This window comes from Panthera leo, chromosome A1 (assembly GCF_018350215.1).
Source record: "Panthera leo isolate Ple1 chromosome A1, P.leo_Ple1_pat1.1, whole genome shotgun sequence".
In the NCBI taxonomy this organism is placed as follows: domain Eukaryota; kingdom Metazoa; phylum Chordata; class Mammalia; order Carnivora; family Felidae; genus Panthera; species Panthera leo.
The window spans coordinates 143,992,205-144,136,383 of NC_056679.1; the positions used below are offsets into that span (position 1 = coordinate 143,992,205).

Here is a 144,179-nt window from a genome sequence, read left to right on the forward strand (position 1 = left end):
GGCAGGCTCAGAGATGCATGTCACAGGAAATTTCCCACTGACTTCAGGGTGTGCTTCTCCTTGCCACATTCTGAGAGGGTCACTACAGGCCCTCAGGACGTGGTCTCTGCCACCCAGTGGTGGGTTACTTGTCTTATTTCCCGCTGAAGAAAGCTCGAGTTTTCCCAATGTTTGCAAATGTGATCTCTTTTCTCAAATGTACATAGAGAAGATGATAACCCTAGTTCAATTTTTCTCCTAATTATGGCACAGGATTAAACTTATGTAACTCAGAAAGCACATTAACATTTCTTTTGAGCTTATTCTTAAATATTATTCAAGCAACTGACAAGGAGAATAATTTCACTTCTCTGATTTGAATTTCAGTTCTCTTTCTGTCTCCAGTTTACATGCTAAGTGGTAGTGGAATTGGATCATCAACAGTTGTTTCTTCTCTCTTTCGATTGCCTGAAATTGTTAACTCAATCTGAACACATTTCAGCTCTGGTGAGTTTCCTTATGCCAGCTTCTAAATATAAAATTAGTGTGTGTACTAATATGACATGCCTATGTCTTCAAAATTTTTGCAGATGAATTCAGATGTGACTATCCTTATTTATATAAAAGCAACTATTAGTTTTAAAAATCTTTTCTTATTGATTTGTTTTTTGACTTAATAGAAAAAAGTAGAAATCTAACATTAGAATTAAAAAAAATCCTAATCTGATTTAAATTTAATTATGATTCCTTTGACCATTTTAATATTTTTTTGTATTATGATTAAGGCAATAAGTATGACATGTGTTCATTATAGCGTTAAATATTGGGATGAACAATGGTGAAATGCTTAAGTTTGTTTACACAAAAAATCTAGAGAACTGGTGTAGTATCATACATACACATATACATACATACACATATATTTAACTTACATATATTAACCCCCCTCCCCCACCATGAGTCTCCTTTAGAGGATACAAGGGAGGCAACTCATTTTTCTGAAAACAGTCAGTAAAAGGTCAAATATTTAACTTTCCTTTCTATATGAACTATATTCTGGGAAAACTAAACAGCTGTTGAGGGAATTTTTATCTATTGGAATTTAGTTCCAATAATGAATAAAAAAGAAAAAATAGGATGTCACCATTTTGCAAACCCAAATGAAAGAGTGAATCCAAGTGGTGACTATCAATGGTTGCTAACATCATGGAAAGAGGCCAATAAGATATTATGTATCTGTTGGAAGTATATAACACCACTTATGGGACGGCATTGCGAAAACATTAAACCTGTACGAAACCAAACTTCCAGATGTAGCTATGAGCTTACAAGAAACACACAGGCAAGAGGAACATGTTAAAAGACACTGTGGGGAAAGACAAAGTCCAAATCCTGATAATTCCACAGGCCAAAAGACATGTTTTTTTTTCAAAAAATAAGGTGCAAGGAACAAAAGAGAGAGAACATTATTAGAAATCAATCTAAAAATGTTGACTTTAATTGGATTTTGATTCACACAATTTAAAAATTATAAAATTTATGAAATAATTAGAAATATGAACACCAATGCCTAAATATTTGGCATTATTAGAGAATTATTGTTAAATCCTCAGGTGTGAAAATAATATTATTATGTTTTCGCAAAGAGCAATTTTATTGTAGAAATACATATTGAAATATTTATGGATGAAATGATATGACATATTATATATGCTTCAAAATAATATGCATGGGTAAAGGTATACATGAAACAAGTTTGTCCACATTGAAGTTAGATGGTGGTATTGGATATGAGGGAATTCATTGCATTATTATTTCTACTTTGTAAAGTACTCATCTTTTAAATACACAGGCAGAAAAATTTAGAAATGAAAAGATATGATAAATGATTTGCCTCCAAATTATCCAGCTGTGGGGGGAAGGGTAGGGTGGGTGAATGTACATCTTACGAAATAAGATGTGACCATGAGTTGTTGATACTGAAGCTGAGAGGGTTATTGTACTATTCTACTTTTACATGTGATTGACATTTTCCATAATAAAAAAAATTAAAAGCAAAACAAAATTCACTGTTACTCTGAGAAGCAATAGAGGTAAGTATTCATTTACAATGAAATGTATTCACCTGGCATATCATAATAATTATGAGTACTGAGTAATTCAGGTGTGAAGGAAAAACACTTTAGGAAACAATGCTGCCACAGATAGACTCACTGAGGCGCGCAGTATATCATTCAGAATAGCCACCTCCAAATGTGAGGCTTAAAACAAAGTTTATTTACCATGTCAGGCTAAGCTATGCTGCAGTAACAAATCATCCCCAAAATCTCAGTGGTGTATAACTACAAAGTCTATTTCTTATTCTAGAAGTGTTCTGTTCACTGGAATCTCTCAAGCACTCAGACTGATAGAGTAGCCGCAGTATCAAGTCTTGCCTGTTGCTGTGCCCGAGGGACAGCAGGCTCTGGAATATCTTACATTGGTGCGTAAAAAAAATCCAGTGTGCAAAGACACGTGTTACTTCTCATAGTTCACTTGTCTGAATCAGTCACACAGCCCTATTCAACCACAAGGGGGCCCGGAAGTACAATGCCATCGTATGGCCAGAAGAGAGAATTGGAATTATTTGGCAAAGAATTCTGACTTCCTTGCTAAGAGCACCTGGTCATTGTGTTGAAGCTGTATCATATGAGCCCTCCAAATAACTGTACCTGTTGCCACCCCTAAGACAGTCTCCAGACAGAAGTGCCTATCCATCCTTTTGGGTTATTTCCCTGTTAATGACCATACTCATGCAATATATTGTATGCAGTATGCAATGTATTGATTGCATAAGGACTGTAAAGTAACTGGTTGACTCAATTATGAATTTAGCAATACTTCTTAAAAGTGTTCTATTTTCCTTTTGGATTATTAAAGCAATACATTCCCATTGTAAAACACTTAGAAAACATAAAAAACTAGAAAGAGGGAAATCACCCATAATTTCACCTTCCAAAGATAATCACAGTTAATATTTTAGTGGATTTCCTTCCAAACTTTTTCTATGCATTTTAAAAATTAGTTCTCATGGTTACCAAAACTATAGCCATTTCTTCATTAGTGACATTGCTTCAGGTAGCTGATCTAAGTGGCCCTTAAGTAGATAATTTAAAACAAAATTAGCTCTTTTCCTTGTAACATGGGTGTTCTAACATGGTTAGATAGCATTAAATACTAATGATTAACAGTTCCATGTCACTTTCTGTGTTTGGGAGCAATGAACTCCTAGTTCTAAAATTGCTTGTTAGTATAACACCAGCCATGAAACAAATGAATAATTGTAATTGTTATCTTCATTTGCTTCTGGATTTTCTCCACCCAGACTACCTATGAAAAGGGAACAGCTTTGCAAGTTCATGTTACTGTGGAATTTAAGCCTCTTAAGATAATCAAGATTCTGACAACCTTCAAAATAATGAAAACTGTTTATGGTCCAAGTAAGAACTAGTTCAAGTCTAAAGAATAAGTTGGCCACATATGTTACAATTGGGACGATTTCCTCAAGTCATAACTATTTAGTAATAAATTGGGATCTTTAGAGGTTAAATAATACATGGGAGTTTTTCAATAATTATTACTCAAACTTTGCAAGGTCTCTTTTTCATTAATATTTTATTTGACATTGCATTCAATGTGCAGATTTCTTCTTCATTTCTATCAGCAAAGGAAATCATAGGAAATTTAATTGACAAGCTCCACAAACATCTTGTTATTTTATGATATTGCAGCAACCTCTCAACTATTAATGTTTGTAAGTAAAAGAATGACACAGTGGATTGTGAAATTCTTAGGGCAAATTTCATGAATTCCCCATCTTTGTGATCCTTACAACTCCAAACCAAGTATAATGAACCACACAGAGGAAATGCCCATAAACAAATAAATGTGATACAAAGTACAATTGCATTTGTATGAGAAAGGTATTCCAGTTTGGGGAGCTTTTTCACTTCCCTTATTATTATTTCATATAAATGTTTGTATTCTGGAATATCTCCTTATAATTTCCAGAAAGGAGATTATTAATTTAGGTCATGCGAAAATTTGTTATGATTTGACAAATAACTTTCCAAAATCTTTGTCCTAATTTAGATCCCCAACAGGATGAGTGTTCATTTCACTCTACCCTCACCAATGGAGTTAATTCGCATTTTAAACAAATTGGCTAATTAGATCCACTGGAAATATCTCATTTGTCTTCATTTCATTATTAATGAGTTTGAATATTAGTAAAACATGTACTAGGCACTTATGAATTTATTTTGTGAATTGACCATTCATGTATACAGTTTTCCTATTGATCTGTAAGGTCTTAGTGTTTCTTTTTTTTTTTTTTTTTAATTTTTTTTTTAACGTTTTATTTACTTTTGAGACAGAGACAGAGCATGAAGGGGGGAGGGGCAGAGAGAGAGGGAGACACAGAATCGGAAGCAGGCTCCAGGCTCTGAGCCATCACCCCAGAGCCCGATGCGGGGCTCGAACTCACGGACCGCGAGATAGTGACCTGAGCTGAGGTCGGACACCCAACCGACTGAGCCACCCAGGCGCCCCAAGGTCTTAGTGTTTCTATTTCTATTCTTTGTCCTCACACTATATAGATATAGATATATAGATATAGATATGTGTTATACTATATGAATATTTCTATATAAATATTTCTATCCCAAACACTTGTATCCACGAGTTTCTGCTATTAGATGGTGGTTCCATAAGGGCAATGACCCTTTTATCTGTAAACAACATTTAACGCATAGTAGAGAAATATGCATACAGTACTTTGTAGAACTACTTAGGATTAAGTGAGATAATATAAGCAAAGCATTTAATGCAACGTTTGTCACATGGTAGATGCTAAATAAATTATCAAAATTATCAAGTATCAAGAAAAGTTTTACTGTTGGACTAAAACAACACAATTTCATTTCAGGTTTAGTAAAATCAGAGAAAGAAAATAGAGATTCAGTACTTTTGAAAGAGCACAACCTATTGTTTGTTGCAAACTGCAGATTTAGAATTTGAACCGATTCTCAAATCTTTCACCATAAATCACATCTGAATGAAATACCCCTAACGTACTACATACAACTCTTGAAATTTTTGAAAGACCAGTATGAATTACCGGTAAAACTTTTTGGCAACAGATGGGATTCTTCTCCCCATACCCATGATCTCCTTTTCCCTCACTTAAATTTATAGGAAACTTGTGGTAAAAATAGTAAAGCTCAACAAGCACAAACGTACATCACATGAGGAGCATTTATTTCTCCAGTTGGTTAGCTTTTGTTCTTAGACGCGGGGAGGCAGCTGTTCTCGTGGTCACTGTTAGAAAAGCAGAACTAAAGCAATGAGAGGGAAGGCCAGCAGCCTTGGGAGCAGGCAGTCAACTGGAGGGCTTGAAGCTGGGGGATAGGTGGGAGCTTTTCAGTTGCCGCCGAGAGAAAAACGGGGGTGGGCAACACCAGCGTTAAGTAAAAAGGCTTTCCGGGAGGACAGCGGAGCGGGGAGCAGGACTGGTTCGCTGCCTGGCAGGCGGGCGTGTCCAGTACAGGCCGGTGCGCTGCGCCGGCTCCGCTGAGGCCGTAGGGTGGGGGCGGGGGAAGCTGCGTATAGGTCATCCAAGGGCAAAGGAAGCCGGACACTGACGCAGGTGGCCTCCCGATTCCGGCTCCCAGACGTCTAGGGGGAAACTCAGTCCCCGTCTAATGCGGGTCTTCAAGCTGCCTCATCACCGCACAACCTTCTCAGGCACTTCCGGTAAGAATCCCGGCACCCTCGGCTCAGACCCCGCAGAGCCTCGCGCAGGCGCCTCCGGACTTGGCGGAGGCCGCGGACTCGCAGGGAGGGAGGGTGGGAGGGAGGGAGTGTGTGTGTGCGTGTGTGTGTGTGTGTGTGTGTGCGCGCGCGCGCGCGCGCGCGGACTCGAAGGAAGGAGGGGAGTGTGTGTGTGCGTGAGTGTGTGCGTGCGTGTGTGTGTGTCGACGGAAAACCTCTTCTGCGCCTGCGCTGTCTGCTCCTCCCCGCCCACCCCGCCTTCCCCCCCCCAAACAGGTCCGGGGGAAAACAAACCCTGAGCCGACGTAGCTCACCCCCGGGACTCCCGGCCGGGGTCGCTCTTCACTCCTCTGCGCCTCGTCGCATCGAGTCCTCAGAGAGCTCCTCAGGGTTGTGGGGGAGGTAAGAGCCCCCCCCAGTAACTGGCCTCTTGGCCTTCCCCTCACCCCTGCTGCACTCGCGGAGGGGGCGGGGTGGCCGCTGGGTCTGCCGACCTGAGTGCCGGGTCTGGCCCTCCTTTTCCTCCAAGGGCCGAATCTAGGCCCCCGACTTGTTCTCTTTCCGAGCTCCTTGAGTTGGCCAGGGAATCACGACCCTCAAACCTCGTGCCCCTTCGGTAGAGCCTGGCCGGCTGGACCAGGCAGGGAGGGCAATCTCGGCGGCTTTTTGCCGGGTCCCACCCACCCGGGCCGTCGGGAGTGCTCGGGGCTGCGGTGGGAGCGGCCCGGGGGGCCGCGGTGGGGGCTGGGAGAAGTGCCCCCAGGGCTGCCTAGCCCACCTTGGGAGGGGCTGTGCCTGCTAGAGGGGACTGTCGTTCCCGCGGAGAGGTAGCCTGTGCGCTGGGAGGACTCCAGCAGAAGAATCTGTCATCGCCGCCTGTGCTCTTTCGCAAACCCCATTCTCGCACCGATGCATTTTCTCATCATTTTAGATCTGAAGGATGCGGTAGTGTTCCTTTCCTCTACCTTTTCTTTGGTACCTCTGAAAAATCCTAAAAGATGGCCTAACTTTGAAACTATTAACTTACTTGTTCTACCGTGATTACAAATTATTCCAGACTGAGTGTTCTTATTAGCTTGACTCGTGTGGAAACCATCCCATATATTTGATAAAGTCATCTTTTTCATTTAACAAAATAAGGCAATTTGTTGGTTGAATTAGGTTCCTTAAATTATTAGAACTTGTTCCTTCTGAATTGGCAAGAGTGCAGTGGTTTGATCCAGTAAAACTGTAATTTTGCACCCACTTTCTCCCCTTTTTTCTCCCATGGATGTTAAACTGCACACTTAGTGTCACAAAAAATCTTAAATATAATAAAGATTAAGAAAAAATAAGCCATAATTCAACCATTTAAAGTGAATCAACCGCAGTTAATATTTTGACTTTTAATCTCCCAGGGTTTTTTCTCATGGCATTTTCTTAATTAAGATGATGAGATGTTATATACAGTTGGATTGCCCGCTTTTTTTTGCTTAAAATTTTTTAAGTATTTCCTCCAGTTTTTAAAAAGCTTCATGAGTATCTTTATGATGTTTGATTACACAAGTAATACATGAGTGAACTATCTTTTGGAACATTGCAGTTAAAGCTCAGTTCCCATTTAATTATCACCCCAATTGTAATGTTAGGTAATATGATGGTATCACAGTTTTTTTAACCCAGTGGGTTTCAGGATCCCTTTACAAACTTAAAGGTGACTGAAGACTAAAAGATTTTTTGTTCTTTAATGCAGTATTTTGCTATTTTAGAAATTAAAATTCAGAAAATATTTAAAAATTGTGCATTAAAAACCCTTTATATATTGAATTAAAGAGTATTTTTGAAAAATATATTTTTCTTAAAAAATGTAGTGGGAAGGGTGGCATTGTTTTATATTTTTGTAGATCACTAATGTCTGGCTTTATAGAAGACAGCTGGATTCTCAGATTTGCTTGTCTTTTCACTCTTATGTGCTATCTTGTACACTACAGCATATTAAGAAAGTCCAGACTTGCATAGATAGGTGTTTGGAAAAGGAAGGACCTCACAGATCCCCTGAAAAGTTCTAGAGTCTTCCAGGGGTCCTTAGACCAGTTTGAGAAAGGTGATTTGACTATTCTTATGTTTATTTTTTATTTATTTTTTTTTTTATTTATTATTTTTTTTTTAACGTTTATTTATTTTTGAGACAGAGAGAGACAGAGCATGAACAGGGGAGGAGCAGAGAGAGAGGGAGACACAGAATCTGAAACAGGCTCCAGGCTCTGAGCTGTCAGCACAGAGCCCGACGCGGGGCTTGAACCCACGGACTGTGAGATCATGACCTGAGCCGAAGTCGGACGCTTAACCGACCAAGCCACCCAGGCGCCCCTTGACTATTCTTATGTTGATGAGCTGTTAGGTTCTTTGAAATTTTGCACCATTACAAACATTGCAGCATTCAAATTTCTTTGTGATGTGTTCCTGCACACAAGTGCTAATGTTTTTCTAGAAGTAGAATTACTTTTGATGCCTGCATAATTTTCTAATGTTGGTGTTTAGATGGTTTCAATTAATGATTTGGTAGAATATCTTTGCATATTTTCAGTTGCTTTGGATTATTTTAAATTTTTAAAAAGAATTGTTACATCAAATGTTAGGAAACTTTTTGAGGCTATTGATACATATTATCACATTGTTTTTCTGAGAGGGTATTCTGGTTTACTTCTTGTCATCGGTATTGGAGATGCTTGTTTTGTCACACCCTTACCAACACTTTTATCATTATTATTATTTTAATAAGCTTTTTAAGTTTATTTTTTTTTAGAGAGAGAGAGAGAGGGTGTGAGCAAGCATGGTGGAAGGGCAGAGAGAGAGAGAGAGAAAGGGAGAGGGAGAATCCCAAGCAAGCTCTGCACCATTAACACAGAGCCTGACACAGGGCTGAGGCTCACGAACTGCAAGAGCATGACCTAAGCTGAAATCAAGAGTGGGATGCTTAACCAACTGAGCCACCCAGGCACCCCTGATCCCTTATATTATTAAAAGAAATTATGAGACTCTGGATCTTGGGGGTCGTGAGTTGGAGCCTCATGTTGGGTGTAGAGATCACTAAGAAAAAATTGTGTTCTGATTTAGTAGGCAACAAATGATATATGTTATAATTCAGATTATTTTGATAGTACAGATTGTGCTTTGAATATTTTTTCATAATCTTACTAGTTCATATTATTTGCGCATTTATAATCCAGTGTCAATGTGTTGTTTTCTAAAGGGTTTTTTAAAAAGTTTATTTATTTATTTTGAGAGAGAGAGCTGGGGAGGAGCAGAAAGAGAGGGAGAGAGAATCCCAAGCAGGCTCTGCACTGTCAGTGTGAGCCTGACCAGGGACTTGAACCCATGAACCTTGATATCATGATCTGAGCCAAAATCAAGAGTTGATGCTCAACTGATAGAGCCACCACATGCCCCCTAAAAGATTTTTAGAAATATATTTATTTATTTTTTCAGAGAGTGCAAGTGGGGGAGGGGCAGAGAGCGAGCGACAGAGGATCTGAAGCAGGCTCTGCTCTGACAGGCTGATAGCAACAAGCCCGATGTGGGGCTCCCAACTCACAAACTGTGTGTGAGATAATGACCTGAGCTGAAGTTGGACCCTCAACTGACTGAACCACCCAGGTGCCCCGCCCCCTACCAGATTTTTATTATCTTTTTCTTTTTTAATTTTTAAAAATGTTTATTTAGTTTTGAGAGAGAGAGCACGAACAGGGAAGGGGCAGAGAGAGAGGAAGACACAGAAACCGAAGCAGGCTCCAGGGCACAGAGCCCGATGCAGGGCTTGACCTCAGGAACTGCAAGATCATGACCTGAGTTGAAGTTGGTACTTAACTAACTGAAATACCCAGGCACCCCTTTATTATCTATTTTATATTGTAAGGATATGCACTATAAGTTTCTAGGAAAGGAAGAAAATTATCTTTTTTGTTATTTACAAAAGTACATTTTTGTAAACAAAAAGTAAAATACAGATATGTATTATGCATTATCTATAGAATTACATAATGTAGATGTGAAAGGCATGCATTATCACAGATACCATTATTACCAGTTTGGTATTTGCCTCTCTATATTTTTTTCCCGTGCCTTTGCTAACTTTTTTTTTTTTTAACAACTTACTTGTAAAAATGGGTTTGTACTGTACATGACATTTTGCAATTTGATTTTTAGTCATTTAGTACTCTATACTGGATATTTTCCTATCAAAGTGCATATAACTCTGGGCAAAGTTTAATCCAGAGTGGCTTTAGAAACACTAATTGTGATCTGTAGTTATCTGATGTCAGGCTCCTGTCCTCTTCTATATTCTCTTCCTAGGTGATCTCATCCATTAACAGTTATGTGCTGCCAGTTCCCAAATCTTTTATCTATCTCAGACTTCTCTCCTGCATTCCAGATCCTTATATTCAACTGCCTATTGGACATCTCCCCCAGGATGTTCTCAAGGTACTTCAAACAACAGTCCAAACGTGAACTTACTTTTTCCCTGAGTCCTGCTCTTCTTTGTATTGCCTGTCATAGTCAGTGGTACCACTGTCTGCTCAGTCACCCATGATGGAAACCTGGCAGTAATCCTAGCTTTCTCCCTTGTTTCACTCTCCAGAATTTCCCATTCTTTAGTCACTTTTCTATTGATCCCTTTTCCATCTGCTCTGCATTATGTCAGTTAGGCCCTCATTGTGTCTCATCTTAACCATTTAGGAGTCTCCTTACTATTGGTTTTGTTGGTTTTCTGATTAATTTTCCATGTTGTTGCCAATTTTTTTAAAATCATGAAGAGATTTTTAAAAACCATTTTTGTAAAGGAAATATTGTAAATATGTTATTGTAAATCTGGGAGTATATAAATGGTCAGGTAAGTAAAGATATTACCTAAAACGGGTGCCTGTGTGGGTCAGTCGGTTAAGCGTCCGACTTCGGCTCAGGTCATGATCTCACGGTCCGTGAGTTCGAGCCCCGCGTTGGGCTCTGTGCTGACAGCTCAGAGCCTGGAGCCTTCTTCTGATTCTGTGTCTCCCTCTCTCTCTGACCTTCCCCCATTCATGTTCTGTCTCTCTCTGTCTCAAAAATAAACATTAAAAAAAATTAAAAAAAAAAATATTACCTAAAACAGGTTGCTATATGTACACATAAATAAACTTCTTTAGAATAGGGAGTATATCTTATATTCCATTTGTGTCTTTTTACTGTACATCATAGAGTTTTGGCACAGTAAGTACATCTTAGTTGATTGAAATGGGAATTATGTGCAGCTTCAAATGCCATGTTAAAAGGTTTCATTTACGTGGGGCGCCTGGGTGGCTCAGTCGGTTAAGCGGACGACTTCGGCTCAGGTCATGATCTCGGGGTCTGTGAGCTCAAGCCCTGCATTGGGCTCTGTGCTGACAGCTCAGAGCCTGGAGCCTGTTTCGGATTCTGTGTCTCCCTCTCTCTGACCCTCCCCCGTTCATGCTCTGTCTCTCTCTGTCTCAAAAATAAATAAACGTTAAAAAAAAAAAAGGTTTCATGTACAGTATTTGCATTATATCTTTTATAAATTATTGGATTCTATTATTATTTAATTATCTTTCCTTTTTTGCACCTTGTAGGCACCTCAAATGACATAATGCTTAGTAGTACACTGGTATACATAGAGATACTCTGTAAACATTTAATGAATTCCATAATTTTTTAAAAAAATGCTGGTTTTTTTCCTAATGAGAGACTATTTCTAGGCCTTCTAGTTCCTGTGCTTTAGTTTTTTAATATTTCTATATTCAGAATTCCTTCAGTACTTAAAAAAAATTTTTTTAATGTTTATTTACTTTTGAGAGAAAGAGAGAGAGAGAGAGAGAGAGAGACTGAGGTGTGAGTGGGGGAGGGGCAGAGAGAGGGAGACCCAGAATCTGAAGCAGGCTTCAGGCCCTGAACTGTCAGCACAGAGCCCAGTGCAGGGTTTGAACTCATGGACTGAGATCATGACCTGAGCTGAAGTCGGATGCGATGCTCAACTGACTGAGCCAACCAGGCACCGCCTCCCCCACCCCCCGCCCAATTTTTTTTTAGTGTTTATTTTTGAGGGGGAGAGAGAGACAAAGCGTGAGTGGGAGGCAGGGGCAGAGAGAAAGACAGAGAATCTGAAACAGACTCCAAGTTAGGATCTCTCAGCACAGAGTCTGATGTGGGGCTCGAACTCACAAATGGTGAGATCATGACCTGAGCTGAAGTCCGATGCTTAACGAACTGAGCCACCCAAGCGCTCCTTAAATTTTTTTTTAATGTTTGTTTATTTTTGAGAGAGAGAGAGACAGAGCATGAGTGGGGAGGGGCAGAGAGAGGGAGACACAGAATCTGAAGCAGGCTCCAGGCTCCGAGCTGTCAGCACAGAGCCCGACATGGGGCTCGAACCCACGCACCATGAGATCATGACTTGAGCTGAAGTTAGACACTTAACTGACTGAGCCACCAAGGCGCCCGATCACCTGATCTTATAAATAATTTTTAAAACTTTGGAAATACTGAGGTTTATTCTTTGTGTCATAAAGTTCTGTAGATACTGACAAATGCTTAATGTCTTATATTCACCACTATAGTATCATATAAAGTAGTTTCACCACCCTAAAAAATCCACAGTGCTTTACTTTCAACTGCCCCCCACCCAAACTACTAGCAATCACTGATGTGTTTATTCTCTTTGTAGTTTTACCTTTTCCAAAATGTCAGTTAGAATCATACAGTAGGTAGACTTTTTAAGATTGGCTTCTTTCACATACAATACATATTTAAGGTACGTCCCATGTCTTTTTGTGGCTTGTTAGCTTATTTCTTTGTATCATTGAATACTATTCCATTGCATGGATGTATCACAATTTATTTATCTGTTTATTTACTGAAGGTCATTTTGGATGCTTCCAAATTCTGTCAGTTGTAAAAGAAGCTGTTATAAACTTCACATCTAAATTCTTGTGTGGACATAAATCTTTAAGTCAATTGGGTAAAATACCTAATAGTATGATTGCTGGATCATATGGTAAGACTATGTTTAGTTTTATAAGAGACAAACTATTTTTCAGAGTGGCCGTACCATTTTGTATTCCCATCAGGAATAAATGAGAGTTCCTGCTGAATAGCATCCTTGCAGCATTTGGTATTGTCAGTTTTTTGGATTTTAGCCATTGTAATTGATGTAAAATGGTATCTCATTGTTTTAATCTGTAGTCCCTAAAGACAAATGACGTTGAGCATTTTATCATGTATTTATTTGCTGTGTGTCGTCTTTGGTGAGGTGTCTCTTTGTGGAACTTTTGCCCATTTAATTGGATTGTTTGTTTTCTAATTATTTAATTTTAGGAGTTTTTTGGAGATTTAGATACAAGTCCTTTATCAGATATGTGTTTTGCAAATGTTATCTCCCAGGATATGGCTTGTCCTCTTATTCTCTTAAGTGTCTTTTTCAGAGCATATGTTTTTTAATTTTAAAGTCTAACTTCATCAGTTTTTTTAATGGATCATGGTATTGTTATGATCATAACCAAACTCATAACCAAACCCAAGGTTATGTAGATTTTTCTGTAATGTTTTCTTCAAGAAATATTATAATATATTTTACATTTAGTTCTTTATCCTTTTTAAGTATGTTCCTGTGTAAGGTGTAAGGTCCATATCTAGGTTCGTATTTTTGGCATGGGATGTCCCATTTTTGGGATGTCCAGTTTTCTCATCACCACTTGTTGAAAAGACGAGCCTTTCTCCTTTGAATTGCCTTTGCGCCTTTGTCAAAGATAATTTGACTGTATTTATTTGTGTGGGTCTATTTCCAGGATCTCTATTCTTTTTATTTTTTATTTTTTTATTATTGTTTTTAATGTTTATTTTTGAGACAGATGGAAACAAAGCGTGAGCAGGGGAGGGGCAGAGAGAGAGGGAGACACAGAATCTCGAACAGGCTCCAGGCTCTGGGCTGTCAGCACAGAACCCGATGTGGGGCTCAAGCCCATGAACCATGAGATCATGACCTGAGCTGAAGTCAGATGCTCAACCGACTGAGCCACCCAGGAGCCCCGCAGGCTCTCTATTCTTTTGCACTGGTTTATGTGTCTTTTTTTTTCTTTTCTTTTTTTTTTGCCAGTACTACATTGCTTTAATTATTATAGCTTTATGAGTCGTAAAATTAGAGTGAGTTGTCCAAATTTGTTCTTCTTTTTCAGCGTTATGTTGGCTATTCTAGGTCCTCTTCCTTTCTGTATACACTTTAGAATTCTGAGTTTCCTGAGTCCTACCAAAAAGCTTGCTGGGATCTTGATTGGGATTGCATTGAATCCAGAGATCAAGTTGAGAGGAACTGACATCTTAACAATATGGAGTGTACCTATCCTTGAACGTGGAATATATCTTCATTTAATTAGGCCTTCTTTAATTTTTTTCATTCGTATTTTGTAGTTTTCCACATATGGGTTCAGTATGTATTTTGTTAAATTTGTACCTAAGTATTTACTCTTTTGATGTGCTATCGTAAATGGTATTTTTTAAAATTCCAAATTCCAGTTGTTCCTTGCTCATGTATAGGAATGCATTTGATTTTTGTATATTAACCTTGTATCCAACATCCTTGCTATATTCACTACTCTATTTTGGGGGGATCAGTTTTTGGGGATTTTCTACATTGAAAATCATGTCATTGCAAATAAAGACAGTTGTAGTTCTTCCTTTCCAAATGGTGTACTTTTTATTTCCTTTCTTACTGCAGTTTCAGTACTGTGTTGAATAGGAGTTGTGAAAGAAGATATCCTTTCCTTGATCCCAATCTTTGATTGGAAAGCATCCAGTTTCTCATCATAATGTATATAATATTAGGTGTAGGCATTTTGTAGCTATTCATCAAATTGAAGAAGTTTCTCTCTGCTCATAACTTGCTGAGGGTTTTTATCATAAGTAAGTGTTGAGTTTTGTCAAATGCTTTTTTTTTTTTCATCCATTGATATGATTATATGATAATTCTTTAATCTGTTAATGTGATATTTTCAGAGGTTGAACCAGCCTTGCATACCTGGATAAATTTCACTTGATTGTTCTGTTAATTTTTTTATACATTGTTGGATTCTACTTGCTAATATTTTGTTGAGGATTTTTATGTCTGTGTTCATGAGCAATATTGGTATGTAGTTTTCTTCTTGTAATGTCTGTATTTGGTTTTGGTATTAGATTAATACTGGTCTAATCAAATGAATTAGGAAGGATTCCCTCTGCTTCCTTTTTTCTGAAAGAGATTGTGGAGAACTGGTATTATTTCTTCCTTAAATATTTGGTAAAATTCACCAATGAAGCCATCTGGATCTGGTGATTTGTGGAAGGTTACTAATTATTGATTCAGTTTCATTAATAGATACAGGGCTGTTTGGGTTATCTGTTTCTCTTTGTGTGAGGTTTGGTAGCTTGTGTCTTCCAAGGAAATGGTTTATTTCATCTAAATTATCAAGTTTGGAGGCATAGAGTTGTTCATATTTCCTCATTTTCCTTTAAGTTCATATTATCAGTAATTTTGTTTCCTCTTTCATTTCTGATATGGTAATTTGTGTTTCTCTCTCTTTTTTTTCTTTTTTCTTTTTTTAATTTGAGACAGCATGTGTGAGCAGGGGAGAGGGGCAGAGGGAGAGAGAGAGAGAATCTTAAGCTGGCTCCATGCTCAGCATGAAGCCTGATGTAGGGCTCAATCCCATGACTCTGGGACCATGACCTGAGCCAAAATCAAGAGTCGGATGCTCAAGCTACTGAGGCACCCAGGTGCTTCTCTCTTTTCTTGATTAGCCTAATTTATCAGTTTTACTGATTTTTTTTTTCAAAGAAAGGAGTTGTTGATTTCACTGATTTTTTTTTTTTCCTATTTCTCTGTTGCTTTCCTGCTTTTAATCTCATTGTTTTCTGTTCTAATCTTTGTTATCTTTGTTTCTACTTGTTTTGCTCTTCTTACTCTCCTTTTTCTAGTTTCCCAAGGTGGAAGCTTAGATGATTGATTTTTAGATCTTTTTTTAAACATATGCACTTAAGTTATAAATGCCTCTCTATGCACTGCTTTAATTGCGTCCAACAAGCTTCACTTGAATTTTTAAGATTTTTGCCATCAATTTTCATGATCACTCCCTGCCCCCCCCCCACATATGTTCCTTATTTATGGCTTCCTGTTCCTGTGTCATATATGCATTGCTGTTTTTCTGAGAATATTAGTTTCTTTGAAGTTTTCTTCTGTTTCCTGCATTTTTCTCTTACTCCAAGTTCCTTTTGTTTGTTTTGGTGTGTGTGTTTTTGTGCACTATTGTATATGTATGATATAACCACAATTTAAAAATGGAAAATGGGTTGACTGGGTGGCCCAGTTGGTTAAGCATCCGACTTCGGCCCAGGTGATGATCTCGTGGCTCATGCATTTGAGCCCCGTGTCAGGCTCTCTGCTGACAACTCGGAGCCTGGAGTGTGTTTCGGATTCTGTCTGCTCCTCCCTTGCTCCCTCCCTCTCTCTCTCTTTCTCTGAAAAATAAAATAAAATATTTAAAAAATTTAAAAATGGAAATAAAAGAAGTAATGTGCTTTGTTAAATTAGGATGACATGCCATTATTATTGAAAATTGTTCTGAAGTTTACCTGTTTCCAGAATAATTATTGTTTTTTAAAAAAAATGTTTAATGTTTTTATTTTTGAGACAGAGAGAGACAGAGCATGAACAAGGGAGGGGCAGAGAGAGGGGGGAGACACAGAATCCGAAGCAGGCTCCAGGCTCTGAGCTGTCAGCACAGAGCCTGACACAGGACTCAAATCCATGGACTATGAGATCATGACCTGAGCTGAAGTTGGATGCTTAACCGACTGAGCCACCCAGGCGCCCCTAATTATTGTTGTTTTTTTTTTTAACGTTTATTTATTTTTGAGACAGAGAGAGACAGAGCATGAACAGGGGAGGGGCAGAGAGAGAGGGAGACAGAGAATCTGAAACAGGCTCCAGGCTCTGAGCCGTCAGCACAGAGCCCGACGCGAGGCTCGAACTCACGGACCGTGAGATTATGACCTGAGCCGAAGTCGGATGCTTAACTGACCAAGCCACCCAGGTGCCCCTAATTATTGTTCTTTTAAGGTGATCTTTTCTGAAGGGTCCTCTACCTTTGGAGTATAAAAGTTTAACTATAGAGTGGCCACCTGTGCATTTCTCTTTATTGAAATGGCTTGGTATAGGGGTTACCTGTATCTGTTGAGTTGTATTTTTCATCAATTCTAGAAAAATTCCTACCATCTTTTTAAGCATCCTTGTTTCATGCTGTCTATCTTCCTTAGAGGTCTCCATTCTTATGATAGATGACTTCTGCCATCCATGTCTCTTACCCTGTCATATGTCCCTCTTGTCTTTCTGGGCTGCCTTTTAGGTTGTTTTTTCAGGTAGGTTTTCTAGTTCATTCATTTTTCTCTTAAGCTGTGTCTAAGCTTTTTAACTCATTTTTAAAGTGTCCTTATTTTTTTCTGGACCTCAAGTGTTCATTTCATGACACTATCATAAATGGTTCTTATAAAAAACTGTCTCATTTTTGTCTTTTATCCCTCATTTCCCACTCTTATTCTTCATCCCAGGGAACTGTTCAGATGTGCTTAATAATGTATATCTTTTTGTTTGTTATGTATTATTGCAAATTTTATATTGTTGATTATGCTTTACAAAAGTAGCAGTATGGAACAGATTGGAAATTTTTTTTAGAAAAGGTCATTTACCAAAGACAGTGTGAGGAACGTTGCTGTAGAGTGTTCCACCTTCTGGAGTTAGTTGATTGCTTTGTTTTGATATCATCTAACTTGTCTCTCTATGCTTGGATTTCCTGTAAATACGTGGTTAGTTCTAAAAGCTTGATTAGATTGAGGTTCAGTTTTTTTGGGTAAGAATATATCATATGCGATATTATGTCTTCCACATGAGGCACATAATGTTTGGTTCCTCCACACTTATTTATTTTTTAATGTTTATTTATTTTTGAGAAACAGAGACAGAGTGCGAGCAGGGGAGGGGCAGAGAGAGGGAGACACAGAATCTGAAACAGGCTCCAGGCTCTGAGCTGTCAGCATAGAGCCCGACGCGGGGCTCGAACTCACGAACTGCGAGATCATGACCTGAGCTGAAGTCAGACGCTTAACCGACTGAGCCACCCAGGCACTCCCTTCCATATTTATTGATAGTGAAATTGATCACTGGAAATCAGATGTGTTTGTCTGTTCCCACCATTATAAAGTTCTCCTCCAATCTTTCATCTAACACTTTAATTAACATCCATTGATAGCCATTGCCTAGTCTATTACTTGCATTAAGGATTGCAAAGAGATGATTTAAAAAATTTTAGGGGCGCCTGGGTGGCGCAGTCGGTTAAGCGTCCGACTTCAGCCAGGTCACGATCTCGCGGTCCATGAGTTCGAGCCCCGCGTCAGGCTCTGGGCTGATGGCTCGGAGCCTGGAGCCTGTTTCCGATTCTGTGTCTCCCTCTCTCTCTGCCCCTCCCCCATTCATGCTCTGTCTCTCTCTGTCCCAAAAATAAATAAAAAATGTTGAAAAAAAAATTTAAAAAAAAAAAAAAAATTTTAATATACATCTGGATTTATTACCTGAGATTCTTACCTAAAGAACTTTCCTTCAGCAACTACTTAAAGTACATTTTGTTAATGAAGGGAAGGATAAGTTATTGGCTCTTTTCCCTTAATGTATCACCTTTCAGAGCAATGGGTTTATGTCCTGGCAACCCTCTAATGAGTGGTGGTATTTGTTTTTGTTTTTAGTATCATTAAGATCTCTTTGTTTTTTATCTATTTGATTTGTGTTCAGTCCTTTGCAGGCTTAGTTAATTTGATGTTTGGTTGTCCTATTTAAGACAGTAGGAACCCCTTCAACTAGGCTCCTGTGTCCTTTTGATTTTATCCCATTAGTCACTGATAGATTTCTTTAAGGTGTCTCCAGACTTACATGGAGAAGTTCTTGACATAGATCAGAGATTTATCTGCTTTATTCATAAAACTAACTTTTAGTTTTTTTTATATTTCTCTTAATATGTTCATTTTCTATTTCTTTAACTCCTGTTCTTAGCTTACTAATCTTCAGTCTTTCTCCTATTCTAACATGAGGATCTAAAGCTGTATTTGAAGTACTGCTTTTGCTGAATCCCATAAGTTTTTACATGCAGTATTTTTATTTGTAAGTGGTATATTTTATATTACCATATCATATATATTATTTGATATAAAGTTCTTATAACTATTTTTAGCATTCACTTATGAATTCTTCTTTGATTATGTACCTTAAGTAACTCATGTCACTTAGATAAGTGTTTTAAAATTTACAATAGTGTAAATTTTAAATAGTGTGTTATGTTGTTAGAGTTGGTTTTCTTGTCATTTTGTATATAGAGAAGCAATTGCTTCAACTAAATTGTAAATTCCTCAAAGGAATTTATTTGTGTCTATTTCTCGACTATGTTTCTCGGTATGCAGTAGATGGCATAATATTTATATGTTAGAGAATTAAATGAACTTTCATGACTTTTTATTTTCTAGGCATAGAGAATTAAATTCTGAATAAGTCTTTAAGTAGGATGGACAGTTATTTTAAAGCAGCAGTCAGTGACTTGGACAGACTCCTAGATGATTTTGAACAGAATCCAGGTGTGTTGGTTTTTAATTTTTGTTACTAATGGAATTTTTAAATGTCTGTGCATCAGTTGTCTAAGATAGAGAGTACTGTTAGCAAATTTGGTTTTAGTTCTGGTCACAAGGTTATATTCTGTAAGGAGTTCATGTTTTATTATAACATGCTAGTTTATTCTTATACAGAATAGAACCAATAGCCAGAAATAGAAGTAAAGAAGCTAGTTTTGTCTACAGATACAAATTTAACTAAAAGACCTTTAAAATCAACATATGAGCCAGCTGAAAGCAACTTGAAAACTTTACATGAATTGGTATTTCATTACTATGAGAGATAGTGTTTTACTCACTTTATTATTTTTTATAATGATATTTTATAAAGACCAACCCCATTTTTTTGAGTTTATTTGTTTGTGAGAGAGAGCACAAGTAGGGGAGGGACAGAGAGAGAGAGAGAGAGATAGAGAGAGAGAGAGAGAAGGAACCCAGAGCAGGCTTTGCACTGTCAGTGTGGAGGCTGATGCAGGGCTTGAACACAAGAACCTTGAGATCATGACCTAAGCTGAGGTCAGACACTTAACTCACTGGGCCACTCAGGCACCCCTGTTTTACTCATTTTAGAATGAAGACTAGGAAACTGGAGAGAGAACCAAGAAGTTAAATTGTTTTTCAGCTCTTCCTCAGTCTGGTTTTTATAGTGCAGCTGAGTTATTTTGGTTTTTGTGTGTGTGTGTGTGTGTGTGTGTGTGTGTGTGTGTGTTTCTTTCTTTAAAGTTTACTTATTTCTTTTGAGAGAGAGCACGCAAGTGTAGAGGGATGAGTGGGGGAGGGGCAGAGATAAAGGAAGACACAGAATCTGAAGCAGGCTCCAGGTTCTTGGCCGTCAGCACAGAGCCTGATGTAGGGCTTGAACTCATGAACTGTGAGATCATGACCTAAGCTGAAGTCCAATGCTTAACTGACTGAGCCACTTAGTTGCCCCTATTTCAAATGCAACTTTTATCACATTGTGACATTTGCATTGAATAGTAAAAACTCCCAAGTAATTTAAATAAAAATAATGGGGGGTGGAACGCCTGGCTGGCTCAATCAGAGCATGTGACTCTTAATCTCAGGGTTTGAGCCCCACATTGGGTATAGAGACTACTCAAAAATAAAAAAATCTTAAAAAAATGTTTTGGAGGTTGTTACTGTTTGTAAGAAAGTAGTCTACCTCTGGTCTAAATAAAAGTTCAGTTTAGAAGTCTTAGAAAATGTAACATCTTTGTGACAATTTTAATTTGGCTCTCCTGAATAACATTGTATCTCTCTTTTAATTAGATGAACAAGATTATCTCCGAGATGTGCAAAATGTATATGATTCTAACCACTGTTCAGTTTCTTCAGAGTTGGCTTCCTCGCTACTACCAAAGGATCAACAATGCATTAATTGTTGTGCCTCATCAGAAACATGCTATGAAACAAATCAGATTTCTCCGAACAAAACACTTGAGGGACTAACTTCTATACAAAATGAAAAAAATGTAACAGGACTTGATCTGCTTTCTTCTGTGGATGGTGGCACTTCAGATGAAATCCAGCCTCTGTATATGGGACGATGTAGTAAACCTGTCTGTGATCTGATAAGTGACATGGGTAACTTAGTTCATGTAACAAATAGTGAAGAAGATATTAAACAATTATTGCCAGATGATTTTAAGTCTAGTGCAGATTCTTTGATTGGATTGGATTTATCTTCAGTGTCAGAAACTCTTCATGCCTCTTCAACAGACCGTGATAATAATACTGTCAGAGAGGAACAGAATGATGTCCACTCTGAATTACAAAATAGAGAAATTAGTGGAGCTGAAGAATTGGGTATAAAAGTAGATACAACACCTTCAGATTCATGTAATTACGGCGGAAAAGAGAATTTAAAGGATAAAAAGATCTCTAATCAGTTAGAACCAGTTGTTGATGGTTTTAACATGCCATCTGCTTTGACTCAACAAAGTTCTAAAATGTTTGATACCAAAGACAACCTACAACACAAGAACCAGCCATGTGAATTACTAAAAGCTGATAGCTGTTTGGTGGAAGATGAAGTAGACGTGGCAGTCATAGCTGCCACAGAATGTTTAAAAGAAGGAGACTGCACAAGTGTTGTGCCCTGCAGTGTTCCAAAAAATGAAGATTTATACTTACATGACTCAAATTCAAAAGATGAAAATTTCAAATTACCTGACTTTTCCTTTCAGGAAGATAGGACTGCTGTATTTGTAAAACAATCTGCGAAAGAAGACTCAAGAAATATAGGTCTTAAAGATAATCAAGATACAATCCAAGATTCCTCTCCAGCTTTACAGGTTTCAGATGAAGAGATCTATTCCTCATTGACCTGTCTTCCAGTACCTGGGTCTTTGTGTGGATCATTAATTGAAAGTAAAGCACATGGTGATTGTTTATCACAGAATGAACATAAAGATAACATACAAGACACAGTGACAGTCCATGAAGAAATACAGAAGAGTGTTATTCTGGGTGGGGAACCGTTGAAGGAGACTGATCATTTGAAACAGGAAAAATGTGAAAACGTAATTGAAAAGGTGGGAGATAGAAAGGAAGAGTCCAACCTTATGGTAATCAGAGTTGAATCTTTGGATTACCGTGGTAACACAAATTCTTCTACAGCTACAGAATCTCAATTGGAGCTTTCTGGTGCTGATGCCCCAGAGTTTCCTGATGGTTGTGAAGGTCTCCCTTTTTTAAGCACTGATATCAATGGGCAAGACTTAGATTACTTTAATATTGATGAAGGTATGAAAAGTGGAACACTAATTAGTGATGCTGAACTTGATGCCTTTCTAACTGAACAGTATCTTCAGACAAGTAACATAAAAGCCTTTGAAGAAAATGTGAATGACTCAAAATCTGAAATGAATCAGATAGATGTGAAAGGCCTAGATGATGGAAATGTCAGTAATACATATTTCAATGCTGAAACAGGAGCTACTGGGGAAAGTCTTGGTATTAATATGATTTGTGAAACAGTTGATAAACAAAATACAACAGCAAATGGTGGCCTTTCTTTAGGGGAAAAAAGTACAATTGCAAATGAACAAGGGTTACCTAACAATAAATCTGAGATTATGAATGAATTATCAGTCTCTGATATTAATAGTCAGTCTGTTCATGTTGGAGGGGCTAGACCTAAGCAATTGTTTAGCATTCCATCAAGACCAGGGAGTTCAAAGGAACCAGGTAAACCAGATGTTCCAAATATCCCTGAAAGTGAACCCAGCACAACAAATACGATTGTTCCAACCACTTGTACTACTGATTCTACAGCTGATCCTCAGGTTAGCTTCAACTCTAATTACATTGATATAGAAAGTAATTTTGAAGGTGGATCTACTTTTATAACTGTGGGTGAAGAATCTCTACCTGTAAACACTTGCAAAGAAGGCCTGGTTTTGGGCCTAAAACAACCTACTTGGGTTCCTGATTCAGAAGCTCCAAACTGTATGAACTGCCAGGTCAAATTTACTTTTACGAAAAGGCGACACCACTGCCGAGCATGTGGGAAAGTAAGTTATAAAAATCTTTGTTTTTTATTCTTTTGAAACATTTATTTTTTTTAAACATTTATTTATCTTGAGAGAGAGTGTGTGCACGTGTATGAGCAAGTGGGTGGAGGGGCAGAGAGAGAGGAGAGAGAAAAAATCCCTACCAGGCTCTGTGCTGACAGCACAGAGCCCGACTTGGGGCTCAATCCCACAAACTGGGAGATCATGACCTGAACTAAAACCAAGAATCGGACACATAATGGACTGAGGTGCTCCTATTCTTTTGAGACATTTAAAATGAAATTTAATGTTACAAAACAGATTGATAGATGATTTAAAGTTTTAGTTTAAAATCATTATTTTTCACGTACGTGGAAATAAATAAAACACTTTCATTTTATAGATTGCTTGAGAATAAATAAATGTCACATTGTCGTTAGTATTACATACTGGGAAATAAGGAATACTAATTACTAGTTTTTATGAAATCTAAAGAATATGTATCTTTATCTCTAACATTTACACTTGAGATGTCCCAAATTCATTATATCCCCCTGGGTCCTTGAAGTCTTAATTTCAAGACCATTTTGCAGTTAGTGTTAGAGAGTCTATCTAGGGAAATACTGGGAGAAAGAAAAACAAATTGGTTGCCACAAGGTTCAGAATGCTGAAGCTGGCGTTGTTTGCATTCTGACTGCATTGACTATAAACTCTAAGGGTTTCCTATAGAAATAACATTTAATTCTTTCAAATTTTTTATTTGTATTCATTTATTTTCATTTATTTATTTTAAAGAGAAAGAGAGTGAGTAGGGGAGAGGGGCAGAGGGAGGGAGGGAGGGAAGGAGAGAGAGAGAGAGAGAGAGAGAGAGAGAGAGAACCCCAAACAGCTCCATGCTCAGCACAGACCCCAGTGTGACCTGAGCTGAAATCAAAAGTTGGATGCTCAACCGACTAAGCCACCCAGGCACCCCAACATTGCATTTTTTATTCAGCATTGATTTTCAGTATTGGGTTGGTCTCAGATCACCCCTCTTTTCTTTTAGAAAAATAATGACATTCTACCTTTAAAAGTTGTAAATAAAGGACCACAGAAAACTTTTTAAATTGTAAAGTTACTCATTAAAGAACATTTTTGTTCCTTTCCAATGAACAGAATTGACTTAAAGGAATTCCCCTTGTGAGAGATACAATTTTATTTTTATTTTTTTATTATTTAAAAAAAATTTTTTAAAGTTTTATTTATTTTTGATAGAGAGTGAGAGAGCATGAGCTGGGGAGGAGCAGAGAGAGAGAGAGAGAGAGAGAGAGAGAGAGAGAGAGAGAATCCAAAGCAGACTCTAGGCTCTGAGCTGTCAGCCCAGAGCCTGATGTGGGGCTCAAACTCATGAACCACAAGATCATGACATGAGTTGAATTCGATGCTTAACCAACTGAGCCACCTAGCCACTCCAGAGATATGATTTTAAGTTGCAGAAACCTCATTGAAGTAAAACAAACAAAAAATAATTATTTTAATAACTATCTATGATTATGGTGATTAGAAAAATTATTTATATCATCAAAAAAATGGTGTTTGGTTAATTAGATTTTGGGCCTCCTCTCTCCCTGCCTCCTGTAGGTATAAACATGCTTGACACAAAACCAAATTCGATATTTTATTCTTTATAGGTCTTTTGTGGTGTCTGTTGTAATAGGAAGTGCAAACTGCAATATCTAGAAAAGGAAGCAAGAGTATGTGTAGTCTGCTTTGAGTCTATAAGTAAAGGTGAGTATTAACCTGACATATTTTCTTCCAGTAATTGAATATATCTTAAAAACAATTGGATTGTGACAAAGAAAAACTTCTTTATTTTCTTAAGGCGAGGACCTAGTGTTGACTTATCTGGCTTAGGTGGGCCATCCCACGGCTTGGTTTCTCTTCTTTTTGTTCTACTCTCACAATTAATACTACCAATCCGGAAAGGAAGCAGTTTCTGGAGTGGCAGTTCATTAACTTTTAACAGGTACCAAGTCCCTAAATGCTGCATTTCATCTGCCTATTTGTTTTGTCAACATCATTGTCATCCTTATCATCTTAATCTAAACTTTTATAGAATAGTTACTGTTGAATAGTATTTAGTGTTACACACTAATAGCATAAGGCAAGATAATTGTTCCCACCCTTTAGAAAATTATAATCTAAGATGGGAATAAAAAATAAGGTAGTAATATTTATGATTTTATATATAAATTCATAGAACTGTCACAGTATTAGCACATTTTGTCTCATATTTTTTTCCCTTCTCAATTTTAGAATTTTGTTTGTATGAATTTCCCATTGTTTCTGGCTCCCTAGCTTAGCTACCATTATCAGCAATAGTCTTGGTAGTCTTATTTGTGTTCTCACAGTGTGTGTGTGTGTGTGTGTGTGTTGTATTGTGCTTTTTCCCTCAAATACACATTTGCTCTTTTGAGTACTTCTTGGCATTTTGAAAGATTTGTTGACAGTTTAATTCCCAGCAAATATGACTTGGGACTTTTCAATACCAGACCTGTGCTTTTAGCTCAGGTACTGCTTCCCCTGTGAGCTAGGAGAATAAATACCTGATAATAATTTGTTTTTCTCTTTTGAATGAAGATAAAATTTTTCATCAGTTTTCCAAAAAGCTCTGATGGGAGTCTGTTAGCCTGAGGTAAGCTACTTTACTCCCTGTTGTTGCCCCTTGCTCTGGAAGATAACAGAGTGTGAACTTTTTATATTTCCATATTATCAACATTGTTTATGAAGAGGTTAGTTTAAGACTTTATAGTTGTTTTGGTTTTTTTCCCATGCTGTTTCAGTAGCCCCAGAAGACTGCTGGTGCTGGTGGTCAGACAGCCTGCTAGAATTCAGGAATAGAATTCAGGCTCCCACATAATTCTCTCTCCCTACTTGAAAAAAAATAAAATAGCCACTAATATTTGAAACATTATTTGAGTTGACATGTCAGAGTTTTAGGTGAACATTCAAACATTTTGACTGTAAGGTACCAGGAGAAAAGATGCAGTCACTAAAGAGACTCAGTAGGATTTTGGGATCATGCTTTGGTTTCTCAAAGAAAATATCTTGGAATGAATTTGGTTATTTAGTTATCTGTTTTATTTATTCTGTATGATACCTTCTAGAATATATTCTCACAGTTCTATTTAACATTAATTTATACACCACAAGAAAACAAACACAAGTTATTTTAATATCAACTTTAGGGTTGAAGATGGTAGACGTGACCATTTAAAATAATGTTATTAAATAAGATGAGAAAGATGGCTCAAGAAGGGTTGTTAGATTCCATAAGGATTAAGAAGAAAAGATAGTTTAAATAGAGATTATGGATAATGAGGAAGCTGTGCTGAGACTGTGTAAGTTTCAAGGAAGCCTGCTAGTGAGTGCCATTAGGTAGACTTGGGGCAAGTTGGACATTACTCAAAACTCAGAGTAAGATGTTTGGATTTTATTTGGTGAGGGGAAGCTGATTCATGAGAGTGCTGTCATTCAGTGGCCTTTGAGGAAGATGACTGTAGCAGTGGCAACATATCTAGCAGATTGGTTTGGAGAAATGCTGAAGGGAGAGCTCTCAGTGCCTGTTCTATGTTATTTGGATAAAAAATCATTCACCAACATTCAAGCAATATTTTGCATTTTGGAGCTCTAGCTGTGAAAGAATATATTTCCTGTTCTCGTGGAGCTTAGGAATGTGGGGAGAGATGGATAGTTAGGAAAGAGGATATCAGATGGCGATAATACTCTAAATGAAAATAAAAGATTATAAGAGGGATGGATAGTGCCGGATTGGTAACAAGAAGTAGTGTTTTTTAATGTTGGGCAGAATAAGGCTTTATGATATGACGTGAGAGCAGAGACTTAAGTGAGAGAATAAAGCTGAGAATAAAGTGAGTATTTGTGGAAGAACATTCCAGGCAGAGAGAATAAGAGCCAAGACTCTAAGCTAGGAGAGTGCTTATTTGACTTGTTGAAGAACAAGGAGGCCTGGTGGCTGGATCATAATGAGCAAGTGGGATCGTAGTGAGAGATGAGGTCAGAGAGCTAAGTGGGAAGACAGAGGAGGTAGGGATGTAGACTGTGTAGGGTCTTGTGAGCCACTGTAACAACTGGGATTTTCACTCCAGTTGGGAACCAATTAAAGGATTTTAAACAGGAATGATGTGATAGGATTTATGTCTTAAAAGAATCACACTGAACTGTGTCAAAAACAGACTGTAGGGGTACAAGGACAAAAACCAAGACAGTCATATTAAATAGCAGTTATTTCCTTTAGTAGATATCAAACATATGCTAAATAGAATATTGAGACAATTGGTAACTTATAGTGAAGTAGGGTGCTGCCAGCTGGAGTAAGGTCATTGTCTTTGCCAAGTGCCACTTCTTTTTCTTGCTTAGCCATTGAGTTCTTTCTCCTCACAACTTGAAAAAATAGATAATTTATCATAATTTACTTTGAAGTTCAAAAATATTTTAATATTTTAATATTTTTCCCCTTTATAGCTCAGGCATTCGAAAGGATGATGAGTCCAACTGGTTCTAATCTTAAATCTAATCATTCTGATGAATGTGCCAACATCCAGCCTCTTCAGGAGAGTCAAACATCCAGTATACCTTCACCTACAACTTTACCGATCTCAGCACTTAAACAACCAAGTGTTGAAGGTAATTAGAAGAAAATGCTGTGTTTTAGACTAAAGATAATTTTTAATGGAATTTTTCTAGTTTGATAGAGTCTAGCGAGGACTAGACTAGATATCAGAAGAAATTTAGTACGGGGAACTGGTAGGTATATGTGTTAGAAGGCTGGAAGAGCAAAAATGGCATGCTCAAGTGACTCAGAGATTGCTAACTGCAGGAAACAACCACTACCCATAGGGTTGGGGTAATGAACGGTGAAAGGCAGTATTCTAGAACTCAGTGCAGGAGTACCAGGAGGTGTTTGGTTCTCAGAACTGGGATTCAGGGCTTGGGGTACTATGTGGCTGGTATTGTGATTTCTGGGGGAGCACCAAGTGGCAAATCCTGGAACCATCAAGGGCTCTCATACAATTGGTGTTCAGTTGAGCAAAGGAGTGATCCAGGCTTGATATTAGGAGTACTGAAAATTGCATGGCATGCACGTGTATCTGGTGGTACTGCTGCTGTAAGGATCCTGGAAGGAATTGGAAACAATTCCTTCTCTTCCCACCTTCCAGTCTCCCACCAACACTATTGGCAGAACATGGTCAGAGCCAACCAGCAAGGGGGTCTGGGAGTTGCACTCTCCAGACTTTAGCCTGGCATCAAAGAGCACCTTATATAGAAGGGTGGCCTTGGGTTTGAGAGACAAGTAAGTAACTGGCACATCTCCCTCTCTTCAAAAATGTGTTTTTAAATGTATATTTTACTACAATAAAATGTTTTTAAAACATATTTAAAAATCTTTGGGTTCTCTGGTCTTTTTTTTTTTTTTACAGCTGTTGTGGTTTAGGGTCTTCAGTAAAGCCTGTGTACATTTTTTTAAAATGTTTATGAGAGAGAGAGAGAGAGAGAGAGGGAGAGAGAGAGAGAATGAGTGGGCTAGGGGCAGAGAGAGAGAGGGAGACACAGAATCCGAAGCACCTCCAGGCTCTGAGCTGTCAGCATAGAGCCCAATGCAGGGCTTGAACTCACTATGAGATGATGACCTGAGCCGAAGTTGGATGCTTAACCAACTGAGCCACCCAGGTGCCCCTCAGTTTATCTCTTAATACAGCTGTTTTCCATTTGTCATTATAACTTAAATAAGATTGAGAATATATGGTTGTATGTTATAGCTCTAAAATGAATAAATATACTTTAAAAATATTTACATATTCTAGGGGCGCCTGGGTGGCTCAGTCGGTTAAGCGTCTGACTTTGGCTCAGGTCATGATCCCATGGTTCATGAGTTCGAGCCCCGCATCGGGCTCTGTGCTGACAGAGCCTGGAGCCTGCTTCAGATTCTGTGTCTCCCTCTCTCTCTGCCCCTCCCCCGCTCACACTCACTCTCTCTCTCTCTCTCTCACAAATAAATAAACATTAAAAAAAATTTTTAAAAATATTTACATATTGTCTTATGTTGACATCCTAAATTATTAAATTATAAAAGTATTGCAGATACATGAAAGATACCGTATTTAAATTTTTTTTAACATTTATTTATTTCTGAGACAGAGACAGAGTGCAAGTGGGGAAAGGGCAAAGAGAGAGGGAGACAGAATCTGAAGCAGGCTTCAGGTTTTGAGCTGTCAGCACAGAGCCTGGTGTGAGGCTCAAACTCACAAATCCTGAGATCATGACCTGAGCCAAAGTCAGATGCTTAACTGACTGAGCCCCCAGGCGCCCCAAAAGATACCTTATTTACAATGTCTATCCATAATGCAAAAGTTATATGTGATGCCAGTTTTCTTAGTGTTATCTGTATTATGTTCTAGAAGGTAGATGCCAATCTTTTGATTTTTATATTCTAAAACCATCTGGCAGCTTTTTTCATAACCTCCATCTGTGGATGCTTTGTAATAAAAGAGAACATATATTTACGCTGATAGCTAATTATTTTCTCCAAATTTGGGAGGGAAATATTAATAAAATCCAATATCCATATTATAAGAACAAAAATTATTATGCTTCTTTTGTTAAGTAAATTAAAAATAAGAAATGACCTCTGATGCACAAGTGATCTTGTTGCCCTTTTTAGACTTTTTATACTTCTTTCTGTTTTTCCATGTTTTTCTTTGCTTATCTACCATCCTCCAGTGTACTCCATTTTTCCACCTTGTGCTGTGGTCTTTAAATTTTATTCAGTTTTCACTCACTCCTCAGAAACATATGCTTAGTAATACAGGCTTTAAATCTGCCCCCAGTGTCCTAAAGATATAACCTCTCCTGTCCACTTATTCTGAGTATGTAATTACCAGTGTTACTCCTTCCTTTTTTATGAATTAGGAAAAGACTTCCATTCTGGGTAGATAAATCATAAAAGGTCATTTCTCTAGGCCTTTGCAATCCTGAGAAGGCAGGTCTTGCCAATGGGTAGCAAGAAGCTTTTGAAATCACTTCCCGACCGATTTAGTATTAAATCGTTGTAATATTACCAAATTCAAGTACTTTACTTTATAAACTGATCCTAGGATTATGCTCCAAAGAACAGAAAAGAGTATGGTTCGCAGATGGTATACTGCCCAATGGTGAGGTTGCAGATACAACAAAATTATCATCTGGAAGTAAAAGATGTCCTGAAGACGTTAGTCCTCTCTTGCCTGATATGCCCTTGGTAAGGAATCTAAAGAATGACTTGTTGATTTAATAAGATTTTATTTTAAGTATATTCTGTAGCATGATTATTATAGTACTTATTTTTTTTAATACTGTGAGCTTCCTAAAGTGAGAAATATATGATGTAGTGAATATATTTTAGATTTTACCTTTTTTAAAAACATTTATTTTGAGAGAGAGAAAGAGAACATGCATGTGAGAGGGAAGGGCAGAGAGATAGGGAGAGAGAGAATCCTCAGCAAGTTCCACCCTGTCAGGGCAGAGCCCAACATGGGGCTCAGTCTCACAAGCTGTGAGATCATGACCTGAGCAGAAATCAAGAGCCAGATGCTTAACTGACTGAGCCACCCAGGCACCCCAGATTTTACCTTTTTTAATGTCAGTTTAAGGTCATGATTCTGACTTTTTGCTCTCAGGATGCCTTTATGCTCTTAAAACTTACTTAGACCTTCAAAGAGCTACTATAGGTTATGTGGGTTATACCTAGTGATAATTCCTGTATTAAAATTGTGAAAAATATAAAAGTTAATTTAAAAATAAATTTGTCATATTAATAGAAGTAGTATTTTTATAGACATTTCAAAATAAAAGTTGAGTGAGAGGAATGACACTTTCATATTTTTGCAAAATTCTTTGATGTCTGTCTTAATACAAGATTCTCACATCTTCCATATTCAGTCTGTTGTGTTATGTTGCTTTTAGTTAAATTATATGAAGAAAATCCTAGGCCCTCACTGACTCCCTGAAAGGATCTTGAGGACCTCAGAGATCTCTGACTCACATTTTTAAAAAAATTTTTCCTAATCTTTATTTATTTTTGAGAGATAGAGAGAGTGCAAGCAGGGGAGGAACAGAGAGAGGGTGGGGGACACAGAATCCAAAGCAGGCTCCAGGCTCTAAGCTGTCAGCAAAGAGCCTGACGCGGGGCTCAAACCCACAAACCATGAGATCATGACCTGAGCTGATGTCGGACGCTTAACCGACTGAGCCACCCAGGCGCCCCCCTGACTTACGTTTTAAGAACCTCTGGTGTAACAAAATAGAACTGAGATTTAGTAATTTAATTTAGACTAATATGTGTTTAGTGATTTTCATACATTCAATAAAGTATCTGATAGTGGTATTTATGTTTGCATTTAAACAAATATGCTAGGTGTTAAATAAAAGATAAGTAAGACGGAATCCCAGCCCACTAAGAACTCTTATTGTAAAGTAGCAAAATATTAATAGAAGTGAGTATTAATACATGAAGTTGGAATGCTTTTACTCAGTAAACAAATTTATTGAGCATCTACTCTGTGCCAGTTACCTGATTTATCCTGGGTGTAGACAAGATTGTTATGTATCCTACTCTGTTTAAATTCACATAGCATATAAACCTATGCTTTTTTGTCAGGGTTCATGAGCTAGAATTTACAAATAGCCATAATTACCCAAAGTATGTTTCTTAGCTAACACCTACCCTCAATTGATATTTTAACAAAATAAAAGTTCTAAACAGGCTAGTAAGATTTACTTGAGTTCAAACTGGTTCTCATTTAATAATGACTCAGCTTTGGCCAGTTCAAAAAGAAAGGGGCTTTACTGAAGCCAGCTTGAAATGTTGTTTATTGGTGGTTACTAGTGAGGAATATACCTACCACTCTGCTTCCTAACCACTCCCCTCCCTGCTTTACCTGCTGATCTCTCCCTTGGTCCCCTCCCCACACCCAAGGCTTTTTGGCTATTGTCAGGAGAGTTTAGTTGAACTAAATTTGCTTAGTGTGTGATATGGTACAGGATCCTGAAGTTCTTCTTGCCTCCTTTTTCTAGTCTATAAAATTAAAGTCATTAACACCTACTGAGTATATGATATAGTAAAGTTAAGTCTTACTCTTCAGAATTTAAAGAAGCAAAATGGTACTGTTTCTTGGCAAATTTGGCTTCTGAAGAATTTCCGAGCCCATTTTGGTTTTATTTATTCTTGTTAAAAAGGTATCTTTGGTTATAGCGATTAACATTTCACAGTTGAACAGAGAATATGAACTGATGTGTTTTGTTTTGTTTTTTTAATTCCATATTTTACAGACAGTAAACACAGTGGATCATGCCCATTCTACTGCAGTGGAGAAAGCAAACAATGAGATAGGAGAGATTACAAGTGACATAATTCGGAGTCCTATTTCTCAGGTTCCATCTGTGGAAAAACTGCCTATAAACACAGGAACTGAGGGGTTACCTACTTCTTGTTCTTTTACACTAAATGATGATGTTTTTGCAGAAATTGAGGGACCACCTACTCCTACTGATGTCTTAGTTCACAGCAATTTACCTGTTGCTAGTACTTCGGATTATAGGTTACTGTGTGATATTGACAAGAATGTCTGCAATAAGATTAGTCTTCTACCTAATGATGAGGACAGTTTGCCCCCTCTTATGGTTGCATCTGGAGAAAAGGGATCAGGTAGGATAGCAGTTATTTAAATTTTTTTTTTTTTAACATTTATTTATTTTATTTTTGAGACAGAGTGAGACAAAGCATGAACGGGGGAGGGTCAGAGAGAGGGAGACACAGAATCTGAAACAGGCTCCAGGCTCTGAGCTGTCAGCACAGAGCCCGACGCGGGGCTCAAACTCACGGACCGTGAGATCATGACCTGAGCCTAAGTCGGCCGCTTAACCGACTGAGCCACCCAAGTGCCCCTATTTAAATTTTAAAAGAGGGTTTTTTTGAAAGAATGTACTGGTGAATTTTGTGATGTATGAAATGTACTTTTTAGGCTTAGACAATTTGGTTGAAATATGTACTATGGCTTGGTATCTTAAGTTTACAAAAAGTCTTATTATGTGAAAACAAATTCTAAAAAGATCTGAACTTTTGAGTTGAATGGATATGATTCATTTATGACATCTTGAGTCCCTAATTTAGAATGAGGCAAAAGTCTAGTTCAACAGGGAAACTCATTGATTTTTAGTCCTGAAAATATTTCCATTGTGTTAGGGTTTTGTTATTTTTTCCCCTGCCCCCCTCCCCCCATATCATTTTTCTTTAAAGGAGCATAGCGCCCAAAGAAGAGAGTATTGGATTGGACAACAAACTAGGAACTTTAGTTCCTCATTTACTACTTAATACATCTATGACTTGAAGCATGTTATTTAATCTCTATGGGCTTCAGTTTCCTGTGTAAAAGAAGAGAACCTGTACGATCCCTAAGGTCCTTTTCAAGCTGGAGTTTCTGTGGCTAGCTCCCAACTCAGAGTAGTTCCCTAGGATACATCCTTGTCACCCCAGGCATTATGCTGCATCCTGCAACATGAAATGATTATGTTCTGTGCATCATAATATAGGGGAATAAAGCTTAGGATCTCTGTTCTGTCAGTAGGAGCTATTTCATGAACCTGCCTGTAGTGGCAGAAATACCTTAAGTCCTATACTTTGCTTGTTTTCCTGTTGATGATATCAAGATGTTTTTTGACACTTGGTCACTGACATAGGGCATACGGCAGCAAGCAGTATGTACAATTTGAGAGTTATAAAGCTGTACTTTCAAGAGTTGTAAATTTCAGAATTTATAAATAGAGTGGCTGGCAGTCTGGAATCCACTTTACAAAAATGTGTGTTTTAAAATTGCATAAATATGCTGTTTAATCAACGTATTTGCATATATACTACATATATAATATACTATGTCAGGGCTTATATGTATTATAGCATTAATATCTTTACATAAATAGAAAAGAATGAGTACATAATAATAGTTGTCCAGGGCATTGACTGATTTTTATGAAATGGGTTTGCTTTTGTTACTAAGTTTGATCAAGCTATTGAAGGATTTCTAAATGTGTTTTTTTGTTTTTATTGCAAGCATATTTAACTGGAAGTTATATTCTAACGAATATGTTACTTTCATGATTTAGTGCCTGTAATAGAAGAACACCCATCTCATGAGCAAATCATTTTGCTTCTTGAAAGCAAAAGTTTTCGTCCTGTTACATTTGTCTTAAATGCTAATCTACTTGTGAATGTCAAGATAGTATTTTGTAAGTAATGATTAATCTTTCTTTGCCTAATTGGTATGCAGAATTTCTGAAATTAATTAATTGAATTTTGACTGGCAACTATAAAAAGTAAGCATTGGGTATTGAATTTTTAGCCACAAAGGAATATAGATTTTTTAGATTTATATTCAGTGGAACTTGAAATGAAAGCTTAAAGATTTCTACTAGTGTCTTTCAGTCAGTGCTAGGTTAAGCTTATGGGCTCCTAGCTGAGCTATATTTTGATATTAAAGATATAATTGACTGTGTTTCATATAGCTTTTAGATGAATTGAAATTTGGTAATTAAATAAGAATCTTGATTTAATAGCAATAAAGACAGTTTTAGAGTAAGTGACATGTGACCTAATTAAAAGTAAGGAAGTAAATAATCCTCAGTACTTAACAATGCATCTCTCAGCGTTTCATTCTCTGAAACAAACTTAATTGATTCTTACCCACTACATTTCAGCATATTAGTGCATCTTTTATTTTATTTTTTATTTTAGTGTTATTTATTAATTGACTCTATAAGATAATCTTTCATCCTTTCTTTTACATTAATCTTATATAATTTAAAGTGTTTTTTTTGTGAGGAGAACTTTGGGAAAATAAGGAATTTGAAAAGTTGTGCTTCATGCAAAGGACAACTACATTAGTTTCTGTGGTTAAAAGAAGTTGACATTTATAGTTGTATGCTTTTATCACTTAAGATTCCTCAGACAAATATTGGTACTTCTCAACCAATGGATTGCATGGCTTGGGACAGGCAGAAATAATTATTCTATTATTATGTTTGCCAAATGAAGATGCTATTCCGACCGACATCTTCAAACTATTTATCACCATCTATAAGGATGCTGTAAAAGGTATAGCATTTTATTTTGAACTGTTCAGACCAGGGGATGGATAAATTAATTAAAGGCATTTATGCTTTTGGCTATGCTAACTGTGCTAAAGATTTATTTTGTGAAGAGATTGCTGATGTCTTAAAAGATTTTCAGTCATTTTCAGTCATTTTCAATTTTCATCATTTTCAGTCACCTTAAATCTAGCATTTTATGTAATTAGTGTCTTTAAACAGTTTTTTTTTTTAATTTTAAAAATGGAAATATATTTGCCTTCATTTTTTTATATATGTCTATATTGTTTTCTTACTATCTGTGTAGGATTGGGGGAGATAAGAATTTTCACTTGGTCATGCAGTGCAGAGAAAAATTTTAAACCACCTGTGGTTAGAAACATTTTCAAAATTTTGTTCACAATTCTCAGTCTCCAGGAATAACTGAGCTTTGTACACATAAGTTACTCAATTGATGATGCTTCAAGAGTGGAAATAAGAAAAAAAAATCTACATTGCTTTTATTTAAGAAAGTTTATACTGCAACATTCAAACTTAGAATGCCTCTCAGAACAATTTAAAAATCTTCTTATTAATGATTTTATTTCTAGGAAAATACATAGAAAACTTGGACAATATAACTTTTACTGAGAGTTTTCTCAGTAGCAAGGATCATGGAGGATTTCTGTTTATTACACCTACTTTTCAGAAACTTGATGATCTCCTATTACCAAGTAATCCTTTTCTTTGTGGAATTCTTATCCAGAAGCTAGAGATTCCCTGGGCAAAGGTTTTTCCTATGCGTTTAATGTTGAGACTGGGTGCAGAATATAAAGGTAAGTTTTAGAATAATAAGTTAAATCACATAGGTTCATATGTACTAAATGTAAAATAAGAATTTCAGTGATATCATTAAAATCAATTTTTTAATGGATTTAAGGGGACTACTTTTGTTTTGATATATTTTTAAAATTCCAAAACAGCCTTTCTCTACTACCAAATGAACTGTCTAGACAACCTTGGTATATCATGAAGTTTTAGATGTTGATAGCTATATTAACTTACCTTAAAAAAATTTGTTTTTAAATTTTAGAACAAAACATAGAAAACATTGAAAAGTTTTCTTAAAAGCATATACTGTAGGGAGTACATTTTGTTACATTTCCTATATTTTAAGAAGGTAAATGATTTCCCCTCTAAATTTGTGTACATCATAAAACCAAACATGAAAGATTATGAAATAATGGTCTGGGTTTATGTATATGGTTATTTCTAAGTTGAAATAATTTCTGGTGTTAAACTTTTTGAATTCCCACCCTTCATCCCTGACTTTTTTCAAGAAATTATTTATTGCATGTAAAATATATCTAATGAAATTTTAGGTATTTGATTATAATTTAATTAAAATAGGTATTTTTTTGGAGGAAAATTAAATGTAGGGGGTTTATAAAATTTATAAAATATTTCAAGATGGGCAAATTCAGTGAGATATAAATCTCCCTCTTTGGCAAATTTATTATGCTGTTTGATTTTAGGGGGAGGTCTTTACCATTTAGGATTTAAACATGTGATATGTGATGCTATTATGTAAAAAGTAAATTTTATTTCAGGTTTTTTATTGTATAAACTACAGAGCTTAAGAAATTTAATTCTGTGTCAGTTATTTCATACATTCAGCCTGATATTTTGTCTCTGATATAAATATTTGAATGCTATTTTTATGAGAAGTTAGGTCAATATATAACCTTAAGTCGTTATGGAACATATAATATATAACTTTGGCCAGTGTTTTGGTTAGTATCACTTATAGATACTAAATCTGTTTTTCTCATGCTCAAAGAAGCAAAATCATGGAGCAACTTGTGGGACTTATCAGAAGATCACAGGGGTTGGAGCCCAAAAGCTATGATAGCTGTTTAGTGATGATGAGGATAAAAATCATGAGTTATACAGGTTTTTCCTGCTACCTGAAAGTAGAACATTCCTATAAAACCTTTTTAAAGCCAAAATGGCATAAAGGAAAGAAGCTATCACCACTTCATAAGCACAAAAATCTGTTTCATAGTGAAAACAGGAAGTCACATAGGTCTTTTGTAAAAGCAAAGTGGTATTAAAGCAAACTTGGATGAGGGAGAAACCTGTACATACATAGAAGTTAATTAGTTTTAGCTGTTTTCTGAGTTCTTTATGTATTGGTGGATTTTAGATATAAAGAGGCATGGTGTCCATGCCTCTTTAGGCATGAACTTGGAAGTACTGTGTGTGTGTGTGTGTGTGTGTGTTAGAGAAAATGGATGTATGGAAAATTTAATGACAAAAGTTAGAGTTCCAAGATTAAAGGATAGAAATAATGGTCTGAAAGCAGTAATTATTAGAAATAGTAGTAGAAAGTGGGGATTATCTACACATTTGCATTGAGACCGTTTGTTTGGATTATCATTCAGTGTTGGATTAGGTGATTTAAGAGATCCCTTTGTAACCCTGACAGAACGTTGTCTTTCTAAATAAGCCATAACCTTTGAAAATACTGTTTCAAATAAAATTACTTCAAGTTGTAGGGGCGCCTGGGTGGCTCAGTCGGTTGAGCGTCCGACTTCGGCTCAGGTCATGATCTCACAGTTCGTGGGTTCGAGCCCCGCATCAGGCTCTGTGCTGACCGCTTGCTCAGAGCCTGGAGCCTGCTTCAGATTCTGTGCCTCCTACTCTCTCTGCCCCTCCCCCGTTCACGCTTTGTCTCACTCTGTTTCTCAAAAAAAAATAAATGTAAAAAAAAAATTTAAAAAAAATTACTTCAAGTTGTAAAGGATGCTCCCTCATTCATAAAAGATGGAGTGAAAAGTCATCATTTATCTTAATCAGATCACTTATCATTTTAATGTCTTTTACCACTAACATCTGTGTCTTTTTCCATTCTGTACCCTCTGCCCTCTAAATAACATAGTTGTTCTTTTAAAAACCAAAAAGTATGTTTGTAATAGCAAAGATGTGAGTTGCTCTGACTTAAATTTTAAAAATAGATAATGTCAGGTAATATGTGTTTTCTTAGAATATTAAGAAAGAATATTTGTATGACAGGTATGAGAGAGGTTTGTTTAAGAACTAGGCTGAGAACTGAAAGTTAAAATGTTTTCTGCTTTTTATTGTTATAGAAATGTCTTACCTTTTCTTCCAGAAGCGTGCTGCACTGCTAACCAAATACCTTTTCCTTTTGGTGAATAGTATTTATAGTGCCTTAAAGGAAGAGAAAAGTAGTTAGGTGATAGACTCCACCTTTCTTCTGTTGCTCTGCATTGATTTTTTTGACTCTGTGTACCCCTTTTATCATGCTGACCCAAGAACTATAAAAGTTTACTACCATCTGTAAATTAGCACAATTGAATATTAATTTTAAATGTCTTAAAAATCCTGAATTATTCATTTCTGTTTAAATTGTCAGAACTTTATAGGGGTATATCAGATCACTAATTTTCCAGCCATTATCGTTTTGTGAAATCAACATGTATAATGAAAAGATTAAATACTTTGGAATGAAGCAAGCCTAATGTCAAATCTGTTTCACTGGTGATTAACTTAGTCACCATAGACAATTTTATTAATTTCTGTGTCTCTCCTCTCCCATTTGTAAAGTATGGGTAGACATACTTGCCTCACTGGGTTGTTTTAGGGCTTAAATAAGATAATGTATATAAAGTTTGCAGTTCAGTGTAGCCTCCAGTAAATACACACTATGGGTTAATGTATCTCTCACTTTCCCCAGAGAACTGATTGGGTGGTATCTATCCATAATCTTTGAAAAATGAGAATTAGAAGTAATAAATTCAAGACTTTTTTCGGGTTTTATTGATGGTAACCAGTTTTCCTTTCTTATCTATAGTATATCCTGCTCCTCTAACAAGTATCAGAGGCCGAAAACCTCTTTTTGGAGAAATAGGACATACTATTATGAACTTACTTGTTGTGAGTAATCAAACAATTAAGTGTTCTTACATTGTTAACTTTAATATTTTATTTAGCATATTTTATATGTTTGCATTTTCCTCTATTAATTTGGCATATTTGGTATAATGAGAGTTTGTTTATAATATATCTTTATTTAGATAAATGGGCTCTGTTTCTAATGGATTGCTTTTTAGAATACATCTCTTAATTTATGTGTACCTGATTCTGATTGCCTTTTGATTCATTCTGCTGCATTGCTAACACATTTAGGTAATGTGAGATCTACACAGTTATTGAAGTGTTAGTAAAAGTAATTAGTAACAATGTTAGTAAAGTCAGTCAGTTTGGTGATTTTGAGCAAATTGTGGCCTGAGTTTCCTCATTTGTAATAGGAAGGATTGGATTAGATAATCTCAGGTTCCCTTCTACCTTTAATTTAAATAATTGTTTTATTTGTAACCATAAAAAAGTATTTGGACTTATTTTTTTTTTTTTTGAGTGGACTTATTTTTAATTTATACATGTTTACTTTGAAGACTTATTTTGGAAGATTTATAATTAGAAAGAGGACATCACCCCTAAATACTACAGAATTTTTCCTGAGAATGATATTCTTTATTACTATTGTGGAGTAGCTAGGAGAATTAGTTGGTTTTTCAAGTTGGTACTACTTTCTGTATGGCATTTTGATAGTTATATATCACAAGTCTTAAAATGATGGACATTATTAAAAAAGTATTTAATGAATGGGTAAAATGCTCATGGATAGTTTAAGGTTTATGGAAATGTCATTATTTTATATGTAGGACCTTCGAAATTACCAGTATACCTTGCATACCATAGACCAGCTATTGATTCATATGGAAATGGGGAAGAGCTGCATAAAAATACCTCGGAAAAAATACAATGATGTAAGTTTAATTTCTTCATGCAGATTTTGAAGATAATTATTGAACATTAGAGTTCTTTAAAGGTGTGTTAAATTTGTTTTGAATCAGACTGTCTAATACATAATGGCAAAAAATAATATTTTTGAAATTAAAAAAATTTTTTTTAACATTTATTTATTTTTGAGAGACAGAGAGAGGCAGAGTATGAGCAGGGGAGGGGCAGAGAGGGAGACACAGAATTCGAAGCAGGCTGCAGGCTCCGAGCTGTCAGCACACAGCCTGCTGCGGGGCCCGAACTCACAAATCGCGAGATCATGACCTGAGCTGAAGTCGGACGCTCAACCAACTGAGCACCCAGGCACCCCAATATTTTTGAAATTTTAGATTTGTTTCCTAATAAGGGATTTGTTTTTTCTTTACTATTTTTTTTAATGTTTATTTTGAGACCGAGAAAGAGAGTGCACACAAGCAGGGGAGGGGTACAGAGAGAGGGAGAGAGAGAATCCCAAGCAGGGTGCACGCTTTCAGGGCAGAGCCCAATTTGGGGCTCAGTCTCACAGACAGTAGGATCATGACCTGAGCCAAAATCAAGAGTCAGAGGCTTAACTGACTAAGCCACCCAGGTGCCCCTTTACTGTTTTATCTGTTAATTGAGGTGATTTTATGTTAAAACATTGGTTTCTATCACATTCTCAGGGAGTTGTCTAGACCAAAGCTTGATAATAAAGAAGAAGCTTAGAAGCTGGTTGGAAATGTGGCCCTTTGAATGATTGTAATAAGGACATAGCATGTTAATAGTGTTTCTAAATGGTGGTTTTTTTCCCCCAGGTGATGAAAGTTATAAATTCTTCTAATGAGCATGTCATTAGCATTGGAGCTAGTTTTAGTACTGAAGCAGATTCTCACCTAGTCTGTATACAGAATGATGGCATTTATCAAACACAGGCCAACAGTGCCACTGGCCATCCTAGAAAAGGTAAGTGTTGGTTCCTAGTATTGATCTATAAAAGGACCTCAATAAATGGAATTCCATCCAAAGGGGAAATATATATATTTTACTTATTTGCTGAATTGATGATGATAATACAGTTTGCTTTAAAATTTTAGCTACACAGGGGCATCTGGGTGGCTCAGTCGGTTGAGTGTCTGAGTTCGGCTCAGGTCATGATCTAGCGGTTGACCAGTTCGAGCCCCACCTTGGGTTCTGTGCTGACAGCTCAGAGTCTGGAGCCTGCTTCGGATTGTGTGTCTCCCTCTGCCCCTCCCCTGCTCACACTCTCTCTCTGTCTCAAAAATAAAAGAAAACATAAAATAAAATAAAAAATAAAATTTTAGCTACAGAGATTAAAAATTGCTTCTAATTTGTGTTTTTTTCTTGGGCTACATTAGGTTTAAAGGTTAAACATTATATTTATTTTGATATCTTCAGGTTTAATTTATCCCATGTGGTATGAATTTTATTTTCAGTAATTTCTCTCTGGAATGAGGTGTTTGTCACCTTTGTTTGCTCTTTGCTTCAACTCTTCTTAGGGGAGTACAGGGTGGATAAAGAATGAAGAATGATTTATAATTTTTTTTAATGTTTATTTATTTTTGAGAGAGAGACACATAGAGCGTGAGTTGGGGAGGGGCAGAGAGAGAGGGAGACACAGAATCCAAAGCAGGCACCAGGCTCTGAACTGTCAGCACAGAGCCTGATGCAGGGTTTGAACCCATGAACCATGAGGTCATGACCTGAGCCGAAGTCGGAAGGTTAACTGACCATGCCACCCAGGCGCCCCGAGAATGATTTATAAAATTATAAGTGGCTGGGGATATAAAAATGGTAAAGGTGGTAGAGTAGCTTATGTGAGTGTCATTACTCTCACTTCTGGCTGAATGGCCTCAATGACTACTGTGATTGCCAAATCCTTGCAATAGAGGGCCTAACAAATTGAAAGTTAAGTGAAAGTGAGTATTTCATAAAAGTAATACATTTTTATAAAATACATATTTTTTAAAAAGTATTTTTAAAAAAGGGGGCACCAGGTGGCTCATCAGGTAACTGTCTGACTCTTGATTTTGGCTCAGGTCATGATCTTACAGTTTGTAAGGTAGAGCCCCGTGTTGGACTCTACACTGACACTGCAGAGCCTGCTTTGGATTCTCTCTCTCACCCTCTCTCTCTGCCTCTCCCTTGCTCTCTCGCTGCCTCTCAAAATAAGTAAATAAACTTAAAAGAATTTTTAAGTATTTTAAATAAAAAATAAAGTTTTAAAAGTCTGATATTCTAGCTGCTAATAAAATTTTTGCCTCTGATTATAAAGGTAATATATATTTACAGTAAGTTTAGAGAATATGTTTTAAAAAATAGTAAAAGAAAAAATAGTGCCAAGGTATGGCCATTGTTGACATTAACATATTTCCTTCTTATATTAGTAGATATCTATTAAGTAGAAGATTTTACTGGATATTTATATTTTTAATTTAACATGTCATTAACACTTTTGTTATTGAAACTCAACAACTATTTAATATTTGTTTGAATAGGTATATATTTTATAAAATTTTAAAGGTATAAATATCTACAGTGTAAAACCTCCTTTCTTCCCTTGACCGTGAAGCTCATCTCTTTTCCTCCCCACAGGCAACCAAACCAGTGTTATCAATTTTTTGTACATCCTTTCAGAAAAATTTTTGCTTGCATGTATATTTAAGCAAATACACACACACATCATCCTTACACTTAAAAAATTTTTTTTAATTTTTTATTTAGTTTTGAGAGACAGAGAGAGCGCAAGTGGGGAAGGGGCAGAGAGAGGGAGACAAAGAATCTGAAGCAGGCTCCAGGCTCTGAGCTGTCAGCACAAGCAGGGCTCAAACTCACAAACTGTGAGATCGTGACCTGAGCTGAAGTCGGACGCTTAACCAACTGAGCCACCCAGGCTCCCCACTTCCACTTTTTTAAACAAGTCATAACATGTATTCCATTCTGCACCTTGCTTTTTCTTTTAGCACATCTTGGAGATGATTCTGTGTTAGTATAAAAAGAACTTTTGTATTCTACGTAACTTTATACTTTTTATGTGTTCATCATTCATTTCTTCCTTATTAATGGACATAGTGAGTACCAATTCTTGGTTATTTATAAAAATGTACTATGAATAACCTTGTATATGTATATATTCCTGGTAGTGGAATTGCAATTTTAATAGGTAATTATCAAGTTGTCTTCCATAGAGGTTGCTCTGATTTATGGTCTTACCATTAGTGGATGTTTGATTTCCCATTCTCTGACATAGACACAAACATTTTAAGTAGTACAGTAGCTGTCAATTATTAGATACAAACATTACCTAACCTTTATGCAGTATTTTTTATCTTAATTTGGTCTAGTTTTTTTTTATTAGCTTTCTAATATAAGTGGTATGGTATGGGCATGGCATTTATCAAGTACTTAAATATGCCATGCTCCACATTATACATTTAACAAATATATAGTATTTCAAAAAAAGGTAACATTAGGGGCACCTACCTATTTGGCTTAGTTGGTTGAGTGTCAGACTCTTGATTTTGCTCAGGTCATGAACTCAGGGTTGTGGGATCGAGCCCTTTGGTGGGCTCTGTGTTGAATGTGGAGCCTGCTTGGGATTCTGTCTCTCTCTCCATCTGTCTCACTGTGTCCCTGGCCCCGCTCACACTCCTGCTCTCTCTCTAAAAAAAAAAAAAAAAAAGCAATATTAAGACTTTTTTTTTTTATCAGTGACAGGTGCAAGTTTTGTGGTATTCAATGGAGCTCTCAAAACATCTTCAGGATTTCTTGCTAAGTCCAGCATAGTTGAAGGTATGAATTTCATTTTTAAGATTGTTTTAACGTAAAGATGTTTTCCATTTCCTTTTAAAATGTATTTGACACAAAAGAACATATGTAAGTTAGAAAGCACACTACCACAAATTTATATGAAATCATTACCCAACTCAAGGACCAGAATATTGCCAATATTTGGGTCTACCTTAAGCATAACAACTCTGCCATAGGCTGCACGTCCTGCCTGTACAGAGCCTAACAGTCAGCCTGAGGTGAGAACTTAGGGTGTTTCCTTAGCATGCACACACCCTGATCATGCACACAGTATTGTACATGTGTGTGGCCTTCTAAATTCCCAGAAATATGTTAGAGCTTTTCAAAACCTTATGGCCATCACATTCTCCAGCTTTTCCTTTTAAGTGTTTGGTTGGCCTATTGTTTGCCTCTTCTGTTCATCTGCTGCACAGGTGGCTCCACTGTTAATCATTGGCCTCTAATTGTTTTTGACAAATGCTCCCTGAGAAAGGCCTTTTTGTACTGGGCAAAATACCCAAGTCAAAATTATCAATTCTCTGGTAATGAGACTTTGAAGGAGCTCTGACCTCCTTTTGCCCTTTCCTGTGGCTACCAGGCTTTTGGTTTTTACCATGATTGTAGGCTATTGGTTTTTAAGGCTTCCACTCAGCTAGAGAGGAGAGGATGGGAATAGGAAAGTTAAAATGACAGAAAGCCCAAAGCTTGCTGTTTTTATGAAGATCCAGCCATTTTTCTTGAATAAATATCCCCCAGATTGCTGCAAGACTTTAGTTAATTTCCAGAGTTCTAAAAAAGTTTCTTGTGACATTTTATTAGTTCCCTTGTTCTTTTTATGGAGGAGAGTATTTTGGGAGATTCTTAAGTCTGCTTTTTCACTAATGTCCTCCCTACTATCTCAAACATAGGTTTATAGGAAATTCTCTTATCTTTGGTGCCATGCACATACTTTATTCTTTTTTTTAGTAGTGCCTTGGCCACTTTAAGCCTTTCAGTTTTCCACATTAAATTTAGGACCAACTTGTCAGGTCCTAATGGTCCATTGGAATTTTTATTGGAATTGCGTTAAATCAATTAGTTTAATTTTGAGAAAAACTGACTTATTTTCCATTCTCAGTGTTCCTATCCATAAAAATGGGCTATCCTTAATTTAGGTAATGTTCAATGTCTTTTAGTGAAATTTTATAGGGGCACCTGGGTGACTCAGTCAGAAGACCATGCAACTCTTGATCTCAGGGTTGGGGGTTTGAGCCCCATATTGGGTGTAGAGATTATTTAAAAATAAAATCTTTTAAAAAATTAAAAACTTAAATTTTATAGTTTTTGTATAGGTCTTGCATGTCTTCTTTTGATTTATTTCTGTAACAGATTTTATTGCTGGTGTAAATGTATCTTTTTAAAGTTTTTGTTTTGATGTCTAGAAATTCATTTATTTCTGTATTTTTATCTTATAACCAGTAACACTGCTGAATTCTCATTTTTTACAATAATTTACCTATAGATCTTTTTAGAGTTTTCTTTATAGCTCAGTGTATCATATTTTAATAATGGTAATTTTGCTTATTTCTTTACAGTCCATCTGGCTTTTATTTTTCTTGATTATTGGCTAGGTCTACCAGTTGAAGCAGTGAATGTAAATGCTCTTGTCTAGATCCATGTTTGTCAAATAATACCTTTTAAAAATAAGTGAGCTTTTATGATTCAATTTTGTGTGCCATCTCTGTCATTCTGATAATGGATGTGAGGTATCCAATTATATTTTTTCTTATTTCTTATCACATATCTTCAGGCTTTTTAAATGTTTTGGGGTTTTTTGTTTGTTTCATCATGATAAGTGTACTGCTTAATCCCTGTCACCTATTACACCCATCCACCTCCTCTGTGGTAACTATCAGTTTGTTCTCTACACTTAAGAGTCTGTTTCTTGGTTTATCTCTTTTTTTTCTTTCCTTATTTGTTTTGTTTCTTTAATTCCACATATGAGTGAAATCATGTCGTATTTGTCTTTCTCTGATTGACTTACTTTGCGTAGCATTATACTCTCTACCTCTATCCACATTGTTGCAGAGGGCAAGATTTCATTTTTTTATGGCTAAGTAATATTCTGTGTGTGTGTGTGTGTGTGTGTGTGTGTATCACATCTTCTTTATCTGTTTATCTGTCAGTGGACACTTGGGCTGCTTCCCTAGTTTGGCTATTGTAAATAATGCTGCTTTAAACAAAGGGGTGCATGTATCCCTTGAATTAGTGTTTTTTATTTATTTTTTGGGTAAATATCCATTAGTGAGATTATTGGATTATAGGGTAGTTCTATTTTTAATTTTTTGAGGAACCACCCTGCTACCTTCCACAGTGGCTGCACCACTTTGCCTTACTACCAGCAGTACACAAGGATTCCTTTTTCTCCACATCTTCACCAACCCCTCTTGTTACTTGTATTGTGGATTTTAGCCATTCTCACAGGTATGAGGTGATATCTCATTGTGGTTTGATTTGCATTTGCCTGATGATGAGTGATGTTGAGCATCTTTTCATGTGTCTATTGGCCATCTGGATGTCTTCTTCAGAGAAATGTCTGCCCATGTCTTCTGCCCATTTTTAAATTGGAATATTTGTTTTTTGGGGTATTGAGCTGTATATGTTCTTTATATATTTTGGATACTAACCCTTTATCAGATATATCATTTGCAAATACATTCGGCCATTCAGGATGTTGCCTTTTAATTTCGTTGTGTTTACTGTGCAGAAACTTTTTGTTTTGATGTAGTCTCAATAGTTTATTTTTACTTAGATTTCTCTTGACTCAGGAGACATATCTAGAAAAATGTTGCTGTCACCTATGTCAGAGAAATTACTGTCTGTGCTCTTTTCAAGGATTTTTATGGTTTCAGGTCTCACATTTAGGTCTTTAATCTGTTTTGAGTTTATTTTTGTGTATGGTATAAGAAAGTGGTCCAGTTTCATTCCTTTTTTTTTTTTTTAAAGACAGAGCATGTGCATGCATGAGCAGGGAAGGGGGAGAGGGAGAGGGAGGGAGAGAATCATAAAGCAGGCTCCATGCCTAGCATGAAGCCCAAAGTGAGGCTTGATTATGCAACCGTAGATCATGACCTGAGCCAAAATCAAGAGTTGGATGCTTAACCAGCTGAGTCACCGGGGCACCCCCCCAGTTTCATTCTTTTGCATGTAGCTGTCCAGTTTCCCCAGTATCATTTATTGAAGAGACTGTCATTTTCATTATTTATTCATCCCTCCTTTGTCAAGGATTGATTGACCATATAATTGTGGGCTTATTTCTGGGTTTTCTCTTCTGTTCCACTGATCTATGTGTATATTTTTATGCTAGTACCATTCTGTTTTAATTACTACTGCTTTGTAATATAATTTGAAGTCTGAAATTGTGATACCTCCAGTTTTGTTTGTCTTCTTCAAGATTGCTTTGGCTAGTCAGGGTCATTTCTGGTTCCATACAAATTATAGAATTGTTTGTTCTAGTTATGTGAAAAATGCTGTAGGTATCTTGATAGGGATTACATGAAATCTGTAGATTGCTTTGGGTAGTATAGACCTTTAAACAATGTTTGTTCTTCCACCCCATGGGCATGGAATGTCTTTCCATTTCTTTGTATCATCTTGAATTTCTTTTGTCAGTGTTTTATAGTTTTGAGAGTACAGATCTTTCACTTCTTTGGTTAAGTTTATTCCTAGATATTTTATTGTTCTTGGTGCAATTGCTTTATTTTCCTTTTTTTAAATTTTTTTGGTTTATTTTTGAGAGAGAGTGAGCGAGCAGTAGCGGGGGAGGGGCAGGGAGGGAGACAGAATCCAAAAGCAGGCTTCAGTCCGAGTGGTCAGCACAGAGCCTGACACAGGGCTTGAACTCACAAGCCGTGAGATCATGACCTGAGCTGAAGTCAGACACTTAACTGACTGAGCCACCCAGGTGCCCCTGTTTTTGGTGCAGTTGTAAATGGGATTGTTTCCTTAATTTTACTCTGTGTTTATCAGTGTATAGGAACACGACCAATTTCTGTACATTGGTTTTGTATCCTGAGACTTCACTGAAGTTACTTATCAGTTCTAGTTAAGTTTTTGGTGGAGTCTTTTAAGATTTTTAAAAAAATTTTTAATGTGTATTTATTTTTGAGAGAGGGAGAGAGACAGAGCATGAGTGGGGGAGGGGCAGCAGGAGAGGGAGACACAGAATCTGAAGCAGGCTCTAGGCTCTGAGCTGTCAGCACAGTCCGACATGGGACTTGAATTCAGGAATGAGATCATGACCTGAGGCAAAGTTGGACACTTAACCGACTGAGCCATCCAGGCACCCCTAAGATTTTTAATATATAGTATTATGTCATCTGCAAATAGTGAGAGTTTTACTTCTTCCTTACCAGTTTGGATGCCTTTAATTTCTTCATGTTCTTTAATTGCTGTGGCTAGGACTTCATTACTATGTTGAATAAAAGTGGGGAGAATGAACATCCTTGTCTTATTCCTGACCTTAGGGGTAAAGCTCTCAGTTTTTCACCATGGAGTATGATATTGGCCTTTATTTCATATAAGGCCTTTATTAAGTTGAGGGATGTTCCCTCTAGACTTCCTTTAGAGAGGGTTTTTATCACAAATAGATGTTGTACTTTGCTGAGTGCTTTTTCTGAATCTATTGAAATTATTGTAGGCTTTTTCATGTTTTACTTTTTTGTGGTGGGTTTTGATTTTGCTCCATTTTTCAGGGCAGCATTTTGTCCTATGACCTCAGTCCTCTGACCTAAGAGTTGTTCATTTTCAGTTTGTTCAGTATTTTTCTTCTTGTAAGAATGGGAGTGACAACTTCAAACTCTTTATATGTTGGGGTAGACACTAGATGTCAGTATCATTTTTTGTAATACCAGTTGGCTGGCTTTTGTTGATCTGAAGCTGTATTTATTTGTTATTTTTGAAGGATATTTTTGTTAGATTTAGAATTCTTTGAAAGTTTTAATCATCATTAAAGATGTCATGTTGTCTCTTGGCCTCCATTGCTTCTAATGAAAAGTCAGCATAATTTTTTACATTTGTTTCCCCATATTTAATGTGCCCTTTTCTCCAGATGTTTTCAAGATATCCTTTTTATCTTTGGTTTTCACCGGTTTTACTGTGATGTGCCTTTATGTGGTTTTCTTTATATTTTTCCTGCTTGGCATTTATGGAGCTTCTTGAATATGGGTCAATATTTGTCATCAAATCTTGGGAATTTCCTACCACTATTTTTTAAATATTCCTATCTTTTTCTCCTGGGAGATATCTATATATTTTTATCTGTATATATGTATATGTATATTTATATCTATATCTCTTTTATACCATCCCTTGGGTCCTTGATGTTCTGTTTATTTTTCTTTAATCATTTTTCTCTGGGTTCTTTGGATCGGATAATTTTCATTGACCTTTCTTCATGTTCTCTGAGTCTTTTTTTTTTTTTTTTTTTGGCCATCTTCAATCTACTATTCAGCTTATCCATTGAGGTTTCAGTTTCAAGTTACTAGAACTTTTCAGTTCTAGAATTTCCCTTTGTTTTCTTTTAATCTCTATTTCTGTTAATATTTTTTTTAATGTTTATTCATTTAGCCCATATTTGCTTTTCATTCTTTGAAAGTTTTGCTTTAGGTCTTTAAATATATTTTAGAATAGATGTTTTCAAGTGTGTGTTTAATACAGCATCTTGGCTATCTATCTATCTCATGGTTGGTTTCAGTTGTTTAGAGGCTCACATTTTCTTGTAGTTCTCTCTGGTAATTTTTGATTATATACTTGTCACTGTTAATATGCTTAGAGACTTGAGATTCTATTAACTTTTTCTGAAGAAGGTTTATATTTAAGCAGGCATTTTCATGGCAAATCATGTTGAGCTTGTGTAGTCTGTATTTTTCACTTTGTTAACAGATGGATCTGTGGAACTCCTAAGGTGTTTACAATCTGGCAGGACACTTCTCCAAATCTGTTTTGCCTACAGATTTTGTAAGGGCTTTGGTTTTTGTTTGTTTGTTTTTGTTTTGCCACAGTGCAAGTTAATGAGATGTTAATAAGGTCTCTCTACTTTGGTTGGTCCAGAGTGTCAGTATCTCCCAGCATTGCTTGGTTTCTAGTATCTCTGTTATGTTCCAAGCCTAATAGCTATTCTCTGTTAGGCTTCATCTAATCTAACTCGAATACTGTGTCCGCAATTCTTGTCCAAGGACTCAAAGGGATCCTTACACACAGTCATCTGGTGTCTCCCCCTTCAGTGTCTTGGCCCCAGATTCCAGGCTTCCCCAAACTTATCTCTGACTTCTCAGCCCAGTAATGGCCATTGTAGGTTGGCCACCATGCAGAAATTGTCTTGAAGCCTAGAACCTGGGCAATTGTGGGTGTACCTGTTGAGTTTTCCTCTAGGAATCACAGTATTGCACTTCATGTTGTTCACTACCTGAAAACAATTACCTCATATATTTTGTCTAGTTTTATGACTGGTTGTTATGATAGGGCAGTTTGGCATCAGTAATTTCATCATAGTAATGAAAATTCTTTCCATTGTTTGTTTTTTTTTTAAAAAGAGGGGGGCGCTTGGGTGGCTCAGTTGGTTAAGCTTTGACTCTTAATTTTGGCTCAGGTCATGATCTCTTGGTTCATGAGAGTGAGCCCCACGTCAAGGTATGTGCTAATAGCACGGAGCCTGCTTGGGATTCTCTCACTCTCCCTTTCTCTCTGCCCTTCCCCCACTTACACTCACTCTTTTTCTCTCTCAAAATAAATAAACATTACAAAAAGTTTAAAAAAGAATCCTTAACTTTGAAATACTTTTATTTCTTAGTAGAAAATCATTAAAATCATTTAACAGATGATATAAAACTTGTATCTTGTGCAGAACATATTTTGATAGCAAATTTTATGGATTAGATATATAAATTGATATTTAATAAAAGGAATGAAACAACTCATGAGTGAAACAACTCATTTTTAGATGGCTTAATGGTACAAATAACACCAGAGACCATGGATGGCTTGCGACTAGCTCTACGAGAACAGAAAGACTTTAAAATTACGTGTGGGAAAGTTGATGCTGTAGACCTCAGAGAATATGTGGATATCTGCTGGGTAGATTCTGAAGAGAAAGGAAACAAAGGGTAGGAATTTTTTGTTACTAAAATATAATTGATTTGATGGAAGGGGAAGGATAAAAATGCCCTGCTAACAAAATTAAGCATTTTATGAGTCAATATAGAATTATACCATTAATTTAAATGCCTATACTCTAATGAGTGGTCTTTTTTTTTCAAACATGTGCTTAACCAGCCTCATGTATATTTTCTTGACTAAGATGCTATAAATTATTAAAGAGTGGTCACTTTGGGAGAGGGACAGTGATAAAATGTGCACTTTGTAGCAATGTGACCTTGATACCAAGGTTGAAAAAGGCAACATATTTTTTCTGTTGTTTGGTACCTATTTTTGTGAAGTAAGTAAAGGATACCCTTTGAGTGTTTATTCTTTTTTATGTTGATTCACCGTAAATACAATAACTGAATTTAATAATATATACATTAGAGGCCGTATAGAATATTACTGCCACTCCTTCCTTTCAGTTATCCATTTTCTTGCTCTTTTGGAGATTGGCTAAAGGGTCTATAGTAAAGAAGGAAAAAGAGGGCTAATGCTGAAGGATTCCAAAACCAAGTTATTGAAATTCCTCAGACAGCTTTTCTTTTAGGAGTCTAAGGCATTTTAAACCTCAGGTCTGTATTGGGCATATGAAAGAGTAGATATAATTTGCTACACAATCAAGAAATCTTGGTAAATGTTTTAATTATTTGTAAATATTATTTAAATATTTGTAGGTAATGAGCTGTCTTACTGCTATAAATTTATAGTTTTCATATATTTTCTCCTTATTCAAATCTAATGACTCATTTCATAGAAAGCATTTTGGTACTAATAATACTACCATATTGTGTTTTATTCTGTTAGTGTTATTAGTTCGGTGGATGGAATATCATTACAAGGATTTCCAAGTGAAAAAATAAAACTGGAAGCAGATTTTGAAACTGATGAGAAGACTGTAAAGTGTACTGAGGTAACTGAGAAAGAAGATTCCTTCCCTTTATATGTTGTGTTTGGATATGGTTTTTTTTTTTTTTTAACTTGGGAGATTTCTCATTGCAGCTTATTAACACTTTTTATATTACATGTTGAAACACACACATATTTTCATCCCAGACTGCCTTCTGTATACCAGATTTGGATTTCCATAAGATTATTTCAGGCTTTGTATGGTACTGCCTGTACTCCCTGCCGGCTCATAGTTAAGTTTTGGCAGCATTGCCATCTTTGTATAGTAATATGTTATTTGACTGTATTATTTTCATTTTTCTCTTATTTTATAAAAAATAAAATATTTTATAAATATCAGTTTATAATCAGCATTCACAATGGAAAATTATTTTTGCATGTTTCAACTTTAAACTAAGAGATTATGGAATTATAGATTCTCAACCCCTTAGTCTATGTCCATACTCTCCCTCACTCTACCTCCTGAGTCAGGCAATCAGTGTTACTCGTTTCTTAGGTATTCTCTGTGATTTTATGCATGTACAAGATACAGAGAAACTATAGAGGACATAGAAACTATAGAATATTATTTCTTTGTATGATTTTTAGCTTCATTAAGATCCTTACAGGAAGGTGATCTTATAGGGTGGACTCATTTGTACCCTTCTCTAAACTGAACTAACAGGGTTTTTGTTGCCACAGGTTAATTTTAGGTTAAAATAGCTAAGTCTTGCCATATGCCAGAATCTTTGGTTTTAAGCTCTTACTACTTACTAATGTGTGTATATATAGATAATGCTTTTAACTTGTGAATTCCATGGCACTAACACTGGAATTTTATTAATAAAGTTGAATTGAAAATAGCAGTTGTATTTTCAAGCTACTTTTAATCTTAATCATGACTTGTTTCCTAATTAAATACATTTCAGGTGTTCTACTTTCTAAAGGACCAGGATTTATCTATTTCAGCAACTCGTTATCAGTTTGCAAAAGAAATAGCCATGGCTTGTAGTGCTGCACTGTGTCCTCACCTGAAAACTCTGAAGAGTAATGGGATGAATAAAATTGGTCTCAGAGTTTCCACTGATACTGATATGGTGAGGCATTTTTTGGTAATGTATTTTTGAAATGAATGTATCATATATTAAATAATCAAAAGTTTTTTCTTTAACCTTTTATTTGGGACAAATGAAGAGAACTAAAATTTGTTGAACATCAATGTGTACTACACATTGCATGTACATTATCATCTTTAACTCTCTTCAACAGTGGTCAGCAAACTTTTATGTAAAAGGTGAGACAGTAAATATCTTAGGCATTGTGGGCTGACGGCTTTTACAACTAACTATTCAGTCCTGCCATTATAGTGCAAAAGCAGCCATAGACCGTATATAAACTAATGAGTTCACTGTGTTCCAGTGAAAGTTTGTTTACAAAATAACTGGTGGGCCAGGTTGGCCCACGGGCCATAGTTTGCTGACCTCTGCACCATAGCAGTCCTACTTGATAAGTAGGTTTTTAATTTTTTAAATTCTGACTTTGTTCACATGATTTAAAATTACAGAATTCGAGAAATGTTAAAAAAAGGAAAACCTTAGTCTTCTTTCCTATGTTTTTCTCTAATGTGTCTTTCCTTCCTGTGAGTCTCCTTTACTACTCACACAAAATTCTTCATTTCTAACACTTCTGGTCACCAGATATGTAGAGAAACTACACCCACCGGCAAGTGGTTCTCAGACTTCAGCAGGATATCCAGAAATTCAACTCAATTTTGACACTTTATACCCAGAGAGAGAACATCAGATCCCATAGGTTAAGGGTTCATTCCTACAAGACTGTTCCCCCACACCCCTTCAGATGCTAATCATAAGCCCAGGTTGTCCGCTCTGTTTCTGAACAACCAGCTATAGATCAGAAATTCTAACAACCTCCTCCTTGGTTTTAATTAATTTCCTAGAGTGGCTCACAGAATTCAGGGAAACACTTATGTTTACCAGTTTATTAAAGGATATACACAGATGAAGACATATACATAGGGTGAGGTCTGGGAGGTTCTCAAGCATAGGCACGTCTGTCCCAGTGAAGTTGGGGTATGTCACCCTCCTAGTGTGGCTGTATTAGCCAGCCTAAAGCTCTCTAAACTCCCCACTAGTGGGATTTTATGGAGGCTTTCTTATGTTGGTAGGATCAAATAGTAATGCCATTTTTAGCCCCTCTCCTCTCTCTGGACAGGTAAGGGTAGAGCTGAAAAATCTAAAGCTTCTAATTATGGCTTGGTCTTTCTGGTGACCAGTCCCCATTCAGGAACCCACCCAGAGTCACTTCATTAGAGTAAAAGATACTCCTAGTGCTCTTATCACTTAGGAATGTATAAGGGTTTTAGGAGCCCTGTGTCATGGACAGTGTAAAATACAAATATGAGAACAAGAGACACTTAACAGTGTTCTTATCAATTAAGAAATTACAAGGGTAGAGGTGTCTGAGTGGCTCAGTCGGTTAAGTGTCCAACTCTTGATCTTGGAGCAGGTCATGATTTCATGGTGGGATGGAGTCCCGCCTTGGGCTCTGCATTGACAGCATGGAGCCTTCTTGGGATTCTCTCTCACCCTCTCTCTCTGCACCTCCCCAGCTTGAGCTCTATCTCTCAAAACAAATTAAAAAAATATATGTGTGAATATATATACACGTATATATACATATATATATACGTATATATACGTGTATGTGTGTGTATATATATACATGTGTATATATATATATACACATGTGTATATATATATAATTACTAGGGTGTCAGGAGCCCTATACCAGAAACCAGGGGCAGAGAATGATATATATATTCTGTTGTCTCACAAGCGTGTATAATAGGACCATCTTTTCAAACATTTCCAGAGAGCAATATTCATGTTGTAGTCCATGTAATGGGTAGCCCCTAGAGATATTAACTCCAGGTTATAATGTAAATGGTTCCCAGTAGAGTTGTATAAGATAATAGCCCTGGAAAGATCTCCTTCCCACTCTTGACTCCCAACCCCTATAGTCTATCTCCATACTCTTCTTCATCCTCCATTCCTGGTCACACAATCAGTGTTACCCATTTCTATGTAGTCTTTATGAATTTTTGCATGTACAAGCAAATAAGTATATAAATCCTTTTTATTCCTCCTTTTACTCTTATTTTTTAACCTTGCTCTTTCTTTTTTTTTTTTTTTTTTTTTTTCTTTTTTTTTCAACGTTTTTTTTTTTTTTTAATTTTTATTTTTGGGACAGAGAGAGACATAGCATGAACGGGGGAGGGGCAGAGAGAGAGGGAGACACAGAATCGGAAACAGGCTCCAGGCTCCGAGCCATCAGCCCAGAGCCTGACGCGGGGCTCGAACTCACGGACCGCGAGATCGTGACCTGGCTGAAGTCGGACGCTTAACCGACTGCGCCACCCAGGCGCCCCTAACCTTGCTCTTTCAATCTATGTTTTAGAGATATTTCATATGACTACATATTCTTTTTAACAGTTGCATAGTAGTCATTTCTTATATAAATGTACTATAATTTATTTATAACTAGTTTTTATGTACTGATTGACATTTAGGTTATCCACAATATTTTGATTCTGCATAAGTGTGAGTATATAACATTCTTAGAGTAGAATTGCCAGGTGTAAGTTTGTACTCAATAGATATTACCATATTGTCTCAAACAGAGGTTACTACCACAATTTGTGTGAGAGAGTTCTTCCCCCAAATCTTTATCAAAGCAGTATGTAATCAAATTTTTGACTTTTACCAATTTTATAGGTAAAAAATGATACTCCAGTATTATTTTAATGTGCATTTCTGTTTCCAACATCCAATATAATCAATTTTAAAGTAGGTTCTTCATTAGAATGGTTAATCTAAACATGAATGAGTTCATATACTGAGGGTTTGCTTTTCTTCAGTCAGGATGTGTTATACTCATAGTTCTTTTGGAAAGAACTTCTACTTTGATCTTACTATTAAAAATTCCTTTTTCAAGTAAGCATCTGGTAATTATTTGTTTCAGTAGCCCAATTATTTTTTTTAGGCAAATGTATTAAAATGTAATTTTCACCAGCAACATTACATTCAAATATTAAATATTTTTGCAACAACAAATTCAAAATAATTTTAAGTAGATTTTTTTTTAATACCATAGGTTTTTATTTATAAGTCATGTTGGTAATTATTTAAAACCTTAGTTCTCTAGTGTGTTTACATGTGCATTGAGAAGAAACCTGAAGTATGAAGTAGTGGTATTTAAACAATTTTCATGATGTCTATGGGAAAGACACTTACAATTTATGTAGCAGATAAAAGAATATATAGGAGATGTGAAACATTAGTTTATGAAGTATTTATCAAGTATTTTCTTAACATGCTTAAACTGATATTTTATATTAGTTTGTATTCATCTGCTGAGTTAAGCAAGATTGCTTACTTTCTAGGGTTGACTTATCAAGATTTTTTTTTTTCCAGGTTGAATTTCAGGCAGGATCTGATGGCCAACTTCTTCCTCAGCATTATTTAAATGATCTTGATAGTGCTCTAATCCCTGTACTCCATGGTGGGACCTCCAGCTCTACTAGTTTACCATTAGAAATAGAATTAGTATTTTTCATTATAGAAAATCTTTTTTAGTGAAAGATATGAGTAATATTATATATTGCAAAGTAATTTGTTAAAACTAAATCCACTAAAACTGAAATGCCACAGACACTAAAAGTAAAGATTTGCTGTTTGAAACATGTAAGTTTTGCTTTTTAGGTAGGAAATGATCTTTTTAAATCATTAGCACAATATTTAAATCTCTAAAAATTTAAGAGACCCACAGTTTTTGAAGCTCTGACTTAATACAAGTTCTATAAAGACAAAGATTTTTTCTGTCTTTAATAAATTTGTAGCATTTACTGTGTTATTTAAATGCAAAGCCAAAGTATCTGCACTTATGTATACCTCTTTATGCCAAGAATGATTTTAATGAAGGCTCTTTTCAGATGTAACCTTATGAGGGAAATAGCTGTTACATATGCCAGTTACATTGCTGGCTTCTAGAGTCTGTTAAAAATGAATTTCAACGGCACAGTTTCCAGATCTTAGTCTTATAATTCTTTGAATAAGGCAGATAACGTATTTGTATAATTGGAGTGGAGACCTACCTCCATGATTAGATAAACTCTGATTATTTGGATCAAAATCAGAATTTTGCCTTTTTTCTTCTCAAATTATTATATATATATATGTGTATATATATATATATATATATATATATATATATATATACATACATATATATATATATTTACACACACACACATATATATATGGTTTTCTTCTTTATTAAATGGGTATTCTTAAAATAATTGTGGGTGCTTCAGAATTTTGTGCTTATATATTTAAATACATTGTTTTTATAGCAAAAACATGTGATTCAGTATATGTTTTATAAGTCTTTAATAATTTATAAATAGGTAATATTTTTGTATTGCAGTGCATTATGTTTTCTCCTTTCCTTCCAAAATATACCCCACTGTATTTACCACTTCTAAGAGTGATGGACAACAGGCCATATGACCCTTGAAGTAGTCATTATGTAGCAATAAATGAAGCCTGAAACAGGATTTTTTCAACTTCTCCTTTAAACCTTAGAACTTTCTTGGCGAGTCTGCATATTTTCAGTGACACCAATGTACTAAATATACATTTTAATGAACTAATTACTTTTGCATATTTTATATTCTCTATATGGTAGTTATTTTTTATAACAGGATATTAACCTAAGTTAAATTCTATGTGTTTGAAACTGTTACAGAACTTTCCTCTTCAAACAGCAAAATTGTAAGAAGTACTTTGTGTTAAAAAAAAAAAAAAGTAAAGGGGATATTTTAGTCCTATAATTTACATTATATGAATATAATCATTATTTTCATGTTTCTTTTTTATTCTTATGTGGTATATGTTTTTGTATCAAAACACTCATTGTATATTTCAAGAAAAAAGAAAACTACACTAAATAACCCTGATGTAAGAAAAAGACTTATGAAGCATCTCAACACTAAATAACCCTGATGTAAGAAAAAGACTTATGAAGACCAAGTCAGGGTTATAACTCAGGATCTGAGTCTCAGGCTAGGAGAGACTGAGAATTTTACTCCATTGGTCATATGGTTCCTACTGAATCACATCTGTAGTATTAGCCAAAGACACCCTATGAAGGAGATTATCAGTCTCCTGGAAGTAGCTACTTCATAAGCAATGTAAAATGTTGCAGCTATTAAATAAAAAGGCAACACAAAGTAACCTGTGAAATTTATTGAATGGTATAGGATAAAAACAATTGCATATCAAACTCAGTTTATGTTTTCTGTGTATACTGTGTGTTTATTTTGCAGTATAAGTAGTTGCACAGTCTATGAATACTGAAATTACTTTAAAATAACAATTTGGTGCAGGGTGCTTCCCTTGATATAGGATAGGATAGGATTTGGATTTGTTTTCATAAAGTCTCTACAATTAATAAAAATTGGAATAATGTGCCTTTGGAGGCACATTTTGAAGTGTTCTTTGTAGCTGTACAATATGTTTCTGAATGCCATTGTTACTTATTTGGTCATGTTCTTCACATTGGTACTTATTTTGAAATTTTAATTTTTTTAAAGGTGAAGAAATAGAATGGTTCTTTGTATTCAGTCTGCACTGATCTGTTTTGGTCTTACGCCTTTTAGTATTGCTCTTTTTCTCTGAATTTTGAAATATGAAGTAAAATCTAGCCCACTTGTTCTATGCAGCCACCAAACAAACTTTGTGTCTATATACTTGCTATGTACAGAGCACTTTATTAGGCTTCACTGGTTGACAGATGAATAAAGTATTTCTGTCCCTAATGGAACTGAATATGTGAAGCAGATAATTAACAAAGTAAAAGTAATTGCTATAATAGAGATATGAATCTTGACTACATGGTTGGAAAACAACCCAGGAGGATGGCTATACCAATAAGGAGAAGGTTACCTGAGAACTTGTTAGATAGTGGGCATTAAACTCGGCTAGGTAAGAGATAAAAATCTGAAAAGTAGGTAATATATAGAAAGACTGGACCTTCTCTTGTATGAATATCTCACCTTCTGATTTAATCATAAAAGCAGTAGCCTGACTATGGTATCTCAACTGCCTAAATTTATAATAGCCTAGATTCAAATATTGTTTTATAAGAACAGAACTTTTCTTTTTTTAGTAGCAAGTATAACTTTGATAACTTGACTCCTATTTTAAAAGAAAATATCCTGAAATAAACCAGAAACCTACAAAACCATCTTAGGTTTTAATTTTTTTCTTTGTGATTAAAAAAATATATTTCAGGGGTGCCTGGGTGGCTCAGTTGGTTGAATGTCCAACTTCTGATTTTGGCTCAGGTCACGATCTCATGGATTGTGAGTTCAAGCCTTACATCAGGCAGTGCAGAGCCTGCTTGGGATTCTCTCTCTTTCCCCTTCGCTGCCCCTCCCCCACTCATTCTCCCCCCCCCCCCCCAACATTAAAAAACTTAAAAAGTTTCATATATATTTATATATTATATATATATATTTACACAGACACACACACATGATTCAAAAATCAGAATAATATACAAAACTTGTAGGGTCATCTGGGTGGTTCAGTCGGTTAAGCATTCAATTTCAGCTCAGGTCATGATCTTGCAGTTCATGGGTTTGAGCCCCATGCTGGCTGTGTGCTGACAACTCAGAGCCCGTACCCTGCTTCGGATCCTGTGTCTCCCTCTCTCTCTGCCCCTCCCCCCCCCCCCCTTGCTCTCTGTCTCTGTCTCTGTGTGTCTCTCTGTCAAAAAGAAAAATAAACATTAAAAAGAAACTTATCAATGTAAAATTTATCTTCCACGTGTCTACCTTGTTCTTCTTACCCTCCAATCTCAACAAGTAATCATTTTTATTAGTTTCTTTTTTTTAAATTTTTTTTAATGTTTTATTTATTTTTGAGAGAGAGCATGAGTGGGGGAGGGGCAGAGAGAGGGGGAGACCCAGAATCCGAAGCAGGCTCCAGGCTCCGAGCTGTCAGCACAGAGCCTGACGCAGAGCTTGAACCCATGAACTGTGAGATCATGACCTGAGCTACCCAGGAGTCCCATTTCATATGTATCTTCTCACAGTTTAGGTGTAGTAGCAGCAAATACAGATACATGTATTTTTTCCTCTTTTCATTTTTTATACCAAAAAATGTAGCATGGTGTTTATACTGAAGAACACATTCACTTTCTCAATTACTTTGAGTTATGAGGTTCATATTTAGAATTTTAAAGGTTTTGTTCCTTCTCAAACCACTATTGATAAAAGCTTATTAATTGCAGAAAGACAAAATCCTGTTACTGGAATTAGGACCATATGTTTCAGTGGGAGGACTATTTTTCTCATAACAATTTTTTTATTACTAAAACACTTGCAAGCTTATTTTTTATTTGAGCTATACTTAAAATTTTTTAAGACACCAAGCCTTGCCATCTAAATTTATCTTTTGCTATATAATCGACATTTTCTTTTCACATCAGATTTTTGTAGTTTCAAATCTTTTATTTTTTCTTTTGTATTAAGCTTGGAACAATTTAATATTTAACACTCTTTAGGAAATACTTTGTGCATCTGCACTGATAAAATTGCAACCATATTTTTCATGCTTTATACAAATGAAGAAGTAGGTCTAACTCAAGTGCTTTATTATGAACCTCTGAATATAATAAAGGTTTTCTTTTTCTTTTGGTAAAATACAGTGCTTCCCAGCCTCCAATATAACCCCCAGTGATCCCTACCTCCTGATATTCATACCCTTGTGTAGTCCCTCCCACATAACACTGTTGGTCTTTGCGACCAATAGAATATGGCAGAAGGGTTGGGATGTTATTTCTAAGACTGTTGTGAAAAACTATCCCTTCTATCTTTGGTGCATTTCTTCCCACTCTTCCTTTCCTCCTTTTTTTTCTATCCTTTCTTCTTCACTCTGTGCCTCCCTTCCTGTCTGTTAGATCACTCATTCTTGGGGAAGCCAGGTGCCAGGCATGGGCAGCACCATGGGGAGGCCCATTTGACAAAGAACTGAAGCCAACAGCCAAATGAGTGGAAGTGGATCCTACAACCCCAGTCAAGCCTTCAAATTGCAGTCACAGCCAAAAGGTTGTGACCTCACGATAACCACCAAAATAAGCCATTCTCTGATTCCTGAACCTCAGAAACTAAGATTATAAATTTTTCCAGTGCTAAATTTTCTGGTGATTTGTTATATGCAGCAAGTACTATTAGATAACTAATATAATATTTTTGAGCAGCTATACACAAAAATTGCTAAAAGTGATTAACTCTTAATAGAATAAAGCATATTTCCTAGCAACATTTATGGATTACATGCCACAAGTAGGATGTGCTATGTGCAGAGAATACCAGTAGAATAGGGTTTGGCCATATAGGAACAAAGATGGAGTTGTGGGAAACTTCCTGTTTCTGGGAATTGCATGTTGGGATACTTAGATCCATTCTTCTGCTGAAAACCTAAGGTGATTAAAATACAAAACTCTTCTTAAAGCATCAAGATATTAGGAATGTTCAAGAGGAAAGAGAAAAAGAGAAGTTGGCATGTGGTCCTATTTGAGACAAACTTACAGGGTGAGGGGGGGTAGATATCAAAGTTCAAGAGCCACACAAGGTTGTGCATCTAATCAGAATCACGAACCTAATGGGAATTTTCCCACAAGGCTGAGACACACCAACCCCAAAGGGTTTTAGCCTTGGGATGAGGAGGAACCAGAAGTACAAAGTATTATAAAACTGTAGCCAAATTTAGAATTGCCTACATCATCCAAACTCTTAAGCATTTAACTTGCTTTAAGGTGTTCCACTCTGCAGAAGGAATAAAAATGTAAATCTTCTCCATAGCAAAGTAACTTCATTACAGGCCTCAAATTACTTTTCAAGCATAACATTTACTAACACACAGTTAAATAAGGAGTCATGTAAGGAAATGACTCCAGAGCCAAGAACTAGTAGAAATAATGAAAAACTCCTTTAGGTATTAGATTCCTGATTTCTGTGTTTAAAAAATAGGTGTGAGGTACCTGAAGGGAATGGGACACCATAAAAAGTGATGGAGCTAATTTGGGAAAACACTGAATACACATGTTGCAAGAATATATAAAAACTCTAAAGCTCTAATTAAGTAGGTTTAATGGTAGGATAGAATACAGCCACTGGGGAAAATTTATAAATAAGGATATAAATCAGGAAAAATTCTCCAGAGGTGCAGCCTGGAAAGACAACAAGTTGGAAAGAAACATATACAGCAGGTATTGAGAAGTCATAATATATGCTTAACTAGCTTCAGGAGACAGCAGAATAGGACACAACAAATACTTAAAAACATTTTTTTTAGGGGCACCTGGGTGGCTAAGTGGGTTAAGTGGCTGACTTCGGCTCAGGTCGTGATCTCGTGGTCTGTGAGTTAGAGCCCTGCATCAGGCTCAGTGCTGACCGCTTGGAGCCTGGAGCCTGCTTCAGATTCTGTGTCTCCCTCTCTCTCTAGCTCTCCCCCGTTTGTGCTCTGTCTCTCTCTGTCTTTCAAAAATGAATAAGGGGCGCCTGGGTGGCTTAGTCGGTTGGGCGTCTGACTTCGGCTCAGGTCATGATCTCGCGGTCTGTGAGTTCGAGCCCCGCATTGGGCTCTGTGCTGACCGCTCAGAGCCTTGAACCTGTTTCAGATTCTGAGTCTCCCTCTCTCTCTGACCCTCCCCCGTTCATGCTCTGTCTCTCTCTGTCTCAAAAATAAATAAACGTTAAAAAAAATTAAAAAAAAAAAAATGAATAAATATTAAAAAAAAATTGTAATGTTTAATTTTGAGAGAGAACACGAGCAGGGGAGGGGCAGAGAGATGGAGACACAGAATCTGAAGCTGTTAGCACAGAGCCCAATGGCTGAGCTCAAACCCATTAGCTGTAAGATCATGACTTGAGCCAAAGTTGGACGCTTAACTGATTGAGCCACCCAGGCACCCCTCAACAAATATTTTTATTTTTTATTTATTTTTTATTTATTTATTTTTTTTTTAAATTTTTTTTTTCAACATTTATTTATTTTTGGGACAGAGAGAGACAGAGCATGAACGGGGGAGGGGCAGAGAGAGAGGGAGACACAGAATCGGAAACAGGCTCCAGGCTGTGAGCCATCAGCCCAGAGCCTGACGCGGGGCTCGAACTCACGGACCGTGAGATCGTGACCTGGCTGAAGTCGGACGCCCAACCGACTGCGCCACCCAGGCGCCCCTCAACAAATATTTTTAAATATAAACTTTTGAAAACTGATGAAAGACATTACTCCACAGATTTAGGAAGCTAGACAACTCCCAAACAAAAAGGAATCATTATAGACACATAGGAAAACAGGAACTGCCAGCTGGCACAGAGTCCAAGTAACAGTTTTGCTCTCTCTAGTCAAAAAAACAGGAAAAAAGGAGTTGGGGCCATGAGACAGACCTTTTGAATTTACTTGCCTTATTCCCGGAGAGCTGCAGAAAAGCAGCATGCGCGCGCGCGCACACACACACACCCTCCTCACCATGTGTAAACCCTGTGAGGGAACCTTGCCCTACACCAAGCTAGAGACAGCAAAACAGCATCACCCCCCTCTACCCACTGGTGCAGTGGTGGCAGACAATCAGACTGCTGGGTGGAATACTGGGAATGGTTAAGGGAGGCCGAAAGCCCCGACCTTCTACCAGAAGACCAAGGAGGAGGATCTTGGAACCAGAGAATGTGGGTAAAGATCATAGGAAGTGAACCTCCAAATTTGTGTATAAAATCCTGGGACCAGTCCCAAGCTGTGCATGTGTGAAACTGACCAGAAGCAGCTGAGTAAGGGTTTTAAACACTGAACTACACTGCATATCACTATAGGCATTAACTCAGAGATAATGTGGCATAAAGCAAATATCACAATAAAGCAAGTCAAATTTGAATTTTTTGACTTCCCAGCGCACATAAAAGTTATGTTCATACTATACTGTTTTCTACTAAGCTGTGATAGCATTATGTCTAAAAAACAACTTACATGCCTTAATTTTAAAATTCTTTATTGCTAAAAAATGTTAACCATCATTTGAGCTTTCAGCACATCATAATCTTTTTGCTGGTAGAGGGTCTTTATCAACTAAGTTTATATAATATTCTAAATCTTTGGTGTCATTTCAGTAATCTTCACAGCATCTTCAACGGGAGTAGATATCATCTCAAGGAACCACTTTCTTTGCTCATCAATAAGAAGCAAGTGCTCATCTGTTCAAGTTTTATCATGAGATGGTAGCAATTCAGTTACATCTCCAGCTCTACTTCTAATTCTAGTTATCTTGCTATCTGCATCACATCTGTAGTTATGTCCTGCACTGAAGCCCTGAACCCCTCAAAATCATCCATGAGGGCTGGAATTAACTTCTCCCAAACTGGGTAGTGTTGATACTTTGACCTCTTCCCATGAGTCACAAATGTTCATAACAGCATCTACACTGGTGAATCCTTTCGAGAAGGTTTTCAGATGACTGCCCAGATCCATCACAGGAATCAATACACAGCTCTAGCCTTACAAAATATTTTTTTCTTTTTCTTTTTCTTTGAGAAAGAGTGTGTGTGTCGGGGGTGGGGAGCAGGGATGAGGGGCAGAGGGAGAGACAGAATCTTAAGCAGGCTCCACGTTCAGCACAGAGTCCAATGCAGGGGTCAATCCCACGACCTTGGGATCATGACCTGAGCCAAAATCAAGAGTCACATGCTCAACTGACTCAGCCACCCAGGTGCCCCACAAAATGTACTTCTTAAATAAGGCCTGAAAATAGAAATGACTCCTTAATCAATGGGCTGCAGAATGGATATAGTACTAGCAGGCATGAAAGTAACATTAATCTCATTGTACATCTCCATTAGAGCTCTTGGGTGGCCAGGGGAATTGTCAATGAGCTGTCATATCTTGAAAGAAATCTTTTTTTTGAGCAGTAGGTCTCAACAGTGGGCTTAAAATATTCAGTAAACCGGGGCGCCTGGGTGGCTTAGTCGGTTAAGCATCCGACTTCGGCTCAGGTCATGATCTCATGGTCCGTGAGTTCGAGCCCTGCATCGGGCTCTGTACTGACAGCTCAGAGCCTGGAGCCTGCTTCGGATTCTGTGTCTTCCTGTCTCTCTGACCCTCCCCCATTCACGCTCTGTCTCTCTCTGTCTCAAAAATAAATAATAAAAAAATTTAAAAATAAAAAAAAAATATTCAGTAAACTATAGTGAGAAAATGCTGTTGGAAAAATGGCACTGATAGACTTGTTTGACACAGGGTTGCCACAAACCTTCAATTTGTGAAAAACACAATTATCTGTGAAGTGCAATATAATGACAATATAATGAGGTATGCCTGGATGCAGGTTTCAGACTGGCCACTGGGTGGAGCACGATCAGGGCAGATTAGAACCGCACTATAATGGTATTGAAAACTAAATTATCATTGGAACCACAACCCACATACAGCTGTCCAGAATATGTGGCCTGAACTAACAGGATGGGCTACAAGCTAAAATAAACCAAACAAAAACAAAAACATTCTTCTGAAGACTTGAACAGGACTGAGAGTTTCATAATATTCAATATATGTAGGAAATAATCCAAATAACATGTAAAACATTAGGGAGATCTAAACAACTCTAAAGGGAAAAGACAATGAACAATAGCCAATTCTGGGGTTAGTCAAATTTTGGAATTATCAGAAAAAGACAACATGTTATTTTAATCATGTTCCACAAAGCAAGGGCAAACACTATTGAAATGAATGGAAAGGTAGAAGTCTTCACCAAAGAAAGAGAAGCTATAAAAAGAACCAAATTGAAATCTTATAAGTGAAAAATACAAATAACAAAAAATTTACTAGAGGGTTTTAATAGAATAGAGACAACCAAGGGAAGCATCAGCAAATTTAAAGATACATCAGTAGAAATTATCCAGCCTAAATGACAAAGGGAAAAAAAGGCTTTGAGACTTATGAGAAAATATCAAAAGGCCTAATATTCATGTTATAGGAGTTGCAAAAGAAGAGGAGAAAAGACTGGAAGAAAAAAACATTTGAAGAAATAATGGCTGGGGTGTCTGGGTGGCTCAGTCAGTTAAGCGTCTGACTCTTGGTTTCAGCTCAGGTCATGATCTCATGGTTCATGAGTTTGAGTCCAGCATCAGGCTCTGTGCTGAAAGTGTGGAGCCTGCTTGGGATTCTCTCTCCCTCTCTCTCTGCCCCTCCCCACCTCTCAAAAATAAATAAACATTTAAAAAAAAAAAAGGATGACTGAAAATTTCCAAAATGTGGTGAAAGACATAAATTTATATACGTTTACCTAAAATTATATTTACAACAGTTCTACTGGCATAGAAAATGCTAAAAAGTTAAAAACCATACCCAGGCACATCATAACCAAACTGATGAAGTAAACATAAAGATCTTGGAAAGAGCCAGAGAAAAAGGACACTGCACATTTTTTGGAGAACAAAGATTTGAATTATGTTGTATTTCTTACCAGAAACCAGAGAAAGTGGAACATCACTTGTAGAGTGCTTTAAAAAAACAAAGCAAAAACAATTATGAACCCAGAATCCTTTAACTAGTAAATATATCCTTCAGGAATCAAAGTGAAATAAAGACATTTTCAGAAAAAGAAAAATGTAAGATAATTCACTACCAGAACTTCTGTAAAAGAAATGGTAATGAAAATTTATAGGGAAGGGAAATGATAGAAAAGGGAACCTTGGAATGCCATGAAAGAAGGAACAACAAAAATGGTAATATTTAATAAATAGAAAGGACTATTTCTTCACCTTTTAAGTTTGCTAAAATATGTATAACTGCTGAAATAAAAAATATATAACACTGACAGGATGTTCACCATATATAGATCTAATACATAAGAGAACTACATCCTAATGGGAGGATAGTAAAGGGACCTATATGGTTGTAAGGTTTCTATATTTTACTTGACGTGACAAAAATTCAAAGTAGATTGCAAAAAGTTTGGGATGCAATAATCTCTAGAGTAATCACTAAACAATATACGCATGGAGATTTACTTTTTAAAAGTCAATATATAAATTAAAATGAAATTGTGTAAAATAAAAAATTCAAAAGTGGGACACTTGGATGGCTCAGTCGGTTAAGCATCTGACTCTTGATTTCGACTCAGGTCATGATCTCATGGTTCGTGAGTAGAAGCCCCACACTAGGATCTGTGCTGACAATGTAGAGCCTGCTTGGGATCCTCTCTCTCTGAGCATCTCCCACTCATGCTTGCATGAGCACTGTCTCTTTCTCAAAATATCAAAATATGGGGACAAAGAGAAACAACACATTCTGTCAAAATAAGTGTGGTTCCAGAAGCTCTCACTGGGGCTATAGCAGCGAGTCGTAGAGAAAGAGAGACACCGAAGCTTTTGCATTCCCAAATCACTGGGAATAAAAGGTAATGTTCTGAACTGTAAGTGGTTTTAAAAGCTTAAAGTAAAAGGAGGACTTTGTGGACAAGTCAAACTAAGAGCCTGATATTCAGGATAAATTCTAGAAACAAAGTAGAGTACTCAAAGTTTAGTCTCACAATAGTTGACTTAAAGACTAAGAGTCACAGTTAAAATAAATCTGGATATATCCTATCATTATGAATCCGCTTTTCTAAAAGTTTCAGTTTTATTATCCCCAATTAATATGCTCACTGTTTTTCTATTATTAAATGGTGGCAACTGTGTAAAAATTAAAACAGATTATTCTGTCTTGAAAGTTCTGTACCACATTGACCTTAACCTTCTCCATAATAGTAAAATTTGGTAGATTCTTATTCAGAATCTCTATACTGTAAGTATATAGTATTTTTCTAATTGTTTTAGGTCATGAAGAAACTAAACTCCCTCCCCAAGGGAAAAACACACATAAACATAAAATTCTGCATAGAATTTAAGGAGATACCATATTTATTAAACAACAACAACAACAACAACCCTGACTTCTAAGAGAAATTTGGAAAACAAACTAAAATTAAAGTCTTACCGAAAATAAGATACTACTCTAAGCCACAATTCCTGCCTCATCTCACACTTTAAAACAAATCTCCTCAGGATATTCACATACCCCATCAAAAGCTATTTTATTTATTTATTTTTAAATGTTTATTTATTTTTGAGACAGAGAGAGACACAGCATGAGCAGGGAAGGGGCAGAGAGAGAGGGAAACACAGAATCCGAAGCAGGCTCCAGGCTCTGAGCTGTCAGCACAGAGCCCGACGCGGGGCCTGAACTCATGAACCATGAGATCATGACCTGAGCCGAAGTTGGACACTTAACCGACGGAGCCACCCAGGCGCCCCAAAAGCTATTTTCTTTAAAAACAACAACACTTTGGCAGCCTTCAGACTCAAAATTATTAATGTTGCCAGGAGGATGAGCTTGGGTAAAAAAGTAAAAATTTGTAAGTTATTGAAGTATCTGTCTTATAAATTTTTTTTTAACATTTATTTATTTTTGAGACAGAGAGAGAGTATGAACGGAGGAGGGTCCGAGAGAGGGAGACACAGAATCCGAAACAGGCTCCAGGCTCTGAGCTGTCAGCACAGAGCCCGACGCAGGGCTCGAACCCACGGACAGCAAGATCATGACCTAAGCCAAAGTCGGATGCCCAACCGACTGAGCCACCCAGGCGCCCCAAAGTATCTGTCTTATAAAAGAAGTCCTTCTCACAGGCAGAAGAGCTTTTGGAGACCACTGCCAGGGTGATCATAAGAATCTTTAACACTCCTCTGTGACAATCTGCAGTTGTCTGTGTCAATTTGACTTGCAAATTATGCCAATCATTTGTATATTTATGTATATATATGTATATTTATGTATATATATATATATATACACACACACACACACACACAAGTGCTGAGTGGGAAATAACCAAATTCTAAGGCCAGCTACACTCTTACCCAAGAGTGAGTTATGTATACTGAATCAAAGGTCATGCTCCCCTGATGGCCTCATCTTATTCCGCTCCTCTACTATGTACGATGTCACCACTTCTACCCAGACTGGGTTACTCAGAACTAACAATACACTATTTATTCCTATTTATTTATATCATCAAAACCATCTCTAAACTCTCAGATCAATGCCCATTTGTTACTTTCTAATCTCATAAGTTTCTATGTATCTGCTCTCCTTTCCTCAATGTATCATATACCCTTAACTCGTGAAACCTTTCCTTTGTGCCAAAAAAAGCAATTAGATACATATTTGGTACGAAAATTCCCATTCAAAAGTAGAGAAAATAGTATGATGATGCTCCATGTACCGATCCTATAACTCAGATTCAACAATTTTCAAGATTTTCCACTTTTGCTTCATCTATCCCTTTATTTCTTTGCGGGAGTGTCTTCAACCAAATCTCAGACATCATCATTTCATGCTAAATACTTCAGTATGCAGCTCTAAAAAATGGACAGTGAACAGTAATTTTAATTGAGTCAGTAATTATAAAATGTATGAAAATATTGACCTAATACCGTGACCAATAGGTGATAAAAACTTTTGAACTGCAACTGATACCATCAAGAAAGTGAAAAAAGCACCTACAAAATGGGAGAAAATATTTGCAAATCATATATATTAAGGGGCTTGTAGTCAGACTTTATAAGAAATTTTTATAATTCAACAAAAAACCCCACAAACAACCCTATTAAAAATGAGCAAATGATTTGAATAAACCTTTCTCCAAAAAATATATATATAGTCAATAAGCACTTGAAAATATGGTCAACATTATTAATCACTAGGGAAATGCAAGTCAAGACTAAAATGAGACAATACTTCATTTTCCACTTGGATGGCTGTCATTAAAAAAAATCAACAGATAGCAACAGATAGCAACAGACAGCATTCTCTGTTGAGAATGTAGATAAATTGGAACCCTCATACATTGCTGGAGGGAATGTAAAATGGAGTAGCTGCTTTGAAAAACTGGCAGTTCCTCAAAAAGTTAAACATAGAGTTACCGTATAAACCAGTAATTCTACTCCAAGAGAAATACCTTCCACATACTTCCACACAGAATCTATACATGAATGCTTACAGCAGCTTAGTCATTAGTAGCCAAAAAGCAGAAACAACACAAATGTCCATTAACTGATGAATGGTCAAGTGTGAAATCTACCAACAGTGCAATTTTTCTAGGTCATGAAGAATAAAATACTGATGCGTGCTCCAATGTGGACGAAGCTTGCAAACATATGCTAAATGAAAGAAGCCAGTCACAAAGACCATTACCTTGTAGGATTCCATTTATATGAAGTGGCCAGCATAGGCAAATCCACAGAAACAAAAATAAGATTTATGGTTGCAAAGGGTTGGGGAGGAAATGGAAAGCAGCTGCTTTGGGGTGATCAAAATGTTGATTGTGGTGCAGTTGCAAAATTCTATGAATACGCTGACTTGAACACTTTAAATGTATAACTTTTTTTTTTTATCATTAGGGAAATGCAAATCAAATACGAGTCAACCAATTATATATCTCAAAGATCTTTTTTTTTAAAGACCACTGAAATCATTGAAATTTACTGTTTTCTGAAACTCTCGAAATCTTTTTGATTCAGTTAGAGAACATCCAGAGAATACTGAAAGCCTGACTGAAGACAAATTGAAATAGTTACAACCCAAGTGTGAAAAGACTAAAAAGATATAAAAATCTGCAGTGCTGCCATTCGTGTTATGCGTAGGTGATGTGTTGTTATCTTAATTTGACAACTGAGTTGTATTAGGGTCACAGGACCCGAAAATGGCAGTGCTATGCTGCTAACTCAGATCAGTCTGACTCTGCCTGAGGTCTTTTTCTAGCTTCAGCGTCGCTGGCGCAAAGTAGGGAGTTGAGGGCAAAGAAGGTAGTGGGTAAGAGAATACAGTTGTTAGTGTTTCCTGAGTGAACACTAGTACAGAAGAAGAGGGAGAGAAAACTTGCAAGTTCTCACTTCTAAAATCCTTGTGAAGCAACGCTCATTTTTATGGAGAAATGATTCCATGTCATTTTAGGATGGCACTAAAATAAAAAATATATATATATCCAACTTTAAAAAATCGTACCCCATGCAAGTGACTTCTTTCAATCTCGGCGTTTCATCCTCTGCCTTCCTGACGTAAAGTTCTTCAGAAGAACAACCCGTTTTCCCACTACCTTTCAAAAGAGCAATTCGCGCGACACTTGGACCGCGGACACCAGAGCGGAGACTGCGCGCTCGCGCAACTAGAGCCTCAGTCTCTGCGCGTGCGCACCGCTTCCCGTTCTCCTTCCGCCTCCGACTGGGGAACCTCGGCTCCGGCGCTCTGTGGGCCGTAGGTGGCGGCTCTTTTGTTTACAGTGTGTTGTTTGTTGAGTCGCGTTTCCACGCCACCTGTGACGGTCAGCGGCGGTTGCCCACGGCTCAGCGCCTCCGCGGACTGCGGCCGGTCGTTGCCATGACAGCGACCGCTGGGGGCCCTGGTAAGCGCGGATCCGGCCTTTGTGGGTCCCTGAAGGGCTTCCCTCGATTGGCTCGCAGTCCTGCACTTGGGCGTGGCGCCTATGGTTGGAGCGTTTTGAGAGACTCCTCTGATAGCACCACTGTCTTTTCCTGATGGAGGTCCACTTCCTCAGTGCGCCCACAACGGAGTGGCCTAGAACTTTGGTTCCTCCTGTGGGCCTTGAAAGAAAAGCCGATGGGATGGCCAAGAGTAGCAAGAATATTGCACCCTTTCTAAAAAGGTTATTTTCTAAAAAGATTATTTTCACTTTTGCTATTACAAACAATGTTATATCAAATATCCTTGTACCAAATGTGTCACTTACCACATATAGGCATATTTATCTATGGCATAAGTTTATGAAAGTGGAATTTCTGGGTAAATGTATTTTTCTTTTTTTTTTTTATTTTTCTTTTTTAAAAGTCTTTATTGAGATATAATTTACAAAAAATACAACTCATTTATTTAAAGCATACAATTCAGTGGTTTTTAATATATCAGAGTTGTGTAACCATCACCACAATCAATTTGTGGTGAGCTGAAATCAAGAGTCGGACGCTTAACGGAGCCACCCAGGCACCCCTAATTCAAATATTTTTAAAATTGCTGCATATTTTCTTCTGAGTCTAAAGAGTGTGTGACTGTTGCATATACTAAATAGAACCACATGTTTGGGGCCATAGTGGATGCCATAGCTAACTCTCACCTTTATTGTATAGCCCGATATACAGAGTGGTTGCTAAGTTCCATGCATGTTAGTTAGAACTTCTCTTTATATGTTCCTCCATTCTCTAATCAAAATTTACTTTTTCTCAATGTCTTATTGGAAGTTTCTGCTGGTTATTTTCAGGTTTTTAACTATTGTTAGGCAGAGTTAAGAAACAAATAATTAACAGAAGATATAAGCTCATGCAGAAGGAATTTGCAGGCAATTGATAGGCACTAAAATGTTTAAATTAATATATAAGAATTATGTAACTATTTTTCTCACTGTTATATTGGGATATTACACAGTATGGAGTAGATTTGGATTCAAGTATTACAGTCTTGGTTAACTCACATATTTTAATGCTTAATAGAAAATCTGGATATCCAAAAAGTAGTTGATGGATATGGGAATTATGTATATTTGTACATGGTAAACAAATCTATAAATAATAGCTCAGGAATTTAGTCACTGATATAAATTTTGCCCACATTCATAATCCCAAGGTGCATATGCTTAAATGTATAGCTTAAGATTCTAAATTGTTAATATAAATATAGAATGGGGCCTCTGGTGGAGAAAACAATTAAGCTGTACACAGTTTAAAAGGTTTTAATACAGCTTTTTTTAAAGTTAATATAATTATTTTGAGAGAGAGAGAGAGAGACAGAACCCAAATGTCCATTGATGGATGAATGGATAAAGAAGATGTGGTATACACACACACACACACACACACACACACACACACACACACTGGAGTATTACTCAGCAAGCAAAAAGAATGAGATCTTGCCATTTGCAACTACATGGATGGAACTAAAGGGTATTATGCTAAGTGAAATTAGTCAGTTGGAGAAACACAAATATATGACTTCATTCATATGAGGACTTTAAGATACAGAACAGATGAACATAAGGGAAGGGAAGCAAAAATAATATAAAAACAGGGAGGTAGACAAAACGTAAAAGACTCTTAAATATAGAGAACAAACAGGTTTGCTGGAGGGTTTGTGAGAGGGGGAATGGGCTAAATGGGTAAGGGGCATTAAGGAATCTACTCCTGAAATCATTGTTGTGCCGTATGCTAACTTGGCTGTAAATTAAAAAAAATAATAAATTATTAATAAAAAAACCCAACACTCAAGATCCTAAAAGAAATGTTTAATTCATAAAAAACAATCCTTTTTTTTTTAATATAAATGTCATTTTAGGATCTTGGAGTGAAAATATACTAGAATATTTTCTGAGAAATAACCACATCACAACAGAAGATGGCGCTGAGATCATCTGGTATCATGCTGCTAACCACAAGGCACAGGTGAATGAGGCACTGAAAAGTAAGTCAATAGTTTCTTGTATTCACATTGCATAATAGATTAATTCCACTCTTTTTTTGGTATCTGGGCATATTTTCAGGTTTCAAAGACTTAGAAGATCAAAGTGTAAATTCTAGGCCGACATAAACATTTTTATAAGATATCTCATTTTGTTTACAAAATGAACAAATTTCCATAATGGAAGGATTTTCTTATTTTCCAGAAGTGGACTTGCCTTTTCTGTGTCTGTTTGAAACTTTCAATGTATTTACATTTCCCTATATACTGTAGTGATTGGAGTAAAATTTTTGAGGTCACTGTTGTATGTCTTACATATTTTTGTGTCTTTCATAGTGTATTAAGGAAAGGGTCAATAAATATTTGTTGAATGGATGGATGAAGCCTTTGTATACTAATTTATAATTAATGTCCTTGGTCAGTATTTATGCTTAGGCTAGAAACTAAGACTTTGGTTTACTAACTCAATCTATAATCATCTGTATCTATATATCTATATCTATACCTATAGATATCTGTATCTATCACTAGTCTATATCTATATATTGTCTATCTAGTCTATATCTAATACCTAGACCTACACCTACACCTACACCTACATCTTCATATCCATCTATATCTATATCTTCCTTCTTTATAGATGAACATGATAGCAGTTTTTTCAGCCTTTTCCTAAGAAGTACTCCTCTTGGCTGCAGCAGCACAAGAGACTGAAAGCATATAACGAGAGAGGTCTGGGGCATAACTTGAAGTGACCCAGTACAACAAGGAAAATTCCTCAGTCCCAAGTTTTGCTATAAAAATCTATGCATCTTTTGCATCCTACTCAATTGTGTATCTGGATAATGTGTCTGAATATATATTTATTTTATTGTAAAGATACTGTTTTAAATTGTTATCCTTTGCTCCTCAAAGGGAGGAGCTTTGGTTTAATATTGAATCCTTGATACCTAAAACAATACCTAACACATAATAACACACAGTGATTCTTTAATAAGTGAATTTTAGCAAAAGCAATGCTTCAGGAAAAAAGCTGATTAGTGGTTTCCAGGAACTGGCCAGAGCAGAAAATAGGGAGTGAATGCTAATGGATACAGGGTTTCTTTATGGGATAATGAAATTTTTCTGGAATTAGATAGTGGTAGTGGTTGTACACCATTCTGAATATTCTAAAAATCACTGAATGGTATGCTTTAAAGGGTGAATTTTATGGTATGTGAATTATATATCAATTTTTTTAAATGGAAAAAAAAAGGTGAAACTTCTGTTTACAGACAATTGGTTGTATATGTAGAAAATCAAAGTTTCTTCAGATAAATGATTGTAAGTCATGAGTAAATTTAGAAAGTCTCAGGATACAAAGTCAAAACAAAATAAATTTTAATTCTATGTAATAACTAAAAATTTAGAAAAATCTTTAAAATTTTCAATTCATAATAGTCTGTGTGGAAATCTTTTACTAGAAATAATCTAATTAAATATGGATACTTTACTTTTAAGTGTGTTTTAAAAATGCTGATGGAAAGTCATTTCCAATTGCTGGCAGTCTGATGTTGACCTGGGAATTTTTCATAGGCTACTTAGTGTTCAGATAATGTCCTTTTTACATTCGGTTTGGTAAAACCAGAGAGCTAAGTTTTATAGTTTGGGAATGCTCTTCACAAATCCCTTTTTTAAGCCATGGCTAGTTTCGTAAATTCTTGTTAGTCCAAAGGAGAGGAGACAGACAGCCTCCTGCAGACATGCATGCTGTATTTAACTGGTTTTCTCATTTCTTCCAGAATATTTAAATGTAGTATAACTATTATTAATAGAGCTGTTTCAGTTTGATTAACTTGTAAAACTGGGTTTTTAACAATATCATGACTTAAAAAAAAAAAACAAAGTACAGGAGGAGAAATGTAAAAGTACCACCTGGTATTACACTGTCAAAACATCCAGATCACAGACTAATGATCACAGACTAATGATCACAGACTAATGTTGTAACATTTCAGCATGTATATTTTAAACACATTCATTTTAAAAGATACGTTGGAAAAAAATGGAAAACGATTTAAGTCTTTTTGAGGAAAAAAATGTGTTTTTTTTAAGCCTTGAAAAAAGCCTTTGTAACATCTTTAGGAAAAGTGTGACTATAATAAATATCTGTAGTTTCTAATTTGAGGAATGAGAAGATAAAAATATTATTTTTATTCTCAGAAACGTCAACAAACACTTATTAATCCTTGTTTTCTTTGCTCATTTTGCTATGTCCTGGGAAGAAATTAAATACTGTAACAACAGTGTAAGAGCTCTATGACATAGGGAAAGGCATTTAATTCTTCACCACCTGTTTGCTCATCTGTGAAACAAACATGTAAAGGCCTAGCACTTAGTACCTGGCACTTAGTAGTTACCCAGTAAATGTTAGTTTTTATTCTCCTCAACAGGCTCCTGAATATGACATCTTCTGCAGTCCTTATTTTATCAGCATTAACTTAAGTTCTTTTATTTGGACAGGTCCTGCTCACATGATAGAGGCTGATGTCCTTCTTCCAAGTGATGGATCAGAATATAGCCAACCAATCATGGCCCATCCTCCTGAAACAAATAGTGATAATACTTTACAGGAATGGCTGACTGAAGTTATAAAAAGCAATAAAGGCATCAAACTGGATTTTAAGAGGTATTTGTATAAACATTTTCAGTTTTTTAGTTGTTATAAAATAACAATGGAAAAAAAGGATTAATAGCATCACATATCTGTGCTTGACTAATTTTAAATTGAAAATAGAATTGTAAACTAATATGTTTCAAGAATGGACCTAAGACCCATTGAGTTGTTTAATAAGATTGTTTCTTGGAAACTCTTTGAAGATAAAATTAATTTTTACAAAGGAATTTATCATAAATTACCATTGTGATAATAGAATGGTAAATTTAAAATGCTACTTTCATTAAAAAGTGGTCTGAGACAGAGTTGGCAGTAGTTTGAGAAGTTAATGCATATCCTACTTGATTTATATTTGTATATGGGGAATTATCTAGAAGTCTTTAATAATCCAAGAGTTCTTTAAAAATAATATTTGGAAGTATTGATAATGAAGGGCAAGATTAAGTGTCATTTCCTTTCCGGTGGCTATCATGGGAAATTTTACTTTTGTGCCATTTTGGCTATATAAAAATTATAAGTAAAGCCAGGAATATATTGTGATACCACAAAAGCTCACCATAAGCCCCATGAAGGCGACTGCTAATGAAAATCTAGGGTTTGTGGTAAATATACCTTATCTCTGAACAATATTTTTAAATGGCATTTTCTTAGGAAATTAATAATGATTTGGAAATCTTACTAATAGAATTATCAATATGACTCTAATCATTTGTTGTAGGGCTAAATGTACCAGTAAACTTCATTATACTGTTGGTGAATGAAAGAGCTATGTTAAGATCTTAAAGTTTTTAGAGTGGTGAATGGCCCAAACTCTATTTTATTGACAAAGAAACTTAGTCCCAGAGAAGTTAAATGATTGACCCAGGGACAATAGCTAAACTTGACAGCTGAGCTAGGATGAGATCCAAGGTATAGTGTTCTCTGTACCATGAAATAAAGCGTTTGATCTTTAATGTTTGGTGATTCAGAGTTTTAGCACTCTTTGCCGTTTCATGTGTATGTTTACTATTGCCTACTGAATTGTTCTCTCTAATATATTCCTTGGCTCTTCACCAGTCAGATCAACCGATTCATTCCTAGCAGCTATCCAAAAGGGCTGAGGCACTAAAAAAAAGATTTTTCAAATTTTTTGGTCATAACATATTTGAAGGGGAATGAATTTATGGACATTTATAGTGTGTCAGACATTGTTCTAAGAGCACTAAATGTGTTCATTTATTTAGTCCTTATAACAATCCTAGGAGGTAGCTTATTGCTATCATCCTCATTTTCTTGATGAGGGAACAAAGGCAGAGAAGAGTAAGTAGCCTGCTTGTTGTCACATAGTAGGAAAGCTACCAGCCTGGCTGAAGAATTCACACTGTGAACCCAAACTCTGTACTACCTCTGTAAAAGTAGCTGAATAACCTATTAGTTAAATTTTACTAGTTCTTATTATATGCTTTTAAGTTACTCTGTTTGGTATACAAATAATAATTAAATGTTAAAATTTTATGTGTAAGTTTCCTATAGAATGTAATTTTAAATGGTTTATTGTGTTTTTTGTGATTGATGATTTTTATTTTCTCATCCCCAATTTCTAAACAAAGTTAATAGGTAAATAGGTATGATACTCAGAAGTTTGACTTACAAATAACTTTTTAGGAAAAAAACCTATCCTATAAAAACAAAGTTCATATTCTTCCTAGGAATTTAAGTAAGTACCACAAAAGGGAAATTTTAGGTGGTATACTGATCAGAACTTCCCTCTTCAAGTGATCATCTTGGCCAGCCTTTGTCAGGTTTTGTTTTTTAAATATATGAAATTTATTGTCAAATTGGTTTCCATACAACACCCAGTGCTCATCCCAAAAGATGCCCTCTTCAATACCCATCACCCACCCTCCCCTCCCTCCCACCCCCCATCAGCCCTCATTTTGTTCTCAAGTAGCCTTTGTCAGTTTTTTATGAGACACTTAATACATGTTAGAATTGAGAATGTTAGCCACTGTTATTTCTAATTAGAATTACATGGTATTGCCAGCGTTACCTTGATTTCAAAAGCAAAGACCCCACTAAAAAGGAGAACTAAAGACCAATTTCCCTGATGAACATGGATGCAAAAATTCTCAACAGGATACTAGAAAACAGAATCCAACAATACATTGAAAGAATTATTCACCATGATCAAGTGGGATTTATTCCTGGGCTGCAGGGCTGGTTCAATATCCGCAAATCTATCAATGTGATACATCAAATTAATAAAAGAAAAGATAAGAACCAGATGATCCTCTTAATAGATGCAGCAAAAGCATTTGCCAAAATACAGCATTTCTTGATAACCCTCAAGAAAGTAGGGATGAAGGAGCATACCTCAAGATCATAAAGTCTCTATATGAAAGACCCATAGCTAATATCATCCTCAATGGGGAAAAACTGAGAACTTTTCCCCTAACAGGAACATGACACTACTGTTATTCAACATAGTGTTGGAAGTCCTAGCCTCAGCAATCAGACAACAAAAAGAAATAAAAGGCATATAAATTGGCAAGGAAGAAGTCAAACTTCCACTCTTTGCAGATGACAGGATACTCTTACATGATATTCTACTCTACTTTTGGGAAAACGCAAAAGACTCTACCAAAAAAACTTCTGGAACTGATACATGAATTCAGAAAAGTCACAGGATATAAAATCAGCATTCAGAAATCAGATGCATTTCTATACACCAATAATAAAGCAGCAGAAAGAGAAATCAAGGAATCTATCTCATTTACAATTGCATTGAAAACCATAAAATACCTAGGAATAAACTTAAACAAAGAGGTAAAAGATCTGTATGTTGAAAACTATAGGCAGCTTATGAAAGAAATTGAAGAAGACACAAAAAAAATGGAAAAATATTCCATGCTCATGGATTGGAAGAACAAATACTGTTAAAATGTTGATATTACCCAAAGCAATCTACGTATTTAATGCAATCCCTATCAAAATAACACCAGCATTCTTCACAGAGCTAGAACAAACAATTTTAAAATTTGTATGGAACCATAAAAGACCCCAAATAGGCAAAGTAAAGTTGAAATAAAAAACCAGGGGCTCCTGGGTGGCTCGGTTCATTACTCATCCAACTTCAGCTCAGGTCATGATCTTGTGGGTCATGGGTTCAAGCCCCGCATCGGGCTCTGTGCTGACAGCTCAGAACCTGGAACCTGCTTCAGATTCTGTGTCTCCCTCTTTTTTTGCCCCTCTCCTGCTTGTACTCTGTCTCTGTCTCTCAAAAATAAATAAATGTTTAAAAAAAAGAAAAAGAAAAAGAAAACCAAGCTAGGGGCATCACAATTTCAGACTTCAAGCCATATTACAAAGCTGTAATTATAAATACAGTATGGTACTGGCACAAAAACAGACACATAGATCAATGAAACAGAATAGAGAACCCAGGAATGGACCCACAAATGTATGGCCAGCTCATCTTTGACAAAGCAGGAAAGAATATCCAATGGAAAAAAGAGAGTCTTTTCAGCAAATGGTGTTGGGAAAACTGGACAGTGACATGCAGAAGAATGAACCTGGGCCACTTTCTTACACCATACACAAAAATAAACTCAAAATGGATGAAAGACCTAAGTGTAAAGACAGTAAACTATCAAAATCTTAGAGGAGAAAACAGTCAACACCTCTTTGACCTCAGCCATGGCAATTTCTTACTACACACGTCCCCTGAGGCAAAGGAAACAAAAGCAAAAATGAAGTATTGAGACCTCATCAAGATAAAAAGCTTCTGCACAGTGAAGCAAACAATCAAGAAAACAGTCATTACAAATGACATACCAGATAAAGGGTTAGTATCTAAAACCTATAAAGAACTTACCAAATTCAACATCCAAAAAACAAAGAATTTGGTGAAGAAATAGGCAAAAGACATAAACAGACTATTTTCCAAAGAAGACATCCAGATGGCTAACAGACACATGAAAAGATGCTCAACATCATTCATCATCAGGGAAATACAAATCAAAACTACAATGAGATACCACCTCATACCTGTTAGAATGGCTAAAATTAACAACTCAGGAAGCAACAGATATTGCAAGAATGCAGAGAAAGGGGAACACTTTTGCACCGCTGGTGCAAATGCAAACTAGTGCAGCCATTCTGGAAAACAGTATGGAGTTTCCTCAAAAAATTGAAAACAGAGCTACCATATCACCCAGCTATTGCACTAGTAGGTATTCATCCAAAGGATACAAAACTGCTCATTCAAAGGGGCACATGCATCCCAATGTTTATAGCAGCACTATCAACAATAGCCAAAGTATGGAAAGAGCCCAAATGTGCATCGACTGATGAATGGATAAAGAAGATGTGGTACATATATACAATGGAATACTACTCGGCAGTGAAAAAGAATGAAATCTTGCCATGTGCAATAACGTGGATGGAGCTGGAGTGTTTTATGCTAAATTAAGTCAGTAGTAAGTCTGTCAGAGAAAGGCAAATATCATATGATTTCACTCATCTGTGGAATTTAAGAAACAAAACAGATGTACATAGAGGAAGGGAAGGAAAAATAAGATAAAAACAGAGAGGGAGGCAAATCATAAGAGATTCTTAAATACAGAGAACAAACTGAGGGTTGCTGGAGGGGTGTTGGGTGGGGGTGGGCTAAATGGGTGATGGGCATTAAGGAGGGCACTTGTTGGAATGAGCACTGGATATTATATGTAAGTGATGAATCACTAAATTCTAGTCCTAAAACCCTTATTACACTGTATGTTAACTAACTTTAAAAACATACAAAAAACAAATTTACTATATGGATGTACTTTAGAGATACCACCTAGAATTAGAATCATTAAAGACTGAATTTGAATATGCTAAAATAAATTATTACATGGAATTAGTAGATTAATTGGGAGAAATGTATCATTTTGTAATATTTACAAATTTGTTACATGTTCCAGGCTAGGAACATGGTATGTTATTCTTTCAGGTATACATTATATATTGCTGTTGGGCCAAGTTCATCCTCAGTCTTTTTTTTCTTTTTTTTTCCAAAAATGTTATGACTTTTACTTGATATTTACTCTTCCAGAAGAATTTTATATTTATTTTATTCTATTTTAGAGAGAGAGAGAGAGAGAGAGAGAGAGAGATTGTGGGTGGGGGAGAGGGGCAGAGGGAGAGAGAGAGAATCTCAAGCAGGCTCTGTGTGGTGCTTGCTACGGGGTTCTATCCCACAACCCTGGCATAGCTACTGGAGCCGAAACAAAGAGTTAGATGCTCTACTGACTGAGCCACCCAGGCGACCCCAGAAGAATTTGATAATTGTTTCGTCAAATTCCAGAAAATAAAAAACTACAACAACAAAAACTTTTATTTTCCTTAGTAAGATTTTATGTTTTTTTTAAATATAGGTTTTGTTTTTCTTATTTAAATTTCTGATAAGGGGAAGTGGCATTACAATAATCTATATTAGCAATAATTAAAATATTTACATATAAAAAAAGAATACATGTATTAAATTCTTGTTTCATTATGTTCTGTGTCATAGCTCCTTATGGTTAACTGCACAGTGCTTTGCACATAGTAGACACTTAATATATGTTGGTGGATTCAATCTTGGGGAGAATACGCTGAGATTGTATATTATCTGATGGGAAACCATTATTCAACAGCCCTATATTATTTTACTAAATTGAGAAAGCCTAAGACTCTCCCTCCTGAATATAAACTAGAAATTAGTGTTTAACCCAACCTCCAAAGACACCAGATTTCTTAAGAAACCAGAATTCTTTCTGGAAAAAGAGATGTTGCCAGAGGTACATAGATTAGTTTAGGTTTTCCTCCAGATCCACCCATGAAGAGCAGAACCCCACAGTAACTTGGCTTCTCCTGTAGGCCTTGAAAAACAAGCTTTGGAGGCGCAGCTGCAAGTTGCTTGGTACCAAAAATAGGGGTGCCAGATCTCAGAATTGTGGTTTTAACATGGCCCTGATACTGTTTAAGGCAGAAAGCATTTAGGACAGAGAAATGACAGTCTCTAAATTAAAGTCTGCTAGGTCCAGCATTAGAGTTTATTACACAAAAATCTAGGGCCTCCATTTCAGGGCAAGAAGAATAAGCAAAAAGAAGCTCACAACATGGGGGCAGAGTAAAGAAAGACTGGGGGCTGGTTTTCAATGGTTTTAATGAACAGTATCCTTGCTCACTAATTAATTGGACCTAATAAATAATGAGGTTATCAGTTTCTCCCGTTACAGTAAGAGGCCTGAAAGGAGTGAGGTGAAGAATGGTAGAAGTATAGGCAGGAGGAGTCCAGTCCATTAAGAAAGTTGTAATGTGAGGAGAGGGTACTGAATGTTCTTCCCTCCGACAGGCATTTCCCAGAATCTTAGCCTCCCGTTGTAGTATTCACTAAAAGCTAATTTTCTTTTTAAATTTTTATTTAAATTCTAGTTAGTTAACATACCTTACAAAAAATGGTTTTGGGAGTAGAATTCAGTGATTCATCAGTTACATACAACACTCAGTGCTCATCATAACAAGTGCCTTCCTTAATGCCCATCACCCATCTATCCCATCCTTCACTCACCTCCTTCCATCAACCCTCATTTTGTTCTGTCATTAAGAGTCTCTTGTGGTTTGTTTTCCTCTCTTCTCTTTTCCCCCCCTCCCCTATGTTCATCTGTTTTATTTAAATTCCACAGGTGAGCGAAATCATATGGTATTTGTCTTTCTCTGTTTGACTCTTTCATTTAGCATAATATACTCTAGCTCCATCCATGTTGTTGCAAATGAGAAGTTTTCATTCTTTTGGATAGCTGAGTAATATTCCATGGTATGTATACCACATCTTGCTTATCTATTTATCTGTCAATGGACTTTTGGGCTCTCTCCATAGTTTGACTATTGTTGATAATGCTGCTGTAAACATTGGGGTGCATGTACGTCTTCGAACCTGTATTTTTGTATCCTTTGGTAAATACCGAGTAGTGCAATTGCTGGATCATAGGGTAGTTCTATTTTTAACGTTTTGTGGAACCTCCATACTCTTCTCCAGAGTGGCTGCACCAGTTTGCATTCCCCCAAACAGTGCATAAGGGTAAAGCTAATTTTCTTAGAAGCAAACTTAAAGGTTCAGAAGAGATTCAGAAGTATAAGTAGTGTTGTAGTTCAGTAAAGTTATCTATATTCTTAAAAAGTAAAATTTATGTAGGCTGATTGAAACCTTACTGTTTTAAAACCTATCGATGTCAGAATGGATGTAGAGAAGAAAAGAGTGAGGCTGCTTTTTTATTTAAAAGTAACTGAAGGGGCACCTGGGTGGCGCAGTCGGTTAAGCGTCCGACTTCAGCCAGGTCACGATCTCGCGGTCAGTGAGTTCGAGTCCCGCGTCAGGCTCTGGGCTGATGGCTCGGAGCCTGGAGCCTGTTTCCGATTCTATGTCTCCCTTTCTCTCTGCCCCTCCCCCGTTCATGCTCTGTCTCTCTCTGTCCCAAAAATAAATAAAAAACGTTGAAAAAAAAATTAAAAAAAAAAAAAATAAATAAAAAAAAAAAAAATAAAAAAAAAATAAAAGTAACTGAAATATAGTTGTCTCTAGTTTTAAGAAAAGATGCTTGTTTTTAATTTATTTTTAAATGTTTATTTATTTTGAAAGAGAGATGGGGAGAGGGCAGAGAGAGAGGGGGAGAGAGAGAATCCCAAGCAGGCTCTATGTTGTCAGCACAGAGCAAGATCAACTTACGAACCATGAGATCATGACCTGAGCTGAAATCAAGTCACATAGTTAACAGACTGAGCCACCCAGGCACCCCCAAAAAAGATGTTTATGAAATGAAAATGAAATCTGTAAAAGTTTGAAGAAAATATTATAATTTTACACTTTGCAATCAGTTTTAGAAACGTTTATGCATCCAAATTTATAAGAATACGTGAAGGAAAAGAGGCTCTTTTCTCTGAGGTCATGAGCCAGTATTAAAGACACAGTGCTTGGGTACACATTAGGTATTTTAATAAATGTGAATTTTCAGATTATAAATGTATCTAATTTTAAATCTTATTTATACATTCTCTTATGAGTGAATATTTGTGTATTTTCTGAAATTATTTTATACTGAGTGATCCTAATACAGAGATTTGAAACCTCAGTCTGTCTACAAATAGTGACATTATTCGTACATTTATAGTACCTTTCAGGTACCTTCATGAATAATAAGTATAAATCAGTGTTTTGAGATGTGGAATATGTTAACTTTCCCCTCTGGTTCTATGTGATCTTTGAATTTATTTAATTTAGGCATTATTGTATTATACTTTTATTAGGAAGCTGAGAACATTGAAAACAGTAGTCTCAAAGAACTTCTTTTTATTTTTACTTTAGGAATGTATCTTATTGACAGCAAACTATATTTTTAGTCTAGCAGCTGTGGAACCATCCATGATGCTCCTGGAAAATGTGAAGAGGCATCTGCAGCGTCCTGTGTGGATTAATGCTGATATTCTTCCTGGTCCAAATGGAAATAGCAGAGTAGTGGATGCAAAACCTTTTATAGACACAGTGACATCCTTCTTTCCAGATGTGACGTTTTCCCTGGGTTGGACAACAGGATGGCATCCTGAGAAAGTCAATGAAGGTAATAATTTTTAAAATGTATTTCTTTTTGATCAAATTAAAATCTACTTGAAATATAAAAATAACACTTCTCAGTACAAAACCAAAAACTTATTCCACAATCTAAGAGCCTAATGGAGAGAAAGGTCTGGTCCTAAAGGCATCTGTATGACTCTTCTTTCTTTTATTTCATATAGACACTGCATTCATTGGTGATATTCTGTTACCAAACTTCAATGGGAAATATTTATTTACAAGGTCTAGATTAACAAAAGCTGCCTCTTTATAAATTTTAAACATATCCTGAGTTGTCTATTTGAACTTGGAAAACATAATATACTCTTTTTACCTTGGAGCAAACTTCCTATGTCAGATGAAAGATAAAGAAGTAGTAACAAAAACTTAGCCAGTGATGTGAGGCCAGAAGTAAGGGGAGTGTGGTTGAAGAGCACAAGTTCTGTTCTGTAGACAGAGGGAGGCCTTTAAAAGTAGTTTGCTAGAACTTTGGCACCCTCATGTTCTCTTTGGTTGGACAGGGGAGTGAGAGGCCATGAGACTCTCCTCTAGTCTAATCCCTTCTTTCCTTTCACCTTTTCCCTTCAGGATGGACCTGACATTCAGATCATTTTCCCTGGTTAAAACTGACTATGCTATTTGGGTTCATCTTTCTATTTCTTCATACATACCTAGGTAGTGATTTCCAGATAAACAGTTCTCAAGAACCATGAAATCAGGACCTGACGGGAGATCAAGAGTCAGATGCTCAAGCAACCGAACCACCCAGGCGCCCAGAGATATTAGTCTTTATCCTGTGTTCACGGCATTCATTTTTTTTACTTATTTGCATTTATTGTTTTCAGATGTTAACTTTTTAGCCCAATGTAAGATTAGAGTAACTGCTATCAAGTGAGTAGTGACATTTAGGTTTAACCCCCTGGTCCAACAGTTAATAAGATTGAGAGAAAAAGCAATATGCTTTAACTTAATTCTAATTCTTTAATTCATTTTAATTTTATTAATTTCATTAAAGAATATTGCTTATAATTCAAAGTGTTTAAATAAGGTAAACTATAAACAGTTTAGTAACTTCCTTACTGATTCCAATTCCTTTTATCACTGTTTAGTATAATTCTGGCTTAACCTGATCCTTGAACTGAATAATACCATATCTGGGTTTGAAGTCATTGTGGTGTTGAATGTCTCCAGGCTACTTTTCTTTCACTGTCCTCTTGTCATTACCAACATGCACTTTATGCTCCCTTACTTGTTATTTCACAGATTTAGAAAAGAGAGTTAAAAGTTTATAGTCATGTAAATATAGCTTTTGTTAGCAGTCCCTTTTTCTAATTAAAAAGATATAGGGGCACCTGGGTGGTACGTTGGTTAAGTGTCTAACTGTTGATCTCAGCTCAGGTCATGATCTCACAGTTTGTGAATTCGAGCCCCACATCGGCCTCTATGCTGATGGTCCATAGCCTGCTTCAGATTCTGTCTCTCTTTCTCTCTGCCCCTTCCCCACTTGTGCTCTTTATCTGTCTCTGAAAATACATAAATAAATAAACAAAAAAAAATTTAAAAAACGATAGTTTTTCATATTTTTCAGGAAAGCAGAACTTTCCCCTTTTTTCATAAGGAGTTTAGCTGCTAAACTAACATATTTACTTAGGCTTTCTGTAAAATGTTCCTGTATTGACCAATACTTTTTACAGCCTGCTTGTGATAGAGTTTAGTGTTATTTAAAAAATAGAAAATTTTTTTCTGAAGCTTTTATAAATAGGCAAGTGTGTTTTCCACAATGTCTTAATAAGATTTAAAATGCATGTATAAAAGTCATTTTTACCACTATTTCTACTTCAGGTAAAATGTATAAATAATTTGGACTAGCCAAAAAACAACCATGAAGATAATTATTACTTAAAAATTTTTAAATGTTTTATTTATTTACTTTGAGAGAGAGAGAGAGAGAGAGCACGCACAAGTGGGGAAGGGGCAGAGAGAGAGGGAGGAAGAGACAATCCCAATCAGGCTCCACACCACCAGTGCAGAACCCAGGGTGGGGCTTGAACCCATGAACTGTGAGATCATGACCTGAGGTGAAGTCAGACTCTTAGTCAACTGAGCCACCCAGGTGCCCCGATAATTATTAATTAAATGTCTAGTACTTAGCAGCCATCTTTCTCTTGGAAAAGAATACTTAATTACACAATGGAAAATGTAAGTTTATAGAGACTATTAATGATGCAGATATACCTACGGGAAGAGCTTTAGAATCTTTAAGGTATAGTGTCAAAATTTGCTTTTTTTGTGCTTGAGAGATTAGTAAAACCTTTTTTTTTTAATGTTTATTTATTTATTTTTTTAGAGAGAGACAGAGTATGAGCAGGGGAGGGGCAGAGAGAGGAGACAGAATCTGAAGCAGGCTCCAGGCTCTGAGCTGTCAGCACAGAGCCTGATGTGGGGCTTGAACTCATGAATCGTGAGATCATGACCTGAGCCGAAGCTGGACGCTTAACCGATGGAGCCACCCAGGTGCCCCATAAAACCTTTTTAATATTTTAATGTTTTGTTAAATTTTCTCTTGGTCACTTGTGGCATGATTTTAGAATTAATTTTTTGTCGGGGCGCCTGGGTGGCTCAGTCGGTAAAGCGGCGACTTCGGCTCAGGTCATGATCTCGTGGTCCATGAGTTCGAGCCCCGCGTTGGGCTCTGTGCTGACAGCTCAGAGCCTGGAGCCTGTTTCAGATGCTGTGTCTCCCTCTCTCTGACCCTCCCCCGTTCATGCTCTGTCTCTCTCTGTCTCAAAAATAAATAAATGTTAAAAAAAAAAAAATTTAGAATTAATTTTTTTGTCTACATTTTCCACTGAAAATTTTTTCATGTATTAAGTGTTTTTTTAAGTCACTCTGTATCCAAACAGAAATTTTTATAAATTATCTGTGAATTTACCTATTTATAAGTAATTTAACTTAGTTTCTTATTTTTTTAATAAGTTTTATGTATTTATGTATTTTGAGAGAGAGAGAGTGGGCGGGCGAGGGGCAGAGAGAGAGGGAGACAGAGAATCCCAAACAAGCTCCTCACTGTCAGCAGGGAGCCAGATGCCGGGCTCAAACTCACAAAACCTGGAGATCATGACTTGAGCTGAAACCAAGACCCATAACCAACTGAGCCACCCAGGCTCCCCTAGTTTCTTATTTAATTGACTTTCAGTATTCCAGTTAGAAAAATGGAATTTCTTTCTTTAATTTCAGGTTACAGTTGGACAATGGTGAAAGAAATGGAATATATATGTAAGGACCTAAATCTGCCTGTAACATTTCCTGTCAGAGCAGCATTAGTTAGGCAGTCTTGTTCTCAGTTACTCTGGCTGTTAAAGAAATCAAACAGGTATGTATAAGTTTAACAATGTAGGATGTGCATGTGAGTACATGTGTAAGAGAGACAGAAAGAGGATGAAAACTGATTATGTAGACAGTGTGTATGAGAAAAAGATTGAGAGAGAGAATGAGCCCCGATTGTGAAGCAAGCAGATTCCCTCACTAGAATGAAACTCTCAGTTAACCTTAACTTATATAACATCATGTCTTTCACCTCTGTTCCTTACCAAAGTTTTTGAACACAGTAGGTGCCCAGTAAATGTCCTTTTTTAATGATGTTATATTCTCAAAAAGTTGTAAGAGGATAAAATATTTTCTCTTTGAATTCCATCCTAATTTCACAAGTTTTTTCTGTATCAAAATTTTATCTTTTTAATATGTAATAAAAATTAGTTGGACCACTATTAAAGTATACTATAAAGATACAAATATTGAAACAACTTTGATACTATCTTTTTAATATACTTGTCAGTAGAACAGCAGGGAAAACCCAGAAATAAACCCAAATCTATCATGGAACTTAGTTTAGGAGAAGCTGGCATTTCAAATCATTGGAGTAAAAGTTTAGTGTAGTGTTGGGAAAATAGGCCAACTCTGCAGAAAAGACAAAACTGGCACTGCTCCTAATCTTTTTTCCACAATAAATTCTAGGTGAATTAAATACTTGAAAATCAAACATTAAATACATAAAGAAAAAGCGTGATGTTTTATATAGTTTCAGAAAGGAGAATACCTTTCTTAGTAAGGCACAGAATCTAAATGCTATTGCTGACACAAAGTTACCAGAGAGAGAACTCTAATATATATATATTTTTAAAAATAGAGTTTTATTTGAGCCCAAATTAGGACAGCTGCCTGGGAAACACAATATTCACAGGGAAGAAAGTGCTCCAGAGAATGAACATGTTTACAGGGTTATATACTTTTTAACATCTTGTAAAAGCTCAAAAGATTATAGATTAGCGTATAGGCAGGAATCATGTGTTTTAAACATCATCAAATGAAGGGAGTAGAGGCATTGATCAATATCTCAAGGACAAGATGGTTTTCCTTTAGGCTGCTCATTTACAAAGCAGATGTATAATGCATGCCTGGCAGGCCATAAATCAGGCTTTTGGTTTGAACAAAGTTTCTGTACAGTCGTGCTGACTTAGAAGGAAATTTAAAATGGTTGCCCTTCAGAGGCCTTTAGAGAGTTTTTCCTTTCATAACTATAAAAGGAGAGTTTGATACATTTGAATACATAAAAATGGAAAGATTCTGGTAAAACTATCCTTGATGCATACGTTAGACTGATGTAAAGAATTCTAATAAAGAATTTTCCCAACTCATCCAGAAAAAACTCAGTTTGGTAATTTACTATATTAGAGTAAGGGAATCAGATACTCATACATTAAAGAAGTATTCACATTCCTGTGGATAGTGAATTTTTACTAAATACCTTTTCAGTTTCTGTGAAAATGATCTTGTTTTTTTCCCCAATATCTATTAATAAAATAAATTATGGCACTATTTCATAATATTGAATTATCTTCACATTTCCAGAATAAACCCCATTTGATCATGATATATTCTTTTAATATGCTGCTGAATTTTATTGATAAATTTTAGTTAGGAGGTTTGCATTTGAAAGTGAGACTGGTCTGTAGCTTTTTTTCTTTCTCAGTTTTAGGTATAAATGTCATGTGCATTTCAATAAAACTAAGAACCATTCCTTTTTCTTTGTGCTGGGATATTAAAAAAAACAACATTGAGGGGCACCTGGATGGTTCAGTCAGTTAAGACAACTTCTTGATCTCTGCTCAGGTCATGATCTCATGGTTCCTGAGGTCCAGCCCCGAGTTGGGCTCTGCGCTGACAGTGCAGAGCCTGCTTGGGATTGTTTTTCCCTCCCTTTCCCCCTCCCCCACTCACTCTGTCTCCCAAAATAAATAAATAAACTTAAAAAAAAATAAAACAAAACATTGAAATGGCCTGTACCTGATTTGGTAAACAATCCAAACCTAGTGTTTTGAGAAAAGATTAACTTGTACAACCTTTTTATTATATGGTAAGTGGTCCCTTGATTTTCTGTCTTCTGGGGGGCCAATTTTGATATACTGTATTTTTCTAGAAAATTATTAATTTCACCCAGGTTTTGAAGTTTATTTATTCACAGATGGCTCAAATAGCTTCGCATTCTTTTAATTTCTTCTGTTGGAGAGGAAGTATTCCTCTTTCCTTTAAGGTCCTTCTAGCTGGACTAAATAAATTGATGTGACAGAGAACAGCCGGAGAAAATCAAATTTAATAGCATACTTATGGGGAATCTACACAGACATTGAAAATCTAAAGACTGTGAGGCAACAGCAGGCTTACAGGAGCTGAGGAGGAGGGTAGGGATCTGAGGATACAAAGGGTCTTGAGAAAGACCATTAGTAGGAAGGTAGATGTTTGAAAAATAAATGTTACCCTATTATGTACATAAGTTTCCCAACTTGTGCTCTTTCTCTCTCTCAAAAATAAACATTAAAAAATTAAAATATTCATGATATATTATTTGGTACATATTCACATCTCTTTTATCTTAATGAAGAATTAATTATTAAAGGGGGGTCATACACTGTCCAGGGCCTGGCCCTTCAGGAGGTGTTTTTTGGAGAGTATGACTTGCTCTCTGTTGTTGTGACTTTGGTTATTTTATTTCCCTAGTCGTAGTGATGTTTTGGACCATCCACCAGGTGGGCTTTGATTTGTTCCTTGAAGTAGCCCTGTAAAGGAAAACAAACAGACAAACAGGAAACAAAAACACACATATCAAACAAAAACAAAAAACCTAAAAACTAAAAACAATCCAAAAGCAAAAAACCAGAAACACCAGCTACAAGTAAAGAACAGGGTGGAGGCGATACTGATGGAAGAGCACATAGAGAGAGAGAAATGACAGGGGCGGAGAAAAAGAAAAAATAAACATTGACCAGGCAGAGGGACTAAAAGCCTTAATCCAGAGAGAGAGAAAAGGAAAATAAGAAAGGAGGCAGGGAAAAAGAAAGGAAGATAAAGTTACCCAGACAGAGAAACTATACGGCTTGATTATTCCGGAGAGAGAGAAAGGAGTGTAAAGAAGGAGGTGTAGAACATGTATCAAGAGAATGGATTAAATATGTCTGTTTAAACAAACCAATAACCAAAGTACCCAGCCTACAGGAGGGAAGAGATAAGAGGGAGAAATGGGTTGGGGGGAGAATATATCTAAATAACAAGAATTGTTCTAGAATTAATCCAGGCTACGCAATAGTACTGGTCTGGAGGATGGAGCCGTCTGGTTCCACAGCGTCAATCCCACTCCAAAAGGTATGCAGTTACCCAGCGTTGGAGGGGCATGGTTTGGTGTCGGCTGGTCCCACCTCCACTGTGGGCTCCGCAGACGAATACCTGAGGCCCCACCTTGGCGGTGGTGGGAAGAAAAATGGCGGTTCCCAGTCTCTTCTCCATGACCCCGTGTGTCAAATCACTCCTTTGGAGCCATCCTCACTGTGCTGTGGGTGCAGACAAGACTGTCTCACTCCGCTGACTCCTTTGCCCCGGGGACTTGGCTGGGAGTTAAACTCCCGCTCAGTGCGCCCCAGTACTGGGTAAGCACCTCCCCATACGAGGTCCCGGCTGGTTTTGTCCTGTGCCGGAATCCTTCAGGGGAGGGAACCGGTTTCTCCTGCTGCAGACTGCACCCCGATCTACCGCTGAACCCGGGTGGCTCCCCTCTTCCCCAGGTGTGCGAGCGGGGCAGCGGGCCCCAATCCAAAGATGGAACCTGCAGTTAGAGATCCTCTAACCTGCAGTTAGAGATGGGACCCCTCTCCATCCCAGTCCAAGGTTTTTTTCCCTTGTCCAGATACAGCCCTACGCTTCCCCAGCTGCTTTCTCTTCCCTATGTCTGTGGGTAGAAGGGGATCCCTCCCCTCCGTGCCTACACCGCCCGTTTTATCTCCCACAGTTCGCAATCACCCACCTATGGTCTCTCAAGTTGTCCTGATTTCTCCCGGGTAGACTCAGTCTCTTTTCCTCCCAGACTCTTCAATGAAGAGTTAATTATAAGTTTATTATTAAAAGGTCTTGGTCTGTTGATTGATATTTTACCTAAGCTCACATTGTCTTTGGCCTGAATACTTGGCCATATACTTTTTTGAAAAATAAATTTATAGTTTTATTTTTCATTCATTTTTTGAAGAGTGATTTATTGTCATTAAAAAAATAGTTTTTAACCTATAGAAAAGTTGCAAAACACTTTCTACATCTCTGTTACCCAGATTCCCCAATTGTTAACTTTTTCCTGCATTTATTTATTATTTCTCTGTTTTTTTTTTCTATTTATATTTTTTCCTGGCATGATGCCTTGTTATCCTTAAGTACTCCTGAGTGTACTTCCTCAAGCAAAGGCAGGCTTCTATATTACTACTATGCAGCCTCCCAATCAGAAAACCAGCATTAATACAACAGTACCATGCAGTCCTCAGACCCATTCAGATTTTATCAACCATTCAAAAAAATGCTTCTTTTTTCCTTGGGGTCCAAGAAACCTTCTGAGAACATGTCTTATATTTAGTTGTCATGTCTCATCAGTCTCCTTCAGTCTGGAATAGTTCCTCAGTCTTTCCCAATCTCATATACTTGACAGTCTTAAAAAATGACAGGGCTTTTATTATGAAAGATGTTCTCAACTTGGATCAGTTCGATATTTTCCTCATTTTTCTCATGCTTGTGTTCTTAGGAGACTTAGGTACTTTCCCTGTCCCAGTTCTCAAATTGACCACTTCTTCAAGGATAACTTTATGCTTGATTACAGTGGCGGATAGTATTTAGAAAGTGAAATCTGGGAGTTTGGTATGATCATTGCTACTCGAGTGTCATTGCTTCTAGGACATCTCAGTGGACAGAGCTAGTAAATACTTGTCTGTGTATATGTGTGATTACAGTGTGTGTATGTGTGTGTGTATTTGTGTGTACAAACACACACCATGCATACACACACACATACACACACAACAATATATACATCTAAAACCATTTTTTTAAGTTTATTTATTTTAATAGAGAGTGGGGATTGAGAGAGAGAGAGAATCCCAAGCAAGGTGCAGAGCCCAAGTGCAGAGCCCAATGCAGGGCTCGATCCCATGAACTGTAAGATCATGACCTGAACCAAAGTCAAGAGTCAGACACTTAACCAAGTGAGCCACCCAGGCACCCCTACATCTATAGCCATTTCTATGTGTATATATACATATATAAAATCCATGAGTTCATAATGAAATTCTAATTTCAACCCCAACCCCTTAGGGTTCTTTCTAGCAGTCTTTTCTTTGTTATAAATTTCTTATCAGATACTTAGATACCTGACTCCCACTAATTTAATCTAATAGCCATTTAAAAGAAGAGTTTAACTTATTTACATTATTTATAAAAAGACAGATATGTTGGTCTTGTTTGGTCTTGTTTCTGTCATTTTTTTTGAAGTAGCATACTTGTTACTTTGTATAGCATTGAAAACATTTCTTTCTTTTTTTGAGAGGGAGAGAGAATGGGGGAGGGGCAGAGAAAGAAGGAGAGAGAGAATCTTAAGCAGGTTCCACACTTAGTGTGGAGCCCCACTCAGGGTTCAATCTCACGACCATGAGATCATGATCGTGAGATCATGGCCTGGACCGAAGTCAAGAGTCTGACACTTAACTGAGCTACCCAGTCACTCCTGAAAATACTTCACTGTAGCTGTTTCCTTTGCTTTGTATTTTATTTTATTTTATTTTATTTTTAATTTTATTTTTTTTTAATATATGAAATTTACTGTCAAATTGGTTTCCATACAACACCCAGTGCTCATCCCAAAAGGTGCCCTCCTCAATACCCATCACCCACCCTGCCCTCCCTCCCACCCCCCATCAACCCTCAGTTTGTTCTCAGTTTTTAACAGTCTCTTATGCTTTGGCTCTCTCCCACTCTAACCTCTTTTTTTTTTTTTTCCCCTTCCCCTCCCCCATGGGTTTCTGTTACGTTTCTCAGGATCCACATAAGAGTGAAACCATATGGTATCTGTCTTTCTCTGTATGGTTTATTTCACTTAGCATCACACTCTCCAGTTCCATCCCTGTTGCTACAAAAGGCCATATTTCATTTTTTCTCATTGTCACGTAGTATTCCATTGTGTATATAAACCACAATTTCTTTATCCATTCATCAGTTGATGGACATTTAGGCTCTTTCCATAATTTGGCTCTTGTTGAGAGTGCTGCTATAAACATTGGGGTACAAGTGCCCCTATGCATCAGTACTCCAGTATCCCTTGGGTAAATTCCTAGCAGTGCTATTGCTGGGTCATAGGGTAGGTCTATTTTTAATTTTCTGAGGAACCTCCACACTGCTTTCCAGAATGGCTGCACCAATTTGCATTCCCACCAACAGTGCAAGAGGGTTCCTGTTTCTCCACATCCTCTCCAGCATCTATAGTCTCCTGATTTGTTCATTTTGGCCACTCTGACTGGCGTGAGGTGATATCTGAGTGTGGTTTTGATTTGTATTTCCCTGATAAGGAGCGACGTTGAACATCTTTTCATGTGCCTATTGGCCATCCGGATGTCTTCTTTTTTTTTTTTTTTTTTTTTTTTTTTTTTTTTTTTTAATTTTTTTTTTCAATGTTTTTTATTTATTTTTGGGACAGAGAGAGACAGAGCATGAACGGGGGAGGGGCAGAGAGAGAGGGAGACACAGAATCGGAAACAGGCTCCAGGCTCCGAGCCATCAGCCCAGAGCCTGACGCGGGGCTCGAACTCACGGACCGCAAGATCGTGACCTGGCTGAAGTCGGACGCTTAACCGACTGCGCCACCCAGGCGCCCCCGGATGTCTTCTTTAGAGAAGTGTCTATTCATGTTTTCTGCCCATTTCTTCACTGGGTTATTTGTTTTTCGGGTGTGGAGTTTGGTGAGCTCTTTATAGATTTTGGATACTAGCCCTTTGTCCGATATGTCATTTGCAAATATCTTTTCCCATTCCGTTGGTTGCCTTTTAGTTTTGTTGGTTGTTTCCTTTGCTGTGCAGAAGCTTTTTATCTTCATAAGGTCCCAATAATTCACTTTTGCTTTTAATTCCCTTGCCTTTGGGGATGTGCCGAGTAAGAGATTGCTACGGCTGAGGTCAGAGAGGTCTTTTCCTGCTTTCTCCTCTAAGGTTTTGATGGTTTCCTGTCTCACATTCAGGTCCTTTATCCATTTTGAGTTTATTTTTGTGAATGGTGTGAGAAAGTGGTCTAGTTTCAACCTTCTGCATGTTGCTGTCCAGTTCTCCCAGCACCATTTGTTAAAGAGACTGTCTTTTTTCCATTGGATGTTCTTTCCTGCTTTGTCAAAGATGAGTTGGCCATAAGTTTGTGGGTCTAGTTCTGGGGTTTCTATTCTATTCCATTGGTCTATGTGTCTGTTTTTATGCCAATACCATGCTGTCTTGATGATGACAGCTTTGTAGTAGAGGCTAAAGTCTGGGATTGTGATGCCTCCTGCTTTGGTCTTCTTCTTCAAAATTACTTTGGCTATTCGGGGCCTTTTGTGGTTCCATATGAATTTTAGGATTGCTTGTTCTAGTTTCGAGAAGAATGCTGGTGCAATTTTGATTGGGATTGCATTGAATGTGTAGATAGCTTTGGGTAGTATTGACATTTTGACAATATTTATTCTTCCAATCCATGAGCAGGGAATGTCTTTCCATTTCTTTATATCTTCTTCAATTACCTGCATAAGCTTTCTATAGTTTTCAGCATACAGATCTTTTACATCTTTGGTTAGATTTATTCCTAGGTATTTTATGCTTCTTGGTGCAATTGTGAATGGGATCAGTTTATTTGTCTTTCTGTTGCTTCATTGTTAGTGTATAAGAATGCAACTGATTTCTGTACATTGATTTTGTATCCTGCAACTTTGCTGAATTCATGTATCAGTTCTAGCAGACTTTTGGTGGAGTCTATCGGATTTTCCATGTATAATATCATGTCATCTGCAAAAAGCAAAAGCTTGACTTCATCTTTGCCAATTTTGATGCCTTTGATTTCCTTTTGTTGTCTGATTGCTGATGCTAGAACTTCCAGCACTATGTTAAACAACAGCGGTGAGAGTGGGCATCCCTGTCGTGTTCCTGATCTCAGGGAAAAAGCTCTCAGTTTTTACCCGTAGAGGATGATGTTAGCTGTGGGCTTTTCATAAATGGCTTTTATGATCTTTAGGTATGTTCCTTCTATCCCAACTTTCTCAAGGGTCTTTATTAAGAAAGGGTGCTGGATTTTGTCAAAGGCCTTTTCTTCATCAATTGACAGGATCATATGGTTCTTCTCTTTTTTTTTTGTTAATGTGATGTATCACGTTGATTGATTTGCGAATGTTGAACCAGCCCTGCATCCCAGGAATGAATCCCACTTGATCATGGTGAATAATTCTTTTTATATGCTGTTGAATTCGATTTGCTAGTATCTTATTGAGAATTTTTGCATCCATATTCATCAGAGATATTGGCCTGTAGTTCTCTTTTTTTACTGGGTCTCTGTCTGGTTTAGGAATCAAAGTAATACTGGCTTCATAGAATGAGTCTGGAAGTTTTCCTTCCCTTTCTATTTCTTGGAATAGCTTGAGAAGGATAGGTATTATCTCTGCTTTAAACGTCTGGTAGAACTCCCCTGGGAAGCCATCTGGTCCTGGACTCTTATTTGTTGGGAGATTTTTGATAACCGATTCAATTTCTTCGCTGGTTATGGGTCTGTTCAAGCTTTCTATTTCCTCCTGATTGAGTTTTGGAAGAGTGTGGGTGTTTAGGAATTTGTCCATTTCTTCCAGGTTGTCCAATTTGTTGGCATATAATTTTTCATAGTATTCCCTGATAATTGTTTGTATCTCTGAGGGATTGGTTGTAATAATTCCATTTTCATTCATGATTTTATCTATTTGGGTCATCTCCCTTTTCTTTTTGAGAAGCCTGGCTAGAGGTTTGTCAATTTTGTTTATTTTTTCAAAAAACCAACTCTTGGTTTCGTTGATCTGCTCTACCGTTTTTTTAGATTCTATATTGTTTATTTCTGCTCTGATCTTTATTATTTCTCTTCTTCTGCTGGGTTTAGGCTGCCTTTGCTGTTCTGCTTCTATTTCCTTTAGGTGTGCTGTTAGATTTTGTATTTGGGATTTTTCTTGTTTCTTGAGATAGGCCTGGATTGCAATGTATTTTCCTCTCAGGACTGCCTTTGCTGAGTCCCAAAGCATTTGGATTGTTGTATTTTCATTTTCGTTTGTTTCCATATATTTTTTAATTTCTTCTCTAATTGCCTGGTTGACCCACTCATTCGTTAGTAGGGTGTTCTTTAACCTCCATGCTTTTGGAGGTTTTCCAGACTTTTTCCTGTGGTTGATTTCAAGCTTCATAGCATTGTGGTCTGAAAGTATGCATAGTATAATTTCAATTCTTGTAAACTTATGAAGGGCTGTTTTGTGACCCAGTATATGATCTATCTTGGAGAATGTTCCATGTGCACTCGAGAAGAAAGTATATTCTGTTGCTTTGGGATGCAGAGTTCTAAATATATCTGTCAAGTCCATCTGATCCAATGTATCATTCAGGGCCCTTGTTTCTTTATTGACTGTGTGTCTAGATGATCTATCCATTTCTGTAAGTGGGGTGTTAAAGTCCCCTGCAATGACCACATTCTTATCAATAAGGTTGCTTATGTTTATGAGTAATTGTTTTATATATCTGGGGGCTCCGGTATTCGGCGCATAGACATTTATAATTGTTAGCTCTTCCTGATGGATAGACCCTGTAATTATTATATAATGCCCTTCTTCATCTCTTGTTACAGCCTTTAATTGAAAGTCTAGTTTGTCTGATATAAGTATGGCTACTCCAGCTTTCTTTTGGCTTCCAGTAGCATGATAAATAGTTCTCCATCCCCTCACTCTCAATCTAAAGGTGTCCTCAGATCTAAAATGAGTCTCTTGTAGACAGCAAATAGATGGGTCTTGTTTTTTTATCCATTCTGATACCCTATGTCTTTTGGTTGGCGCATTTAATCCATTTACATTCAGTGTTATTATAGAAAGATATGGGTTTAGAGTCATTGTGATGTCTGTATGTTTTATGCTTGTAGTGATGTCTCTGGTACTTTGTCTCACAGGATCCCCCTTAGGATCTCTTGTAGGGCTGGTTTCGTGGTGACAAATTCCTTCAGTTTTTGTTTGTTTGGGAAGACTTTTATCTCTCCTTCTATTCTAAATGACAGACTTGCTGGATAAAGGATTCTCGGCTGCATATTTTTTCCGTTTAGCACACTGAAGATATCGTGCCAAGCCTTTCTGGCCTGCCAAGTTTCAAAGGAGAGATCAGTCACGAGTCTTATAGGTCTCCCTTTATATGTGAGGGCACGTTTATCCCTTGCTGCTTTCAGAATTTTCTCTTTATCCTTGTATTTTGCCAGTTTCACTATGATATGTCGTGCAGAAGATCCATTCAAGTTACGTCTGAAGGGAGTTCTCTGTGCCTCTTGGATTTCAATGCCTTTTTCCTTCCCCAGTTCAGGGAAGTTCTCAGCTATAATTTCTTCAAGTACCCCTTCAGCACCTTTCCCTCTCTCTTCCTCCTCTGGGATACCAATTATGTGTATATTATTTCTTTTTAGTGTATCACTTAGTTCTCTAATTTTTCCCTCATACTCCTGGATTTTTTTATCTCTCTTTCTCTCAGCTTCCTCTTTTTCCATAACTTTATCTTCTAGTTCACCTATTCTCTCCTCTGCCTCTTCAATCCGAGCTGTCGTCGTTTCCATTTTGTTTTGCATTTCGTTTAAAGCGCTTTTCAGCTCCTCGTGACTGTTCCTTAGTCCCTTGATCTCTGTGGCAAGAGATTCTCTGCTGTCCTGTATACTGTTTTCAAGCCCAGCGATTAATTTTATGACTATTATTCTAAATTCACTTTCTGTTATATTATTTAAATCCTTTTTGATCAGTTCATTAGCTGTTGTTATTTCCTGGAGATTCTTCTGAGGGGAATTCTTCCGTTTGGTCATTTTGGATAGTCCCTGGAGTGGTGAGGACCTGCAGGGCACTTCCCCTGTGCTGTGGTGTATAATTGGAGTTGGTGGGCGGGGCCGCAGTCCGACCTGATGTCTGCCCCCAGCCCACCGCTGGGGCCACAGTCAGACTGGTGTGTGCCTTCTCTTCCCCTCTCCTAGGGGCGGGATTCACTGTGGGGTGGCGTGGCCCGTCTGGGCTCCTTGCACACTGCCAGGCTTGTGGTGCTGGGGATCTGGCGTATTAGCTGGGGTGGGTAGGCAAGGTGCACGGGGGCAGGAGGGGCAGGCTTAGCTCGCTTCTCCTTAGGTGATCCACTTCAGGAGGGGCCCTGTGGCAGCGGGAGGGAGTCAGATCCGCTGCCGGAGGTTTGGCTCCGCAGAAGCACAGAGTTGGGTGTTTGCGCGGAGCGAGCAAGTTCCCTGGCAGGAACTGATTCTCTTTGGGATTTTGGCTGGGGGATGGGCAAGGGAGATGGTGCTGGCGAGCGCCTTTGTTCCGTGCCACGCTTAGCTCTGCTGTCCGGGGGCTCAGCAGCTCTCCCTCTCTTTGTCCTCCAGCCTTCCCGCTTTCTGAGCAGAGCTGTTAACTTACGACCTCCCAGACGCTAAGTCGCGCTTGCTGTCGGAACACAGTCCGTCCGGCCCCTACGCTTTTGCCAGCCAGACTCGGGGGCTCTGCTTGGCCGGCGAGCCGCCCCTCCGCCCCGGCTCCCTCCCTCCAGTCCATGGAGCGCGCACCGCCTCCGCCGCCCTTCCTACCCTCTTCCGTGGGCTTCTCGTCTGCGCTTGGCTCTGGAAACTCCGTTCTGCTAATCCTCTGGCAGTTTTCTGGGTTCTTTAGGCGGGTGTAGGTGGAATCTAAGTGATCAGCAGGACGCGCGGTGAGCCCAGCGTCCTCCTATGCCCGCCATCTTCCCTCCACCCTTTGTTTTGTATTTTAATTTTAATAATTTGTGAGGTTCATTTTTCCCTTTTGATTATTCATGACTGTAATTTCCATAAAGTATGCTTAATCTGCTTCTTTAAAGGTACCTGTTAATTTCTTCCTGTGAACAATAATAAAATTAGTGTACTTCTTTACCCCTTTCACCTAATTTTGACTGTACTCTCTTTTATTGTCAACTTTGAACTTTATAGTCAATGGTAAATTGGCTGTCTATAAAATTCTTGGCTCACAGTGCCTTTCCTTGAGGATTTTGAAAACATTGCTCCTCTGGTTTCTACTGAGTGTTGATGTGGCAAAGGTTGAAGCCAGTCTGATTTTTTTTTTTCCTCTTTTAAGTGTCTTGATTTGGCAGGAGTTATTGGGGGACAACTGAATGTAGAAAGTGGTGTTTTCAGTATATAGATTAAAATGTCTTTTCTGGAATATATCTGTGAATTATATTTTGAAATACTCGTTTTATTTTATTTGTAAACTAAGTTTTCTCTTTCAGGGTTTCTAGTTATGAATATTTAGATCTCTGTTGCCTATCTTTGGCATCTATTATTTTCTCTTTAGTCTTTCTTTGCTTTTTATTTATTTGGATTTTATTTTTCTTGATTTTATAATTTGTCTTCTATATCTCTTACAATATTTTCCACAATGCCTGTTTTTCCTCGTATATCTTCAGACTTCACTTTATTTCTATAATAGTATTAATTCTTTATTTCTTTCCTATAATCTGCCAATTAATGTTTTTTTTTTTTTTTTTTTTTTTTTTCAACGTTTATTCATTTTTGGGACAGAGAGAGACAGAGCATGAACGGGGGAGGGACAGAGAGAGAGGGAGACACAGAATCGGAAACAGGCTCCAGGCTCTGAGCCATCAGCCCAGAGCCTGACGCGGGGCTCGAACTCACGGACCGTGAGATCGTGACCTGGCTGAAGTCGGACGCTTAACCGACTGCGCCACCCAGGCGCCCCTGCCAATTAATGTTTTATTATGTCTTTGGTACCATCTTGCAACCTCTTCCATAGCTCATATCTCTGCTTTGTGCTCTTTCTTCAAAGAAGCAGTTGCATCATTTAAAAAATGTTGGTTATGGCTTTCATCTGCCTTGATGGTTTTCTTTAAATTTTACATATATTTCAGCTATCTGATAGTTTTTTATTTTGTTACTTTTTAATTTTTTTTTAAGTTTATTTATTTTGAGAGAGGGGGAGCCCACGAACAGGGGAGGGGCAGAGAGAGAGGGAGAGAGAGAATCCCAAGCAGGCTCTGTACTGTCAGTGCTGAGCCCGACATGGGACTCAAGCGAATTAACTGAGCTGAAATTAAGAGTCAGACGTTTAACTGACTGAGCCACCCAGGTGCCCATATCTGACAGTTTTTTTAAAGATGATGTTTTTATTTCTCCATCTGCCATTTATTTATCCTTATTATTTTCTTATACTCTTGTACTTCTCCTTATTTTATTTTGATTACTGCAGTTTATTTTTTTTACTTTTTAAAGTTTATTTATTTATTTGGGGTGGAGAGGGGCAGAGATAGAGGGAGAGAGAGAGAATCCCAAGTAGGCTCCGTACTGTCAATGCAGAGTCCAATGTGGGGATTGAACCCAAGAATCGTGAGATCATGACCTCAGCTGAAGTTGAATGCTTAACTGACTGAGCCACCCAGGTGCCCCAATTGCTGCATTTTAGAGAAAGTCATTTTTTTTTTCTAGACAGGCTACTTGCCCAAAGTGCATATTGCAGAGGAATTAAAACTATGCTTCTTATGACCAGAGAGTTTTATGTGTGAGTGTGTTTAGCCTTTAACGTTTCCCAGTGAATAGAGGTAGGCAGTTGTGGTATCTCTAAGTAGAATCTTTTATCTATTGCTTATATTTAAAATTTTGAGTTTCCACAGGACTAAATAGTCTGATGTGCACAACTGTGACTTTTCTGTGTTAACTCTTTCCTTGTTTCTATAACTTCTTGGGACCAAACCTACCCCAAGAAAGCCTCCATTTGTAGCTCAGGGATGCCATTCCCACTGTTGCAAAGTGTTTAGGTAGATTCTGCCCCTCATCTAGAAGTGTCTTTGGTAGGCTTTCTCTGTAATCTACAGACATGGGCAAATTCTCTTCACTTCCTTACATACTCATCTGGCTTTAATCTCTGTTGCTGTTGGAAACTTTTCACCTGTTTTATAATTTTTAGTTTCAGTTCTTTCTTAATTTCATTGAAGATGGGGTTTCTATTTTCATTCTTTTTTTCTTTTTGCTGCCCCTGGGTAATTCCTAGGAGGAAAAAGAGGCAGTGCTGACTTTAGGCTGCTATGTTCAAATAAGAAGTTTCTACCTCCTATTTCTTTCATTACTACTACCTCAGTTTTCTCACGTTCTCTCTATGAAGTCATTTTCTTTCCTAAAATTTCTCATTTGAATATTGCACTCTGTTCAAGTCAAATTCTTATTTTTTAAGATTACTTTATTTATTTTGAGAGAGAGAGAGAGTGACCAGGAGAGGGGCAGAGAGAGAGGGAGAGAGAATTCCAAGCTCCGTGCTGTCAGCACAGAGCCTGACTTAGGGCTGGACCTCACAAAGTGTGAGGTCATGACCTGAGCCAAATATCAAGAGTCAAACGCTCAACCCAACCATATTCAAGTCAAATTCCTAAACTCTATAATTAAGTACTCATATTTACCCCCTTCAGTTTGAAACTCCCTTGTGTTTGGCTCCATGGCATTGCACCAGATGGATTTATCTACTTCTCTGTCTAGTTCTCTTTTGTTTTGTTTATTTTTGTTGAATTGTTTTTGCCTCTTTCTAATTTTGGAATTCTCTTAACGACATTTTTTTTTTTTGAGAGACAGAGAGAGACAGCATGAACAGGGGAGGGGCAGAGAGAGAGAGAGAGAGAGAGGGAGAGGGATACACAGAATCCAAAGCAGACTCCAGGAAGCCTGATGTGGGGCTTAAACCCATGAATGCAAGATCATGACCTGAGCTGAAGTCAGACGCTCAACCGACTCAGCCACGCAGGTGCCCCTCTTAACAACATTTCTTTCACAGTCTTTTTTAAATATGAAAGGTAAAATAGCAAAGCTTTAATGGAATATATCACTAGAGAATATCTTCATAACATTGGGGATGGGAAGGGATTCTTTTTTTTGTTTAATTTTTTTATAACATTTATTTATTATTGAGAGACAGACACAGAGCGTGAGCAGGGGAGAGGCAGAGAGAGGGGGAGACGCAGAATTGGAAGCAGGCCTCAGGCTCCGAGCTGTCAGCACAGAGCCCGACACGAGGCTCGAACTCACAAACTATGAGATCATGGCCTGAGCCGAAGTCGGTCACCCAACCAACTGAGCCACCCAGGCCCCGAGAAGGGATTCTTAAGATATAAAAATCACTAGCCATAAAGAATATGTTTGAGTAATTTGAATACATTAAAATTCAGAAATTGTTCCTGTCAAAAGATACCATGAAGAACATGAACAGATTAGGCACAGAGTTGGGGAATATTTTTGTATCTCAAAAGGGCTCTAATAGAGAATATACAAAGAAGTATATATTCTATTATTTGTATGTCACAATTTATTTGTTTTATTATTGAATGACATTTGGATTGTTTCATGGTTTTGACTGTTACAGGGATTGCTGCTGTGAACATACACACACACGCATGCATACACACACACATCCTGGTGTACATATGCCTACATTTATAAAGGTTGTATAGGGAGGGAATATCTAGGAATAGAATTTCTAGGTCATAGAGTATTCATAGCTTCTACTTTAGTAGATAATGCTAAACCGTATTCTAAAGAAAATGGATTAACTGCAGCTACATGTTTCAACTTGGAGAAATTTCACAAACTATATTCAGTAAAAGAACTAAGACCAAAAAATATTATATACCATATGATTCCATTTACATAAAAATAACTAACAGGCAAAAATTGAACTGTACTTTTTACAGATGGATATATAGGCAGTAAATAAAGAAAAACAAGAAAATGGCTACCACCAAGGTCAAGGTTGTGAGGTCTCCAGGGGAGAGGAGAGGTTGTGATAGCACAGTGACATACAGGTACCTCCCAAGGTAGTGATGGTGATGGTGTGCTCTCTTTCTTGATTTGTGTTTTGGTTACACTGGAGTTCATTTTATAATAATTTGTTAAAATTCATATTTATGGTTTTATGGGTTTTTCCTATATATTTCATAATGAAAAGGGCTTAAAAAATAAAACCTGAGAACTGATTTGAATGAACATAATTTAAGGTACCCTTAGGCAATTTGTCTTCCTATTTCACTTTAAATATAATAGAGGGAGGATTAAAAGAGGTACAGTAACTTTGTAGAGCTCTTTTTTTAATCTAAATCCATATCTGTGTCACCATAGTGTTCAAATAAAGTAATAGATGCCATTTTAGCAAAAATATAGGGTTTTTAAAGTATTTTTCCAGTCTTATTAGAAATAATTGAAATACATCAATATATACACCATGATAGTTAGATTTACATTTATTGTGAAATGATTATCAAAATAGGTTCAGCAAACCTTTATCTTCTCATATAAATACAGTAAAAAGAAAAAAAGGAAAAGGAAAAAATTCCCCTTGTGATGAGGACTCTTAGGATTTACTCTCAGGGCACCTGGGTGGCTCAGTTGATTTAGCATCCTACTCTTGATTTCAGCTCAGGTCATGATCTCCCAGTTCATGGGATCAAGCCCTGCATTGGGATCTGTGTTACAGCATGGAGCCTGCTTGGGATTCTCTCTCTCCTCTCTCTCTACTCCTCCCCCTGTTTGTGCTCTCTCTTTCTCTCTCTCTCTCAAAATAAAGAAATAACCTTTTTTTTGTAAAAAAAGGATTCACTGTCTAAACACTTTTCCTATGTAATCATACAGCAGTGTTAACTCTACTCATCATTTTGTACATTACATCCTTAGTATTTATTTATCTTATAACTGGAAGTTTATACCTTTGACCACCTTCCTCTATTACCCCTTCCCCACCCTCGACCCCTGGTAACCACAAGATTGATCTCTTTTTCTGTGAAGGTTTTGTTTTTCTTTTAGATTCTACATATAAGTTAGATTGTACAGTACTTCTTTTCCTGTCTAACTTGCTTTACTTAGCATAATGCCTTCAAAGTCCATCCATCGTGTTGCAAATGGTAGGATTTCCCCATTTTTTATGGCTGAATAATACTACATTGTATATATGTATATACTACAACTTTTTTATCCCTTCATCTATTGATGGACATGATTGTTTCAATGTCTTTGTTATTGTAAATAATGCTGATATGAACATGAGGGTGCAGATATTTTTTTGAATTGATGTTTTTGAATTGATGTTTTTGTTTCCTTTGGATATGTTCCCAGAAGTGGAATTGCTGGATCATATGGTAGTTCTATTTTTATTTTTTTGAGGGTCCTCCATACTATTTTTCATAGTGGCTGCACCAATTTATAATCCTACCAATAGTGCACAAGGGTTCCCTTTTCTTAACATCCATGCCAGCATTTGTTATCTTGCGCCTTGTTGAAGATGGCCGTACTAACATGTATGAGGTGATATCTCATTGTGGTTTAGATTTACATTTCCATAATGAATAGTGATGTTGAGTATCTTTTCATTACCTGTTGGCCTTTCATATATCTTCTTTGGAAAAATGTCTTTCCCCATTTTTAAATTGGGTTATTTGATGTTTTTTTTGCTATAATTATCACTGTTAGTTTTTTTTTGCTGTTAGTTCTTTATGTATTTTAGATATTAACTCCTTACCTAATATACGGTTTGCAAATATTTTTTCCCATTCCCTAAGTTGTTTTTTCAATTTGTTGCTGTGGGGAAACCTTTTTAGTTTGATTTAATCCCACCTGTTTATTTTTTATTTTGTTGCTTGTACTTTAGGTGTCATATCCAAACAATCATTACCAAGACTTATGTCAGGAAGCTTTTTTCCTATGTTTTCTTGTAGGAGTTTTATGGTTTCAGGTCTTATTTTTAAGTCTTTAACCCATTTCAAGTTAATTTTCGTGACTGGTTTAAGGTATAGGTTCAATTTCATTCTTTTCCATGTGATTATCCAGTTATCCTAGTACCATATATTGAAGAGACTTTTTTTCTCCTTTGAATATCCTTGGCTTCCTTGTCAAATACTAGTTGGCAGTTTATACTTGGGTTTATTTTTTGGCTCTTGATTCTGTTCTCTTTGTCTATTTGTCTGTTTTTATGCCAATACCACACTGTTTTGATGACTATTGCTATATAGTATAACTTGAAATCAGGAAGTATAATGCCTCCTGCTTTATTCTTCTTTTTCAAGATTTCTTTGGCTATTCAGGGTCTTTCCTGGTTCCATATAAATTTTAGGAGATTTTTTTTCTACTTCTGTAAAAAATGCCATTGGAATCTTGATAGGGATTGCATTGAATCTTTTGGTGGGATTAACATCTTAATAATATTAATTCTCCACTATGTGAAGACAGGATACCTTTCCTTTTCTTTGTGTCTTCTTTGATTTCTTTCATCCATGTCTTACAGTTTTCAGCATAAAAATTTTTCATTTCCTGGTTAAATCTATTCCTATGTCTTTTATTGTTTTGATGCTGTTGTAAATGAGATCAATTTCTTTATTTCTTTTTCAGAAATTTCACTGTTAGTGTATAGAAATGCTACTGATTTTTTTTTTGTATGTTAATTTTGTATCCTGCAACTTTACTGAAATCATTGATTAGATCTAACAGATTTCTGGTTGAGTCTTTATACCAAATCTATGTATAAAAGTGTGTCATCTGCAAACAGAGACAATTGTACTTCTTTCTTTCTAATTCTTATAGCTTTTACTTCTTTTTCTTGCCTGATTGCTGTAGCTAGGACTTCCAGTACTGTGTTGAATAGGAGTGGTGAGACTGAGCATCCTAGTCTTGTTCCTGATCTGAGAGGAAAAGTTTTCATCCTGTCACCATTGAGTATGGTGTTAGCTGTGGACTTGTCATATATGGCCTTTATTATGTTGAGATATGTTCCTTCTGAGCCTAATTTACTGAGTTTTTATCATGAGTGGGTGGTGAATGTTGTCAAATGCTTTTTTGTACTTACTGAAATGATCATATGATTCTTTTCTTTCATTCTATTAAATGTGACATGTAACATTGATTGATTTGTATGTGTTGAACTGTCTTTGCATCACAGAGATAAATCCCACTTGATCATGGTGTATGATCTTTTATTGTGCTGCAGAATTCAATTTGGTAGTATTTTACTGGAAATTTTTACATCTGTATTCGTCAGGGATATTGGTTTATAGATTTCCTTTTTAGTAGTGTTCTTTTCTAGTTTTGGTGTCAGGATAATGCTGATCTTGTCAAATAAATTTAGAATTGTTTCCTTCACTTCAGTTATTTGGAAAAGTTGGAGAAGAATTGGTTTTAATTCTTTAAATGTTTAGAAAATTCACCAGTGAAGCCACCTGGTCCTGGGCTTTTCTTCATTAGGAAGTTTTTAATTACTGATTCAATTTCTTTACTAGTAATTGATCTATCCATATTTTTAATTTCTTTCTGATTCAGTCTTGGTAAGTCATAAGAAATATAATTTGTAAAGTAATTCCTATTTGTGTGTGTGTGTGTGTGTGTGTGTGTGTGTGTGTGTGTGTGTATCCTCGCTTGTAGTTTAAAATTTCTTTTTGGTTTGCCACATAATGCTGCTATGGAATGAAATTCAAAATACTTTTCTCTGTTACATTTCCAGAATGATGTCACCATCCTTAAGGACAGGAATATGTCAACATAGCAAGAATATATACCTTGGTTAGATTATTTCTTATTAATAGTAGAAGAGGTGCTTTGGAGATTTCTTCCTGGATTCTGACATGTTTATGGGGAAAACAAATGTGAAGCTACTTACCAGCTTTGCATTTTCTCAGTTTCTGATGCATTAGGGGTATTGTGGATTTTTTAAGAGTTTTTTTTTAAGTTTATTTATTTTGAGAGAGAAAGAGAGTGAGAGAGAGCCTGTGCAAGGGAGGTGCAGAGAAAGAGAGAGAGAGAGAGAGAGAGAGAGAGAGAGAGAGAGAGAGAGAGAGAGAATCCCAAGCAGGCTCCATGCTGCTAGCACAGAGCCTGATGCGGGGCTTGATTCCATCAACTGTGAGATCATGACCTGAGCCAAAATCAAGAGTTGGATGCTTAACCAACTCAGCCACTCAGGTGCACTGTGACAAGAGTACTTTAATAGAAGTAATGTTTACTTAAAGAATATACAATTTAAGTAACATTAAAATTCTGAATATATTCTTCACATCCATAATAAATCTGCATATGTTATTATTGTTTTTTTAACTCCAGAAAAGGATCTGAATTTATTCTGTTTGGCATCCTTAGTGACATCTCTTGGCATTCTTATATCTCATATAACCCACCCCCCCCGACCCCGCCACCGACCAGAAGGGAGAGCAGGGCCATTTATAAGTGAATATGAATGTTGGTAATATCAGTGGCATTTACATCTCTTCATAATCTCTTGCAGTCATGCTTTTGACTACCCATCCTGCTGAAAAAAAAAACCAAGTTAGAGCTGTAGCTTTTGTGTAGGGAACATATTCCTTGATCAGCAATACAATCTCTTTAGTTTTTTTGTCCAAAATTTGGCCCATTTTCAGTGTTACCAGTCTGGGTTTCCAAAGCCATTTAACATTCCTGTAACTCAGATATAGCAGTTACCTAATTTAGCTGACAGCAATGTGAATTTTTTTTTCTCTCTAGTCCTTTTAATGTTGATGAAAGAATGAAACAGAAACTATATGTTCTAGCACTGCTAATTAATTTTTTTGTCTGTGAATTTGGGTTAAAGATAAATGAGAGTAACTATTTTTAGGCTTATTGGAATTCCTCATCACTGTTTCTTATCTTTTACTTTTCACTGTATAATTCTGTTTTATTTTAATGCAGGTACAGCCTGACTATTTGGACTGGGAAAAATGATAACTATTCCATTGAAGATTTACTTTGCATTAGAGACCATTTTGACAAAAAACAAGTTTTCTATGACATCTTGGAACCACAAAACCATGAATTTCAACAAGCCATTGGAGTCAAAGTTAATCTCTAAGAAGATTCTTCTAAGTTATTTCATGTTTTGGTTTCATAATCCCCTGCTTTGGTCTGAACTAATTACCACATAAATTATGATGATTGACTTATTCTCCACATCATCTAATCAAAGAACACTTAGTGCTTACTTTATTAGGCATATATCCTTATGATACTGTACTTGCTTAAAACATTTGGAAAGAAGAGGGGTGCCTGGGTGGCTCAGTCAGTTAAGTGTCCAACTTTGGCTTGGGTCATGATCTCACAGCTCATGGGCTCAAGCCCCATGTCAGGCTCTATGCTGACAGCTCAGAGCCTGGAGCCTGCTTCTGTCGCTCTCTGCCTCTACCCCACTCATGCTGTGTCTTTCTCTCAAATATAAATAAACATTAAAAATTTTTAAAAAAGATTTGGAAATAAGATATTTCAGTGGGTCTGTTGTAATAATAATTTAGGAAGATTATGCTTTGAAAACCTTTATAAAAATATGATTTTGATATACTGAAGGTAATTGAAAGAATTTACATGTTATAGCTTGGATATAAATCACATTTTGTTGGCACTTGTATTACAGAGATTCAACAAAACTCTGGCACCCTCTTTCTTTTTTCCTGGAGAACTGGTTATTTCAGAAATTACAGAAGAGTAAGAGGGCTTTAAAAATGTTCTAACTTTCACACAGGTGAGCACCTTTATCATGACAGAATAAAATCCACTTACTGAAAACAATATAGATTAAATTAGATGGATCTAGCATTTCCATATTATTGGGAGCATGCTGGCAACTGTGTATGTGTTTTGTATTCTTTATTTCCATCATAATATTTTATCTATAGTGAGTACAATACTACTGGAGAGCATAATTTTTTTTTTATTTAGCCACATGGTTTCTTTTTTTTTATGATACAATTTATTGTCAAATTGGCTTACATACAACACCCAGTGTTCATCCCAACAATTGCCCTCCTCAATGCCCATAACCCATTTTCCAATCTCCCCCACCCCCATCCACCCTCAGTTTGGTCTCTGTATTTAAGAGTCTCTTATGGTTTGCCTTCCTCCCTGTCTGTTTGTAACTATTTTTTCCCCTTTCCCTCCCCAATGGTCTTCTGTTAAGCTTCTCAAGATCCACATATGAGTGAAAAGATATGGTATCTGTCTTTCTCTGCCTGGCTTATTTCACTTAACATAATACCCTCCAGTTCCATCCACATTGCTGCAAATGACCAGATTTCATTCTTCCTCATTGCCAAGTAGGATTCCATTGTATATATAAACCACATCTTCTTTATCCATTCATCAGTTGATGGCCATTTAGCCTCTTTCCATAATTTGGCTATTGGTGAGTGTGCTGCTATAAACATTGGGGTACAAGTGCCCCTATGCATCAGCACTCCTGTATCCCTTGGGTAAATCCCTAGCACTGCTATTGCTGGGTCATAGGGTAGTTCTATTTTTAATTTTTTGAGGAAGCTTCACACTATCTTCCAGAGCAGCTTGAAGAGTAGAATTTTAATCCTAGTGACACATCATTTGATTTTCATTTCTCACCAGCACCACCTTAGGCCCTTATTCAGGCCCTTCAGGGCCTTGTTCAGGCCCTTATTTTACTGCTAGAACTTCAGAAACTTGTTCTTCATGTCTTCATTGTTCACACTCTACTCAGAGATGCTCTGAGTATTTCTGCTGAAGAAAGCTTTTATAAGTGCCTCTTGCAAATTAGAAACCTCCAGGGGCCTCTTACATGCAACTTTATTGAATTTTACTCTTAAAGACCATCCACAATGTAGCCCACTCTAAAAGTCAATTCAGTGACCTTCAGTGCTTCATTTCAAAAATGCCTGCAACATCAATGGTCTCCAGACCTTCCTTTAACAGTTAATTTTAACTATTTAATATTGTTCACTAATTATGTCATACATGTTAGTTATATTTCTTCAGCTAGGTTAGAAAGCCCTTCATGGTAAGGGTGCATTCTTAACTGTCCTTTATAGTATGGGGCTTAGTCTTGAGCAAGGTATTCAGAAAAACATGTACTTCTTTCATTTATTAAAAAGAAACTTACTAATGAATGTCCTAAGATATGTAATTTGCCTTGGTTTATCAGCCATTTTCTCCCAGAAGATAAAGTGGTATATAGTGAAAATATAATTTTGAATTCAGATAGACTTCCCTTATAGCCCCACCTCTGTCCCTTACTAGCTATAGATTTTTGGAAATATTTAACCTCATTGAATCTTGATTTCCTTATCTATAAAATGGAGGGAAAATGAGGATTTTCTTGTAGTTGTTATGAAGATTGAGATTCATGTAATAGAGGATCTAGCTCAATGCTCAACGCATAGTAAGTACTCAACAGACAAGGTTAGTTCCCTTCTTCTAGACTTGTCATATGATCATATCCATTGTAGATAATACAGTGAGGAGTATAACATGAAACATTGTAGACATAGAAGTATTTAAGGAAGACAATTATATTTCCACTTTAAATTTTAGCTCCAACTAAATACAGTCCTATTTGTCAAATAATACCTAAAACTTCACTTTCTATGGTTGTTTGCCAAAAACAAAAGATAAAATTTTATAATTACAAAATTTTAACAATTGGAACAAAGAATAATTTAAAATTATAATAAAAAGTAAAGCTTAGTTTACAAATTTTCTAAATGAACTGCATTTTAATGAGGTTTTAAATAAAATTTCATTTGTCCAGAAGATTATTTTTGCTACTTGATTATTTGACCCTTGATAATAGTTTTAAAAATATTAATCTTAAGGCAAAATTCTTTTATTTTGAGAACTTTATCAGCTGAGTATCACTTAGATTAAGATTTAAAGCTGTATTTACTATCAACAATAACCAAAGTATGGAAAGAGCCCAAATATCCATTGATGGATGAATGGATAAAGAAGATGTGGTTTATATACACAATGGAGTATTATTTGGCAATCAAAAAGAATGAAATCTTGCCATTTGCAACTACGTGGATGGAACTGGAAGGTATTATGCTAAGTAAAATTAGAGAAAGACAAAAATCATATGACTTCACTCATATAACGACTCTAAGAGACAAAACAGATGAATATAAGGGAAGGGAAACAAAAATAATATAAAAACAGGGAGGGGAACAAAACAGAAGAGACTCATAAATATGGAGAACAAACTGAAGGTTACTGGAGGGGTTGTGGGAGGGGGGATGGGTTAAATGGGTAAGGGCACTAAGGAATCTACTCCTGAAATCATTGTTGCACTGTATGCTAATTTGGATGTAAATTAAAAAAAATAATAAATAAAAAAAAAGTTTTGAAAAGACAAACAAAACAAAACAAATAAACGAATTCATCAGTTGCCTTATAGAGTCAAGGTACAAATTCTAATTCATCTCTATATCCTAATTTTAAAAAACGGAAATTTTATAAATGATACTTTTAATGATATAATAAAAAATGTTGAAAGACTAAAAAAAAGATTTAGAGCTGTATTTTAAATTGTTTTGGGGAACAAAAATATGTAAGGGAATTATAAAATGTATGCTGTTGAAAATAAATTATTAGTGGATATTCACATGGAAAAAAATAACTTTGATCCCTACTTCATACCATACAGAAATAATAATTTGACTTGAATCTTAGGTCCAAATGTGAAAACTAAAATTAAGGATTTAAAAGAGAATGAAGGAGAATGTTTTCGTGACTTTGGAGTAGGCAACAATTTCTTTTTTTAATTACAGCTTTGTAGAGGTATAATTGACATATAAAATTGTCAGATGTTTCCAATTTTTTTCCTATTTCCCCCACATCCAAGGCAATGATGTCTCATAACACAACACTAATCATAAAAGAAAAAATTGATTGGGGTGCCTGGGTGACTTATTTTGTTGAGTGTCTGACTTCGGCTCAAGTCGTGATCTCAGGGTTCCTGAGTTAGAGCCCTGAATGGGCCTCGTTACCATCAGCACAGGGCCTGCTGCGGGTCCTCTGTCTCCCTCTTTCTTCTCCCCTCCCCTGCTCAATGTCTCTCTCAAAAATAAATAAAACATTAAAAAAAAGAAAAAAATGGGTTAATAGGCTTTATCAAAATTTAACACTTATCATCAAAAGACTCCATTAATACCTATCTGACAAAGGTCTCATAGTCAGAATCTTTGGAGAACTCCTATAAACTAATTCTTAAAAAGAAGCTAAACAACTCAACTAAAAATGGGCAAAAGGACAGACACTTCATAACTTGGTTAATTAACAATAATTATAGGGGCGCCTGGGTGGCTCAGTGGGTTAAGCAGCCGACTTCCGCTCAGGTGATGATCTCGCAGTCCGTGAGTTCTAGCACCACGTCGGGCTCTGTGCTGACAGCTCAGAGCCTGGAGCCTGCTTCAGATTCTGTGTCTCCCTCTCTCTGACCCTCCCCTGTTCATGCTCTGTCTCTCCCTGTCTCAAAAATAAATAAACATTAAAAATAAATAATAATTATAAAAAGGCCTTAATGTAGGAGAATGCAATACAATACTATATGAACAGTGAGACTCTACATTTATCAATATGGAAAGATGTTATCTTGCAGGCTGCAAAACAGATGTTTGGTATCCTATTTATGTAAAATTATATGACTTTATATGCATTTGTATACATAGGAAAATATTTGGGAAGAAGTTCCCAGACACAAAATAAGTATAACTTATTTTTCCCCTCCAGGTTCTCAAGTCTAATGTTTGGTGTTGAGAACTCATGGCATCCAAGGGCTATTTCCCAAGTTTGGCAGAGCAATCCTGGTCCTAGAAGAGACTTTGGTACGAGATCCAATTGTTCAAAAAAAATCAGAGCTTTAAAAAGTACGGTTGAGGGGCGCCTGGGTGGCTTAGTCAGTTAAGCATCCGACTTTGGTTCAGGTCGTGATCTCATGGTTTGTGAGATGAAGTCCCACATTGGGCTCTATGCTGACAGCTCAGAGCCTGGAGCCTGCTTTGGATTCTGTGTTTCCCTCTCTCTCTGCCTACCCCTGCTCACACTCTGTCTTTCTCTCTCTCAAAAATAAACACTAAAAAAAAAAAAAAAAAGTATGGTTGATATGGCCCTGTAAAAGTGATGTCATTACTAATTAGTCAGATATATACTCATTTACCAAGTGGGAAATTGTTAAAGATTATTCACAACAGATTGGTTACTTGCTTGTTTGTTGGAGTTAAAATCTTGGGGTTTTTCCTTGTAATTATAAAAATTAAGTACCTAGTGAATATATAGAAAAATGCCCTATCTCTCATCTTGAAATTTAAGGTATGAGCCTGCCTAGTAAGAGCCTACAATCTGCTTATAATAATAAATCCGTGAATCAATGCAAGGAAAAGTTCACTGATAGAAAGATGAAGATAGTAGCACTGAAGAACTTTTTATCTAGAAAATGGGAGTATAATGAATAAATGAAACCAAGACCACCTGATAACCAGGTCTTGGAAGAAGCCGGGCAGGATCTAGGAGTTCTTGGGACCTCAGCAGCAGGAGCTCAGGGTCTTTGTTCTAGTGTCTACTGTACCATACCAGTGTCATTTTTTACTTGTGACTGTGATTGCTTCTCTCTCTTCTTTGTATCTAACATCCTTTGGGCAAGGACCTCGATTTGTCCAGTCACTTGTGTCTTCAGGGCTTAGTAGGAATACTGAGAGGAAGGAAGAGGCAGGCATTTAATTGATGTCTGATGGACTGAAGCTGTGCAAATAATTCAGAAATGATTTCTGCCTCAAGGATCTTAAAATCTAGGAAGAGAGATCTGTAGACAATAAGTTGGATATTTGCTGTAACTCCTGTGATGGAACTATACACCAGGTTGTGACAACAGACAGCATTTTGTTCTAATTGAGAGAAAACACTTAAAGTTGTGTCTTGAATGAGTAAGATTCACTAGGTAGAGTAAGAGAGGGAAGGGTCTTTCAGACAGAGGCACATGCGCAGAGGAACTCTAAGTGAGGGAAGAGACTTATCTGACCTGTTCAAAAAGTTTATAAAGACACCACACTATGAGGCTGGGCACTGAGGCAGGGGCCAGATTCATTTTCTGAGCCAAGGAGCTGGCTCCTTTTCTCTTAGGCCATAGGAATCATTCATTGCACCATTTTAAGTAGGGGAGCTTTAATACCGGTTTTGAGTGTTAGAAAGGTGTTTATAATGGCATGAGAAGAAGATTTGGAATTCTTGAAGTTAAGGGAGATGAAGCCCTGAATTAAAGTGGTAGCAAAAGCAGATGGAAATGCTCAAGAAACAGAGGAAAGAGGTTACAAAGGGAGAACTTGCAAGAGTTTTTAAGCTCGTTGAATGGAGAGTATGGGAGAGAGGGAAGAATCTAGCGAATCTATATTTTAATTAAAAAAATTTTTTAATGTTTATTTTTGAGAGAGAGAGACAGAGTGTGAGCAGGGGACGGGCATAGAGAGAGAGGGAGACACAGAACCTGAAGCAGGCTCCACGCTCTGAACTGTCAGCTCAGAACCCCACTCAGGGCTTGAATCCATGAACCATGAGATCATGACCTGAGCCCAAGTTGGATGCTTAACTGACCGAGCCACTCAGGCACGCTGTGAATATATTGTTTGCTAGGTAACAGAAGGTCAAGTGGTGCTACTAACCCAAACAAGATAGGACAGAGGCCACATGTAACTATACTTTTCAGTGATTTGTTGATAGTGCTCTTTTATACCAACTTGGAAAGAACGCTTGAAAACCCCATCTGCCTGTCCCTTAACTCACTCACCTCCTACTCTAACTTTAGAAAGGATGCTCTTTTTTTTTTTTTTTTAACTGGACCAGTTTCTTAAAGACTCTCTAAGTAATTGCTACTTTACTACATATTTTAATTATTCCATAATTTTCAATAATATAACTATTTCCACAGTCCCACCATCAGTGAAGAGAGAAAACAGGGCTTGAAAGGGGCCCACTCAGCCTCCTGCCCTGTAGGGAGGTTCTTGTTTCTATGCTTCTGCCTAAGAAAGGAATCAGTCTGACTAAATCTGGTGGCTGAACTCTTCTGGGCTTGCTTGCCACTACAGAATGTTCATTAAGGCTGGTCATTGCCTTTTTCTTTATGTTTTCCTTGGGATGAAAGAATGTAATAAGAGTTTGAAAATCTTAACCGAAATATTGACTGTGAGAGTCTTTTGCTACTTTGTGAATTCAAGAGATGATCAAAAACTCTGGATTAAAGTAGAAAGCCATGACCTCTTCACAGAGCCTGTTGAGCTCAGCCCCTAAACCAAGGTTTTTTAAGGAGTCTTTCATGACTTCCCCAGGCAGACCTGTGGGCTTTCTCCTGAGGTACCTTCTCTGCTGGATTATAATTATTTTACAGGTTTGTGTTTTGTTCTCAGCTGTGTTGTTTTAGAGGAAGAAACTATTCATTTTTATATGATGTCTGGTCAGAATAGGCCCCTAACAAATGGGATGGATGGATGGATGGACACAAAACCTCGGTAATTTTCTTAGACCGGTTATTCTTACAGTGTGGTGCACAAACCCCTCAGTGCCCCTGAGACCCTTTCAGGAGATTCATGAGGTCAAAACCATTTGTGAAATTGTTATTATTTCACACACAAAAAACAGGATTTGCCTGTTTCGTGTAAATACGATGATGTTGGAAAAACAATGGTGGGTGAAACTGTTGATGTCTTAGTATAAATCAAGTTCATGGCATCAGTTAGCAATCATATTCTCCACTGCCACACACTCACATTAGAAAGGAAAAAAAAAAAGACTTAGAAGTATCATCAATGATTCAGCAAAAATTATTATTTTGAACATTTATTAACATCTTGCCTCTTTAATGTAGTCTGTGTGACAAAATGGGAGGTAAACACAGAATAGTTCTGCTGTATACTGAAATTCAGTGGTTGTCCTAAAGAAAAGCACATGTTGCAAACAGAGCTAGTCATTTTTTTCATGGGAAAAATATTTACTGGAAAGAACAACTGACAGACTAGTTATTCAGTCTTGGGTATTTGGCACATATTTTCTCAAAAATGAACAAAGCAAGTTTGTTACTTCGAGGAAAACAACTGACGGTATCTGTTGCCAGTTACAAAACCTGAGCTTTTACATGAAAAATTAGAATTTGAATAAACTTGAATCCATCATTGTGAACTTGACAATTCCCAATGCTTAAAGACTTTTTTTCTGATACCAGTGGCAATATTAATAAATGTTATTTTTAATGTAATTTAATATAACACAATGTATTATAATAAAATGTGTCAATATTTGGAAGATCTGAATAACTCAAAGATTCATTATTTTCCAAATGACTAGTCCATGATATTATAAAACCTTGCATGAGTAAGGAATCCATTCAAATTGCAAGATAGTACAGTGAATATAGTGTAATTGAATATGAAAATTCATTGATGTAGTTTCAGATTCCACATTATAGCTAAACTTTTAAGAAAGTACCACTTACCCAAGTTTAAGTATAGTATCAAAGAAGACTATCCACAATTATCTGAAAAGCCCATTATTTCTTCCTTTTACAATTATACATTTGTGTGAAGCCATATTTTCTTCATATGTTTCAACTAAAACAACGTATTATAACAGATTGAATGCAGAAACAGGACAATCCAGCTGTTTTCTATTAAGCCAAGGATTAAAGGGATTTGTGAAACCATAAAACAATACCACTCTCTTCACTAAGTATATTTTGGAAAATATAGTTATTTATTCTAACATGAATGGGTTTGTTGTTATTTTAAAAGAATTAGCATTTTTAAAGTTTTCCAGGTTTTTAAAAAATGTTTATTTTGAGAGAGAGAGAGAATGCATGAGCTGGGGAGGGGCAGAGAGAGAGAGGAGAGAGAGACTCCTAAGCAGGGTCTGTTTTGTGATCACAGAGCCCAACGTGGGACTCAGTCTCAGAAACCGCCAGATCATGACCTGAGCCAAAATCAAGAGTTGGATGCTCAACTGACCGAGCCACCCAGGCGTCCCAAATTCTCCACATTAATAGGACTCAAAGTTGCAGGTACAGAATAGCAATTTTTTGTTTTGAAATTGGTAAGAAGAACCTTTGGAAAGTGTTTTTGCCTGACAATCAAAATTTAAATTTCTGCCACTATAACCAATACTTATTGAATATGAAAATAAAACTAAGAAGTCATGTATGTGATTGAAGTCCAAAAATGTAACTAAGTTCAATCATTAATTTCAACTTTTCCCACTGAATCTAGAATTGTTAATACATAGAGTGTCTCAATCTTTAAAAAGACTTTAAAGATTTTTCATTAAAATGAATCTCATTAAATCTCTGATCAACATCCATCCTCTGCCTGTTTCCAAAAAAATGTGGTTCATATCTTCCTTGGACAGAGTTTTCCATAGATAAACTGCTCTAGGAACTAAAGTGTTAATATATTTCTGTGACTTCAATTTTCTGGTGCCAGTTTATCTTAATTTGGAGGATTCTGGACTAAGTCAGTGTTTCTGTCCCTTCCGTATTTAAGATCAGCTATTTAATCTCAATTGAGTCTTTTATCTTCTGGCTAAATGATATCAATTCTTTCACCTCTTTTAATGTTTTTTTCCTAGATTTTTTATTATCTTTATCTTCTTACATATATATTGTACGATGTGCTATCTAGAATTAAAAAACTATTTCAGATTTGCTCTACCAGTAGTAAGATTCACTAGTAGAAACTGGTTAATCTTTTAACAATATAGTCTTAGCTCTGTTAGGAGTCCTGACAAACTTGTTAACTTAGTATCTAACTAAAACTGTTAGAGTTTTTCCATGTAAATTATTGATTTTCTAATCTTAAGCAATTGATTTTCAAAACCTAAATGTAGCCTACTCATGATCCTTATACTTTGATCCAATGTTTCAGCTAATTGAAATTCTTTTAAATTGTTTTTGTTGTGATTTGTTGTGTTAGCTACTCTTGCCAGATTTTCCTCTCCTGGCCTTCCCTTTAAGAAGTGTAGACATTCAGGGGGGCCTGGCTGGCTTAGTCAGGGGTTGGGGGGATAGTGTGTGTCTCTTGATCTTGGGGTCATGAGTTTGAGCCCCACAATGGGTGTAGAGATTACTTAAATAAATAAACTTAAAAAAAAAAAAGAATTGTAGACATTCAAAGAAGGTATACAAAGAGATAGGATGTCACCATGGGAAGGCCAATGGGCAGTTCCAGTAAATTTAGTGGATTTACTATCATCCAGATCTGGTCCTCTTATCTTGGAGACTTAGAAATGACTTAGAAATGTGACTTAGAGCTAAGGAATATTGGCACTAAACAAGGCTATATAAACTTAACTATTATTTTATTTAGAATTGTGACTTCCAAGAAGACTGTGCCTTCTTGTTTTAAAATGTAGGTTTTATTACTATTCACATATGTTGAAGCCAACAGATCAGGAGACAGTTATATTGAAAAATGTAGTTTGTTACTTAAAATTCCCAAGAGGAGGCAAGCATTCTACATCACATAGGGCCAATGTGGGAAAGTACCAGGGTCTGCCTGGAGGCAGAGTAGTAAGGGGAAAACTTGGGAAAGACCCTTCATTATGGTTTCTATAAGAATGAATGAGGCAGGGTAAGCAGGCTTAGGTTTGGCTAGTTTGAATAATTTTGGTGGTTTCTGAGGTGTAGGAGCTGTCTCTGGTTGTTTGGTACCTGATCCTGGCTTGATTAGGGCAGGCGGGTAGTAGCCTTGAATGAGAGAGCCCTGTGAGAGCCTGATAAAGGAGATATTTGGAGTATATGGATTCTGGATTGGTTGGTTTGCATACATAATTGCATTGTGTATGCATTGCATACATAATGCATACATTGGTTGGTTTGCCACATTCTGTGGCAAGTTATTTTCTATCTCTAGGAATTAGCTAACCTTGGGAGGGGCAGTCCATCCACTGTCAACAAGGCCCTAAGATATCAAAGCATCAGAAAATAAACAAAATTAAAAAACATGATTAATACAATTGTCATCATCCTGACAAGTTAATTTCTTCCTTTATTAAAAAAAATGTATATTTATTTATTTTGAGAGAGAGTGTGCATGTATGCAAGCAGGGGAGGGGCAGAGAGGGAGAGAGAGAGTCCCAACCAGGCTCTACACTGTCAGCACAGTGCCCTACTTGGGGCTCGATCTCACAAACCATAAGATCATGACTTGAGCCAAAATCAAGAGTCAGACTTTTTTTTTTTTTTTTTCAAAAAAAATTTTTTTTAACGTTTATTTATTTTGGAGACAGAGAGAGACAGAGCATGAATGGGGGAGGGTCAGAGAGAGGGGGAGACACAGAATCCAACAGGCTCCAGGCTCTGAGCTGTCAGCACAGAGCCCGATGCGGGGCTCGAACTCACGGACCGCGAGATGATGACCTGAGCCGAAGTTAGCCGCTTAACCGACTGAGCCACCCAGGTGCCCCAAGATGCAGATGTTTAACTGAGCCATCCAGGTGCCCCATTTTTTTTTTTTTTTTTTTTTTTTTTTTGCCATTCTTCCCTTTAAACAAGCTACATAGGAATCAAATTATTAGAAGGTTACATAGTGAATATTTAAGCGGAACAAGGGTAGTTTTATCATTTGAGATTTTAAATGGTTCAGGTACTTGATAACTGATGCGTACATCTCCACCAAAGAATATGCCAGGCAGGTGTTCACCACCTTGCCTGGACACTGCTTGGATAGGACACTGTCCCCACTTGTCTCTGTAACTAGGACTGCCCTATGTTCTCCCCAAAATTATCTTTGCTGTGAATAAGTATTAGCTGTACTCTTTGGAAATCCTAGCCACAAGTAACTAAGAATGGTACCTGTAAAACTAATGAATGAAGTGTCATCATACCTTGAAATTAAAGTTAAATTATACTTCTATGTTAAGTTAAAATATAGCACATGTATACATATCTGATTCCTGTTGAAAACATCTGTGACTTACCATTGGGATCCTAGTGATATAGTCCACTTAATAGAGTGAAAAGTCCCATAGGATGGTTTTGCATACTAACTCAAGCAACCTTAGCCCCTAACATGTTTTTAGGATTGATGGAAGACTAAGAGCTCTTCTAAATATGGCCTTCAACGGGGGCACCTGGGTGGCTCAATCAGTTAAGTGTCTGACTTTGGCTGAGATCATGATCTCGCCATTCATGGGTTCCACCCAGCTTGGGGCTCTGTGCTGACAGCTCAGAACCTGGAGCCTGCTTTGGACTCTGTGTCTCCCTCTCTCCCTGTCCCTCTCCTGCTCATGCTCTGTCTGTCTCTCTCTCAAAAACAAATAAACATTAAAAAAGTAAAATAAATATGACCTTCAACGAACTTTAATCCTATTAAATATTTTTTGCACATTGGGATGTGAATTGCATCAAAAGTTATTGTTTCTTAGTTTTCTATTTACTCAAAGTAACATGTGGCACAGTTTCTCCTGAGATTATGTTGAAATATTTATCATTAGTATTTGAAATAAATAAAAAGCAATGATAATCAAAATAACATTTAAAATCTTTATTGATACCATTTTGTTTATGAACTACTCTATTTACATATTTTTCCAGACTATATCCTTACAACTCAAAGCCAAGCACTTTTCTCAATATTAAAACTTGCAAAAAGGGTTTAGCTACCTATAAACATCAGGTACAATTCTAAGTTCTGAATCAAAAAATATTTCTAATGTAATTTACATTATTGTTCTTCAAAACATTAAATGGAAAACCTCCAATTATTTTTTTCAAATAAAAGCCACAAGAAATTAAATAATTACCATGTACATTACAACTTGCTTATATCAAATTACCAAGTATCATGCCAATTGTTACGATATCCTCTACTAATAGGCAAAGAAATAAAGTTGTATATGACAGTCATCAAATTAATATACTCAGGTTTTATATAATTTGACTTATTCTTTGTTGTAAAACTGCTAGATTGAAATGAGGATTTTTTGTATAAACACCACATTTTGAAATCAGACAGATAATATAGTCATTTTGTAACATTTTATGATAGTAGCATGGTATTCATTTATTTAATTAGAAGTTATTCATAGGTCCTAAATACTAGGTGATTGGAATGTCACGCGAAGGAAATTACCCTTATTATTCTTATTATATAAATATCTAATGATTATATATTAGAAATTAAAGATACTGTTTAATTTTGGCCGAATATTTAGTATATTTTGTAATTAAGTTTCTACTGGCTTTCTTAATTTTAGCTAATCTAAGATAATCTAATAATCAGCTTTTCTTTTCTAAAATGAAGCAAGCATATAGTTTCTATTTGTGATAAATTCCCATTTTTTGGTTGTCCTTAGAACGACAAGAGTAATTTGATATAAGTAAAGAGGAACACTTTTAAACCTTTTGCTTTATCTTGTTGTTGAGAACCTATATATAGGCTTTAAAAAATAATAGCAGGAATTAAAAGATATGGAGAAACAATTCCATGAAATTACATTAAAATCAAAATAAAGCAAAAAACAGCACACCAGCACTTCACATAGATTATTACTAGCTTGTAAAACTGATCTGTCACTTGGAGTTGATTAAACTGACCATACGAATATTGGCTGCCTAGTCTACTATAATAGGTTGGTCTTTTTAAAATTTGAATTAGAAAAAAATTTTTAATTTTAATTAGATTTCACCTACCTGCAGTCAACATTTTTTAAGAATTAGTTCATTCTTTCTTTATGCCTTAGGCTTTGTACCTTTGGCTTATTGTTCATAGAACATTTTAATAGCTGTCCCTTTTTTTTTTATGCTTTTGGCATCATGGAAATTACAATCTTATTTGTTGACTTTTAATGTTAAAAATATTTATTGATTTGAATGCAGTGTTTCCTAATAAAATATCTGAAAAACCTGAAAAAAATTTTAAAGTCATCTCCACCACATGTGACTTTTTTTTTTTTTTTTTTTTTTGCTGATTTTTGCTTAAATTAAAAACTTGGACCATATGAAGATTGTTAAATATTAGAGGTTTTGAGAAGTATAGCTTTAATTTTGTTTGAGAGAATTTCCTTAGCAGAAACTATGTATTATTTGTGTGTCCACGGTACCTAATATGATACACAGTATATTTTGATACCTCTAACAATTATGGACTAACCAATTATAGGATTTTAAAAGATGAACATTTGAGATTTATTTTCTGGTTCTATATTTCTCTGATGTAGACATTTGAACAAAATGTGCTTTCTAGTCATCTCTTAAAAATTTACTAATTGCTTAATTTGTTCTGTTTGCAGTGATTGTCTCCTTAACAACATTTTTTTACTTTTGAATTCTTTGGGGAACATAGGAACTGTTGGCATTAGCACTTTTTGACCACAAGAAAGGAGGCTGGAAATCTTATTATTGACATTGATATCAGAGATGGGGGGATGAGGATTCACATTTAAGGGTGGCAGAAATCCTGGTCTGGCTTGCGTGATACCGTGATCTAAAGGGAAAGCTCCTGAACCACGCCTTTCTAAAATTGCATGATTTCTCCTGCTCAAGGGACCTGGTGAGATATTCTCCAACAATTCTTTGGGCCCTGACAACAGGGAAGGAGACGGTGAGAGGATCTTTTTCTTTCCTATAAGTGCTTTGCCATCTTCTAAAGTTGCAGGGGTAAGACCAGCCGAGAGCTGGGAATCAGAGCTGTAGTGATTTGCCCCTGAGTTTCTTTTTTGGACTATACTTCTTAAGGTGGAAGCAAATATCGTCTGGTTAGAGTCTGGATCTGGCTCAGCAGGGATTTCAATGCATTGCTGATTTCCTTCTGAAAAAAATGATTGATAATTTATTTCATCATATGACATCTTTCTTGAGCTGGCCTGATCTAAGGCTCTCAGCAAATGTGCAGTGTCTTTTACATCAATACTTTGGTGCCTAGTGATGAATCGCTTGGAAAGTGCCAGCCCATTGGTTTTGTAGGACAATTCTTCCTCTGGAGTAATATCCTGGAGCTCCTCTTGCAAGGAGGCCACTCTGTTTTGGTGCATGAATAAGGGAGGACTCTTGATCCAGGTTGGAGCCTGGGGTAGCTTGGGACCATTAGAGGCCACAGAAGCCTTCCTCACAGGGGAGCCTGGGTCCTGTGTGTCATCACTATTTCCTGAGAGCTCCAGACCTTTAAAGCCAAAAAGTGTCATTTCAGTTTCAGAAAAATGTGTAAGTGGCAACGAAGCTGTTTTTATGTCTATTTCTGAAGGAGTGGCACAGGAGGCTGGGGAATGACACCCATCCATATCTACAGGAGGCATATTTAAGTACTGTTTGGTAGTGTGCCTACCGGAGGGTGATTTTGCTGTCGTTATAATAATGACCTCTTTCCCTTTTGCCTTGCAAGCACTAAGTAGAACTTTCAGGGTCTCTCTATCCTCTGAATTTATAGCATAAACAAGGGCTGAGTAACTAGAATGATCTTGCAAGCTGAGATCAGCCCCACTGTTTAGGAGCAGGGAAACAACTTCAGGACCGGCTTTTTCTAAGCAAGCATGCATCAAAGCAGTTTTCCCAGATTTGTCCTGTATGTTGGGGTCAGCATTGTTTTCTAACAGGTATTTAACCATTTTGGCTTTACTGACACTCTGGTGATCAACATGTTTGGTCTTACAAGCGATCATTAAAGGTGTTTCCCCACGGTCATTGCTCTCATTAATGTATGCACCACCTTCTAGCAAGAGTCTTGTGAGGCGAAGCCGGCTCTGATGGACTGCTTTGATCAGGGAATTTCCATCACTTGAAATTTCTATACCTTCATCCATCTTCAAAAGTCAGAATCAAAACCTGGTTATCAAAGAATATGAAGAACAAAAGATTAGCCGGAATCCCAATTTATATTCATGTTGTTATTGATAATTTCTGAAATATATATGTATAGAGCAACAGTACATAAATGAGATTATGTTATTAATATAGAACAAAAAAGTAAACTGCAAAATAAAATAAATTTTGAATAGTAACAGCCTTTAGGTAATTATAAACTAAAATTTACTTTCAAAATCTTCATCTAGTACCAATGGAGTACTTCCCTAAATTCCACAATAATTAAACAATAATGCACTTATTTTCTACTTGTGAAAAATATTTTAAAAACAATACTAAAATGTAAATTGAAGCAAAAATTCCAAAAGTGTGTGTAATTGCAACTGAATCAATTAAAATATAGCATATTTATGGCAGATTAATCTAAAAACTTCTCAGGGTTAGATTACTTAAATGTGCTCTTAATTAAATAATGCAACTATTACTTAGATTTTCAATTTAAGGGCATTTCTATGTTTCTTTTAAAGGATGAAAAATCATTTGAACTACAAGACATTAAGTAACTGACATAATGTCTGGAACTCACACTGAAATGGGAATGGTGGGCATGTGATTATGCATTTTCCTTGATTTCATTATTTACATCAAACACTAGATTATGAAGCCAGCCACATTCAGTTGGTTTACTTTTTTTTTTTTTTTTTTTTTGAGAGGGAGAGAGAGTGCACATGAGCAGGGGAAGAGAGAAGCTCAGCAGGCTCCCTGCTGTCAGGGCAGAGCCTGAGGCAGGGTTCCTGGGTGGGTGGCTCAATCTCCCAAATCGTGAGATCATGACCTGAGCCAAAATCAAGAGTTGGACATTTAACCAGCCCACTGAGCCACCCAGGAGCCCCTGTTGGGTTACATTTTGACAACAGTACATTTGCTCTGAAAAAGTTCTAGGCTAGAAATGTGAGTGAGGTCATGTAGTCTTTATAAGCATTTTATTTTTTATCTTTAAAACTAAAAATTACTTTTATTTATATAATTTAGATTCAAACTCCTTCAACAGATAATTCCATCAGTTGATAAGAATTATGTCTTTAGGGGCTCCTGGCTGGCTCAGTCAGTAGAGCATGCAACTCTTGATCTCGGGGATGTGAGTTCAAGCCCCACACTGGGCGTATAGCTTACTGAAAGAGAAAGGAAGGAAGGAAGGAAGGAAGGAAGAAAGAAAGAAAGAAAGAAAGAAAAGGAAAGAAAGAAAGGAAGGAAGAAAGGAAGGAAGAAAGAAAGAAAAGATTGTGTATTATGTCTTCACCTAGAACTGAGGAAATGTTTGTTTTTGAATAGTGCTTAGAGCTGGGGAGAAAAATCAAATGGAGTTTATATTATATTTATTTATTTAAAACTTATTTATTTACTTACTTATATTTTTGACAGAGAGAGAGGGCACAATGATTGAGGGGCACAGTCAGAGGGACAGCGAAAGAATCCCACACAAGCTCCGCACTGTCAGCACCCACCCTTGAAGCTGGGCTCCAGCTCACCCTACGCAAAGCTCAAACTCACGAACCATGAGATCATGACTTGAGCTAAAATCAGATGCCCAACCAACTAAGCCACTCATGTACCCCAAGTTTATATAATATTTAAATCTCTTTTATTTAATGAAGTAGGTTTTAGAAATTGAGAAGTATTATTTATTCTACTCATTTACTTTTATTTGTTTAATGTTTATTTCTGAGAGAGAGAGCAGGCACGTGTGCAAGCAGGGGAGGGACAGTGAGAGGGGGACAGAGAATCCACAGCAGGCTCTGTGCTGACAGCAGAGAGCCTGATGTGGGGCTTGAACCCACAAACCATGAGATCATGACCTGAGCTGAAGTTGGACGCTTAACCTACTGAGCCACCCAGGTGCCCCTATTTTACTCATTTACTTTTAAATTAACAATATGGGACATGAGTTTTTATTGGATAATAGAATAGATAATAAATATAATGACTTCTTAACAGAAAAAGAGGTGAAGAGAACAGAAAGAAAATGAAGGGGGAAAGAAGGCATGCACACAGAACTTAATCTAACAGCTAGCTGTAAGCTCCTATTATATCTTGGGCATGGAGCTACAAAGGTACATGCCCTAGCCCTAAAGAGCTTACTCAGTTGTTTGGAAGAGACACCATATAAGCAGCTGGTTATGAGTTAAAGTCAGGAGAATATACAGACTTTGGTGGCTTGGGGACTGAGGGGCTCACAGAGGCCACCCAATTGAGCTGGGTTTGGACTGCTAAGAGTTTGGTAGGCAGACAAAGTAGGAAGACAGAAGTAGAGAATGTTCCTTGTGCAAAAACCTAGAGGTTTAAAATAGCAGTTATTTATCATAAATCAGGCTCTACTTATGCTGATGTAGCCAAACTTTAGAAAAATATTTTAGCAGATGGTAATAGTTAGGGTGAATGTGGCAGAACACACACCTCTACTTTTGCTCCTTCCTGAACAATCCCCTGAAACTAAAGAATTTTTTTTTTAATTTTTAAAAAAGATTTTATTTTTAAATAATCTCTACACCCAACATGGGAACTGAACTCACAACCCTGAGATTAAGAGTTACACATTCCACTGCCTGAGCCAGTCAGGTGCCTGAAGAATTGTTAAAAAGACATAAATTCACAAGGATAGCACGAAAAGGAGAGAAGACAACAGCAACATTTGGAAGCCAGAAAGCAGGTGGACCAGTGGTGACCAAACTAGCCAACCTGAAAAGGCTGTGCCTCAGGTCATTCGTGATAAAGCTGATAACTAAGCCCACAGACACTGCGGAATCCTCTAGAGAGGCAGTAAGCAGGGAGCTCTAGAACTGGGTGGGTGGTGGAGTGAATGGCTAAAATAATGAGGACTAGGTGAAAAGTTGTCGGAGAAGCAGTTAGATCCCTAAGTCCTTGCTATTCACAATGGGACCCTACCTTGGACCAGCAGCACACCATTCCCTGAAGCTTAATCTTAGGCTCCATCCCAGACCTACTGAACCAGAGCCTACATTTTAACTAGATCCTCAGGTGATTTAGATGTTCATTAAAATTTGAGAAACACTGCCTCAGGTCATTCCTTCACTCCAAGCCACTAGGAGATAGGATACTACCCATCTCATCTGAGATGTCCAGAGCTTTATTCTCCAGAAATGGTGAAACAGAAGGGCCTCTGGACTGGAAGACATCCAACATATTTGAGGACAAGAAAATAGGAAATAAGTGATTGGATGCTTACTGACCACCGAGTGACGGGACTCACAGCCTTCCCCCCGATGCAACTCCAAGAAGCCTGGTAGCTGTACCTTTATTATTCAGTATAATATCATTATACTCTCCTCTCAAGAATCTGACCTGTCTTAAAAAAAAATACCTAAGAGTACTAACCACAGGGATTCCTTAACACGCCACCCAGATCATCCTACAGTGAGGTTTAAAGATTATAAGCCTTGGGGCACCTGGGTGGCTCAGTTGGTTAAGCAGCCAGCTCTTGATTTAGGCTCAGGCCATGATCTCACAGTTGTGAGATAGAGCTCTGTGTCTGGTTCTGAGCTGGGCAGATTCTCTTTCTGCCCCTCCCTTGCTTGCTCTTTCTCACTTTCTCTCTCTCAAAAAAAAAGAAAGAAAAAAAGAAAGGAAGGAAGGAAGGAAGAAGGAAAATAAAGAAAGAAAAGAAAAGAAAGATTACAAGCCTCACCCATGTGCTCAAGGCTTCTCATCAGCTTTTTATTTTTTTAATTTTTTTTAAAATTTACTTTTGAGACAGAGACAGAGCATGAGTGGGGGAGGGGCAGAGAGAGGGAGACAGAATCTGAAGCAGGCTCCAGGCTCTGAGCTGTCAACACACAGCCTTATTTTTATTTTTTCTAATATTTATTTATCTGAGAGAGAAAGAGTGCATGCATGGGAGCAGGGGTGGGGCACAGAGAGAGACAGAGAGAGAGAGAGAGAGAGAGAGAGAATCCCAAGCAGGCTCTGAGCTTTCATCACAGAGCCCAGTGTGGGGCTTGATCTCACGAAACATGAGATCATGACCTGAGCTGAAATCAAGAGCAGAAGCTTAACCGACTGACCCATCCAGGTGCCCCTTCATCAGCTTTTTAAATCAAGCCTTTTAATTATGAACAGATAATAAAAAACAAAACAAAACAAAACAAGCCTCTTACCTTAAAGATAGAGACCAGAACAAATAGTAAAAAAAGGCAACTTGGAGGAAACAGGTATTAGCCAGGAAAATGAAAATTTCGAAACCTTACTATCCTCAAAGAGATAAGACGATGTTGTAACCATGAAACAAAAATAAGATTCTATGAAAAAAGAATATTCAGGGGGTGCCTGGGTGGCTGAGTTGGTTAAGCATCTGACTCTTGATTTTGGCTCAAGTCATGATGTTGCCATTTGTGAGATTGAGCCCCATGCTGGGCTCTGCACTGACAGTGAGGAGCCTGCTTGGAATTCTCTCTCACTCTTTATCCCTGCCCACCCCCCTCAAAATAAATAAACTTAAAAAAAAAGAATACTCAGAGACCATAAAAAGGGTTCTCAAAAGATAAAAACACCATACAAACTGCAAAACTCAATAGAAGGGTTAGATGATAATGTTGATAAAATCTCTAGCAGTTAAGCAAAAAGAACAGGACAGGAAAAAAAAGAAAATTAGGGGTCTACACTAGGAAATCGAACATTCAACTACTAGAAGTTCTGGCAAGACAAAAATAGTGGGGGTGGGAGAAGGGGCAAACAGGAAAGGAAATGATGCCTGAGATCAAGAAAAATTTCATGCGTGACTTGAGTTTCCAAATTGAAGGTGTCCAATTAGAACATAGCACAATAGATGAAAATGGACCCTGGCCATGGCACATGGTTGTAAGTCTCTAGAACACTGAAAGCAAAGAAGATTTCACAGGCTTGGGGGCAGGAGGTGGGGAGTGGGGTGGATAAGTCACATGCCAAAGTATCAAGAATTACAATGGATTCAGATATATCAACAATAGTAAAAGACAGTGAGGAAAGTCTTTAAAAATCTGAAGGCAAAATGCTTCCCAGCTTAGAATTCTGTATCTAGCCAAACCGTCAGTCAAGATTGGAGATATACTCTTAATAATCTACTGAAGGATATAATCTACCAAGATGAAACAGTAGAACAAGAAAGATGAAACAAGGTACCAGAGGCTGGAGATCATCTTAGAGGAGAAGCACAAGAAATCCCAGGAAGATGGTGAAGGGCCAGGATAATGGATGTGCACAGACATCATCTCTGAGATCATACTATCATTTTACCATCTTCTTAACTGAGAACCAGATGCCCAGGTGAGCCTGCCCTCAGTTCTTATCTCTACTTTCTTCGTCCTGACCACGTCTCTCCTCCCTCCTCTATACTCTGCTTTCTGGGGCATCCGGTGCCACTATTTTTAGCTCTGCTCAATTGTTCTGCTTTGACCTGCTTCGAGACCTGGGGATAAGTCATGGTGAGCCTAGGAGGAGAAGGACTAAACATTCATTCCCCTTGGATATCCAGAACCTGGACTATACTGAAGCCCTGCCAGAAGCCCTATAATGGTGAGCCCCTTGTTTCCCAGGACTCCTGCTCTTTCTCAGAAGGGGCTCTTATAAACGCTGGGCCAAACTCTGATCCAGAGATTGTTAAACTTACCTTCTCCTGAGAGCTTTAGTCATATATCGGTGCTATATGCCTTTCTTTGTTCAACTAATTTTGTGCTTGCTACCTAGTTTAACAATTTACTTAAGGATCATATACAAGTGGGAAACTTAAAAAAAAAAGTAATGATTAACACAGGAGTCAAGGGAAAGTTACTTTTTGGTGGGGGGAGGGAGAGCAATGCAATTAGGAAGGGACACACATTGCTTTCATTTTAAGGTTTGGTTAATGTTCTGTTTCTAATCTGGGTGGTTTGTTATTTATTTTATTATTCTTTAAAAGAACATATTTCACATACTCTTCTGTATGATAGTACTAATCTGTTGGTTTTGTTTGGTTTTTTTTGGTAAAATAGATCATGTATACAGACAAGAGCATAATAGCACTTACATAAGATATGTTCCATAATTAAAATTTATTTTTTTAGGGATGCCTGGGTGGCTCAGTTGGCTAAGCGCCTGACTTCGGCTCAGGTCATGATCTCATGGTTAATGGGTTTGAGCCCTGCGTCAGGCTTTGTGCTGAGAGCTCAGAGCCTGGAGCCTGCTTCGGATTCTGTATCTCTCTCTCTCTCTCTGCCCCTCCCCTACTTGTTCTCTGTCTCTCAAAAATAAATATTAAAAATTATTTTTTAAAAAATTTATTTATTTATTTTGAAAGAGACAGAGCAAGTGAGCAGGGGAGGGGCAAAGAGAGGGAGAGAGAGAATCCCAAGTAGGCTCTGCACTGTCAGCACAGAGCCTGATACAGGACTCAATCTCATGAACTGTGAGATCATGACCTGAGCCAAAATGAAGAGTCAGACACTTAACTGAGCCACCCAGGCGCCCCTCATAATTAAAATTTAGAAGAGCCATCTTAGATCATAACTTCTTACAACGTGGTATTATCAACAGTATTTATGCCTAGACTTTCTTACGCCTAGGAGTTTCAACTTGTGAGCTCCTGAAAGGCAGTATTCAAAAGAATATACTTATTCATTCTGCTTTAGTATCACTCATGATGTTAATAAGCAAAGAACAACATTCAATATATACATACATAAATATAATGAAAGTGAATGCTGCAATTTTTGTCTGCCTGTGCAACATTCTATAAAAGCTATTCCAAAGCCCGGCATACCTGCAATTTGGGACCTTAGGAATTTAGATTGGTTGACAGCTTGGGTCCCAACTGAGGTCTATTCTGAAGGCAAAGCATTTGAAAAGGGTTCACAAAAGAAATCCTTCAGCATTTTTCACATACAAATGGGTTTAATAAAGCAGAGATGTAGAGAAATTAGCTGCAATATAATATCAAATATAGAAACCATTTAGAAGCTGCAATTCTAGAAGAGATACAGTATTAGTCATGTAAAAACACCTTTGACCAAAAGTGACATTTGAGGAACATATTCAAATGAAAACAAGTTGCCAGACACCAGATTTCAATACTATACTCTCATACAGTTTCTACTTTTGGGACCAACCTTGTTTTGTTTTGTTTTGTTTTTAAATAAACACTCTTACAAGAATCCTTTGGAAAGACTTTAAAATCTTTTCACCCACCCTCATGTTAAAGGCTTTCTCCACAACACTAAGCCTCACCACTTTCTGTCATCATTTCTCTCACCAAGGTTGGTATCAGAAGGTTCTGAGAAAAGAAGGGGAGCTGGCCATGTACTTCCGGCTGGGCTGCTTGAGGCCACTGCCCCACTGTGGTCCTGTGGGAAGGGAGGGTGCCGTGGGCTCCAGGGCTCTCTGAAGAAGCTGGGCAGTGGCACCACCAGCTAGTGGCACCTAGTGAATCTGTCTTGTGGATGTAGGCATACTCCCTCTCCAGTACTCTCCTGAGCACTGGAGAACTGTCTAGAAAAAAAACAGCAACAACAAGGGCTTACTCTTTGTTCATTTTAAAGACTTCTAAAGCCCCTTGGGTTGCTCACTTTTTAAACTGTTCACATTTAAGTGGAATAATTCTAAAATTGTTTAAAATTAAGTTTCACAGAGAAAAAAGCTGTCAGATACTTTATTGTCCATAGATACACGTTTGGTTTCCTAGTGTCTCATAATCAGTACCTTACTGGAATAATCCTTTTGTCTTTATGCTTTTACTCTCTCTTAGTTCTTTTATCATGGCTCATTCACCTGCACATCAAAAATGCTGATATTAAAGTTCAATTTATCTACTCTTCATAGAACTAAGCCCTACCTGTGATGAAGATCCTTCTCAAGCCTATGATTATCCTACTTCAGAAATGTTCTTGCTTCCTGTCTCCTCCTGTGAAACATCCTCATTGAGCGCTGATACTATATTAACATTCAGTCAGACCCTTTGTTATAATGTAGCATATAAATAATCCACAAATGCAATTACACCGTCCAAATAGATAACAGTTCAACTGGAGAAAGTTGAGGAGTCAGACAAACCCAGATTTCCATCCCGATTCCCCCATGTGCTAGCTGTATGCCACAGTTCAATCTCTCAGCCTCTGTCTTGGGTTCCTCATCTGTGGGATGACAACGGTCTAAGGATCTACCGTTCATCCCCCGTAGGGGGTGGAGCAAGGTGATGAAATCAGACATCTAGAAAAAGACTTTCCTATCGTGCCTTAATACTCACTGTATTCTTCTTTTTACAAATTTTATCTCAGAATTTAGACTTCTTTTATTTTTATCATGTCTTTAATTCACAGGCTACTTAAATAACAGATAAAATATTTAAAATGTAGTTTTTTAAAGATCTATGAATAATGTTTTGTAAACATAAATGGAATCTATTAAGTGAATATGGAAAAAAAGAGCCTTAAATGTACTTTCCTTATAGTTTCCAAATAGAATAATTTCAGCATATTTAAGCTTAATCAACAAACAGCTGGACAGATTGCTTTTTATTTTAAAATTAGAATGTCTTTAACATCTCTTAGGATTCATCATGGCATACTTACTATACTCTTTTAGTGCCTCTCTCTACTCCCAAGACCCCGCTGAAATTACAACTTAGTTATTTAAAAAATTTAAGCAGATGCGTATTCTGAAGAACAAAGAAAACTTGGAGGACAGATATATCGTGAGAGGAGCAATTAATTTCAAACAAGCTTTGGAAAGAGAGTGGGGATGGTGGTGTACTAAACTGCCTCAGCATCCCAGAGGCTGCCACATAGAGCCACTAGGAGGTGGCCCCCACATTGCCCACAGGACCCATGAAGTTTAGGGGCGAGAGGCCCCAAGTGCCACAGAAAGTGGCAATGAGGCACAGGGCGGAAAATGAGGGTGGTTCAAAGTCTGTGGACAGAACATCTAGACCCCTGGGGAACTTTTTCCCACCCAAAGTAGAGAACCACTGTTCTAGGCAAGATTTCTTCTCTGAACAGATCCATCAGAAAAGCTGAAAATAGGGGATAAGGTGAGAGTCTATGGGCTGAACAGTGGAATCCCCAGATCTCACTCAGCCCTGCTAGCAGGAGACTAGAAGCCAGGAAAAAGAAGTAAAAAAGCACTGGGTCTTAGAATTATGAGCCCTATTAAAAATACCTGTTGATAAATGAAGCAATTCAAATAACTGCATTCGCCCCTCAGACACCCACTCCAAATGGAAATAGAAAGTTACCTGAAAACGTTATTCAAAATTTCAGACTTCACTTATGTCTTTTCTCTCCCTGGATGAATTTTTTGTCAGCCAGCTGTCAGCTCCTCCTGAAGGAAATCAAAGCTATTCAGAGTTACATAAATACCAATAATTTGTTCCACGCGTCTCTCCCATTTGGAGTCTAGGTTTTTAATTCCTTCTTAAGACAGCCCTACAGTGTTTGTTCAGTTAATTATATTTCAGTGATTAGGAGTCTGTAAAAGTGTCTGGAGTGGATCCCAGGCACCGCCATCCTGCATGTGCAGGCCGAAGCTTGGCCTGCAAGGGCGCTGGGGTTGAAAGGGCCATAGCATTCACCTGGCCTAGCACCCTATCACCCTGTTCCATACAGATGAGGAAGCCAAGGGAGGCAGGGTGGGACACCTCCCAGTCACTCCTCTTACTCCCCTGCTTACCAGGACTTAATTAGATCTTCCTGTGTCCTTTCTCTTGCTTTCTTATTTCCTTGCTTCTTGGATACCAGCTTCCCATAGAGTAGAGTTGTTTTGAGTACCTGATTTGGGTGGTACCAACCATGGCCAGTACCACATGGGCTGAGGTATTTAAAAAGCCATCTTGCAGATGATAGGCTTGGCCTTCCTTATGGCTCTTTTCCTGCAAGCCACCCCCATTTTCCTTGCATTCAGAGAGAGCTGTTCTTTTCCTTTGAGACTCTTACTCTACCTCCAAATAGGATTGGTGTTCCCGCCCATAAAGGGCAAGGGGGCTGGAAATTAACAAGGGCTTCAAGTTGGATTTTCAGCCCTTCACCCTTGCTCCAGGTTGTCATGTCTTTGTGCTGCCCGCAAGGGGATCAGAGCATGCTCACAAGGGGCAGCAGTCTATGTATTAGAGACTGGGGCTCTGTCTCTTCCCAAGTTATCAACCCTTGGGAAGCTGATCCTCTGAGATTCAGTTTCCTCATCCTAAAATTGAGATAATATCTACAGAAGATGATCATAAGAATTTTAAAAAGATCATTTGTGATTTAGGAATTAAAAAAAAAATACCAGTTTCTACACATGCATCACTAAATGTATATCCTGGGCTAAGGGGTCTGACAGTGGGAGGCCAAAGTACCTACACCAATGGGGTTTCCGCTTTCCATGAGCATAATCACATGGAGAGCTTATTAAAAATAAGATTTCTGGCTCTACTCCCATATATTCAATAGGGGGTGCTTCCTATGTACACTTGGAGAAAATATGTGACAAACTCTTCCTCATCCAGTCCCACTTCCTACTTGTCAGCCCGCCCGCCCCCCTCAGGCTCCTACCAGGCTGTCTCCATCATCCGTCTCCTGGAGGAGGCAGAGGGCAAAGATGACTGCCATAGCCTAGAGACGGATGAAGGAGCCCAGGGGTCTAGAGAAGAGTACAGCCCTGAGTTTGAATGGGCCAGGCGCTGTAGGTCTGCTGTTCTGCCCTTCCCAGACAGGTCTGAAAAATCCAGAGGTGTAGTGGGCAGCCCAAGGCCGGGATGTGGGAGCTAGTGGCCCTTAGACTGAACCAAGTCTGCCTGCCACAAGCAAAACGTGTGTCCTCTTGCCATGCAAGGAAAGGGGCAGAGCCAGAACAAAAGATGCATCTAAGACTGTCCCAGGAAATGTAATGACTTGCCAGGAAAAGTGTTCTTCTCTGGCACCGGCTTGTAGGAAATATTTCAAAACTGCCCAAGGGAAGGAGTAGCTGGTAAGGTTTGCTTTGTTTCCCACACAAAGCCAAAAAGGACTGGTGTCTTCTAGTTACTTGTATGTCCCCTAGGCCTCGGGGCTGGGTCCCCGGGGCAGCTACACCCCCACTTGTCTCCGTAGACACCACTCCCAGAGACAAACACACACAGACACACAAACCTATACCTGCAAGTTTCAGGGAACCAAGGTGATAGGATTTCCAAGCTGTTGAGGATTCTAGCTGTGTCTCCACAGTCCCCGCTGGCTCCGGGAACCAAGCTTGTTCCCTCAGTTTTTCCTGAGAGCGAGAGCGAGCAAGCCCTTGGTGCTGTCAGAGAAGGGCAAAGGAAGGTGACTGGGGCGACAGCGCCGGGGCACCGGTGGGGGCGGAGTGTGCGTTGTGTCGCCTCGTCTCTGAGACAAGACAGGTAGCTGGCGAGCTGAGGTGATCGCCATCCACGTGAAGGGGCTCCTGACCAGAGCGGCTGCGGAGCGGTCCCCGCAGCGCCAGTCCGGAGGACACGGCCCTCCCTTGGGAAATGGCGCGCGGGAGGGGAGCAGCCATTGCCCCCATCCTGGGGCAGGCGGACCTCTGGATCCCGGACCTCCCGTAAAGGGGTGCGGGGTCCAGGTGCCAAGGCTGTGAGCGCCCGAGATGCGCCGGGACTGGACTGCCCGCCCCCGTGTGGCTCCCATTTGTCAAGCCAGTGGCTGTAAACGGCTCCGCAGCCCCCAGCCCGCCTCCTGCTCCCAGCCAGTACCTCCCGCCTCCCGGCTGCCCGAGGCACCTGCGGAGACGCGCGCCAGTCGGACCCCCAGACCCGCGCGCTCCTGCGGCCTCGCGCGCGCCGTTCCCGCTGCGGCGCCAACACGCGCCAGCGAGCCCCTGCCCGGATGCTCCCCGACATCCTGCAGCCGCTGGCTGCCCCTATCCACCCTCCGGCGCTGCAAGGCCGAGAAGGAGGCGAAACCTGTATCTTGACGGGGTTCAAAACCGAGCCGCTGCAAAGCCCGAGCTGAAAACAGGCAGGGTTTGCGGGAGGCGTGAGAGTGGGCTTGAGTGGAGTCTGGACAGGCTCCTGCCCTCCAGCAGCCCTCCGTCGGCTCCGGGTCTCGGTCCTCGCTCAGGGCATCGCAATGTCAGGTTGCGCGGGAGCTGCGGGCTCCCAGGGCCTGGGCGTACCGGCCGGGGCTCACGGAGGCCGCGGCCCTCGGGTAGCTCCCTCGATGCCCTCCTCCCGGCAGCCAACACGGCGATCCAAAGTTTCTCCAAGTGTAGCCTGCAGAGACCGCGTCGCAAGCTAACCTGGGACGCGCTGTCAAGTCGGCGTCGGCGCCTCCCACCCTCGGCTCTGCGCGGACCCTCAGCGCGGGAGGCTCCAGGGTGCCGTCTGGGCTGGCTTGGCTTCGAAAGCTCCTCGGCTGCTGGAGTCGCGGATTCCGGTAGGTGCTACCCTGTCCCCGCCCCTGTTCTGCCGAGCGAGGAAGGCGGCGGGCCCGAAGCCGCGAAGCGTCGGAGCGGGGGCCGGGAGGCGCGCACCTCGCCAGACGCCCGGGCGGTGCGGCGTTTCCGCTGGGAGTGACGCGCTGGCTCCTCGCTGCACGGCAGGTGGGGGCGGCGGGGCCAAACTCTGCACGGACCCCGGGGCCAAGGTTTGTCTCTGAAGCTCCGCCCTTTGTCCCCACAAGTAGCCCCACCACACACACCCACCTCAACGCAGCCACCGCGCTGTGGCGGGGACGACTTGGCCCAGAGTAGGGGCGGCAGGGTCTTCCCCACTGCGAGGAGATCGCCACCCCTACCGGCCTCCGATTTCCCCTGTCATACCTGCATCTCTCCCTCCAATTCATTATCCACCGGGCTGGTCCGTGTGTCTGTCTCCCGCGGCTCCTTCTTTCCCTTTCCCGTCCCTGTACCCGCTTTGGGTAAAGCCCCGGTCTCACTTCAGGTTGGGGTATTGGTGGGAGCAACCGTTCGTGTTTTGTTTTTATGAGTTTATAACTTTATTACGCTATTATTAAAACAGTAATATAACACTTCAATAAAATTTAACAAAATGTGTCTTTTATATGTCAAACTCTGCTGCAGCGGTTTTAACTCTTCGTTTATCAGGGATCGTCTGGTGGAGAAAAAAACTATGACCATTTTTTATTGCTGAGTTAATGTCAATCAAAACTAGTTTAGTTTTGAGCCCTCAAAGGGGGAAAGTAAACTTATCTCTGGACAGCCTTCTTTTATTTAGAAAAATAACCCGTTGAAATGGGCCCTTTAGTAATAATATATAAAGCAAGTTCACAGGAGATCTTAACCCAGAGTTGGGCTCTGGGGAGTTGGAATCCTGGATCTGGGTTGCCCTGTACCCCACCCGATTTTGATGGGAGATTGGAGGGTCCCAAGGTGGCAAATTTGGATGAAGGCACAGATCTCCTATCCTCTATTTAAAAAAAAAAAAAGTTTTTATTAAAGTATAGTACATACTAAAATGTGCACATTACACAAGTTCAATGATTTCGCACAAAATGAAGCATCTTAAAGATCAAGAGACAGAACATTACCAGCTTCCCAGAATGCTCCCTTATATTCTCTCTTTGGAGGGGGCAGGGTACTGCCTTCACTCAGCATAGATTATTTTTGCTTATATTTGAACTTTACAGCAATTGAATCGTACAGAATGTACTCTGTTGTCTGACTTTCTTTCACTGGACATTGTGTTGAAGATGCTAACTGTCCATGGTCATAGTTTGTTCATTCTTTTTGCTGTATAGTATTCCACCGTGTAAATTTACCTAAATTTATTCATTTTGCTACTGATAATCATTTGGTAATTCTCAGGTTTGAGACTTTATAAATCATGCTGCTAGCAACGTTAAAGTCAATGTCTTTGGTGAACATTATATACATTTTTGTTGGGTACATACCTAGGAAACATACATACAGACATACATATATGTTCAGCTTCTATAGATATTATGAAATAGGTTTTCAAAGTAGATGATCTAATTTTCACTGTTTAATTAGTTTCTTTTTGCTGCTTGTAACATTACCACAAACATAGTGACTTAAAGCATTTTTTATTTTAGAATTTTGGAGGTCAGATGTACAAATTGAGTTTGCCTTTTCCAGTTTCTAGAGGCTGCCTACATTTTTTGGCTGGTGGCCCCTTACTCCAACCTCCAATCTCAATTTCTCTTTCAACTTGGCTGCTGTTGTCACATCTTTTTCTCTCCCTGCTTCCTTCTCTCCCCTAGACCTTCTTGCCTTACCCTTATAAGGACCTTTGTGATTATATTGGGCCCACTCAGATAATCCCATCTGAAGATCCTTAGTTTAATCACATATGCAAAGTTCCTTTTGCCATGTAAGGTAACATATTCATAGATTCCAGAGACAAGAATGTGAACCTTTTTGGGGGCCATTTTTCAGCCTACTACACATAGCAGGTTATTGAAACCTGCTATATTGGATGGATAGAGAGAGGCTGGACTGCAACGAAAGAGAGTGAGGGAAAGAGGGAAAGGAAGGAGGGAAGGAGGAAAGAGTGAAAGAAAGGAAAGAGGAAAGAAAGAAAAGAAAGAAAGAAAGAAAGAAAGAAAGAAAGAAAGAAAGAAGAGAAAAGAAAGATAAGGAAGAAAGGAAGAAAAAAGAAAAAAAGAAAGAAAAGAAAGATAAGGAAGAAAAAAGGAAGAAAAAAGAAAAGAAAAAAGAAAGAAAGAAAGAAGAAAAGGAAGGAAGGAAGAAAGAAAGAAAGATAAGGAAGAAAGAAAAAAAGAAAGAAAGATGCAGGGAAGAAGGAAGGGAAAGAAAGGCAGAAAGAAAAAAGGATGATGAAGCCTAGAGATTCAATTCACCTGGAGGATTGGCTCTGTTGCCCTAGGGGCTGTGCCAGGACTCATAAGCAGGAGAGGGAGGCTGATGCTGGAATATTACCTCTGGCCACCACTATCCTATCATCACCAACATGTCTGGGGCCAACGGCTTTCATTGTAGAGAATGAGAGTCTAGGTCAATTTGGGCCTGGGCACTCTGCCAAGTGAAATGTTTGGGAAGGCAGACTTTTCTCTGTGAGTGTTGGTAGCAGCAAGAAAGCAATGGTGAACAGATCACATTATGCACTGTGGGTAAGACCCCATGGTCAGCAGACAGTGCCCCCACCCCACCCATGTTGCTGTCCATCTTCCAGGCTCGGGGGACTGATCTGTTTCAGGGTTGATGGTGGAATTGTGGGGACTGACTTCCCACAGTAGGTGAGGTAAGGTGAGGATGTGATGGGGTGGCAGAGCCTGCCAATCTAGGCAGGCATGCCCATGCCTTCATTGTAATTTGAATGTTAAAGGAAGATGGTTGGTTTTAACTCTCTAGACTTAAGGATCGGGACATATAGTTTCTACCTACTTCTGAATCTAATTTTGGTCCAGCAACCACACCCTCGAAGGAGATAGATGTTATTATCCCCATTGAAGGGGGTAGATGTTATTATCCCTGTTGAAAGAGATTAGATGTTATTATCCCCATTGTACCAATGAGATCACCAGGGCTCCAAGCAGCTTTCTGATTTACTGGAGGAGTCTCAGGAATGGAACCAAGAGCAGAGCAATCCTCATAGCTCTTCTTGCTGCCCTTGGCACTGTCCCACTTCCCTGGTGTGTGAGATCCACTGACACCTGAAGTGATGGGAGCTGAGAGGCAGAGCTGACCCAACATGTGCAAACCAAACTGGACACATCCTACTTTGTTGGTGATTCAGTGGGATTACCTGGTTTAATGCCTTCAAAAATATGTTTTGGTGGGGTTTTAGGAACAAGTAATGATAGATGCATGTGTTTGATAGGCATCTTGATCAGAAATCCCTCTACCAACTTTCTGCCTTCCAGAAACGAGCTGAACACTTTGGTCTATTGATGGAACTCCTCCATTTCTCTTCAGAATGGTTGTTTGTACTACAATTCATTTACTACCTCTTTAATTCAGATCTCAAGACAGAGAAGAGATGTATGGTTAGTCTGTCATTTTGAATTAAAAATCCCTTGTTGGGGCACCTGGGTGGCTCAGTCAGTTAAGCATCCAACTTCGGCTCAGGTCGCGATCTCACAGTTCATGGGTTCAAGCCCTGGGTCTGGCTCTGTGCTGACAGCTCAGAGCCTGGAGCCTGCTTCGGACTCTGTGTCTCCCTCTCTCTCTGCCCCTCCCCCACTCACACTCTCTCTGTCTCTCAAAAATGAATAAACGTTTAAAAAAAAAACGTTTTTTTTAAATCCCTTCTTGATCATCCTCCTGGTCATAATCATTATTAATTATTGTTCTCCTGGGGACGCCTGGGTGGTTCAGTTGGGGGTTAAGCTCCAACTCTTGATTTTGGCTCAGGTTATGATCTCACAGTTTGTGAATCTGAACCCCGAGTTGGAGCGTGCTTGGGATTCTATCTGCACCCCCTCCCACCCCCGCTCACATGCTCTCTCTTCCAAAAAAATTTTTTTTTAATTAAAAAATAAAATAATTGCTCCCTTGTCTTAAACAGCTTCCCTCTGTCCCAGCCTCTTTGTCTTCCTTTCTATTCCTCCCCCCACCCTCCAACTTAGGTTTCTCTGCCTTGACTGTTTACTTAAGTTCTTCAAGTTCCCAAGGATGGTGTCAAATCTTTGGAATCTCCTTTTACCTCACCCTTTTCAAACTTGGGTCAAGTACTTGCTGGGATCCCACAGCTCTGCTGTGACCCTGGGACCTTTTTCTGTGATTCTCCTGGATGGACCCTATTTTATAGATCCTGTGTCTTTGTCTTCCTTAATTCACTTCCTCTATTTGTTGGTACATATCTACAGTAACTTCCTAGGAAGGGTATGTGAAAGCTAAATTTTGGAGTCCTTGCATAGCTGAAAAAGTCTTTATTTTACCCTCACACTGTTTGTTTATCTGAGTATAAAATTCTAAGATGAAAATAATTGTCCTTCAGAAATCTGAAGGCGTTCCTCCTCTATCTTCTAGATCCCAGAGTTATGGAGAGAAAATCTGAAGACATTAAGATTCCTTATCTTTTATTTGGGACATGCCCACCCCCACTCCAACTCTGCCTTTTAGAAACAGGTAGGACTTACTCTTTTTCTACTGTGCTCTAAAATTTCACTTTTATTCACCTTGGTCTGGGTTTATTTTTATGTAATCTTTTAGGAATTTAGGAATCCCTTTGCATCTGTAAACTCATGTAGTTTAGTTCTGGGTAATTTTCTTGGAAATCAGTTATTAAATAGTGCAGTAAACAATATATAGACAGAGTGGTATAAAGCACTTGATTTTTAACTTTGAAGACAAAGCACAGAAGACTTCATTATAATCGCAGGAGAGATTAACCTTTTTATCAATCTCACTGATATAGAGATAAAATTATAGTTGGCAGGGGGAATGAGTGGTGTAGTTGGTTAAGTGTCTGACTTCGGCTCAGGTCATGATCTCATGGTTCCTGGGTTCGAGCCCTGCGTCAGGGTCTGTGCTGACAGCTCAGAGCCTGGAAACTGCTTTGGATTCTGTGTCTACCTCTTTCTCTGCCCCTTCCCAGCTCACACTCTGTCTCTGTCTCTGTCTCTCTCTCAAAAATAAATGAACATTAAAAAAAAAGTATACATGGCATAGCAGGGCGTTAGGAGAAAGGAAGTGAGTGAGGGGAGAGTGGGGTCTTTGATAGCCTCATCTTACAAAGTAGGGAGTGGTGGTGAAAAGGTGCTACCTACATTTAATTGAATAGAAATGACAGATGTTAACTACTGGAGACACTGGAATAGTGACACAGCTATCTCTATGGAGGGAAGCAATGGTGTGGTGAGGCTTTAATACTAGGGGAGCAAGCCAGGTTTGGGAGAGGGAATGACCTGTGCTGGGAAAGCAGGGAGGGGGTTAGGGTATAGCATTTAAACAGGCAACTTCTCTTGACCAGTTTTTCTGCCCTGTCTCTCACAAACTTCTTCTGACATGTTTTTGAGAGAGAGAGAGCAAGCAGGGGAGGAATAGAGAGAGGGGGACAGAAGATCCAAAGCTGGCTCCACACTGACAGCACAGAGCCCTACACAAGGCTGGAACTCATGAACCATGAGATCATGACCTGAGCTGAAGTCAGAGGTTTAACCAACTGAGCCACCCAGGTGCCCCTGATATATATTTCTAAAGAAAAAAAAATTTTGAGGTAAAATTCGCACAACAAAATAAACCCTTTTATATATTTATTTTTTTAAAATAAACCATTTTAAAGTTAACAATTCAGAAGTTTCAGAGACAGTGTATATATATATATATATATATATATATATATATATATACACACATATATATATAATTTTTTTTTTTCTGAGAGAGAAAGAGTGTGAGTGAGGGAGGGGCAGAGAGAGAATTCCAAGCAGGTTCCCGGCCCCATGTCAAGCAAGACATGGGGCTCTATCCCATGATCCTGAAATCTGGACCTGAGCCGAAATCAAGAGTCAGATGATTAAGTGACTGACCCACCCAGGCACCCCAGCGACAGTTTTTGACAGCCTTAAGTGGTGGGTCCCGGAGCTGGTGTGGCCAAGGGATAACTGTCTCCTCCTTTCCTCCACTGTCAGTGGCCCTTAATCTCCTCATCCATTCAGGAAAATAATTTAGTTTCAGCTCTTGAGATGCAAATACATTTTTCAAGGCCTTTTTCATTTAAGAAAAGATCCAAATACAATGAATATTATCCTTTAGAGAGAGTCCTCTATAGGAGAACCTATAGGCTAAAGGCCATAGGAAAACGTTAAACACTAAGTTCCTTGTCGCACTGAGCAAAACAGCATATTTTGCCTCCTATATTCATAATTTTCTTCCCCCTGGTTCCTTTCTGGTCATTTCTTTATGTCTCCCTCTTTCTCCATACTGTCCTAGCATAAGTAGAAGTCCCGTGGCTGAGCCTTCCCCCAACATTTTTTTTTTTTTTTTTTTTGAGAGAGAGAGGGCGCAAGTGAGTGAGGGGGCAGAGAGAGGGAGGCGGGAAGAATCCCACAATCCCCAGCATTTTCTAAACCTTAACATCTTAGAGTGGAGATGGGCTACTTGCTATTTCCAAGCTGCCAGCGTTTTTCTGATTCATCTTTGGGAGAACATTGCTCTCCTGTTCTGGGAAGAAAAAAAAAAATGCTTTGATATGCTGGAAAGATGGTAAGTGAGGTTTAACATCTCCATTTAAGAGTCCATGCTTAAAATCTGTCAGCCTTAGACTTGGATGTGCCCAGTCTCCCAAAACTCTTAGCTGTTCACAGAGGTCCCATGCATCAGGCCTTCCTAA

General features: G+C 37.6%; 3 protein-coding genes across 14 annotated transcripts; 2 read left to right on the forward strand and 1 right to left on the reverse strand.

Annotated features, from left to right (window-relative positions):
• Nucleotides 1-5,629: 5,629 nt before the first annotated feature.
• Nucleotides 5,630-64,503, forward strand: ZFYVE16 (zinc finger FYVE-type containing 16). Of its 6 annotated transcripts, none has more exons than XM_042942259.1 (18): nt 5,688-5,772; nt 19,354-19,461; nt 20,764-23,009; nt 24,659-24,755; nt 27,513-27,674; nt 30,143-30,285; nt 32,355-32,730; nt 34,185-34,307; nt 35,017-35,172; nt 35,756-35,980; nt 39,019-39,101; nt 39,890-39,994; nt 40,802-40,949; nt 43,716-43,796; nt 50,773-50,935; nt 51,777-51,882; nt 52,787-52,954; nt 56,351-57,122. In XM_042942259.1, the coding sequence occupies exons 2-18, from the start codon at nt 19,392-19,394 to the stop codon at nt 56,510-56,512; spliced, it is 4,614 nt and encodes a 1,537-aa protein (XP_042798193.1). In that variant the 5' UTR covers nt 5,688-5,772; nt 19,354-19,391; the 3' UTR covers nt 56,513-57,122. The 6 variants fall into 6 exon arrangements, with proteins under 6 accessions (XP_042798212.1, XP_042798193.1, XP_042798232.1 ...); XM_042942289.1 differs by lacking the exons at nt 5,688-5,772; nt 56,351-57,122 and adding exons at nt 5,964-6,192; nt 64,111-64,503; XM_042942248.1 differs by lacking the exon at nt 5,688-5,772 and adding an exon at nt 5,964-6,192.
• A 6,727-nt stretch (nt 64,504-71,230) lies between these two features.
• FAM151B (family with sequence similarity 151 member B) lies at nt 71,231-118,127 on the forward strand. 6 transcript variants are annotated; one of them, XR_006203622.1, is made up of 8 exons: nt 71,231-71,435; nt 73,376-73,501; nt 76,001-76,166; nt 84,558-84,775; nt 88,006-88,141; nt 109,796-109,903; nt 113,914-114,008; nt 118,089-118,127. XR_006203622.1 is itself a non-coding variant. In XM_042942324.1 (7 exons), exons 1-6 carry the CDS (start codon nt 71,411-71,413, stop codon nt 109,890-109,892), a joined length of 768 nt encoding a protein of 255 aa, XP_042798258.1. In that variant the 5' UTR covers nt 71,231-71,410; the 3' UTR covers nt 109,893-109,903; nt 113,914-114,063. The 6 variants fall into 6 exon arrangements, 3 of the variants coding, with proteins under 3 accessions (XP_042798258.1, XP_042798245.1, XP_042798275.1); XR_006203629.1 differs by lacking the exons at nt 113,914-114,008; nt 118,089-118,127 and adding an exon at nt 104,094-104,204 and having other exon boundaries at nt 109,796-109,858; XR_006203628.1 differs by lacking the exons at nt 109,796-109,903; nt 113,914-114,008; nt 118,089-118,127 and adding exons at nt 104,094-104,216; nt 109,081-109,157.
• A 4,998-nt stretch (nt 118,128-123,125) lies between these two features.
• ANKRD34B (ankyrin repeat domain 34B) lies at nt 123,126-137,280 on the reverse strand. 2 transcript variants are annotated; one of them, XM_042942350.1, is made up of 5 exons: nt 137,201-137,280; nt 136,081-136,222; nt 134,205-134,290; nt 132,228-132,463; nt 123,126-124,972 (listed from the first exon to the last, which is right to left on the reverse strand). In XM_042942350.1, the coding sequence occupies exon 5, from the start codon at nt 124,948-124,950 to the stop codon at nt 123,406-123,408; it is 1,545 nt and encodes a 514-aa protein (XP_042798284.1). In that variant the 5' UTR covers nt 124,951-124,972; nt 132,228-132,463; nt 134,205-134,290; nt 136,081-136,222; nt 137,201-137,280; the 3' UTR covers nt 123,126-123,405. The 2 variants fall into 2 exon arrangements, with proteins under 2 accessions (XP_042798284.1, XP_042798292.1); XM_042942358.1 differs by lacking the exons at nt 132,228-132,463; nt 134,205-134,290; nt 136,081-136,222; nt 137,201-137,280 and adding an exon at nt 131,739-131,961.
• Between the last annotated feature and the right edge of the window lie 6,899 nt (nt 137,281-144,179).

Coding starts and splice junctions, on each gene's coding strand:
- FAM151B (XM_042942311.1), top strand. CDS start 71,411: ATGACAGCGACCGCTGGGGGCCCTG. Junction 76,167..84,557: donor ATCAAACTGGATTTTAAGAG/GTATTTGTATAA, acceptor CTATATTTTTAG/TCTAGCAGCTGTGGAACCAT. Junction 84,776..88,005: donor TCCTGAGAAAGTCAATGAAG/GTAATAATTTTT, acceptor CTTTAATTTCAG/GTTACAGTTGGACAATGGTG.
- ANKRD34B (XM_042942350.1), bottom strand. CDS start 124,950: ATGGATGAAGGTATAGAAATTTCAAGTGATGGAAATTCCCTGATCAAA.
- ZFYVE16 (XM_042942259.1), top strand. CDS start 19,392: ATGGACAGTTATTTTAAAGCAGCAGTCAGTGACTTGGACAGACTCCTA. Junction 23,010..24,658: donor ACTGCCGAGCATGTGGGAAA/GTAAGTTATAAA, acceptor TATTCTTTATAG/GTCTTTTGTGGTGTCTGTTG. Junction 52,955..56,350: donor TTTCCACTGATACTGATATG/GTGAGGCATTTT, acceptor TTTTTTTTCCAG/GTTGAATTTCAGGCAGGATC.